A 127,917-nucleotide genomic window follows, 5' to 3' on the forward strand; every position below is an offset into this window, starting at 1 on the left:
GCCCCTCTGGGGAGGATCAGGTTATACCTTGTCATTCGGCACCGTTCCTCCTCAGGGCCCTCAGGAAGTAACTCCGCTGTCTCTGCCCTCGTGCAGAGAGCCGGAGCCTTCAACCGCACGTCTCCCCCAGCGGATTCACCCGAGTGCGTCACGCAGGCAGGAGAGGCGCCACCTACGGGGGTCCCGTTTACAACTAGCCCAGTGTCTGCCTGCCCGGTCGGCGCTTCAGGCCACCCGGTTACCTGTATGCTCGCACACAAAGGTCAACCTCGAGGAGGCTGATTCCCTTAGGGGGTGTTGTAGCGTGGAAACTTCTTTGAAATGTATCTCAATGGGTCAGCCGCAAACGATAGAGAAAGGCTATCGAATTCATTTCAGGTTTTCCAACACTGACATTCAGGAGTCACGCGACATTAATCGGCCCCAACAGAGCTCTGGTGATAGAACAGGAAGTAGAATCCTACTTAGGAAAGAAACCCATCGAGATCCCTCCTCATGCTGTGTAATCCTGGGTTTCTGGCCGCTGGCTCATTGTTCCAAAGAAGGATGGGGGTTGCGTCCCATCGCGAATCTGAGTCTTGAACCAGCTCCAGTCAGCAGACTGAAGTTCAAAAATGCTCTTACCATCTAATGGAGTGGTATTTCAAAATCAGATCAATGCTGGTTTAAATAAAACCATAGAGCCTGAAGGGCCATTACTGCCCATATATTCATCCCTTCTCTCAACTTTGGAGGAAGTTTTCTGAGGCTTGCTTTTCGAGCGTAGCATGCCAATGCTCGAGCACTTCCGTTACGACTACCACTCTCACCCGCACAGTTCTGCAGTGTATGGATGCAGCTCTGGCTCCACTGGAAACTCCCAGCGCATCCGTGGGCTCGAATATGTCGGCGATTGGTTGATATTGGCTCGATCAGAGCAGATGGCAGTTCAACATGCGAGATGTTGTTTTGTCTCACATGGGGAGTTGGGTTTGAGACTGAGCAGCGAAAGAAGGTGTATTGCGGTCGATCAGGACCATATACCCAGGCGTCATCAGCAAGTTCAACCCGCGATCACGAGGGCGCGATTGTCTCCCTGCTGGCCAATTGCGAGTCGATCCTCACGTCGGTCCGAGAGAGTAGTGAGAGGCCAATCACTCGCATCCCAGGCAGTATCCAGAGACTGCTGGGGCTGATGGCAACTGCGTCCCAACGTGATACATTTTGGCCTGCTGCAGCATGAGACCCCTACAGTGGTGGCTGAAAGGGACCAAGGAGTTTCCCTTTCTTGCGCTTGCGCCGGATGCATTCCTAACCAGTTGGGGCGCGGTGTTGAGCAGCGCCCGGCCCCGCACGGTCTGTGAAGCTATCACCACTGGGATTGGTATATAACTCAGCTAGGGATATTAGCTGTATTTTGTGCTCTGAAGTACTTCCTCCCAGACCTGAGAGGTGCATGTGTTGGTGCACACCGACAACACAGCAAGTGTTGCCCACATCATCAACCACCAGGGAGGTCTGCGTTCTACTTCCCTTGAACAGACTGGCCTTGCAGATCCTCGCGTATTTAGAATAGAAGATCATCTACGCTGAGAAGCGGCTTGCATTTCTAAATATACCAATATAGGGGCCGACACCCTATCGAGACGGTCTTCGAGGATCAGGGCAGATGGATGTACTTTACCCCGAGGTGGTGAAGCAGTCCTGGATGAGATATTAGGCGGCGGATGTAGATCTTTGGCGCTGAGGAATGCGCTGGGTCCACCAGGTTCTCTCTAGTTCATCAACTCCCCTAGGACTGGATGCTATATATGTGGCGATGCCCAAGAAAGGCTTCGCCTGTGCGCGGCCCCCCCTCCCCTGATTGCCCGGCTCCCCAGGAGTTCTGGCGAGAGTGCGCCGGGGCGAGAATCAGACTACTGCTAGCTGCACCGTTCTAGCTAGACCAAGAAGGGTTTGCGGTACCTGATCGGCCTGAGTATCACGGTCAACCGAGAACTATTCTCTCAGGCAGGGGAGCAATAGTTCACCTCGCCCCGAGAGTTATTGAAGCTGTGGGTGTGGCCCCTGAGGGCACAACTCATAACTTCTGGTCTTTCAGCTGAGGTTGTTGAGACCATCCTCAATCCAGCGCTCCCTCTCACGAGGCGTGTATGCCAGAGAGGTGGAAAATGTTCACTTCCTGGTGTGGAGACCACCATTTTAAACTCAGTTAACTTTGCCCAGTAGGCTCAGTGGGATTTCTCAGGCGACATTCTCCACCAGGTTCATCACTCCACCTAAAGGTCGTTGCCAGTCATATCTGCATATCATGACCCTATTGGTGGCCTCGGTGGGCAGACACCATTACGATTCCTCCACACGGTGTGCTGAGGCTGGAGACCTCAGTGCGGACCAGAGTTCCCCTGGGATTTGGTTTTGTGGTGTTAGAGGCTCTGTATAAGGCACCCACTTCGAGCCCCTCCACTTTTCCTCCTTTCTATAATTTTGACATGAGGCCCACTCCTGGCTCCTCTGTCTTATCCTGATGGGTGGTCTGAGGACCCCCTTTTCGAAACAGAGACCTTGGAATTATGGCGGCGTGGGCATCTCGTTTCCCAAAGCGTTTGTGACGCGCAGCTCGTTCCTAGAGGAACCATGGTTACAGTTGTAACCAGAGACGTTTTCATCCTGTCAACATGATGCATATTAAATGATTATGCTGCTTTCCTATAGTTTTCTCTGTGTAAACATGTTTGACTGTTTGACTGTTGCGCTTTTTATATCTTTTACGCGGTATCTCAGGCATGAAGCAACATTTTAAAAATGTGCGGTCTGAAATGAATTTAATTTCCTTTATAATATGCATTTATTTTTACCTATTTTTTCAATGACTCCTAAGCGATTAGTTTTAATGATTCATTTCTCCACACACCACCTCCGTCTTGATTGGTCGATTTCATTTTAATGCAGCGTTTGTTAGCTTTTAACGCTCTAAAGGAGCACCTAGTGGCTAAATGATTAGCTTTTCATTCAGACCAATTCGAAAAGACCAACAAGTGTTTCATGTTAGCGTCAACATGAAACGGCTTGAACTTATGTTAAAAAACAACTTTTTTCGACTCTTTCTTTTGAGAGACGATAACTTTATACACAGTGCACTTTCAGATTTAAAACTGTGTTACACACTGCACGAAAGATCATTTTCAAAACAACACTGGACTGGACTGAAACTTCAAGGAAAACTTGCATGTCCTCCCTGTGCCGATCATTTCTTAAGAACACTGCACTCAGTGAGGACATTGTTGCTTTTACAGTGAAAGCCAGATTACAAGTTCGTCCTACTGGACTTAACCTTTCTATCTGGTCTCAACAGCACAGGTTCCTCACGGTGTGCATCGCACTAAAGAACAGATCTTGAACAGCTGTAATGCTTATAAAGAGAACGCATTACATAGCACCCCACCACAGAATAGTGGACCTTATAGTGAGGATATATCTAACCATTTATCACCTCAGTAAGAATATATAAGCATTCTTGAGTAAAGACATCTATATTTCAGATCAAATATCAACCACTTCTCAATACTATTTCATTAGTATTACTACATATAACACATGATGTACATAAAAAGAATGGCATCTACGCTAATATTAGTCTGTTTCTTTCTTATTCTCTTTCTCGATTCATAAGAGATCAGAAGACACACACACTAAGTCATTTACACTATCTGACACAGCTGTGTTTAAAATTGAACTGGAAGTTAAGTGCTGGGCGTCGGTCAGAGAGAGAACTGGTCTCAACTGAGTCTGGTTTCTCCCAAAGTTTTCTCTATTCTGTATGGATGGGGTTCTGGTTCCTCTGGCTTGCTTTGTTGGGGACACTTAACTACTAGAGATTATCGTTGATTTTATTACAGAGACCTCTGCATAATAAAAATGAAGTGCTTAATCTTGTCATTTACATTACTATCAATCTATTCTCCTGTTTGATACTGCTGTGCTTTGACACAATCTATATTGTTAAAAGTGCTATATAAATAAAAAGTGATTGAAGAAAACAGAGATGGGCCACTATTCACAAAATATTTGATCTCACACACAGTAAGAGTTTAGCTGAGTATTCTCCTATTAAAACCTATTCACAAACCTGCTAAGACAAACCTACGATTGACCAGAGGATCACATGTGTAATAACCAATCACATTACAGCTATTACAGATGCTGTTTATACACACCATAGAAATAAATAATAAGTTCTGTAAGCTTAATCCACCTTTTGCAAACAGTAAGTGACTTTTTACTCTAAAATAAAACTATAAAAACGATTGTTTAAATGTAAAACATATTGCCGGCAACAGCTATTTAGGATACTTTGTGTCTTGGTCGTAGTGATTTAAGAGTCCTCTTCAGTTCTCCTAATGTTTCACAGATTTAGGAGCTAGTTTTAGTGCTAAAACAATTGTGAAATACTCTTAGGAGTCTCTTAATTTTAATACTTTTAAAATTAGGAGTCGAAATAGGACTAACACTTTCACTCTCTTAAGACTCTCCTAAATCAGAAATTATAAGATACTTTTAGTTTTGTGGCTCTGGTCCACACTAACATCCATTAATATGCTGTTTTGCTGTAGTTATCTTATACATTTTTATATACAATTAAACTGGTTCTATTCTACAGAGAGGAAGAATATACTTGCCTGTTCTGAGGTCCTGCGAACTGCTTTCAGGACACTTTGCACTTGAACCAGATTGTTCATTACTAAACTTTCTTTTAGTACCTATCAGAAAACAGAATTTATCACATTTGTAACACACACACACACACATATATATATATATATATATATATATATATATATATATATATATATATATATATATATATATATATATACTGTATTTTACAGAATCAGGCATCAACGTTAGAAAACATTTCCTACCATGACTAGCCATTGTGGGGTAAAGGATTGTGGGCTGAATGATGCCTAGAAAAAAAAAATTTAGAAATTAAAAAAATAAAATAAATAAATAAACATATATATATCATATCTGTGTGCTGTATGTGTCACAGTGTTGTTGTTTTCAGGTCCCATGTTGGCGGTGTCATGTATGTTCAGATGTTCAGTTCATTTGCTTTAAAAGGTCATGTTAGTTTGATGTCAGTTTGTGCTCGTCTTTAGTAGTGTTTGTACTAGGTGTGGTTTCCTTTGTTTGCCTGTCTGTCCAGCAGCCTGAGGCAGGTACCTTTCCTTGTTTGTGAATGATTAAAGATGTTAAAGTTATATTCTCGTCGAGCGCTCCTTCCTGGGAGGGCAAAGGGAGGAGTTGTGGTGATAAATAAGGTCATGTCACACAACAAACATATCGTCATTGTAAAACATCTGCTGTGTTTGTGTTAGTGCCACCTCTTCAATAATGAAATGTATTAGTCTTGTTTATTTTCCTGTGATGATTATTCATATTTTACATGGGAAAAAAATGAGAAAAAGGTGATGTATTTCATTGCTCTATTTACACCTCAGAGATCACACGTCAAGGTCTACTTCTAATTGAATTCACTCTTAGTCCTTGTATAACCTATTGTTTACTATGTTATATTTTGGTTATTACATCTGATGGATTATGTTTCATACATTTAGGCTAAAACATACAGTCTGCACATCGATTCTTCTTCTGATCTGATCTGTCACATTGTATGGCAACACATCACACTACAATTTAGGTAGCAAAAAGAAAACATATTTTTATGCATGAATATACATAAAAAGGCAAAAGGGTATGTCCTTCAAGGACATTATTAAATATAACAAATACAACAGTTAACCATGAAGCACAACAAAAATAAGTACTTACTCAAACTTCCTCTGAGGTATTTGGTTATACTTTACTCAAAGCAAAGCAATCAAAGGTTTTCAGGATTGGTTTGAATGCTGCTAGCAGTATAAAAGCCCTGAGGGTGGAGTTAGGGTTACACCACTTCCTGTGATTCTAGTCAAAACAGGTTTGAATACCAGAATGAAGCCAAGTACTTTAGATTGTGTATGTCTCTTTCTGTATGTTATTGATCAGTCAAATGACAGGAATAAGGAACTAGACCGGCACAAAGCAAGCCGCATGTCAAACACTTTGAATTTTCTTTTAATTTGGATTGTATTTACCGCAGTAAAATTACATTATATAGTTTAAACTATATTTTTGGTACAAAAACCAATCAATCTGCTTCAGTGATAACCCCTGAAGGCGTAGCGGTTAGTTTTTGTTTGCAGTACTTTCCTGTATGGGCGAGGCTTTGAAATGTAACAACTACAAACAGTTGGTAAACACTTCAGAATACGGTTCCATCATTAATAAATAACTACACAAGAACACATGATTAATGCAATATTAGCGCTCTAGTAACTACTACTGTAATGAGGAGTCAGAAGCGTTTGGATCCATTCACGAGCTCTTTAATGAGAATAGTCAAACAGGCAAGGTTCGGTAACAATAGCTGAGATAACAGGGCAGGTAGAGTCGAAAACAGAGTCAGGCAATGGTCGAGGCAGGCAGACAGAATCAGAGTCCAGGTACAGGCAATAGGTCAACGGGTAGACAGCAAACAATCGGCAAACCAAAAACACAGAAAGACACCAACAGAACAACCGCTCAGCATTACCAGCCAGAGCAAGGATAAGACTCCGCAAGGAGTACGATCTGGTAGCAGCTTATATAGTAGTCTAATGGGGTACACCTGGGCAAGTAATCAGGGCTGGGAAATGGCATGATGGGAAATGGAGTTCTGAGGACTACTATTCTGGGGAGGGTTCCCTCTGGAGCCACAGAGGCGTGGTTCATGACAACTACCAAGTAACAAGAAACTCTGATTATTGAGTTAGTAATAGTACTTAGTCGAATGTGGTAGTTCACTATTAGCTAACTAGTAACTGTCATTTTTTTCATTCCTCCCCAAGAACTACTAAGAGTTACAGGATACAGGTTTATAATTAATATGAATAATATATGATGTAGAATTAATTCTAAAGTGAAGGTCATGGTAACCTCAAGTATAACCAAATACCTCAGAGGAAGTTACTAATTATTAGGATCAGTATTTTAAAGGGAAGGTTATGATAACTCACTAGTAATGACTGAAATCTTGGTAAGCTTTTGCAGGTTTTGTGAAGTATTGAATAGTAGTTATTCAGGTGAATCTTTCTAAAGGAATTACTCTTTTATGGATCAGTATTCTAAAGTGAAGATTGTGGTAACTCTCTGGAAATTGCTAAAGTCTGACCTTTGAGGTATTAGTTTTTGCTCTATGCTAGATTTAAATCATTACTAGTAGGTACTATGATCTTCATTTTAGAATATGGATCCAAATAATTAGTAGTTTCTTCAGAAAGATGTAGTAACACTTGAGTCGTTATACACAGAATCTATCTGCGGATCACTTCACTTCAGAATACTGGAAGGATTTGGTAATACTTGAGTCATTACTAGTGTGTTAGCACCATCTTATTAACAATTTTGGAATTAGTTATTGCACACAATTGCTTTGTTAGCCCCTGTGTGACTTTTCTAAATAATAGTGCACATGTATTTAAATGTCTGAAACCTTAAATCAGCATTATATAACGATATATTTACACCCTTTCCATCCTCTGCCCTCCTGCTGAACGTTTCTTTGTGAAAGTGAAAGTGCATGCTCGTGAGCATCAGCAACTGCTAACAATTAAAATGATTACCAGAGTTTGGTGGCGTCTTAACTTTAACTTGACTTTAAAGGGAAAAAAAAGGTAATGTTAGTGGCAGCGTTTAGAAACATTAAACATGCACAATCACTCACATAAATATATCAAGACAACACTTACTGTACCTCTCAGAACAAAGCATTAGATTTACATAAAAAAAGCAATCATGGATTTTAATGCTTAAAAAGATTTCATGTCAAGACAGGATATGATTAACTGACACAAAGCTAGTCTGACGTTCAATATATTTCACATCTCATCCATGTCATACTTTTGATTTTATTCAGTTAAGAATATTCAGACATTTCAGCAAAGCAGTTAAGTCATACTTCACTTATACATTTACATTTATGTCTGACTCAAAATATCTATGTAGTTGTCTTACAAATGGTGAAAATAAAAAACGTTCAGACATTTTGCAGCTAAACATAAGAATTGTTCAAATTGTACATCTGCAATAAAACAAAGCTTAAATTTATAAAGAAAGCTTAAATAACGTATACAAGATTAACAAAAAAAAAGGGTTTTGCTTGCAAATTCTGACCTAAACAAAACATGTAAGATGAATGCGTGTCATTTTAACACTAAAACGTACTCCCCTCACTTCCACTCTTAAACACATTATATAAATATAAATCACAATAAGAATTATGAAACATTATTTCCTCCAATTTGCCTAGGAGAGCACAAGTGATATTTTCTGTAATATTAAGTCAATGAACACGTCTAAAGGTATTGTGTATAGATTTTTTTATATGAAATTTGAATGTCCAAAAGTTCCAAAACATGAATTCATGACATTTCAAATCAACGTAAAGCAGAGACACAACGGAGAAGATGACTTTAGCTGTCAGTGTTCCCTCTATGCCTGAGTTCAACAAACATTTACACAATTTATGTACATATTATGGACAAATGATCAATGAAGATGTCAGTGTACACCATGATGAAACACACACACCTTCTCTGTCCTTTCAATGCTACTGAAGAGTGTGTCGGGGCTTGCATTATTTGGGATGTTATGCTTTAATGCCGACATCCTGCTAATTTATCTGCGCTGTTTAAGAAAGGTGTCTTTGGGTTAGAGTACAACATATTTATGTCTTTCTACTGAATGTTTAATACCAAGTAGGTTTTAAATTTGGTATCGCATACTATTATAGTTTTATACTTAATTATTTTTTTCTAATGAAGATTGTAATAAAAAAAACAGTCAAACCAAAAATTATTCAGACACCAAACATAATTCTTTATATATTTTTACTAGTGGGTGCAGGACACTTATCAGTCCACACTTTGTTTTGCTTTAACTGCTAATGAGATCTTTTTCCACCACAGAATGAACAAAATTAAGAATTGCTTAATTAGTATTAGCTAAATTAGTATTATTTATTTGTGTACCAAATTTAACAGCTGATAACCAAATAGTGAACCAGTCCTCTGTGTGAGTTTTAATGGCATTATTAACTTTTTTAACTAACCATGCATAAACATTGTTTTCTCAAAAACACAAGCATGTACTTTCAGGGTGTTCTCATATTATTGAAGCCCAGTTTTTACTAAATATGGTTATCAGACTTTAGCCATTATTTTCCTTTTTTTTTTTTTAAACAAGACCAGTCAGAATGAGTCAAAACCAGGGCCCCAGAACCTCAGAGGGTTAACTCAAAGTTCTTCTCATATTTTAATACCATTTTTTTTAACTATAGTGAATAAACCATGACACAATGGGAGAATTTGTGAAGGTGTCTGGATAATTCTTGATTTGGCTATGTATGTTTTTTGTTTTTTTTTTGCTATTGTGAAACGTTGCTGACATTTGGTTCCCCGTGTGAATGATGTCCAAACACCTCGTGGAGGCAGGGGTCCGTGTCTTTCTACAGCCGCATCAGACAGCTATTAGTGTTTTTGATGTACGTTAGTCTACACGTATTTTAATACTTGGTTCATGGGATCAGTGCTCTGAGACTCCGCAGGCCCTGCTGTGTTTGTGATGATGCTGACGGGTCTAGCGTAGAAGGAACACTGAAGGGTTCACTGGGGTCACATCAGCACGTCCAGGTCGTCGCAGTGGTCCTCCTCCTCAGTCACTCTGAGAGACAGCACCTCCTCGTTCAGGAACAGGCCGCTCAGTCTCTCCTTGCGAGCCTGTCTCTGCTCTTTCAGCTGACGCTTGCGCAAGGCCTTCTGCTGCAGCTTCCTCTGCTTGGAGCGTTTCTGGAAAACACCACAGCCAACAGTCAGTGCCTCAGTCCAGCTTAAACCTTCCTAAACTAGTTTTCTAGTTTTTAACTTTCTCCAGATGCCGCCGCCCATTCCCTTTCATTAGACAGACACAAAGAGAGATCAACTGAAGCAGTTATTAGCATGTGGAGTATTAGCATGACCATAAGACCCCTTTGTTAATGGCACCATTGATATGTTTGAAAACATCTTAAAGGAATATGATTGTTTTAAATAAATTCTGTCAGTGCATAAGTGAAGCTGACAGTGTTAGTCAGTCTCTCTCGTCTCACCAGTTTCTTCTGAATGCCTTTTAGAATTTTAGTTAGACTTCTTGTCATTCTAGTGAGAATTTACTGTGCTGTGTGTTTGAGACGGAGACGGATCACTGCGCTGTGGTTTCTTAGGAGCACCTTGGAGTCTCGTATCCTTTCGGCGGCAGAGGCCAGGTTTCCATCACTGTGAGCACGGCTGATGCTGGATGCGGTGGAGGCGCTGCTGCTGCTGGCGCTGCTCGACATGCTGGCGTTACTGCTGCTATGAGCGCTGACGCTGCTTGCCATGCTCCTCTTCACGCTGCGCTGCCGTGGGCCATGCTCACGGATGTAGCTCCTCACCTGCAGCAATTGGAGACACCAAATCAATCACTGGAAAACACAGCTTTTGCACAGTTTCAAAGTTCACCTCTTCAAATTTAAGTCCCACGATGCAAACAGAATCCACATTTTTGATACCTTATGTTATGAGTTTCTTTCTCAGTTCTTCTCTGTTAACACTTAAGGTAAGTGTAATACCTTGCAGTTAAAAGGAATGCCCACTTACCACAAGTTGATGTGGTTCTTTAGGGTCAAAATTAAGTCTATCACATACTTCGATTAAAATTTCTCAACGTTACGCTGTCAAAATCAGTTCTGTTTACAGCAAGCCGTTGAATGCTAATGCTCCTCTGTGGGGTGATGAACAGACTATAAAATCTGTGACAGCAAACATCCAAAAAGGGCTATTATTTTGTGGTATCTTTTAGAATATGTTTTAAAAAGTTGTGTAACATATTACACGCAGTTTGCTAATAACAGGGCAATGCTGTAATGTATGAGAAGGTATTGAGTGTAATTTATCACCTGTTTGAGTTTTTCGTCTGTGAGGCAGTTGAGCTCGATGATGAATTCACTGTCTGTTGGCAGAATCTGTGCACTCGGGTCGATTATTTTTATGATGTCAAGCTGCTCCCGAAGTCCCATCTCTGTGCTTACTTTTCGACTTAAATATTCAATATATTCCACCTGAAAAACAAAAAGCATCAAAATGAGCTCACACAGACAACAAAAGACTTCACTGCAATGAAACTAAACAACAAGTAAATGCTGTGAGACTGCTTCCTTTTCCTTTTCATCCATCATAAAGCAGTCAAAGTTTCACTAAGTAAAGTGATAGAAGTGAATGTATTCAGACCTGTTCATCATTTGTCATGGCGCTCCAGGGCAGCTCGTCCAGGTTTCGGTGCGGTTTGTTTTTTCTTTTGGTGGCGAGACAGGGTGAACTGGGCACGCTGGGAATGATGTCGGAGAGAACGTCACTGCCGCTGGCGATATCACTTCCGGGTAACTGGAAAAGAGATTAAACGTAATACACTTGATCATCACGATCAGAGGTGACAAAACATTATCCGTATTATCATGGTACTTTAAAAGTGTGCTGGAATTATTCAAAAAGCTCAGAGACAAATCCCTTTACCAGGTTTTATATCTAAAATCAGCAAACAATAAAAATTACTTTTTGTTTACCTTAACACTAAAACAATAACATCACCAATGCTGGCTAATCAACATGACTGACGACAGTTTATCTAATAGCATGTACAAAAGGTTTCATAAAATAGTAAATGTCATATTTCAGGTTTCAAACACAGAGATGTGCACGAGTAAAAGTGCACAAAAGCAGTGTCTTTCATGCACAACTTGAACAAACTTAAACAGGTAATGCTGTCAGTTATGTGGATATTAGCAATACCATTAACAATCACTAATATGGCTTATCTGTTAACGCATAATCTTCATATTATTTGAAGTGCACTAGCACTTTCTTTCTTTCTCGAGCATTTTCACTTAAAATGTGACACGGTAAAACCAACAGTGGGAATCTGATCATGCTTTATCATCAAACTGGTAAAGGTTCCATCTCTAATCTACAGTCCATCAAACAGCTTGGCGAGTGATCCCCAGCTGACCGCTCACCTGCCACTCGAACTCGCTGTCAGACCAGTCCCAGTAAGTGCTGATGGAGGAGGACACGTCGCTGCAGACGCTGCCCTCGGGGAACAGGTCGAAGGAGGCCAGCTCCTGCTCATCCAGCAGCGAGTAGCAGTCGTCCTGATCGCCCACAGACACGGAGGAGAAGAGCTCCTCACTGCACTCGGAGCTGGCCACGCTGGTGCCACACGAGGTCAGGTTCCACCTAAAACCACACACAGATCACTGTCCAGCAGCACAGACCTCCCCACACACACACACACACACACACACACACACACACACACACACACACACACACCACTGCGTGCTTCATCAGAGCCAGCCAGGCAGAATAAGCATGATGACAGCAAGGTTATTATATTTCAGCTACAACTAGTCACTAGTCCAGCTAATCACAACACTGCATATGCAATAACACATGATTTATATATAAATCATCAGTTTGTTGTTTTACATAAATCACAAAATAAATCAACATAGGACCTTTAATGTTAATCACATGGTAAAAACAAGTAGGTAATCACTCACTGCTTGATTCAACTGCTTTTGGAGCAATTTCTTTCAATTGATTTTTACACTTTATTATTAGTTTTTCTTACTTGAATGCTTATAATTTAGAGGCAAATTCTTTTTTCCTTCAAGTAGGTAATAGTTTCTAGGTTTCTTTCTAACACTTATTTTTGCATCTGTGATTTTGCTTTGGAACCTTCAGAAAACTTTCAATCAGTTATTCTCTAAATTGACTTCAAACTGGTGCTGACTCAGTCATTTTTTCGTCCAATTCCAACAAACCGTACATCATTTGAAAGGCACTTTAATAGAGTTAAGTGAATAAGCAGACCTGCTGCTGTGGAAGCGGTGAAGCGGGTCTGTCCGGTGACACGAGGACAGCTGACAGCCGAAGTCACTGACGTCCAGCGTGGCATCTTCACTGAAGTTCCCTCTCTGAGACAGCAGCGGGAACGGCTCTTCTGGAGCCAGGAACTTCTCGTAGACGTCCTCAGACATCTGGAAGCTGCACACAACAGACCGCATCAGAACGACCTGTTCCTGTACCTGGAAAACCTCTCTCTCTCTCTACTTTTTTAAACTGTGGGAAAAGGTGTTTTTATGGCACAAGGTATCTAAAGTAGTTAGTAATGGAGTTTCATTCTCTCCAATGCTGAAATTGGCCTGAAATCTTAATTATTTGTGACACTGACCTTTGCTAATTTCAAACTTGTTTTTCACCATTAAACAAAAAATGGATCAAATAACAGCAAAACTTATTTTTGCACTATTTGTATATAGAATGCATCCATTACACATTGTTAAAGATTGTAAATGTGCTTGCCATAACCGTAAAACTAAAAATAAATCCCACTGGCTGCTAATTAATACATTTAAATAATGGAATATTTGATGTGGATGTTGTGTCAGCCCAATAATTGATTAGATACAATACTGATAATAAAGCCAAAGATGTTATGTAAGAAACAGTACTAGTCATTAATAACACAGTAACATGTTTGTAACAAAACAGCCAACAATAATTTTATACCAAAATCATTATGATATTAGGTAATGGTCGTGTTTATAAAAAAAAAAAAATATTTCCTACCATTGCAATATAATATATATAAAGCACATATGACACCTACATTCGAGCCTTTATTCTATAAAATCCGTGCTAAAGAGAGAAGAGTGAGGGCCTCATGTAAACAGACAGCAGGCCTGGACCTCTTCATCTGATCCCACTAAAGCTCACGATCTGTTGAAGAATCAGTAACCCACGTCGTTCACTTAATCGGAACATAATACATAACGTAAACGTTACCGATATTTCTTTTGTTTATTCCTTATTTTAGTAGCTCGGATCTACTGACAGCAGCGATTAGCGATTAGCGATTAGTAAACTCGTGGCCGAACCCGTTGAACGGCTGTCTGCGCGCGCTAATCACCGAGGAGCTGTCATATTAGCGTCTATGTTTCACACATACCTGTCTTCTGATCTGTTTTAGGGGTTTATTTTGAGCAGCGAAAACATCGGCTCTCAATCTCCTTCCGCTGCTGACGTCAACGCCCCAGCTGACGTCTTCTCTTCTTCTGTGGTTTTGTGGCGCGTCACGTGACTGCGCGCAGTTTGCCATCTATCGCGAGATGCTTCTTCCTTATTATTATTATTATTATTATTATTATTATTATTATTATTATTCAATAACAAATATTCATCCAATTCAACTTTAAACAAAGGTTTACTGGCTCTAAACCTCCATTGTCTTTGTTTATGAATGTGAATGTAATATTTTCCTGTATTTTCATTTGAACAGTCATACAATCCAAAGAAAACATCTTTAAAACAAAAATAAAAGTCACTCACAAAATAAGATGTGAAAATAAATGAATCACAGAAAACTGCAGTTCACTTCAATATCAGACTTCTTTTTCAAAAGTGGGGCAACATTTGCGAACATCAGTTTAAAAGCTATCTCCTTTATTTTATTGATAAGGAGATACTTCTGAGGCAAAGTCCATACTTTCTCCCAAGATATATATTCTCCACAATATTATTCCAGTATGTAATTACATAAGGAATCGTTGTTATCTCTTTCTGGAAGAGAGCTCTGATTTTATAGTTATTTCTTAGTTGGTCTACAGAAAAGCACCCATTTCCAGTCATTGAGTCAGTTAAAGACAGAGTACATGGCCAGGGGAAAGTCTGCTTTGTGAGTTAAAGAGCTAAAAACTACAAAGAGTGTTTTCAAACCAGATTTATTCTCATACAGAATATTCAGATTATTCCATAAATAATATCGGTGCGGAGGAAAGGTATGCTTGTATAAGAGGACCATACAAAGAGCATCTGCTTATGAAAATGAGAAGGATCTTGGAAACATGATCATTACAAAGCAGTAGAAAATTCACCAACTTTAGAGAAAATATAGTTGAAGATAATATTCCAGAGTGAAGAGGGACAAAACATACTCAGGTTATTTTAAAAGTGTTGTTTAAGGTAGTAAAGTCTAAGAAATCAAATCAAAAATGAGTCGTATTCATTAAAACTGATGTAATATAATATAATGAGTTACATTTTTCACAAAAGAGCTGCATCGAGACAGTCCTTCGGCTTTAGAGCACAATTTTCACTATTAAAGGGTCAAAATTTACTTTTCTTGTTTTCTGGTCTTTATTAATTAAAATTCCTAAGTCTGTTATATATATATAGAAGGAACATCACGGCGTTTAATAGACATTCATTCACATTTGCTGATATTTAGACAGAAAAGGACTCAATCAATCTCAAAGGATTCATTCATTCAAAGGCATCACTCAGAAATAAAGTCGTGTCGTCAGCTAACTGGCTAATAATACTTTGTATAGCTTGTACTTTACTTTAAATTGAGAGGCAGGTACAAATACATATAGAGATATAGGACAGCCTTGTCTTACTCCACCTGACAAACTGAATCTTGACAAGTTTATTTTAATATTATTGTTATTATTGTTTCTGTATAATATCCTGATAGCTTCACACTAATAATCTCCAAACCCAGATTTAATAAGAGCTTGAAATATAAATGTATGCTCCAGGGAATCAAAAGCTTTGTAAAAGTCTAAAAAAAAAGCAGGAAACTGTTATTAGTGACGAGATGGTCATGATCTAGGAGAAGACTACTCTTCTATTATTTGTAATGTGATAGTGCTTCATCAATAATTGCGTTCAGAACATCTTTCATTGTTTCATTTCAACTAAAGCTATGGTTTTAGAAGGTTCTTTAAGAAGGTGATCCCGTTGTATTGGGTTTGGTTTCAGGGAGATGATCTCTGGTGTCATGCTTGCAGGAAGTCTTATACATCTCATACAGACCATCACTGCCTGGACTTTTATTTTTTAAACTCTTAATTGCCAGTAGAATTTCTGACTGAGATATCACCATCACAAGCTTCTTTATCTTCAAATAAAATATTTATTTTGATTAATAGAATCAAAGAAGGGTTTGGCTCAAATATCAGATTATCTTGATCTATACAAGTTATTCTTAAATTTGGAGCCAAATGCAGCTACTGTTTAATTTTGGCCAGTTGATCTTATCTCTATCTTGTGCTGTGTGTTTAAGGAGATCACTTCTTTTGTTTCTTTGCTTGAAAAAGTGAAGTTCTTAAGACTGGAGCAGACTTACAGCAGGACTGGCTAAGAAACAACAATAATCCAGCAAAGAAGCAAATCACAATGAATAATTGTCCAAGCCTGCCTAAATACCGGGAGTCGATCACAGACCTCTGAAATCAGCTGATGAATGCACATGTTACTGTTACAGCTCCTCCATCTGTTTTTAAAGCAGTCTTGTCTGGATAAACAAAATGACGTCTATGGTTGAAACGCTCTATAACTGGATCCCGTGGGAATCCCATCAAACGCTCTCCTTGTGTTCAGAATAAACTGCATCGCAACATTTTTTCTCCTTATACCAGGTCTATTATATCATGAACCCATTTAATTAATTGGGTTTTACAACATCTGGAATAAGAGATATCCCGAAATCAAACACTGTCTATGAGAGAAAGAAACCTGATGTGGAGCTGTGTTTGTATTTACAACACATTATTAGGACAGACTGTTAAGAAAACATATAAACTTCAGAGAAATGATTCATAGTTTCAGATGAATGATTGAACTGAAGAGTGCAACGCATGTAGAGAGATGCCTTGTCTTGAGATATACTGAAGTACACCGGAAACAAAATGATGAGGAGTAGTATTCAAATAAATTCAGACTAGAAATAAGGTCAAAGGCTATTGAGCAGATTTCATAAGCATATTGGGGCTGAGGTTATTGTTCTTTCTCTCCAGCAGGAGGCGCAGCGCCACTGAGTCCGCCGCCGGAGAACAGCGTAGAAGAAGAGCGCTGTGACGTCAGGAGGAGGCTCAGGACAAGATGGCGGACTCCGTGAGTTTGTTTGGAGGAAGAGTTCCTGCAGAAGTGGAGCAGCTGGCCAAGCATCTAAAGAGTCTGGACAGAGACACGTTCACACAGATGCTGAGCGGTCAGCCCACTAACCTGCAGCTTTTATTAAATATTGGGGAATAGAAGGCACTTTCATACAAGCTGTTTGCGTAATGTTTACAAGCGTTTAGGAGTTTTTTTTAAAAAAAGCAGTGTTGTTGTTGTTGTTGTTGATGAAACCATGGTAATGCAGAAGAAACATTACTTTCTTTTTCACTGCTCACATAATCCGCGATTGCAGAAAAAAATATGACTGAACATTGGTGAAGCAACAAAATACAAACTGATATTGTTTGTACTGATACAAATCTCTTCAGAAGAGTTTACCTTTTCTTCAATTCATTTTCATAAAATAATTTGTTGCTGCTCAATATAATGTTCATTTCAACGTTACAGAAAAAAGTAATGGTTCTGAAAGTGTTTTACACTGACTGAAAAATTAACAAGAGTTTAATATGGTTTACTCTGTTTAAAATAAAATAATCTGTATAAATAACAAGTTTTTATCTTTAGGGAAGACAGACAGTTTAAAGGGTTAGTTCATCCAAAAATGAAAATGAGTTTTTTAGTGTTTTAGTCGCCTTTGAAGCACATCCTAAGTGTATGTGACTTTCTTTCTTTTTTTCTGACGAATCCAAATATTAAAAACTTTCCAGATCCCTCCAAGCCTTTCCATGAAGATAAACCGGTGTTTGTTGTATAGACTTCAAATAAAACACCCTCGTCTGTAATAAAACATCCCGCTGACTGAAGTTAAACATAAGGCGCTTTGTGTAATTAATGAATTAGAAGCACAAAGCAAGGCTTGGTAAAGAAAGAGGAGACTGGTTTTCTTTTGCTAAACTAAGAAGCATTGTTTTGTTTGCTCCTACATTTCCCATAGAGTTTCATTTTTGGGTGAACAACCCTTCAATAAATAATGTAAAGCATTAATGAGATCAATGAGAATAAGCAAATTGTCATACAAAAAAGTTTTGTGTAAAAAAAAAAGATGTAATGACTCAGGGGAAAGTGTTCATCCGTCTCCGTGTGATCTTCTGTCCTGTCACAGCCGTGCTGAAGGCCGTGGACGGTCTGGACTGCTGTGAGACTGTGAGACTGATCTCAGAGAGCAGCGTGATCTCAGAAGACAGCTTTAACCACGCCGTGGCTGGGCTGTATGCTCTTCTCAAAGAAGCTCTGTGTCTGCCGTCTCTAAGACAAGAGGTTAAAAGCTTTCTCACATCAGACCTTTGACTCTGAGACAGAAGCGCTTTATAAAGGTTCATCACTGGAAATTCTTGAAAAGCTGAGTTTTTGTGCCATCTGATGGCTGAAAGTAGTCAAACGCACCCTATTCCTGTCATTTATCAGATGCATGAATAAATTATTTGTTCTTTTGATCAGGCTTTTAAAGTGTATATAAAAATCAATCTTCATGCATTGATTATCAGATTAGTTCATAATGATTTAGTTATTCATTTCTAAGACTGTGTGACTTTTCTCATGATAGCTGTAAGTCTAAGTCTCCAGAACTAATCTGAATTCTCTTTCAGGTTTTTAACGAGGATCTGCGAGCGCTTCGGTAGGGAAGGTTTTTTTGGCGTTTTTTTTTCAAAGACTTAATCATTTATTAGGGGTGTAACAATTTGCATATCATGTATTGAACGATTCATGGTCACTATCCCCTTCTTAGTGGAGACTTTAGAGTGAACAGAGCATGTGTTTCTTCATTTCCTTGCTATCTTCAGCTGGGATGTTCCCATGACAACGGGATTTGATGTCAGTAAAGTCTGTTGCAAATATACAAACATTTTATATTTGAAAATGTTTTTAAAAGATGCTAATATATAAAAACTAATGACTGACAAGTGCATTCTAAATAAAGTCTCCACTGAGAAGGGGTTAGGGATGATCACTATGGTTTGGAAAATGACCGTGAGCCATACAATACACACATTGGTACTCCTCTTATCATTTATAAATCAGATGATGGTGATATGTGTCCCCAGGGTCCCTGAGGAATTCATTGCAGACATGTCCAGTGCTGTGTTTGGAAACAGGTATGATTCAAGCCTCCTTTCTGCCGTCTGTGATCCTGTACATCAGCTCATTTCTCAGTGCTTCTGCAGACAAACCTCTGTGAATATCAGCGGCACACATCAAGGCCCGACCCTGCCGAAGATCCAGGACTTTAAATGGAGAGTCGATGTTGCCATTTCCACAAGGTACACTATTAATGATCGATTTAAATAGACACATGCTGATCTCAGAATTCGAATGTCTTCCTTTTTTTGCTCTTTTTGCTGCTTATCAAGCTAGTGGATTAGAGCAGGATTTCTTTCAGGAGTCTTTAAAAAGCCTTACATTGTACAAGAACCAAGAACGCTGTACCGAGATCAGTCTTGTTACCCATTCCTTTAGTTTGGTAACAGCCCAAATGCAAGGATTTGATAATAAAAGAAAAATGTCTTAACGGTATTTAAAACATAAACTTAGTGGCATAGATTAATTTACTTCTGTGAACTGACCACACAGAAAATGAAGAATATCAAAAAGCGTCATTGTTATTGATAAAATCACAAAAAATGATTACAGATATATTTTATTTTTGTCAATATTGCACACCCCTAATTTAACTGAGTTCATAATTTATTGATAATAAATTGTTAAAGATTCATATAATAATAATATTTTCTTTAAAAAGGCTGTAAAATGTATCATTTTATAAAGCTTTTTGTTTTTGTGAACATTTGCATATAAATTGTAAATGATGCTTTATACAGTAAACGGTGTAATATGGCACTGTAGACACTGTCCTACCCCGCTCATGTGGTATTATTTTCATTCGTTCAAGTTGGTGTGGGACTATTCTTCAGCCTTGTCTGTGAAACCAGGGGGAAATCTTAAAAGTGCTCAAGGGCTCATTTGCTGCGTTAGTAAATAGTAATGCAGTTAGTTTGCATAAATACAATTTTCTTCATAAAATACACCAGGGTTCCTTAAAAAAAATCCCAGGGTTCTCCAACCTTCTGATGTTGACTGAGGACAAATTTTTCCCCAAAATAGAAAATAAAGAGAGAGAGAGAGCTTGTGAATGCTGTTTATTTGTTCAGTAGGTAACCTTTCAGATGTTAACTAGTAAGCAGTTTATTAGCTTCCTAAGTAATTGTCTTATTTTTCCAGTTAAATCATTCATTTATGAATGTAATTTAATTCCATTGGTTTCCTTTCCCTTTTGCTCCCAGCATTTTTAGCTGTATGGTAACAGCTGGTTTTTCTGCTTTTGTCTTACCGTGTTATTTTAATTAATTATCTAAATTATGAACCCAGCAGTTTGTAGTGCAGACTGTTTAATTGACGTTATTCTCCTTATTTCTCTACCAGAAGGTCAGCAACCAGAAGTCTCGCGCATCAAAAGAAAACCGCTTCAATTCTTTATCAATGAATACCGTAGAGCGGGGCTGTCAAGCTCGGTCCTGCAGAGTTTAGACACTCCTGATCCAGCTGATCACGTTCTTCAGACATAGTATATGTGTTTTAGCAGGACACCGGCCCTCCAGGACCGAGTTTGGACACCCCTGCCGTAGAGTAAAGCTCATGAAAGCAATGATATGCTTGATCACTCCACAAACACAAACTCAAGCTTGTCTTGATCTCCTGTAGTTACACTGAGTTGTGCAGCTGTGTGTATTTCATGAGCATCATATGATTGATCATTAGTGATGTTTGTGTGGTTTTTAGCTCGCTGTCTCGAGCTTTGCAGCCCTCTATTCTCATGCAGATGAAACTGTCTGATGGTCAAGTGCATCAATTTGAGGTAATCTTTATTTAATTCAATTTGATTTCAAAGTATATAGTAATAACTGAGATGTGTAGTAGACATGCAGATCCCAGTTTAGCTGGTATTTACAGATTTCAAAAAACAAGAGCCTATATTTTCAGCAGCTTTGTTTTTTTATTGAAAAGCTGCTGTAAAAAAGAATAGTTAAGTTTTACTTCAAGCTTTGTATCATTTTCTGATTAATAACTTTTATAGTTTGAATGTTTTAGTAGACCTGCCCATTTTCTGTATTCTGTTACTTTTGCAAAAAGTACACAAATCATTAAGTATTCAAGTACGCTCTTACTGTTTCTGACACACACATGTAGGTCTTGTGCTTTGCACAAATAAAAAATGTTGGCCTAAAAATATACAATCCATTCTTGTACCATCGTCTTGTCCATTGCCCAGAAGTAGCACAAGTCTTCTGAACTCTTCTAGCTCTCTTTTCTTCTTTTCTTCTTTCTTCTAGGTTCCAGTTGGCAAGTTCCAGGAACTTCGTTACAATGTTTCGCTAATTCTAAAGGAAATGAATGATATAGAGAAGAGGAGTATTCTCAAAATACAAGACTGAAGAGATCATATTATCATATTCTGTTGTAAGACAATATATCAGATTTTTTTTATTTGGATTATAATTTTCTAATATTTGGTATTAATTGCACTGAATTCATTATTAACCGTTTGTTTCTGTTGTACTTGGTCTGCCAAGCTGAAGTCTTGTCAACACATTTTTGTTGTAAAAAATAAATGTCTGTTGCCTTTTTTTTCTGAAGATCAGTGGTTTTGCGTCTGTTTAATCCTTGTACAGCTGTTATAGAGGCATGAAGAGCGTGCTGCAGTAGAGACGTTTTGTGGTAAGTGTATGATTGCTCTGCATGCGGTTGAGTCACGTCTGTGATGTGAGAAAACTGGGGGTGTTTTGGCTCAGCTAATGTTCAGCTAATGTTATGTACAGCAGTCTGAGAAATCACCATGTTAAAACAAAGCCTTGTTCAAAGAAGAGCTAAGACGTGAGAAGGAAAGTAAAGAGAGACAACTTTAAGACCTCAAGCGATTCTTCAGTAAAATATCGAGCAATGAAAGAATGTCTTTTTAAATAGTTGTATTCAATTAATAAAAAAAGCAGCTCTAAATTCATTAAACGTTATCGATATTGTAGATTTCATGGGGGTTTTTTTCGAAGGGGCTGAGTTTTAGTTAGAGCTGCTGACTTTCATTCTCATAAAACTACGGTGTAACCACAGTTCACAGCTTCTGCTGTGTTTTCACACCTTGAAACTGTCACACACACACGCTTGTTACAAACCAGGGCCTGTATTCACAAACCTTTCCTACTTAGCAGTAAATGTTTCTCTTAAACCTGTTCACAAAGCTGCTGAGACAAATTTTACTAAGCAAGGAAAATGTAGAAAATGTAGAAGTCCTAAGAGTATGGGGTTAACCTCGTTGCTATGGATGATGTCAGCATGCTTAGTAACTATGCGCACTGTGATTGGCTGAGAGGAGAGGGGAGGGGTCTTTGTTAGATTTATTCATAGAAATATTGTAAAGTGCAATGTTATGTTGCTGCTTCAAATAAAGATTTTAAAATGCAGGTGTCATTAAGTAAACAAGATGGTATATATGTTCAGGTAATTAAATCTGTGTTTAAAACATAATTATGGCTTAAAGAACAGCTGGTACTTCTTGTCTAACTGGTTAAAAGGATATAAAGGAACATTTAGAGTTGGGATAACCTCCAAACCATAAAGGTGATACGATTTTAAAAGATCATTATCATCAAATATTTCTAAAATGTTTCTATTCTGAGGCAAATTGAGGTCAACAGCCCTCTCAGGATAGTTGCAAGTTGGTCTTTGTGTCATCTTTACTGCTTTCATTTTGTGATTAGGATTCTTAAACTGAGCTCTGCTCACTATTTTTAAGGTTTTGTTGAGCTACCTTGTGATTTTACAGAGTATCAAAGATATTAGCAACTTCATTACATTCTTGGACGAGTTTCTGTTCTCTTTACTCCAGTGCATTTGTAATGTTGCAGTCAGGGTCTCGGTCTTCCCACTCAATCGACCTTAAGCCCCTCCCCTTGAACACAGATGAGCCAATGGAAGTTGAGTATCAGCCGCATGGAAAGTGGAACTCGGACATCTGTAGGTTTCAGCGCTATAGAGAAACACTTGAAAATGAGGCTTGCATAACATTTATGGGGTTTATGCTTTTAAACAATACTTTTAACACTGATTCAAGGAAATCCTGAGAGGATGGACAATACAATTTATTTGATAAAATTTTCTGAATCTGAATTTTCTGAATTTTCTGTTCCCAGAGATTTTTGCAATAGACCAAAATGTCATCAATGTAGACTAGTACAAACTTGTGCAGGAAACCTCTGAATACTTTGCGCATTAAAAATCAAAGATGCGTATACCAAAATACTTATAGTGACCAGTAGGGATGACAAAAGCTGTCCTCCACTCATCAATCAATCATTTTTATTTCTATAGCGCTTTTAACAACACAGGTTGCATCAAAGCACTGTACAGTATAATGTAGAAGAATACAATGACAGGGATGTATAATGAAGAGAGAGAACAATTTGTTATTAAATGCAGAGACGGTCTCTGGAATCAATTCAATGATAATCTCTAGAAGTTAAGTGTCCCTCTCTGATTCTTATCAGGTTATAAGCACTTGGTGTAAATGTGTGCTCTAGGGCTGCTGGGATGAGTGCTAACTGAGAACGGAGTTTGGTGGTTATTTTCTATGGACATAGTGTTGATATGTAGTCGTCGAGCGTCCGTTAACGTCAAAAGAGGAAAGCATTCAGAATAACAGTTACTACCCCACTTTTAGACTTCCCTCGAGAAGATGGGATTGTGTTTTACCAACCACTGCCCTCCAGAACCAGTAAGTGTGTAGTTGTCCTGCGTGTAAGAGCAGAGGTCTGACTTGATGACGAACGTTCAGTGGTTTCCCTGTTGTGGATTGGACCTGGTAGACCGTGTCGAGGACTGACGCTTGTAGTTTGAGCTGGAGGCAGGAGGGCCGTGACCGGAACAGAAACATCACAGGCAGTGTAGTCACTACTAAAGGCAGTAACTACTACTAATGTAGTTAGTAGTTGCATCCTTTGACAGGATGGGTCGATCACGCTGGAGAGCTGGAGAGCTGCTCTTCTCTGGAGCGCTGGTCATGTCGTTGTAGGCCGACTGCATGCAGGAAGCACATCTGATCGTAATATGCATTTAAATGCTCTAGTGTAAAGATAATCGTGGCAGATTGTGTGTGTCAGGGTGGAGCTTTTAATCTGTGACATCACAGTTTACAAATTCTGTGATTGGCTTGTTCTGGGGCACTGCTTATTATTTATTTAAAAATGAACAGGTTAATTTGGGTCATTATTGTGTGGTTGTGTGCACACTGTCAACACACACTTGCAGTGAAACATTGTCTGAGCTAGCCTGATGAATTAGGAATGTTGTCTTAATTTGTGATTAAATATAAATAAGTACAAAGCTACGTAAAATTCCATAAATGTAAAAATATACAGAGAAGAAAACACAATTTTTTTTTGTATTTGCGAGCCTGAAAGCACAAAGGAAGTCAAATGTAGCAAGGGTACATTTCTAGAAATATCCAACAATACATTGTATAGGTCTAGGATAAGATCATGCTTCATGAAGATATTTTGTAAATATGATCAGTAACATGAACTAACGTGATATTGATTTCATACATCAGTTCATTACAGCAGTTTGAATCTGTGGGATAAATTCAGCCAGTGACTTGCTGGCAGTTCTACTTCATATTTAAAACATTTCTTTTGAAATAACATTGGTAACAATTAATTTTAGGGTCTCTTTACTACTTGCTTATTAGTAGGCATATTGCTAGAATAGCAGTTAGTAGTAATAAATCACATATTAATGCCTACTTCTACATAACCTTAGTCTCTAATCCTACCCAGTACTTAAACTTAACAACTACCTTACTAACTATTCATTAATTTATTGAGGGAAGAAATCATATTTAACAGTGAATAAGTGTTCCCTATTCTAAAGTGTTACTAAAATTTCATATTTTAATATGCAGTTTATTTCATAATGCAGTTCGCTCATTATTGCTGTGATTCCATTCTACCTTCATTTCTATTTATTCATTTCCTCGATGGACCGAACCTAGCCAGTGTACCAGTGTTTCAGAGGCTGTTTGTGCTCGTAGGTCATCTCCTCTGCAGTTTGGTCCACATGAGACTAATTCAAACACTAATAATGCGCTAACCAAATCTAGTTCACAGTGCATGTCTACTGCATTTTCATTTAATACTCTGCTGAATTCAAACACGTTTGGCAGAAAGAACTGAAACTAACTGCTATATGCCATGCAAAATATGTTCCAGTACTGTATTTGACAAATTCAGCCTCAAGCAAGCTCTCTTAATATAAATAACTCTTAAAAAAACAACTTGCATGTCATAGGAAATGAGGTCTGTCTGATGCAAGCATCAGTCATCATAATAACATAAGTATTTTTTTAAACAACAGAACATTTTATTGCATTCAATGTATTAAAAGTAATAGTAAAGACTTTGTTACAAACACACACACAAATCTGTTTAAAAGAAATGTCATTGAGTGATGGAAGAATGTTTCACAGTTTCCACTATATATGGTAAAAAAACCAACTCAAATTCCTTCCGTTGTAGAAAAACGACAGTCAGAACGTCTCAGTATGACCGCAGTCATGACACCACACGCTTTGTGTTAAACTTATTAGAGAAAAAAGTTTGAACACACATTAGCATAATATGAGCTACCTAAACTGATGTAAACATCTTCTTTAAAGTGTAAAATTTTATTAAAGTGAAATTACATTTTTTTTTTTTTTTTGTTTGAATCAGGTCCAAGTTTGCAGGGCGAGGGCGGTGTTTATGACATATACTGCCATCAGCCACAAATCACAATCTCTACGTCTCGGCTTCACTTTTCAGATGCCTGCACTAGAGATGGGCCGTACCAATATGATACTAATACTTTTAAAGGCTAGTATCATCAATATGCATATCAATACTGAACTTTTAAATGATGTAATTTAGTAAAATGGGATATTATAGCCACTAAACGTTATATTTTTACATTCAATATGCCTTAACTGCAATTTATTAGGTATTATATTTCCGTTAGGGTCTGCAGTGACAGGCTGTTGCATGTATAAAATGCAATGTTTTTATTCTAACGTCATATAATTTAAATGAACAATATAGTTACAGAATAGAACAAAATAAATCGAAACATTTAACATTCAATTTAAATAGATGTACAGACTACGATTTCAGTTGGTTTCAATTGTGTGTGCTGCTGTTCCCGATAGCATCAGTGGTTTCTTTTGACACTTTTGGAAATGCAGCACTAAATAAAACACACCCAAGTATCCACGTTTTTATTTGAGTATTGATACTTTTAAAAGTGCCATCAGTAATTATTATATTTCACAATACACCCATCCCTAGTCTGCAGCACATTTGATTTCCAAGAGAACGAAGCACAAAGCTGTGATAATAATCAGAGAAGTGAGCTGCGAAGACTGGAGTAATGGAGCTCAAAATACAGCTTTGATCGTAACAATAAATTACATCGTAATATATGTTCAAGTTAAAAATGTCAAATATAATAATATTTTACAATATTCCTGTTTTAGGGTTAAATGCAAGTCCTTTCACCCATTCCCGGATCTTCAAGAGCAGAATGAAGATCTCTCCTGAATTTCACATGACAAATGTTGGGAGTATATCCGTATGAAAGGCTTAGAACAACGTCCCTGCGCTTCCTCTGTCTGGTTTAGACTGTAGCATTTGTGAAGAAAGCAGTTCTGTGCTGTAACGGCAAGCTTTCTTGAAAATCTGGTCTAGACAGACGCCGCTTGAACTCATCGGTAGTGAAGTAGTACATGACCGGGTCCAGACAGCAGTTCAGACTGGCTAGACACAAAGTGACCGGATGAACGTGGAGCACGGCATTCTTAAAAGCAGAGCTAACAGCGCAGTTTGATTTGGCCAAGACATCTAAAGGGAAAGTGATGTGATAGGGCACGAAACACACCAGGAACACAGTGGCGCAGCTCAGCACCATCTTGAGCGCCTTGTGCTTCTCTCCGGTGTCCTGCAGAACACAGGTCTTCTGCCGCAGACTGGCCGCCGTCAGCCACGAGCAGGTGACCACGATGACCAGCGGCAGGAGGAAGCCCGTCGTCTCGGCGAACGTCACCAGAGACACTCCCAGCAGCTTACTGAGCGGCGTCATGGGCAGCTCGGCGAAGCACAGCGAGGTCGAGTTGACGCTGGCTTGAGACGGTTGTCTCAGAAGAGGGAAGGGAAGGCATCCCAGACACACGACGAACCACCCGATCAAACACAGGCCACGCTCCCGCCGTCTCTTGGTGGTCCCGCAGCGCAGCGGCTGGATGATGAGCCGGCAGCGTCTCACACTGATGCAAGCCAGGAAGTAAATGCTGGCGTACATATTGACGTATTTCAGGTAGAAACAGAGCAGGCAGGCAGCATCGCCGAAAGGCCAGGAGTTGTTTAAATAGTAGTAAATGCGCAGAGGTAGCGATAGCACCTGCAGCAGATCAGCGATGGCCAGGTTGATCATGAATATCACAGCCTTCTTTGTCTCCTTCACGTAGGCGTAAAAAACCCAGAGTGCGAGAACGTTGCCGATCAGCCCGGGAATGAGGATCACCATGTAGAAGATGGCGTAGATGTGATGCTGATATTCTTTAATTGAGTTGTCTTGGTGCTCATTAGTGTTAATGCAAGCATTCATCTTCCTCCCGTGTAACTCGAGTCCACAAAGGTTCAGCTTGGCATAGCACTGGAGTTTTGAGATGGCAAAGTGTTCAGGAAACATTAAAATAGCTTCTCAAATTGGGGTTACCTGAAAGATTCTTGAGAAAATCCCAGAAATAGGCTCCTGACATTGTTACTTCCACATGCGACGCACTCGAGAGTAGTTCAGTGTTTCCGGTAACTATCAGTCAGAAGAAGGAAAAATGAAATTAGTCTCAGTGCATGACACGTACTCTGAGGCTCAATTATCACAAAAGAACAAATGTTGTAACTGCATCTTATCACACAAGCAACAAAATTCCAGACTGAATGAAGATGAACAGAACTGTACAAACTGAGACGTGTTTGTAAACTCAAACTGTTGTATCTGTTGTATCATAATTTATGAAGATAAGACATTTGAGGATCATGTGATGTGTTCATTTTTCTGTTTCCATCATTTTTGATGCATTTGGATTTTGAAACTTTCCTAGAACAGCTTTCAGTTTTCAGTCACCTCTAGCTATGAATGCATAAGTGATTTGAATATTAGTTTATTAATGTGTGTATATATATATATATATCTACTCATCAATTTGAAAAATTCACAATTGATCATTTCTATATGTAACTACAACTTTTGTCTAATAAATGTGTGAATATTCTAATGTGTGCTAAGGCCTGCTTTCCATCACATCTTCATATTCATCATATTTTTGTTGTTGTTTTTTTTATTTTAGTTTCCAAATTAGTACAGCTGCTAGTCAATGTTTTAAAACAAATGTCATGCTTTCGTTAGTCCACATAATTATTGTTTGTGTAGGCTACAGTTGCCACAATATATAAAAAACCCTCATATTTCCTAACTTACATAAAATCCTTTAAGTTGGTTTAGTATCAGTCCAGTGTGCTATCAGAAGTGAATTGTTTGGTGGTCAACGGGACAACGGGAGCAACCCTTTAAAGTGCTGTATTACAGAAAGCATGAAGACAACAAGAAACATTCCTCAGATGAACACATGCATAATTATGTATGTTCTGTGCTGAAACTGTTATATGTGTGTGATTGTAGATGAACTTGTTCTGTTCTGTCCAGCAGTAGTTTCTCGAACCAGTGTCATTCTAATTCAATAGGAAACAAAGAATGTAGTTATATATGCATTTCTTAAAATTCTAGTTAAAGATGACTTTTTAAAGTGATTCATATGGAGAAGACATATGCAATTCTTTTTCAATAACCATGTAAAAGCGTTTAGGGGTAGTAAGGTCATACTTTATTTTAAGGTTCAAGTCTTAACAAACCATTAACAATGACTTCTAACTTGCTTCCTATTAATAGTTAGTTTAGGCATAGGGTAGGGATGTAGAATATGTTCATACAGAATATGTGCTTTCAATATTAATAATAAGCATGCTAATAAGCAGCTTGCTAATAGTGAGAATTGGTCAGAATACTGTGTCAGTTCACAATCCCCTCATAATGTTTTGATCCTATAGGAAAACTATATGGTATATTCTGAACACAGAATTTGCGTTTCTGCCCAGCTGGTTCACAGAGTGAGGTTTGTGTGAATTTTGCATACTTGTGTTCCTCGCCTCTCTCTCTCACACACACACACACACACACACACACACACAGCATATGACAGCGCTCCTCTCTTTTCCTCAATGACTTCAGGTTCTGTGTGTTTTCTTTATGATGCCACTGTTTCATCCTTATCTCTGTGGAACTTTCCATATTCATACGTGTGTGTACTGTATAAGGAACATGTCATCTCACCTCACTGTATTTATGATTAATTCATTGATTTTTTTTACAGTCCTTACATGTTGAAATCCTACAAACATTAAAAAGATATTATAAGCAAACTAATCTGCAAGATAAAAAATAAATAATTGTGAAACATGATATGAAAGGTGTATCTAGATCTGCTAAATAGTACGACATGAATGATGAATATACTTAAAGATTTGGCTTTATTGTGTATGTTTTGGATCTAAGAAAGGTAATTGACCGATTATGATAATATTGTTATAAACTCGTCTTGTTAACAGTGTAGAAGTTACAGAGAAGGAAAAATCCTATTCTCTGAGGAATCGTTGCTAAAAAGAAGCATCTCTTGGCATGAGCTGTTTCCCCTTCACCCAGAACCAGCACACAGTCATGTTTTACGTCCATCTGTCACCCGTTTGGCTCAATCGTTTGACACGGAAGTACATACTATTTAAAGTTCAATTCAACTTGATTTCTAAAGCACTTATTGTGTCTCAAAAATGTGTCGTTCATGTTCACAGTATCTGAATGAACTGAATCTGTGTGAAGCGTTTCTGTAAGATTGCAGGAGCATGTAGAGTTTTGAAAGCATTTGTAAAACGATGTCCTGCATCACACTCATAAATCGTGTAAGCATTGTTGTAGTTAAGGCTGCGCCTGGTGAAGGTTTATCTCAGTTAACAAGCTTTACTGAGTGACTATAACTATAACGGTATTAAAAGAGTATCCTACCTCGTAAATGAAGGTCTCTCTGAGAGCAGCACACATCAACATGTGCTCTTAACCCAACTCAGATAAACTCCCTGCTTCTCGCCATCCACTTCACTCCAGCCTCTCGCTTTGAAAGTACATCACCATTGAAATGTTTTTTTGTTTGTTTGGTTTTTTTGTTTGTTTAATTAATTTGGTTTTTTGTTTGTTTTAATCATTTTGTCTTGTATCTTCGGCATTGTACTTTCTGTTTCTGTCAGCTCACACTGACTCATTTATTAAATGTCTGTAGTTTCCTGCGGGGGAGTGAACAGCTCTCTGCTGCTTTTTTAAATTCCTACTTCTGCTATTTTTCTCTCAGTGTTGCCTGATCTGTGCTCGTGATAAAAAAAAAAAATGTAAAAAACTCTCCAGAGAGATGTTTTTTGCTATTTGTGTTTGCTCTACTGTTATATTTAACTATTTTATGTCAGAGCTATACAGTGTACTTAGTATGTACATTATTTTACATTGCTCTTTCATATAATAATACAACCCTGAAGACCTCGATTAGCTGCTTCAGGTGTGCTTGATCAGGGATGGAGGTAAATGTTCAGGACAGCTGGAGATCTATAGCTCTATAGTGACTCATTACTGGAGCAGCAGTTTTTCTCTGTTCCCCTTCGTGCTGCTTACGGTGGAGTTACTGGAGATTGTTTGACCACACAGTGTATGAGTCACGTTTTCTTTCACTTCACATTATTGCGGATTCACATACATGTTCATGTTGTTTCTTTATTCATAAGTTTGTTCATTAAAGTTTAGAAAACATTCTGATGGATGGAAGTGAAATATGGTTTTTAGCCTCATTATGACGTTCCTTGTGAGTCAGCAGTATTCAGTAAAAGGTAGTTTCCTCACGACTATATTCCTTCTTAGAGAAAAGTGTTATCTGTGAGGATTTACAGTCTGGATTTAGACCTTACCGTAGTCCTGAGACTAAGTTACAAACGACCTGCTTCTGTCATCTGATCGTATTTGGATCTTGTTTCTAAATTATGACCTATACTAATTTTCCTGTTAAAGAACTGGCAGCTTGGTTGCCAGCAAGTAACTTAAATGAACAGTATCTTACCGGTTATTTTCTTCTTGGTTTTAATATATATTTGTATATGTTAAAATGTAACACAGGTAAAGCAAATCATGTCTCTGCTTTATTAATATACTTTATTAGATAAAAACCTAAACAACACAAAAAAAGGAATTCAGAAATTTAAGAGGAAGAAGTGGTCATAACAGAAATAAACTCAAAATATTCCTCAAATCAGAATTACAGAACATTGGTACAAAATTAAACATTATAAATCAAAGCCCAAAGCTTATTACATTTGTGACAATAAATGTACATTTCAGCTATAAAAATAATAAATAAATTGTTTTAACAACTCTTTAACAATTCATAATAGGTGAATAGGTCTAATAGGTCATGCAGTCTAAACATTTAGAGAACACCTGAGGTCATGGTTTTGAGTGAATTGATGAAATTGATGAATACCTGAAAAAATCAAGAAAAAGATCAAGAGACTGTGTGTGTCACGAATGAGGGGTCTGAGGCGTGCGGATCCACTTGCAGGCTTTTATTAAATAAAGGCATGGTCAAAGCAGGCAGCCGTCAACTCACGGCAAACAGGTGTATCAGAGGCAAGGCAACAACAAAATCCAAATACAGGCAGAGGTCGGGTCAGGCAGCAAACAATCAAAGAATCAGAAGACAGGCAGGGTCAAAATCAAGGAATCTAACACTCGGAAACTCGGGAACAACAATCTAACAATAATACAGGCGAACAATGCAACCTGCAGGTGAGTGGCCTGCTACTGAATTTATAGTCCTCAGACAGGAAGTAGCAGCAGAGGGAGTGATCGCAGATCACCCAGAGGTAAGAGCTCCCTCTGCTGGCTTGGTGACATAGCCCCCCTCCTAGGAGCGACTCCTGGCGCTCCACAAAATAAACAAAACTGGGAGCTTGGGAGGGGGTTCCGGGAGGGAGTCAGCAAACAGAGTCCAGGGAGGAAGAGACGGAGGGAGGAGCCAGGGAGAAGACAGGAGGAGTCCAGAGCGGGAGGCGATCCAGAGCCCAGCCATGATGGTCAGTGGTGGAGTCGACGGAGGGAGGAGCCATGGAGAGGTAGCGGCCATCAACCCCATGGGGCCGACCGACGGCGACGGAGCAGATGGTCGAGGAGACTGAGGCGGAGAGCCGAAGAGCCAGGGTGACACAGAGGCGCTGGAGGTCCTAGGCGACACCGCAGGCTTCGGCGACTGACGCAGAGATGGGGGATGAGAAGGACGCGGCGGAGCCAGAGCGACAGAGGACTGAGGTGGAGCCGGGGGGAGGGAGGAGCCTGACAGAGCCGGAGGGATGGAGGGACGAGGCGAAGCTGGAGGAGTGGAATCCTGAGGCAACGGATGGTCGACGACCGACCAAGGCGGAGCCGGAGAGATGATGGAGCCTTGTGGAGCTGGTGGACTGACAGAGCACGGTGGAGAGGAGGGAGCTAGGAGCCTAAGGGAAGCCGACGGGTCTACAAGCTGAGGTGGAGTCCAGGACTCGGAGGCGGGACGATGAAGCGAGGGATCCTTCATCCACGGCGGCGATGGAGAGCTCCAGATGGTGGGCAGAGGATGAGTGTAGGGGCTGTTGGGATCCATCGACGACGTGTAGCAAGGGTGGGAGGGTGGGATAACTTGAGACGGCGCACGAGGCGCGGGCACTGGAGGCGGTGCACGGCAGGCGGCCATCTTGGGAAGCGGCGCTGGGCAGGCGGCCATCTTGGGAAGCGGCGCTGGGCAGGCGGCCATCTTGGGAAGCGGCTCGGGGAAGGCGGCCATCTTGGGAAGCGGCTCGGGGGAAGGCAGACATCTTGGGCAGTGGCTCGGGGAAGGCAGCCATTACAGGAGTTGATGCGGTGTCCTTTTCCTCCTCAACACCCAACGTGAAAGCTGACCCCACAGTCACTAAACCGAACTCTATAAACTGTGCAAGTGACTCACGTGGACCCAAAGTTTTGTCTTGAGTGGCTGATTTATTCCCTCATGAAAAAATTCTATCAGCAAACAGTCTGGTAGGTCAGAGAGGTAAGCCAGGTCTAGAAATTCTTGGGTGTAATCCTCAAGTGATCGGGTGCTCTGCTTGAGGGTTAGTAAAGACATTGCGAGGTGCATACCTGGCCATGGTTCGGGTGAAAAGCCACTGGATCCTGGTGGGAGGTTGCATTGTTCACCTGTTTGGATTGTTATCAGATTGTTGTTTCTTGTTTCCTTGGTTTTGACCCCGCCTGTCTGTTGATACTCTGATTGTTTGCTGCCTGACCCGACCTCTGCCTGTTCTTGGATACTGTTGTTGCCTTGCCTCTGATACACCTGTTTGCCCTGTTTGACGCCTGCCTGCTTTGACCATGCCTTTGTTTAATAAAAGCCTGCAATTGGATCCGCACGCCTCAGACCCCTCATTCGTGACAGTGTGTGTGTGTGTGTGTGTGTGTGTGTGTGAGTGAGTTTGTGCACTGGTTTTTGTAGTTTACATGGATAGAACACTGTTAATGTCCCCATAATTCTAAAGGCTTAAAAAACATAATAAATTGTGTTTTTTTGAAAATCTAAAAATGGGGTAGGGTTGGTGTAAAACAGCAGCACATACAGTATAAAAACCATTAAGGCCAGGACACACCAATCTGACTGTTGGCTGTTTATCTGGTATATCTTTGTTTCTCCATTTGAATAATGAATATTTATTATTGACAGCTGCTGATATAGACAGCTAACTCATCTCACTCGTGAGTAAAGAACACACAGGTTTAGTTTGCTGACGGCTGTAGTTTTTGTGGTGTGTTCGAGCAAAGCTTTATTTCCAACGTGAGGCAACAACGTGATCGGCTTTCATCGCCACAAGTTGGTTGGTGTCGCCTCTACACCTATGCCGATTTTCCATAATCCACCTCTGTGTGAGGTATGTATTAGTGTGTGGGGCGTAATACTTTTATAAAGTCAGACTCAAAATGCATACATTTTTTAAGCAGACTGGAGACACAAGGGTTCAAGGATTTCTTTTTTTGGGTGACCTTCCCCATCCTCTTTGATATGACTCCTCCAACCACTGTGTCCTTTTTTGGATTTATCCCAAAATATCAAATGTGTGTGTTTAAAAAAAGGTTACTCATAGATGAATTTAGAGCATAGCATAGATGGATTTATGAATATAAAGAATATATATTCTTGTATCAAGAACACTCATATCTTTTGGGATCTTGAATGATGTGTGGTTTTCAGTCAGGTTCCTCAGGTCCTACTGCTCTACACATTTGGCACGTCTCCCTCATCTGACACTCATTTGAGTTCACAGAGCTATTTCCTCATGAGCTGATGATCTGAATCAGGTGTAAATGCAAATTGTGCTGTGGGTTGTGGACCCAGGAACAAGTTTGAAAACCACTGATCTAGATTAAAGATATCTTTTTGTTCAAGCATTGACAGAACACATATTATACCCTACTAATCCAGTCATTTCTGATATTAGATTAGATTAGATTCAACATTATTGTCATTATACATGTACAAGTACAAGATAACGAAATGCAGTTTAGGTCTATTCAGGAGTGCAATAAGCAGCAAGTGCAAGATATAGGTACAAATATAAATTACAAGTGCACATACAGGTAATATGTACAGGAGATAAATATGTATAAATTAAATTACAGATGAATGTGTTAATGAAGGGGAAATTTACAGTTAGGCATGTATAAACAATTTACAGATCGTTATGTACAAACATGATATACAGGATATGTATAGACAAATTTACAAGAGTATGTACAATGGATATGTTCAGTGGAGTGCAATGAATGTTAAACAGTGCAGTTTTTTTTCTTTTCTTTTTTTAATGGGGTGGGGATGGGGGTGGGCGGGGCGGAAATCAGTGGGGCAGAATTCAGTAGTGAGACAGCTCTGGTAAAAAGCTGTTCCTCAGTCTACTTGAGGAGTTTGCTCGACGCAAACAGTGTTTCTTCTGGATGTCCTCAATGGATGGAAGTGGAGTTCCTGTGATGCGCTGGGCAGTTTTCAGCAACAGAGCAGCTCCCATACCAGACTGTGACACAGTTCATTAGGATGCTCTCTATTGTGCAGCGATAGAAGTTCACCAGGATGGCTGAGGACAGCTGATTCTTCTTAAGTTTCCTCAGGAAGAAAAGTGAGCCTTCTTGACCAGGCTGGAGGTGTTGGTGGTCCAGGACAGGTCTTCAGAGATGTGTGTTCCCAGGAACTTGATGCATGAGACTGGCTCCACAGCAATCCCATTAATGTGGATGGGATCATGTGTGCCTCTTCTCACCTTCCTAAAGTCCACAATGAGCTCCTTGGTTCTGGTAGTGTTAAGGAGCAGATTATTGTCTTTGCACCACGTCACCGTAGTATCGTCTGCAAACTTGATGATGGAGTTAGATCCAAACACAGGCCTGCAGTCGTGGGTGAAGAGGGAGTAGAGGAAGGGGCTGAGCACACAGCCTTGTGGTACGCCAGTGTTGAGAGTGACAGTAGTGGAGCGGATGTGGCCTGACCTAACATGCTGAGGTCTGTTGGTGAGGAAGTCCATAACCCAGTTACACAGTGACATGTTAATGTCAAGATCTCTGAGTTTGGTGATTAACTTAGAGGGTATGACAGTGTTGAATGCTGAGCTGAAGTCAACAAACAGCATACAACTGTAACATATGTACATGATCAACATGTGCTTACTTGGTAGTAAATGTTTTTGGAGTTTTACTCCAAAATATCTTTAGTTGTATTCTGAAGATGAACAAAGCATTTATGGGATTGGACCGACATGAGGGTAAATGATTAATGACAAAATTTTCATTAATTTTCATGACCAATTTTCATTAACAATTAAAATCTGCTTCCTTTCAAGGTTTCTACCAAATCTATCTAAATCTACAATAAATTTTGTCACCTAAAATCAAATGGGTTTTGTTATAGTATAATGCATTTATTAAGCGTTAACATAACTTAACATAATTATGTTTTGTTGTTTTTTTTTCATGATAGACACTGACACACTGTGGTGACACACAACATCCCATTATGTTAAATATAACCACGTCTCATAAAGAACAAGAACATCGTCAGTACTAAGTGATTCAATCAAGAACAGAGTGGTTTTACTTTTGTTTTTGATTAATATTAGTGACTTGGACAGTTGCAACTAAATTAGACTGCTATCCCTTTAAAACTGAATTCATGGATACAATGTACTGATAGATGTTCTCCCTACCATTTAGCTTTACTTAAGATGAAATTGACTCTGTTTATGTGAATGGTTGACAATTCGACAACATTTTGTGTGTAATTGTCCATTGAAGAGTACTCGTGAGTACTTTCTGTGTACATGCTTCAGTGTCTGCGCTCAGAAACCAGACTGAAGTTCTCTCTTGCATCATCAAATCTATCTATATGCCTGCTCTTCTCTTACTCTCACATAGTGAGATTTTTTGAAGGTTTTATGAGACGTGCAGCAAGTGTATGTCAGCTTATGTCCTGCAGGATAGATCGATATGTTGGAATGTAAGTTACACATCTAACCTCTGTTGGAAACTTTTTTTAGCTTCTTTTTAAGAAGAGACCAGGAGATCACCTCCGATCAATGCAGCAGATTCGTTCTGAATAAATCCTATGCAGTTAATTTGTTGAAGAAAATGTCAGTAGGTTTTCATTATAGTTTTTTTATAGATTGTTGTTCTGATTATTTGTAAATGAAATTTAAACTCTTTGTCGCTCCAGGGTTCGGCTGCAGGTGGATTGGCTTCTCTCCGGGCGCCAAATCCTTTAAAAAGGCACGTCTGTGCAATACAAGAGTAAGTGTGTGTTGTGTGTTGGTGTCAGCGTTCCTCTGGCCTTTGTGTGTGTGTGTGTGTGTGTGAGAGAGAGACAGGGTCACATCACAGTGGTGTCAGTTTTCTTAACATGCGGTTGGTGTCCTGCAAACACAAACAAGCTCTGTGTTCTATCATGCGACTCTGTTCCTCTTTCGGGCTTGAACTGATGCTAAAATTACTAAGGACATTATCAACTGTCGCTTTAATTGAAAGGGACATTACATTTTCGAAGTGTGCTTGTGGCCTTCATTAAATCACAATGCACTTTGTCTTCTGGCCAACCACAGCAGACTGTGCTTGTCATAGAAAAACAACGCATTTGAGAAAAGCGGGGCACAGGAGAGCTACAATAATGTACAGTTAACAGATGACTGAAGGCGCTCTATGACCGTTTTCTTATTTGAGCACAAAACGCTGGAAGACAATAATAAATACATCAAATCATGAATGTGTTAATGTGTGTTCATTTTTGTTCAATAATTAATCATGTATACCATCAATGAAACCATAAGGCTGGGGTAGAGGATATGTATAATTACAATGCCAAAGTCATTTTGAGTGTTATTGCTATGATATTATTAATATTAATATTATTTAATTCATATTACTTAATAAAATAAGGTACATGTATCTGCTGAACAAGATTTGGCTGAAGAGTATGTACTCTTATTAAGTAAGTACTTACTCAAATTAAGTACCTACTCATTCAGTATGGGGTTCAGAACAGGTGAATCACTGAATCATTTATTAACTGATTCCTTCAAAAAGAGTCACTTGCTTTGCTGAACTTGTATAAACTGATTATTAAATGTGTTCATGCTGATATTTGCAGAAATATAGATTATTAGAAGTTAAGAAGATAGAAGTTAACTATATTAAACTATAGAAATATAAAAAAAAATGACCATCTACAGTATAGAATGCCTAGAATGTTAAATCAATGCATGTGTGTTATTTTTGTGTGCGATTTGGTGATATAGCATACTTAATAATGTTGTTTACTCCTTTCTAATATAGTGCACTCAGCTGCCATACACTATATAGGGATTAGTGAATGAGTTCTGGATACAGCTTCATGATCATTCAGGAGGGAAACAGCACATGTGAGTCAGTGGCTTCTTAGTGGTTCTGTGTCTTTGCTTTGCTTGGCAGAGAAAATTAAGACATCAATAAATACTCAATATATCAACTTTGACTGAATAGTTGATATATTGAGTATAAAGTATAAAGTATATTGATATAAAGTTAGTATATATACTAACTTTGAAGTCTGCGCTTCCACTAGTGCAGAATAATGTCTAGTGCATCAAAAGCACTCTTATTATAAGATCAGTGGTTGAGAGGCTTCTCCACAAAACTTAATAAACCAGGTCATGTGTCAAAGATGTAGGTTAGGCGGTACCTGTGGGTTCCAATGGGAAGTAAAATAATGATTAGTCTATGAAATAAATATTTACATATTTATATATGTAACTGAGGCCAGAGAGCAGGTGCTGTGCAAAGTTCTCAAAGATCTCAAAAAGAGGTGCTCTAGTGACCTGACACCAGAGGTCACGACCTTTATCCTCCTCGTTAGAGCGTGACGGAGACCTGGGCTGAAGCAGGCTAAGCTTTGTGTTCTACCCCTGTACAGGGTATTCATTCATTAGTCTGGTTTTCTGATGAGACACCTATGAAATATAGTTGCAATAAATAACTTGTGGTTAGTTTATAAACTTTTTATTAGTAATGTCAAATATTTATAACGATCATTTTCCAACCTCATTTTTGCTCTCTGTGAAAAGCAGTCACTTTAAAGGGGTGTTTTGTAAGCACCGGCTGCTGTGATTGGCTGACTCGATCACATCGTATCCACAGACTTCTTTTCAGCATATCGGGTTTTCATAGAGCCATATAGCTTTGAACACAAGGTAGAAGACACTGACATAATGTAACTATTTGCAAAGCAATGTAAACTAAATGAAATACCTATATATAGGTTAATGTTAATACATTTATTAGATAAAAAACGTTAGTTAAACATAGTGTGAAGGACTAATAATAGTCAAGTAAACACTGTCTATGTTATGTTGGTAACTGGTTTGGTTTTTCTAGTTTGGTTCCTGCAAGTTCTGAAGCTTGCAATCATAAGAAAGCTTCCAAACAAACATTAAATTAATTAAATTAAAAGAGATTAAATTAATATTAAATTAATATTAATATTATTAATGCATAAACCTACAAAGAAATGCTAACCTAACCATAATGAAAAAAGTAGATTTTATAATTTGTATTTTCTACCAGAAGGCATATGGTAAAGTGGATGAAAACATCTCATTTAAGTACTTTTTTCTGTGAAACTAATTTAAATGTCTCCAGAATAGTTCATCAATCAATCAATCAATCATTTTTATTTATATAGTGCCTTTAACAACACAGGTTGTATCAAAGCACTGAACAGTATCAAGTAGAAAAATATAATCACAGGGATGTAATCAATTCAACGATAATCTCTAGAAGTTAAGTGTCCCCAACAAAGCAAGTCAGAGGAACCAAAACCCATCCATACAGAATGTATGTCTATATATGTATATGTATGTATGTGTGTGTGTGTGTGTGTGTGTGTGTGTGTGTGTGTGTGTGTGTGTGCATCAGGATCTGAGTGCGCATCTAGGTGTTCTGGTCTCTGATGAACATAATCTCTGGGTGCTGATCCACCATCTAGTCTGGATACAAACTGAAAACAGATTGAGAAAGAGACAGGACTAATATTAGCGTAGATGCCATTCTTTTTACGATGTCACAAGTACATCGTATTTTAGGAGTAGTGTTCCCGGTTCCAGCAAATCTAAGTACTGCAGCCTAAAAATCCTTTAACGGATTTGAATAATAAAAGTGTGTTGGTGTGTTATGTGTGTAGGCTAAGTTAAAAAGATGTGTCTTTAATCTAGATTTAAACTGACAGAGTGTGTCTGCCTCCTGAACAGAGTTAGAGATTGTTCCAGAGTTTAGGTGCTAGATAGGAAAAGGATCTGGCGCCCGCTGTTGATTTTGTTAATTCTAGGTATTATCAAATGGCCAGAGTTTTGAGAACGCAGCGGACGTGCAGGACTATAATGTGATAATTAGTGAAAATTACATAATTTATGAGAGAATTATGAAAACTGTTATGTTCTACAAAATTTTACATTAAATAAAAAAAAAAAAAAAATTTCTACTGCTGAAAATTAGATCACATTCTGTGAAATCCTTTTTATCTTCACTAGTGTGAGCTTCATGGAGAATCCACAGATACAACAACAATTTACCTTGACTTTATCTAGTAGTTAAAACAGTAAGGGGCCATTGTTCTCCCACTGCCCTGCTGGCTATAAATAAGAGTATAAATGACATAACATGCAGTAGTGTATAAAATCAGTTTAAGTAAATGAACAGGTGGTAATATTTTGATGGTCCCTTATTCTGTCTACAATAAGTAACTTTACACCTACATGTCAACTAACAGAAATGATTTATGACTTCTCTGTTATTACACATTTGATATGAATAAGAAAATGATTTAATTCACAGATATGTACAACAATCCCATAGCAGGTCATTTGTGTAAATAAGGGAGATATGTTGAAATCTTTTGCTTTTTAATGTTTAGCTTTTTTTCATCATTCGTTTTTTTATATGTATTATTTCATCCAATTGTGAATCAAAACAAAATGTATTAAATGGAGCATCATTAAACATACTCATTTATTAAACATTTAACATAATGAACATATTTAATCTCATTTGTTTTAAGTATAATACAATAACACAAAACAAATGTAAGCAACAATTTCACACGAACAGCATAAAAACAGAATATCTTTTGTTTGAAGTTTGGATTTATCCCATCTCAGCCTGATGAACATGCAGCTGTGATGATTTATTTTTCAGTTCCAGGCCTGGTGTTCAGTTGGCTCAGTTCAGTTCAACTTTGATCTTGTGAGAGAACTACTATCAGCTCATACTGCATCTGCATTATACAAAGATGTCTGCCATGCAGTCAGTCGTAAATTAGTTTTTTCATTCTTTTAAATGAGTTTGTCTTTGACGATGGTCATTGTTAAACTTCAAATACTTCACCCGCGCTGTAAAAGGCTGTAAATAACATTTCGGTTTGTAAGCTTTTTGTTCAAGCAATGTAATGCATAGACCTTAGTTTGTACAGAGCCTGAAGGCATGATTTACACACTAAGGGCAAGTCGTGTATAGAGAATAAAGAAATTAAGCAGCCAAAGTACGTTGAAAAGCACCAAAGCCAGTTGAAGTTTTATGTGATTCAAAATACCTTGAACACCTTACTGCTGATGTATATTTTGTACAGGCAAGCAGATGAAGACGTTCACTTTAAATGGTTTCCCAGCTTCCTCTGCTTTCCTTTGTAAACTATGCATCATTAATATAGAGATTATCTGATATTTTAATATTACTGTTTTAAATTTATTAATGCACATTAAGTGTTTCATGCACTGTTTAATGAATGAAATATTTTAATATGGCTTGCATATGGCCAAAACTTTATTTTGTTCACATACCTGTATTTTATTGTTTTGAGAGGTTGTTCTGAGCAGTTGTGGATGTTTTGATTTCCAGGTTTTCGACTCGGTCACGTGACTGAAAACTATGAAAAAATGAAGGCAGGAAGTTTTGATAGAGCTGGTATTGCTGACTACTAGTTGAGGTCCAGAAGATAAATAAAAATAATATGGCTTGGCAATCGATATGTTTGGATTCTTCTGGCATTCCAAATAAATTAATACACGTGGAGAAAACACTCATTCTTTGTGTTCCTGGGTCAACATATTTTATTAACCTTGAAACAATATTTTAATTTTAAAAATTTAATTCCTACCATATAGCTACACCTAAACCTCACCTTACCCATGAGTAATGCCTAAAATCTGAATTAATGATTTAAGCTCCATACACTGATCGTAAGCCTAAACTTCACAAAAACTATAACCTGGTTCTTCCAATCTGGCGGTAAATCAAAATGTTGTTCCAGGGTCAACAAAGATATTAATCCAGGACCAAAATCAGGTTCTGTCTCTGATCACTCCCGACAGGAAGACGTGCTTTCGGTGCTCATCAGACGGCCCCGGAGCACAGAGCTGCTGTGTTGGGACAGCTGCAGCTTGAACTCAGTGGTAAGAAAGTAGTAGATCAGAGGGTTGAGGCAGCAGTTGAGGCTTGCGATGCAGAGAGAGATGGGGTGGAAGAGCTGGACGGCCTGCTTCACTGCACAGTTCATGATAATGTTCTGGGTCACCATCAGGTACAGCAGGAAGTTGATGTGGTAAGGGACGAAACAGAAGAGGAAGACCCCTGTACACACCCTGACCATGCGCAAGGCCTTTCTCGTGCTGCTCGTGGACTGCTGCTTCTGGTTCCGCTGTCGCAAGGATTTCGTGATCAAGTAAGTGCAGAAACCGATGATGATTAACGGGCCAAGAAATCCCGAGAGCTCAGCAGCCACCATCATGGAGACGGCCGAGATCATGCCCAGCTTGCGCATGGGCAGGTCTTTGAAGCAGCTTCTGTTTGCAGAGCTGGAGCTGCTCCTCATCAGGATGAAGGGCGAGCAGGCGAGGCCCACCACGAGCCAGACCGCGCCGCTGATGCAGACGTCGTAACGAGACTTCCAGTGCCGGGCCTGGAAAGGCCGCAGGAGGAACGCGCAGCGCTGGACGCTGATGCACACCAGGAAGGCGATGCTGGCGTACATGTTCAGGTACTTCAGGTAAAAACACAGCATGCACAGCACGTCACCGAAAGGCCAGTCCTGTTTGAGGTAGTAGTGAATTGAAGTGACAGAGACAGCACGTGAGCCAGGTCAGCTACGGTCAGGTTGATCATGAAGATGATGGCCTTCGTCTTTTTGCTGTGGATTAAAGAGAATTCGTTGCATTAGAGGAAACCTGCATCTCCAGAAAACCAGATTCTCCTGATGGAGCATCAAATATTGAGCAGTACTCTTCTGTTAAACTTACAACTGATTCAACAGGAATTGCACTGGCTTTTTATGTTACCAGACTTGTCACGTGTTTTATGTCTGTTGAAATGCACTCTGAACAGAGTGGCTAGAAAATAATGGTAATAATGATGATGTATACCACAATAGTAATCAGACTGTGCAAAAAGTGTAGTGAGCCAAGTACCTAAAGATCACAAAGTATACACAAAGTGTCTTTTAAGCACATAAAAATGTAGTATAATAATAATAATAATAATAAAGGCTCTCCAACAGATTAGCAGTGAAATGCTGACCTCACGAATCGACAGAGCACCCAAAGAGCCAGGGTGTTGCACAGCAGGCCTGGGATGAATATAAACAGGTAAAAGTACGTGTAGAGCTGGTTTATAGATGATTTCCTCACAGTGTTGTTGGTGAAACTGGATCCGTTCACCGCTTCACATGTGTTCACAGAAGTCATGGTGAAACTGCAGTTTAATTTACTGTAGACTGTACAGTATCACTCTGGAAAGAAATGAAAGCAACTTTAAAATTCTGAGTAATTGCTGCAGTTTTTGAAAATTTCATTCTGAAGCAATTGCATGTTTTTGTTTTATTACGTTGAATAATAAAAAATATTGAAGCAACTGTCACATATTTTAAAGGGTAAACATTTTTATCTAAAATAAAAGATATATATTACTTTTTAAATATAAATGACATTTATTTGAATTGAGCTTATATGTGAAAATGTATATTCAGCTGTGGAGCGATACCTTTGTCAACTCCCTTCCTGTCTAAGAGTGAAGGAAGTGTTTATGTGATGGTTGTGGCTTTGCAGAGTTTCTCCCCCAAATCTTTGTGTGCTCGTCTTGTATTCTGAACTTATTTCTCCATTGAATGTATAAGTTAGCCTACCATTTGGCTTTAACAGTGATTTTAACATTTGTTTAACAAAATGTTCTAAACATTTTGGTCTTTAGAACCAGTATCTCATGCAAAGCTGGGTGCACAGTAAAAACTGCAAGCACGTGTTGAACAAATAAGGGAACTCAGGTTTCACAAGTATGCAAATGTTAAAATTCATTGCTCTTCATTCTAGATTTTATTTTCTACTGTGAAATAAGAAATGTACTGCAGAGTCTGCCACTAAGATATTCTGTTTAGTTGAAACAATTATTCTGTGGCTCCAGGAGACAATGTATGTAGTTCTTTCTTTCACCACAAGCATGATTCAATGATTTGACTTTGAAAAGACATGGTTCTGAGGCTTTTTAACAACTATTAAAGCTTTTTGAAATGTAATTCATCAAATATAAGGGCAACAACAACAACAAAATATTTTTACCTGTATTTCCCATGTAAGATGAAAAAGCAATGCACGGTATAGTTTGTTTGCTTAATCCAGGCATGTCTCGAATGCACCTGGAAAGGAAGAAATAACCGTTCTTGCCTCTCCCTGTTGGACTGAGCTGCAGGCTGCTGGTATGATCTCCGGTGCTTTCCAGCGCTCTCATCACGCAGTCTGCTGCTGCAGGAGGAAGTTAGCTGTGACGTGCAAGTAATTGTTATTCTTCTGCTACGCCACTGCTATAAAAAACCCATGATGTCTCATGAAAAGCAAAAGTGTTTGATATCTCTGTTTCAGGAGAGGTTGGATGTTTTTCATAGCAGTCAGTTAGTTACAACAAATGGTAACCGTTTGTCACTAATTTACTGCATTAATGGTTGCAAATATGGCAGACATCGATACCCAAATGAAAGCACATGCAAATACAGTATAATTGTTCTCTAAAAGCTGGATACAGGACCTTGACCTGATTCTTTCCAGGCTGTAGCTAGGAGGCATGATTCAATTAAACATACTGTACATTTTATTTTGAACATAATTTATTTTGCACTACATTGTACATCTTGCTCAAAACAATGTGACATGACCAAACCACAAGTCATATAGAAGCTAGACTGTTTTTACTTTGGCCTCATGGCACCTACTAGATATCCTTAAATCCATCAACCATTAAAATGAACAAAGATCAAACATGTTCATAATTTCTCTTTTTAGATTTTTTTGATTATTGATGTGGTACAGTATGTGAATATGTGGAGCAATCACAACTTAATAGCCTTCTCAAATCATTACAACTTGTCTAAAATAAAATGAATAGATATACTAAAACAGTTCAAGCTTATAACAGTGTTTAAACATTAAACATGCGCTATAATAATAAATGTGGGATATTTATTGTTATTATGGTATTTTTTAGCCTCTGCTGTCATTGTTATGTATCAATATATGTAAATGACCTTAAGGAATTTTAAAAATCATTAAACAGGACTTGTGACCTACTTTTAGTTCATTGTCTTTATGGCCTTCAGATGTGTCTCATTTATTAAGTATTTTACGTTGTGTATTCAAGTCCTGTTGTTTGAGTACAGTTTTTGCTAATTGAAGGATGCCTAAAATAAGGGTAAACGTAAAATTCTGAACTATGACGTGAAAATCGTAATCGAAGTCGGGGCACATTGGACCCGGGTTTAAATGCAGGGCTCTAGTACTTAATCTATGTCAAAAACTCAAGATGCAAGGGTGAACTCTCGAATGGCAAATCCATCCATGCACAGAGACTGCATCAGGTGGAGGCTCTGTCATTTATGTTTTCTGGCAATTAATGTTAAAAATAGGGCTGTCATTTATTAACATGCACATCATGTGCCTATTAAAGAGAAAGTACAGAGACAGCACGACTTAACTTGAGTGAGGAGAATCCACATGTAGCCTGTTGTTGTGACTTACTGAGTATTACATTTATGTGGTACGTTTTCTTTGAATCCATGTTATAAAATTGCTATTTTCTAATGTTGCTAAATAGCTTTTAATTTTCTATTTGTGCTTAAAGGGTGTTATGTGCATTTATTAATTGGATTATTTTGCTTGGCATACCTGGCGTCAAGACGTTGTCGCACGCTTCAGAAGGTGCAGCTTATAATGTAATGTGCTTCATTTTATACTTCTTTTATAAGAAATCGTAACACAAGATGCACAAAACACTTCCGTTGAAACGTAAATACTGTGTAAGGTGAAATTGATGACTTGTGTGTGCAGAAAGCAGTTCGTTTTACTTTCCTCAGAGTTTATCAGGCCGTACTCACTAGATGTGATAAATGATCAATATGTTGATTTTAGCTGTCTTTAAAATTGCATGTTTTCATTTCATGCTTTTGAATTAGGGTTATCTGAATTAATCTTGCATATGCCGTTATTGAACAGCATTTAATAAACAGGGTTAATATCCAAGCTGTATTCTTGAATGGTCAATTTAATTATATATTGTTTTGTGCTTATGTGTACATTTTGAGTATCTTATCCTATTTGCAGTGTTAGTGGAGACTGGTGAAGGCTGTTGATTGTACTTTCTTATGTCTTCTGTTGTGATTTCCTTCATTCATTACTGGGAAAGAGTGATAAAGTAATGTGCTGAGGTTTTGTTATATGCATATGCTTTTATTATTTATTAGAGTAAATATGCCATCAAGGAAGCCCATCACTGTAGCAATCCTGCTTTTCATATTTTCTTTATTAATCTTTATTTACTTCTTTTCAGGATTATTACACTGTCATAAAGGAAAACAAGCTATATAAACATTTAGTTAAATACTTGATTAATGAAATTTTGATGTTATTTGAAGAAAAGATCTTCAACGTATGCAATTTCCTAGAAAACCTTGTACATTTAATAGAAGTTCACCTTTTATTAAAATGTTATATTGTGTTAGTGTGAACCAGAAGTTATGACTGTAATATTCAGTTAACTGGGCAGGGCTTGATCTTATCTCACTTCCTCCTCATCTCGAGCTGGAGGAGCGGTTCATGTTCTGCCTTTCTAGAGACAACACTCGTTTTCATGTTTTGACTAAAGGTTTTTTTACGTGTATCACATTTTCACAAGAGATTATTCACCACAAGTCTAGAAATGTGTGCAAATTAAAAAATAATTTTATGTTTTATGTGTTACCATTGCAACATCCAACCCCAGTTAGCTTAAACATATTTGACCGTTAGTCCATAAAGAATGTGGAGCAATCTCTAAATATATATATAAAGCATTAAAAAATCCTCAACCTAGTATGTTTTTTTAAGTAATCAAAAAACCCCACCAAACTGTTAATTGCTAAAACCTTTGAATAAAATGCGCATTAGCGACATCTAGTGGTCAGAGTTGTTTCCCATCATTTATAACAAATCCAAATAGGAACAGCAACAGTTAGATCAAACAGGAATTCTGTGACATACAAGAGTGGGATTCTTCTCCGTTCTGGGGTATGAATTATGTAATCTCTTCCATCCACCTCACTTTTGATCACACAAGGACCAGAAAAATGCACAGAAAGACAAGACCCTGGCAGAAAATCACGAGCAGCTACCTTCCGCTTCATTTTCTTTTGCTAATGAAAAAGAGTTTCCTTGGTCATAGTACATAGACACAGTACGTTATAGAAACATTCACAGGTATGGGAAACAAGGTCAAGGACATTCATTTCTCAAAAGGCATTGAAACAAAACCAAAAAAAAACTTCTTTCAATAACACCAATTCTGAAGGTCTAAATCTTAATGAATCCTGTCACGCTTCACAACGCAAATAAAACGACAGGAACTCCCTCATCCCAGTCCTTCCCGTTCTCTACACAGTATTTATGGAGTACAGATTTTAATGCATGACGTCCGTCAATGATGTAACATCTCCTTTACCTCCTTCAGGGACTTAGCGATGCATATTATTAATAAAATTAAAAACAAGGTTTAAATATATTTATGTTAGGAATTTTACTGAATATCTTCATGGAACTGGATCTTTACTTAATAATCTAATCGGTCATTTTGACTTAAAGAGTGTATGGGCCATCCCATCCTTTCCATTAGTCTTGATCAAGTACTGCCATTTAATTCTCAAATCAAATGCCTTTTCAGCATCTAGTTAAACAAATGCAGTATTGGATTTCTAATTTAATATGTAAGTACTGCCTTCCCAAAATGAAGCCATTTTGAATCACACAAACAACTCAGGCCAGAAGAATATCTCCAAAGAATCATCATTTAAATGCTTGAAGTTCCAGCTATGAGGTGAACATAAACCTAGATCATTTATCTCCTTTCCAAATACCACAGGTGACTGGAATACAACAGCATGAAACAGACTTTGCTGAGGTGGTGATTAAACTGTGTAGAATCAGTAGTAATAAATGTTTTTATGTAGTAATTTATGTTTATGAATGCATACTACAGGTTAAGTTTAGAATTCATGTGTGCATTTCTTTAAAAACATAAAAATTCACATAATAAGTCTATAAAAGTAGAGTAGGAGAAAAATGCCTTTTCCTTTAATCCAATGAAAATTACGTACAAAGCGGGCCTGCAACAACATATTTAAGAGTATTAAGGCAGCTCTTGAGACCTGGACACAATCCTTTTTGAGTCTGAGACAATGGACCTATTGCTGTATTAATAATAAGCATTTGGTCAAGTAGATGCAATACCAGAGGATTTTCCTCCGTCTTCACATAAAACCCAGTTTCTGATATCCCACATGCTTATTGTGCAAGTGACTAGATTCTGACAAAACTCACAAATCTGAGAATATATAATGAGTAAATAAATAATAGAAGTAATTATTATCGCATGGCTCTGGGGGTGGGCGAATAAAGACCTCATAAAGTGAATTCATGTACTTTTGTAAAAATCTTTTTTTTTTTATAAAAAACAACTTTTGTCCCTCAATAAACAACTAATTTGCTACTTATTTATGGTTGTTAAGTTTAGGTATGGGCCAGGATTAAAGGATCTAAAATGTGGCTGTAATATCACAGATTGAATAAAGCATTATAAAAGTGAAATGACTTGACAACCATTAATGCAATGTCCTAATCTTTATTTACACAAAATGCCACATCGAGATCATGCAGAAATACAACATTTTCTCACATGCTTAAAAAAAATATTACACACAATTTGAATGGCATTTACTCTCAGCATTGTCTCAAGGGCTTCTATAGTAGACATTAATGTAAACAGTTTTCTGCCACAGACAGCAGCGGTGCAGGTCAAATTAGTTCATAACTATATAAATATGGTAACATTTTATTGTAACACATGTATTTCCTATTACTATATTAATAACTGATGCATAATTACATACAAGTAACCCTATGACAAGTCCTAATCCTAACCCTAACCATATCAGTACATGTACTTACGTGTAAAAATTAACTTAGTGTTACCCTAAATAGTAACATAGTTTGGAAATTTATTATAGCCACACTAACACAAGAGTGAATGCTTTGGGTGTACATTCACATCTTCAGGTGCATATCTGCTGTTAGCGTGACTTGCTCAAGGACCTCATTTATAAAATGTTGCGCAGAAACCAACCTTAAATTTGATTCATAGAATGAACATACAAACAGAAAACAGCTGCAAGAACAGCTTACATTTTCAAAAACCTGCAAATTCCCCAGCAATAAAAAGTGTGTACATCTGCTCAGACCCTGACGTGATGCTAAGTGCTGTTCCTTGTTGAATGGCTTTTCCCCTGCATTGAACACCTCTGCTCGACTCAGTCTAGTACAACATAGCACGGCTTGGTTTGCGTTTCCACTGCAGTTTAGTATCTCTTTAGAGTGGGCGGGATTATTCACATATCATTATAGTTGATAACTATATAGTGACTCCTGGAAAAAGCTTTCATTGCACGTCTCCCTATGAAGCTTGTGCCCCATCCTCTCCTTGACTATCATAGAGAGGAACATCTTTGCTCCCAAACAGACCACAAAACATTTTTTGATTGTTAAAAGAATGTGCACTCATTTAAAACAGTTGGGTTTGTTCCTTCACTGGCTGATTTAAATATGGCGGCCTGTGTGTGTCTCACTCAAGTTCAGTGAAGCAGGTAGTGATGAGTGTTTAGCAGGGTGTGCACGACACGTTTTGGTAAATGTACGGTATTCTTGGAACTTCAGTTGAGGTGGTACTAAAAAAAATATATAACCAAGATAACCAAGCTTTTTGGATTTGGAAAGTGAACTGTACACATGCAAAAGTAAGACAAAACTTGTTAGCATTACGGTATTGTTAGCAATACCAATGGCGTGGCAATAATCATATGCATAATAAAATGCAATGATGAGTAACTCAGCTCACTGGTACTCCTGTGTTAACACTAAACTCCTAGTAAACCTACAACTAGTCAACACAAACTAATGGACATAAAAGGATCATAGAAGAGACACAGATGTTTCATGCCACAAATTCCAGTCATTGTATTTAACGTTACATCCTGAAACTAGAAACTCACAGATATCCTTCTGACTGAACTATGTATTCCTCTCAGAACTGGATCTCACTGGCTTGATCTTTTCCATTGCTGGCCAATATGTGGAGTTCAACTGCTTGTGTTTCAGGATTCTCCTTGCTGGATACAGGGTATTCCGTTTGGAGCACGTTTTCCTGCATGGAAGCCTGACACTTCCCAGTAGTCAGTGATTTCTGAAAGGACTCTGAAGTAAAGTAATAGACTACCGGGTCAAAGCAGCAGTTGAAGGTTGCAATGCAAAGTGTTATGGGATACAGGATTCGTGTGCAAGCCTCTCCACCCAGCAGCTCACGAGTGCTCGAATCCGCACCATGGCATATATAATCAGAACAGAATTGTAAGGTACAAAACAGACAATAAAAATGGCCAAATGCACTACAATCATGCGCAGAATACGCTCCTTGTTGGTGCCAGTCTGACAAAGGGTAGCAGGTCTACGTAAAGTCCTTAGCACCATGGAGGAGCAGGCTAAATTGATCATCAATGGGATGAGGAAACCCACCACTTCAATGAAGATGGTGATCTTTGACAAATACGTTTTCCATGTTTTCTTGGAGAATCCTCGAAGCAGGTGGTGCTAGTTTTGGATTGGTTGGTGGAAGAGAAGAATGTGACTGACATGCCCCCACCGAGTATCAACAACCAGATGATACCACACACAATACCAGCATTGCGACGGGTGCGGATGGAGAGTGAACGGAAGGGGTAAACGATAGCCAAGAAGCGATCCACACTGATGCATGTCAAGAACAGCATACTGCCGTAGATATTGGTGATGAAGGCTCCTCCAGAGATCTTACACAATGTATCACCAAACGGCCAGTGGCGATTCACATTATAAAAGATCTTGAAAGGAAGAGTAAACACAAACACTAAGTCTGATAAGGCTAGATTGGTCATGAAAAGTGTAGTCTCGTTACGCATTTTAATGCGACAGCAGAAGACAAACAGTGAAGCACAGTTGGTGACAAGTCCCAGAACAAATGCAACACTGTACACCACACCATACAGGTTGTACTTGAAAGAGTCATCAATACCACAGTTCTCCATTCCAGTCTCATTAAGAACAAGACTGGCCATGATGGCACTTAAGGTGGAAGTTGTACTTCTGTCTTCAGTTAATTCCTAAAAATCTGCTCTTGATTCATGATCTGTCTTTCCCATCATCTTTGCACAGCTCTACAAAGCTTCATCAGATGTTCACAACTTTGTCACCTTTGTCTAGGTTCAGCAACAGGCAATTCTGTAGTTTCCTGCATGGGGGACAACAGCAATAACATAAGTCAAGACACCTTTATTTAAATAACTTTTAACTTTACAATTAGTGTTAAAGCAGCTTTAGAGTATCAAATAGAAAAATAGTGCATAATGATAATAGTGAAGTTAATGCAGAAGAACAATAGTAAACACTGATTTGTAGTTATAGTAATCTCATTGTCTAGCTCAGTTCAGTTTAAATCGTATCCTTGTAATCAAGTGAATGATATCACTAGAAATTAAGTGTCCCCAACTAATCAAGCCAGAGGAACCAAAACTCCATCTGTGACTGAAAAAAGCTTGGGACAAACCAGTCTCAGATGGGGACTCGTTCTCTGGACAAATGAAAGCAGCAGTTTGTTCCATACTGCTGCAAAGTCATACTGCGCAAACAACTCATCTTTATAAGTTAGATCTGTTCCTCACAAACCTGTCCTGGAAACCCCTCAATACTACACATTTAGTCCCTCACCAAAGACACAGAATTCAGCTCATCAGCTGTGAACTTAGGATGTGTGAGGGAAACAAAGGGTTTATACCTGTTTCATTCTCTGAATGCAGTTTATTTTCTGAGATTTAAAAATGTGGACTGAAAATACAAGGAATGGGAAACTAAGAAAATGTGGCTACACTTTTTTGTCATCTTGAAGCTAATGTTAGTATTGTCTAACAAATTTCTACTGTAATGTTTGCTTTCGCCAGTTTTTGTCTTTTGGCATTCCAAAGGTTATATGTTATAGGTCTTGGCTTATAGATCAGAGTACTAATTCTACTGTTCTCCCGAGTTTTAGATTGTCTTCTTGTTTATGGAGGGAAAATGCTCACCTGAGTTTAGTTCCAACCAGCTCCAACGCACTTGCCTTGAAGCTTTAGACTTCATTTGGGTTAGAGCTGAATTCTGCAGGACAGTGGCCCTCAATAAACAGGTGAAAAGCACAGATATTTTAATACCTGCAATCCAGAGTCACAGGAGGCATTAGAACATCTTCATCAAACCTAGATATGTAAGGACTGAGGTGAGGGCTGTCTATTGCTGATGTTTGTGGTTTAAGAGTGTTTTGGGGTCTTTGGGTTTGTTTGAAAAAAAGCATATTAAGGTATGTACACAGGCATGTACGGATACTGAATATAAATTAATTTCAGTTCAGACACAAAAATGTATTTGCTTTGCCAACTAAAGTTTCAAACAAAGTAACAGAACCATTGTGTGAATGACCCCAAGCACAGGTGCACATGGCATTTAGTTCCTGAATTAATTTATGACAGGATTCAATAATACTTTAATATAGACTGCTACCTGGTTTGTTCCTGAATTAATCTTCGTTTTTAATTAAATGAATGATCATTTGCAACTCCCTACTGGTGGTAGTACTTTCATAAGCGTTATTTCAGGGTTTTGTTATTGTCACAATTTACAGGCAAGGAATGAGGAGACAAAGAATAATGGGAATAATAAAACAAACTTTAATAATGAAATCAAAAGGGAATACAGGACTGGCAGGAACTCAGGCATAGAATGAGCTACACAGAACAATCAAAACACTCACAACACACCAGGAACTAAATGAGGGAATAAATAAGGAACATCTGGATCAAATGATACCAATCAGAGCAAGAACAGGAAAAAAAGGTCACAGAAACATGAGAGGAAACTAGATCATTGAGCAAAAAACAAGCACGCCCAGACAGTTCAATGAACATGACAGGTCTCTTATTGTAACTAACAGATCACTTCCTGCATTGTATTATATCATATATGCTATAATCATTATTTAATGTTATCCTTAAAATTTGACTAGGCTGGATATGTAGTATATTCAAGTTAGAAAGAACAGTATTTGGAATGTGTTATTAATGATTTTTATACCTATAGCCAGTCAATACCTGTAGTTAATTTTTATTTTATTCAAATTTAAAAAGCCCAACATTTGTGGAATTTAGGTTTTATTTTAAGTCATGTTAGCATTTATTTGTTTCCATATCCATTGCCCTACCCGGCACATTTTTTTGCATGCCTTGAAATGTCTTAAATTTGATTTGAAAATTCCTGCAGAGAGCTGTAGTTATCCACAGTCAGCATCTAAAATGATTTCATTACAGGCTTTCTCAGATTTTTACTGTAACACCTGTCTGTACCATAATTTCAACTATATTCCTTATTCAAAACTTTTGTATTTTCCAGAATAACAGTTTTGACTGCTGTGTATTTACACATAGTACTTGATTCTAATAGCTGCTACTGTCCTGTATTTCAATACAATGTCAAAGCATTCACTTTGTACTGTCCAGAGCTATGTGCAGCTTTGCTAAACAGATGTAGGCTAAGGGTCAGTTTCTTCTTCTTCAGACTTGCTTAGGTTTCCAGTTCAATCCCTGCACAGAAATAAAATGTCTGCCTAAAGGTTTGTGTTAAGCCATTCATTTCAGTTTTTTGGTAAGAAATAAAATGTAGTTGCAGCTTTAGAATCTGTACAACTATAGCAGCAGATGACTTATTATTCCAGTGCATGAAGATGAGGAAGTACTTATGATGGCACTGTTTGACCGCAAAAGGCCATTTTAAGACCATGCAGTACCATAACAGAAAGCTGTCAGAAGCATTTGAATTCTGTTACAGAACAAAATTAAATATCTTAAGTCATTTTACTTATGTAGTAAAAGTATCTTGATTTTAGAATCAACTAGAAATTGATTTATTATTTAATATCTATTAGCTTTTTTTATTAGCTTTTGCTTTTTTTATTTGCTTTTTTCTTTTTTGGAAGGAGCTAGCTTGTGTGGCTGAACAGACCGACGGAAACTGAAGAAAATTACAGGTAAATATTCCAAGGTGAGTAATGAAAAGTTATTCTCTGCACCTAAAAGTTCAATAAAAGGCTCAGACACCAAGTCGAGAGAATACACTTCAGAAAGAAATTGAAATATACATTTCCAAAATGACTCAATTTTACTACATGATCATAAAGAATGAAACAGGATGCTTTATATTAGAGTGGGAAATAAAGTTTTTAGAATTTAGAATAAAGAATTTAGAATAACATTGTTAGTTTTAGACTACCTGTTTAAAGAATATTACACGCTAACGACTGATCACTGATGAGTGATGTACTTCTCCATTTCATATATATAAATACATGATAGGTATATATATATGTGTATATATATATAGTATATATATTTATATATTATAAAAATGTTGAACACGACACCAAACATTTAAAATGTACACACGCTGCTGAGCTCTACAAAACTAAGAAAATGTATATAAAACGTACCTATTTCCTGTGTCCTGGAGTGATCTGTGTCTGGAGCCAGCTGCACATGATCCCGAGCTGGGCTTTAAAACTGCTTCTTGAGCTTAAAGCCTGTTAATCTGCCCGAGCTTTCTCTCTTTTTTTCCTTTTTGTGATTTAGTACTTTGCTTGTTATTTATGCATTTTTTCCCCATGGCATGAATAAAAGAACAATATTTCATGTACAGTAGAGACCGGTGGAGAGTCATAATGACATTACTAACATTCTTCAAAATATTTAGTTTGCCATTACAGAAATAAAGTCATACAGGATTGGAAAGGTTCCATGGTTTTAGATTTTTAGGTGTTAAATCATTTTGAGTAGTTTAGCAAGCAAACAAATAAATAACTATATCATATAATTATATAAAGATTACTATTTCAGATGAATGTAAACTTCAGAGGAACATAATTTATCAAAAAATCCTGAAAATTCTACTCAGCTTTTTGTTTGTTTGTTTCTTAAGCAGTAAATCAGTATATTAGACACTGAAGACTGGAGTAATGATGTGGAAAATACAGCTTTGAACACAGCAATAAATGACATTATAAAATATATTCAAATTTTTGAATAGTGAAATTAGTTTACAATATTACTGCTTTTGCTGTATTTTGTGAGCTTGAGACTTGGTGAGCAGAAGAAAACTATTCTGTAAATTAAAAAAATTGTTTATGTTCAGTATATTTTAATTAACTTGTTATAGATGTCTTAATTAGTGTGTTTAATAAAAACGAATGAATACACACAGTATAAAGATAATTTTATAATTACTTACTATAATGCCTTATGTGCAATTTACTTGTTTCATCCTTTATTGTACATTTATTTAAAACTTTTTAAACACTACAGATATCAGCACACTTAATTTATGAGCCACGTCTGTTTTTAAAATTTGGCTCTGGTTGGGTTTGATGACACTGTTTCAGTTCAAAAATCACATCTACTTTAGCTGTTGATGTGGCTTAGATCTATGGAAAGGAAACCTGCTGCCTGGGCAGTCTTCAAACCAATAAACAAGAAACGTCTCGGTTTTGTTTGTAACCCTCGTTTCCCGATGGAGGGGCAACAGACTGGGGTCTTGCTCGGAGCGCTGATTCACTCTGATTAAGTTAAACGGCAATGAAATTTGGCAAGTGCTTAATGTGAGGCAGCCTCCGATAGATGGGTATAATAGACGACGGGTGCAACCACGCGTCAGGTTTTGCAGAGGATGGTTTGAGGTTGTAACAAGAGGACATAAATTCTCCATTCTGAAGTTGTGAAGGGTCGATTCAAAACACACAAGTCCAGGATTGCAGATGCACTGCAAACACATGCAAACACTTGGCTCCGAAGCAAATATCTGACAAGTGGCTCACGGTGCATTAACCACTTGCCGAATTTCATTGGAGTTTACTCTTAATCAGAGTAAATCAGGATGTTAAATATATCTTCAGGGAACGCTGTTCAAGGGAACCGGAAGATGATTAGTATAAATCTAATGCTTAAAAAAAACCAAGAAAATAGGTGTCCGCCCTGGACAACTCCAGCCTGTCCGGCCCACAGACTCAGGGTAGGGTCTTAAAACTGGATCTTCTTTTTTCATTTTCTTATTACAGTTTATTACAATTGTAATCCAGAATGCAGGAAACGGGTCAAAACAAGGCAGGAGTCAAAAACCAAGACATACAAAACCAGAATAGAAATGCAGTGTAAACACACACAAGGTCATTAGAAACAATGAGTCTGAGCAATAAGTTATGAGAAACTCAGTCCATTTCACCGCCCGGCAAACACATGCAACACAATTAATAATTAATAGAAATGACTGCATTCATCTCAAATGCGTTAAACAAACTTCATACTTTATCTTCATCATGTAGAAATGCACTTGACTGTACTAATTTTGAGCTATAGGAAGGCTAAATAAAGAACTAAATATAGAAACAAGAATAATGAATATATGGGCCAAGTCAATATACTACATCTTTGTAACATAATTCATAAAAAGTAAATATTGCATTGGCCATATGTTTTGGGTCTCATTCACACACAAACCATAAGTGTAAATACATGCATACACTGAAAACGTAATAAAACATGCAGGCCTATGCATAAAAAGTTAAAGTAGGTAGCATTGCAGAGTTTGGGAAGCAGCTAGTTCTAAGCATCATGAAGAATATGATCCACTCATGTTGTTCTAAACAGATGCTCTTTTTCCAGTCTTGCAGGGAACCCTTGTGAAGAACTCAAACAGGCTCATCTCTGGGCAAGAGCTCATGAAAATCCATTTTTATTTTCTTTAAGCCATGATTTCTTTTCTTTCTTTCTTTTTTACCAACAGGGGTCACTGTCCATCAACTTCTCATGTGTCTTGTTTTTCTCACTTTTCAAAATTACATCAGAAATTGGACATTGTCTCCTAGTCTATTTTGTTGGATTTAAGATGAGCCTTGCACATGTGAAATGTTTATTTTTGAATGCAATTGACAATATACAAATAACAAGAATATTCTCTATACCTCTATACCTTAAGAACATAAAATAAATTTGAGTAACTTTTATTCATAGCCATTTCTTTTAGCAAATATTTCTTGTTGTTGAGACTTTATATCATATCCATCATCTTTTGTGCATTTCTATTATTTTTTTCAAAACCAAGATGATGTAATACTACCACACATTACAGAGAAAGGAAAACACATCATTTCTCCTAATGGCCATTAAATGTGTTCATTTAAGAGATGATGATGGCCACATTTGTTTTACTCAGTTTCATTTCCTCTGTTTAACAATTCTGGGTGGATTCAGTTAATGACAGCTAATAGTTCTTCCCATCATCACCCTCAATACTACACTGAGCTCAATGCTCTAAATGTTATGCCTTTTTTTGGACTACTGTTGCTTTCTGTACATTATATGCACTCTGAGACACTTTAGTTCTCATTTAGTAAATGCAAAAGATGTTTTAAATTATGATTAGCTGAAAATCTTCAGTGCACCTATATTATATTCGAACCACTTGATATCTGTGTTCTCTTTATGAAACTCAGCATATGACGGTGTTATGAGACAGTTTATATCATTAAGACTTTTGAAATGCATGTATTTCATGCTAAGTGTACTACAAATACATTTACCCTTGGTTTGACCACTGTACTTACCACTATATCCTTGTAAAAACAAGAGTGTGAGGGAGAAATTATAAGGAGCAGAAAAAAAACATTAGGCGAGAATGATCAACAGTCAAATTAGTCAGATTAGTTTGATAGATACTGCTACCGCTGTTTCTGACTTCAGAATACTCACACGAGAAGATTTGACCAGAACACACTTGTTTATAACGTGACTGTTGAAGAATCCTTTAATCCTTTCACTGAAGTTCTTACAAAAGCAGAGGGACCCATCCCTGGATAGAATCAGGACAGAAGTGTTCGAAAGTGGACAAATGTAATCCATTTAAATCCATTTAGATCCATTTAAAAGCCAGGTGTGAATGGTAATGGTGAATGTCTCCTTTGTCCACTTGTGATCAGATCAGATGGCATGTTAATACCAATAACATATTGACCGTCATCTAGCATTTCTGCTGCTCAAACCACAGAATATGGCAATAGCGATGCCAATGTCATGAGATTTATCGCCAGGTAATGCTGAGCTGATCAAATATTTCTTGAACTTGAGTACAAGTCCATAGTAAGACTTCCTGCAGTGAAAAATTCATTTCCTAAGTATTTTTGTTGTATACTGGTTCTTATAAAAAAAAAACCTGTGTTTTTGTTTCCTGTTTTTTTGCCATGTGCTAATATTTACAATCCATTGCATACATATATATATATATATATAGAGAGAGAGAGAGAGAGAGAGAGAGAGAGAGAGAGAGAGAGAGAGAGAGAGAGACTGGACTAAGACTAGAACTAGAAACTCAAATAGGAAAATGGCTCGTAGACTGTTATCACTAGTGGAGTGATACATGCAGACACTACTCGGCTTTAAACAGAGTTTAATGAGTGCAATCAGGTGTGTGTGTGTCATCAGTGCAATGGGTGATGGGTATTGAATCAGTTGCAACAGTTTGTGTGGTTTAAAAAGAATGGAAGAGTGACATCTGGCGGTAAGTGAAATGACAATTCATAACAGAGGTATTTATTCCTTATATTTACACCACAACACTACTATTAAAGTTAGGAGCTAGCTACTACTATTAAAGTGTGAAAATTAAGCACTAGTCTCCAGATGCTAGCATAGTTAGCCAATAAGAGAATGATGGCTACAAATTCAAGATCTATATCTGGAATAAAATGACATTGTTTTCATTTTTGGAGCTAAAAAAATGTAACCTGTTAAATATAGAATTTATTATCAGGTAGTTAAATTACATTAAAAACAGCTATTTTACCTCCCATTGCTAAAAAAAGATATAATGTAGAGATTCAGAATTGCACCTGAACATTTCTGTGTTTTGTTAATATAGGACAGTCCTATAACTGAACAGCTTTAATACACAATCGTCCTTCCCCACATGAACACACCACTTTACTGTATGTATAGTGTGAGAGAGAAAGAGAGAGAGAAGGCTGTGCATTAAAACCATGAAGAAAATGTAGCATGTTTTGCAAAATGTGATGTTATGTTACTGTAGCTGCTATAAACTAGCACTTTCCATCTTTTATTATTTATTCCTAGACAAAAAAGATTTCATCATTGCATTTGTTGTGTGTTTCTAACAAAAACATAAAACAAAGTCTATGCTTTCAGCAATATCAAGACTATTATATTTAGCTTGTTTTTTTGTTATTTGCTCATAAATTATTAAACAGTTTTACGCCCATGGTAATTTATAAAGCCCAGCTGTCGGCCTATCATTAACTCATCCAAGCACAGTATTTATGCTATATATCAGGGAAATAAAGCCATGTTTGCACTATTTCAAATATAATGACCTATTCTCTGTATGTACAGTATAGACAGCATAAATCAGTATGTCCAAACATGTCTAAACATAAAGATACATTTCTGTATTAATAATCACTATTACATGGCCATGAGAAGTCATGGAAAGATGACAAAATTGAACCATATTCAAAATATAATCACACACCCTTGATTTAATTCAAGAAATGTATAATGAATTGCTCTGGACACTTTTGGTTGTCACATCTGAACTGAATCAACACTGACCCTGTTGTCTTGCTACAGCTTCTTTACAGCACAATTTGCTTTATTTCTTAGGTTTTCGTGATTGATTTTGTAATTTTGTAATAATTTGCAGCTGCTTTGAAACCATCTGTATAGTATGATGTGGAGTGATGTTCAAGGCTCAAAAACCACATTTTAACTTGCACCAGAAATACTTTATTTCCTTTCCTTTTATTTATTTATTTTGATTTAGAAAATCTTTCCTTTATTCTAGTTTCTCTTTCTAGTGTCACTGCCATCAAAAGAGCTGTTTACTAAATGTAAAGATTATCAATTCAGATCATCAGTGTTTAAAAACCTTGCTTTGATATCTTTTTCATGATTGTGCATGCAATGCACACTTCAGCTCACAGAGTTCACTATTACTGTTCACTAGATTCACTTCCTTTTGTAACAGATGATGAGATAACGCAGCAGATCTACATCTCGATGTATTCACTTGTTTTTCACTGAAGACTGAAAAGTGGCCCCAAAAGTACACTTATAGCCCATATATATATATATATATATATATATATATATATATATATATATATATATATATATATCAGTATAAGTATCATTTGTTTTTAGCAGAACATTTCACAACAAAATTGACTATATCTTGTACTATGATTCCTGTGATTAGAAAGCTGTAGCCATTACCCTGGTCTCTAGCAAAGGTGGATGGTGGGACATCCAACATCTCTTTATCCAGCATCACTTTGACAGTTGCTCATACTTAGAATTAGTAATATGATGTATTCACTGCAAGACTGCATGGCCAAGAATCACTCACGTTTTCTAAAGTTCAGGTTGAGACTTCCTGAGAAAGCCCACAAGCCACAGAGTCACGAAATCTGTAGTCAGTCACTATTATGCGCTAAGGGAACTTCCACCATGTGTTCTACATTCTTAATACTTGCCTTTATGTTCAGCTCTGTGACACATATTTATCATATTTCTTTCTTTACACCAGCTGTTGAATTTCCTGACATATCTCTTTTTGCAATGAATCTTTCATACTGATTAACCACTCAGAAGCTCTCAGATCACTTAGAAATCTACTTAGAAAGCAATTAGTGGACACCTAAATCCACACTGAACAAAGCTGCTGCATCTATGGATTGGAGAAAGTGTGTTCTTTTACCAGTTGAATAAAATTACTTAAAATATTTTATAATTATGAAAAAGTCAGAAAGCATAAGCTTTTGTCAGGTTATGTTGAAACTCTAAACATAGCAAAAGACAAAAAAATATGAAATACAAGGTGAGATTACTTCATAATATTAACATTAAAGGTTTGTTTCAACTGCTTACACACAAAATCTTCTCTTGTCACATAATTTCTTAAACCTGACCCTCAATCATTGCAAAACCATAACCTAATTTTCGGCCTTTGACAATGCCCTGTGTAACACACAGAAATCTAACAGGAAGAATCTTAATGTGAAATGCTGCACTAACTCCTGTCATGTGCATACATTTATTACTTTACTTAACACCAACCAATCATGACTTTAGAGTAGGCCTATGAATAGACTACTTGGTTGCATTTCTCAGATCAAAAATGAAATTCTCAAAACTACAAATTTTTCATAACTAGTCACATAAACGTCTGCAATGGTCTGCTCCTGTCTGCTGAGGCTCGATTGCTCCTGTCTGCTGAGAGGTTGGTTTGTTTGTAGCTGCGTGTAGCTTCGCTTTTCAATTTATCACCTCTTCTCTAACGATCAAATATAATTTAACTGTGTACATATCGTTGATACTATTAAATTAATCTAACTAATTAGACTGCTGTTAGTTCGTTCGCTTTAATCTAAAACTCGGCGGTGAGTTAGTACTCGTTAGCCGATTCACTTTCGCTCCCACCCGCGTTTTCGCGCCGATTGTGGGCTTTTTTCCCCCGCTCCTGTTCATTTGTTCCTCGCGCTCGTTCGCTCCATTTTCACAAGCTCATCAAAACAAGAGTGGTAAGTGAATCCTTACGGTGAGTAAATGGCTTCTCCCTGCATCGTCACTTGCACTGTCTGTCACATGTATAGCTTGTCCTTCTCTGTTAGCGATCAGGATTCACGTGTGATAAATGCAGGGAAATAGCTAGGCTGACAGAGAAGGTTTTAGAATTAGAGACACGTATCCAAACTTTAATTGAGGACAGTAAGAATGCGAGGGCTGTAGATACTGCTTTGGATGCGACTAGTACAGTGAATCATGTACATTGTTCGGTTCCAGCTTCAGAGCCCGTGCAGCAGGGCAATTGGGTGACCGTGAGGCGGGCTAGTCGCGGGTCAAAACACCGCTCATCCGTTCCGATCAGAACATCAAACAGGTTCTCCCCACTCAGTGACGCACCCACTGAGAAACCTGATCAAAGTGCCCTAGTAATTGGCGATTCTATTGTATGCGGAACGTGAAAATAGAGACACACCAGCCACCATAGTCCAATGCTTACCGGGAGCCAGAGCGTCTGACATCTTGTCAAATTTAAAAGTGCTGGCTAATGCTAAACGTAAATTTCGTAAGATTGTTATTCACGTCGGCGCTAATGATGTTCGACTTCGCCAGTCGGAGATCACTAAAAATAATATTAAAGAGGTCAGTGAATTTGCAAGCACGATGTCGGACAATGTAATATGCTCTGGTCCTCCTGCTTACCGGGTGATGAGATTTACAGCAGATTGCTGGGTCTCAATGGCTGGATGTCTAAGTGGTGCCCGCAGAACAACATAGGCTTTATAGACAATTGGATGAGTTTCTGGGGCAGACCTGACCTGTTGAAAAGAGATGGTCTTCACCCCTCTTGGGGTGGTGCCGCTCTTCTATCTAGAAATATGGCATATAGTCTTATAGCTCCAACATGACCAACTAGTGCCCAGGTCAGGAAGCAGACAGACCGGCTAAACCGACTGTCTGCTAGCTGCCTCACGTCACAGAAGGCAGTTAATTCTCAGCACATAGAGACTCTTTCACCTAGATATCACACTATAGAGACTGTGTCTGTTCCCCGAATTAGAATAGGCAGAGAACGTCCAAACCTAATCAAAAGCAATAATTTAATTAATGTCCAACAAATTAAAACTACCTATAATTCAAATAAGCAAACGATAAAACTTGGCTCATAAATATTAGATCACTTTCCACAAAAGCACTTTATGTATATGATTTGATCAATGATCAGAAGCTAGATTTGCTTTGTTTGACAGAAACCTGGCTAAAACCAGATGATTATATTACTCTAAATGAATCTACCCCCCAAAATTATTTCTATAAAAATGAGCCACGTTTAAAAGGTAGAGGGGGAGGTGTTGCTACAATTTATAACAATATTCTTAGTACTTCTCAGAGGGCAGGCTTTAAGTATAACTCATTTGAAGTTTTGGTGCTGCATATAACATTATCTACAGAATCATGTGCTAGTGATAAATCTTCTGTCATGTTTGTACTGGCTACTGTATACAGGCCACCAGGGCACAGCACAGATTTCATCAAAGAATTTGCTGATTTTCTAACTGAGTTAGTACTGGCCACAGATAAAGTCTTAATTGTTGGCGATTTTAATATCCATGTTGATAATGAAAAAGACTCATTAGGATCAGCTTTCTTAGACATTTTAAACTCCATTGGGGTTAGACAACATGTCTCTGGACCTACTCATTGTCAAAATCATACTCTAGATCTAATACTGTCACATGGAATGGATGTTAAAATGGTTGAAGTACTGCAGCAAAGTGATGACATTTCAGATCACTATCTAGTCTTGTGTGAACTCTGTATAGTTAAACCTGTAAACTCTGCACCTTATTACAAGTATGGTAGAACCATCACTTCCACCACAAAAGAAAGCTTTCTAAATAACCTTCCTGACTTATCTCAATTCCTTAGTTCATCCAATACGACGCAAAAACTTGATGATGTAACAGAAACTATGCACTCTCTTTTTTCTAGCACTTTAGATACAGTTGCTCCTTTGCACTTAAAAAAGATAAAAGAAAACAATCTGACTCCATGGTATAATGACAACACACGCACCCTAAAGAGAGCAGCCCAGAAAATGGAGCGCAGGTGGAGAAAAACCAAATTAGAAGTATTTCGTATTGCCTGGCGGGAGAGTATGCTGTCATACAGAAAAGCATTAAAAATAGCAAGATCTGATTATTTTTCATCCCTTTTAGAAGAAAACAAACACAACCCACAATTTATTCAGTACAGTGACTAAATTAACAAAAAATAAAGCATCAGCAGGTGCTAATATGCCCCAAGAGTATAACTGCAATGAGTTCATGAATTTCTTTACTTCTAAGATTGATACCATCAGAGATAAAATTGTAACTATGCAGCCGTCAACTACAGTTTCACATCAGATAGTGAGCTTTAGATCCCCTAAGGAAAAATTACACTCTTTCTCTATTATAGGAGAAGAAGACTTGTACAAACTTGTTAAATCATCTAAACCAGCAACATGTATGTTAGACCCTATTCCATCTAAACTATTAAAAGATCTGCTTCCAGAAGTTATAGATCCTATTTTGAACATTATTAATTCATCATTGTCATTAGGATATGTTCCCAAAACCTTTAAACTGGCTGTAGTTAAACCTATCATTAAGAAACCACATCTTGATCCCAAAGACTTAGTAAATTACAGACCAATCTCTAATCTCCTTTTCTGTCAAAGATACTAGAAAGGTAGTATCCTCACAACTGTATTCCTTTTTAGAAAAAATGGTGTCTGTGAGGATTTCCAATCAGGTTTTAGACCGTACCATAGTACTGAGACTGCTCTCATTAGAGTTACTAATGACCTGCTTCTATCATCTGATCGTGGTTTTATCTCGTTATTAGTGCTATTAGATCTTAGCGCAGCATTCGATACTATCGATCACAACATTCTCTTGGATAGACTAGAAAACTATGTTGGCATTAGAGGAAGCGCCTTAGCATGGTTTACATCATATCTATCTGACCGCTATCAGTTTGTGGCATTAAATGAGGAGGTATCATATCGATCAAAAGTGAAATATGGAGTTCCTCAAGGCTCAGTGCTAGGACCGTTACTTTTCAACCTTTACATGTTACCTCTGGGAGATATTATCAGGAGTCATGGTGTTAGCTTTCACTGCTATGCTGATGATACTCAGCTCTATATTTCAGCGCAGCCTGGTGATACACACCAAATTGAGAATCTAACAGAATGCATAGTCGATATAAAAAGCTGGATGATGAGTAACTTCTTAATGTTAAATTCTGAAAAACAGAGGTGCTAATAATTGGACCTAAAACCCCACATATAATAATCTAGAACACAGCCTATCACTTGATGGCTGCTCTGTTAATTCTTCATCATCAGTTAGGAACCTAGGTGTGCTGTTTGACCGCAATCTTTCCTTTGAAAATCATGTTTCTAGCATCTGTAAAACTGCGTTTTTCCATCTTAAAAATATATCTAAATTACGACCTATGCTTTCAACCTCTAATGCAGAAATATTAATTCATGCGTTTATGACCTCAAGGTTAGATTATTGCAATGCTTTATTGGGTGGTTGTTCTGCACGCTTAATAAACAAACTTCAGCTAGCCCAAAACGCAGCAGCCAGAGTCCTTACTAGAACTAGGAAGTATGATCACATTAGCCCAGTTCTGTCAACACTGCACTGGCTCCCTATCAAACATCGAATAGATTTTAAAATCCTATTAATTACCTATAAAGCCCTGAATGGTTTAGCTCCTCAATACTTGAGCGAGCTCTTATCACATTATAGTCCTGCACGTCCGCTGCGTTCTCAAAACTCTGGCCATTTGATAATACCTAGAATATCAAAATCAACTGCGGGCGGCAGATCATTTTCCTATCTAGCACCTAAACTCTGGAACAATCTCCCTAACTCTGTTCGGGAAGCAGACACACTCTGCCAGTTTAAATCTAGATTAAAGACACATCTTTTTAACTTAGCCTACACATAACACACCAACACACCTTTTATTATTCAAATCCGTTAAAGGATTTTTAGGCTGCATTACTTAGATTTGCTGGAACCGGGAACACTACTCCTAAAATACGATGTACTTGTGACATCGTAAAAGAATGGCATCTACGCTAATATTAGTCCTGTTTCTTTCTCAATCTGTTTTCACAGTTTGTATCCAGACTAGATGGTGGATCAGCACCCAGAGATTATGTTCATCAGAGACCAGAAAACCTAGATGCGCCCGTCGACAGATCACCAGATCCTGATGCACACACACACACGCATTACACTAAGTCATTTACACTATCTGACACAGCTGCGTTTAAAATTGAACTGGAGGTTAAGTGCTGGGCGTCCGGTCAGAGGAGAACTGACCCCAACTGAGTCTGGTTTCTCCCAAGGTTTTTTTTTTCTCCATTCTATATGCATGGGGTTTTGTTTCCTTGCCGCTGTCGCCTCTGGCTTGCTTGGTTGGGGACACTTAACTTCTAGTGACTATCGTTGAATTGACTACAGAGACCGTCTCTGCATTTAATAAGAAATTGGTCACTCTCGTCATTATACATCCCTGTCATTATACATCCCTGTCATTATACTGTACAGTGCTTTGATGCAACCTGTGTTGTTAAAAGCGCTATATAAATAAAAATGATTGATTGATTGATTAATAAAAGCAGTTTCTCATTCTTTTGAACAAGTTGCAGTTTCTCAGTGCAATAGTTAGAGCACTAGTAAAAGTGTCTCTGCGTGTGAATCCTATCTAGTCTCTTTCAATCAACATCCTGTAATATAAGTCCAAACATCAACATATAGTAAATCTGGATCTTGTTTGTGACTTGAACTTGTACTTAAACTTGTCTGCAAAAAACTGACCTATGGTCACCTACTGTACACTAGTCGAAATAAACTCTAGTAATCTGAGAAACACGTTTAACCGTTTAGTGAATAAAGGTGAAATACTGAGGTAAAGTGTTTTAGACAACACCACTGTTTAAGTGGAGATTTTACACAGTATTTTCTAGTAATTCTTTTGTTTGTCATTTTTAGGTTTCTAGTCTGGACATCATCTGTAATTTTGGTGAATTGTAAATGGCATGATCAACTGGTAAGTTACCGTTTTTTTTTCTATTGCTAACTTTTGTCAAGTTTCTTGTCACATTTTTAAAACTCTAAACTCAATTAGCAATTATTGATCTATTTTATAATTTTTACAAATGCTTAAAAGCAGCATGTTAAAAATGAAGACCTAATGTTCCAAACTTAAAATATAGTATAAAGTGTATAGTCCTGCAAAAACAGCAGCTCAAAAATATTGAAAAATATCTCTATGTAAAATAGTGTAACAACTGATAAGTATTTTAATTAACAAATAACCAAAATATTTAGAAATAGTTCATTCCTGTCTCAGTTGATGAAATAGTCAGGTGTTGAACAACACAGAAGAAATTAAAAAAAAAAAAATTCAATAGTTTTGGATGCAGAACAACACCAAATTTGAGTGTGTGTGTGTGTGTGTGTGTGTGTGTGTGTGTGTGTGTGTGTGTGTGTGTGTGTGTGTGTGTGTGTGTGTGTGTGTGTGTGTGTGTGAGTGAGAAAATAGTTGGATCAGGAAAGGGAGAAGAAGACAAAGAGGTACTAACAACGATGACTGGACAAACTGAACTGAAACAAACTGGACATAAAGTAAATCACTAAATTAACAAGACACACCTGAAGACAATGATACAGTTAACAGAGGAACAGAAAGTAGGGCACACAGAGCACGTGGGACAATCCAACTACAACAACAACAACATGACATTGCTACTACTATGCCTTCTTCTTAATGAACTTTGAGCCAAGTCTTTTGGGCATTAGGAGGAGAGGCAGGAAGGGCAGAGGTAAAAAGGGTGTCATAAACAACAGGGAAAGAGGGGTTTTTTTGGTCTCTTTTTGAAATCCTTCGTTCCTTTGGAGATCCCTTTTCAGATTAGTTTTATTGCATGGGGGAGTTTTTGGTTTCAAGAAATGAACGCAATCAGTCTTCGTCATACTACGGTGACACAATCAACCTTCAAAGGCAGCCTTCAGAGGACGCATCGTGAATTGGGATGGTCTTCACACAATCAGCCTACAAATGTGGCCTTTGTAGGACAAAAGTCTTCGTAGTCTACAAATTGGGACACAGCTTGCATGTTTTTCATGTCTCTAATTAAACACACCTGAATCAGATCATCAGCTTATTAGTAGAGACTAACAAGACCTGAAATAGGTGTGTTGAACAAAGGAGAAATACAACCCGCGACCCCCCGACCCTCTTGATGGAAGTGAGCGCGGTCAGGAGCACTGACTTAGCAGACAGGAACTTAAGCTCAACTGATTCCAGTGGCTCAAAGGGACCTCTCTGAAGCCCAGCCAGGACAGCAGAGCGATTCCATAAGGACACTAGGGGTGACCTAGAAGGATTTAATCTTCTGGCACCCTCAGGAACCTCATGACGAGATTGTGCTTTCCGCCTACTGCATCATAATGAACTGCAATGGCAGCCACATATACTTTCAAGGTGTAGGATGACAGCCTACACTCCAACCTTTCTTGCAGGAATAGAGAGCACTACTCCAATCATGCACCAGTTCGGGAGTCTTTCTTTGAGAGAAGCAACCTGTGTTGTTAAAAGCACTATATAAATAAAAATGATTGATAGATTTGAGAAGAACATCAGTTCGAGAACAGATTCCACTTCAAAGCATAGGCTTGCCTAAAGGGAGCTCTAGCCTGGGTAATAATTTTCATTTTGTGGTAAATCACTCAAGTCTGCCACGTCCTGTCCAGCAGCCACACATGGAAGTTCCAGAGATCTGGATGCGGGTACCACATGGTGTCAACTCCCTGAGAAAGGAGGTATGAGCCAGGGAGGGCTGTCACACAGAGTCTATGCAAGCAGGCATCCGTGCCAAGAGAAGCCTCTGTCAGTGAAAAAACAGACGGAAGTGGGAGAATTTGCAAGAAGCAAACAGATCTACCTGAGCCTCTCCGAATTTACTCAAAATCAGCTGGATCATCTCAGGGTTGAGTTGCCATTCTCTGAGACAGTGAGCTGTCTTGAAAGCATATTGGCTGCACAATTGAGCTTCCCCAGAATATGTACAGTGCACAGTGATCTGAACAGCAACTGAAAAAACCACATGCCCCAGGAGCCTCTGAAAGTATTTCAGTGGGATCACTGTCTTGCCTCTGAAGGAATAAAGGCAGAACAGCACTGACTGTGCTCTTCTTAGAAGCATGCTATCATACCCAACTCCAGACCGAGAAAAGAGATTCGCTGCATGGGGGAGAGTTTGTTCTTTTCCCAGTTGACTTATAGCCCCAATTGGCTGAGGTGCTGGAGCACCAGTAATGGTGGAATGATTCCGTTAGGTGGCGCCATTTTTTTTTTTTGCGCGCAGAGGTGCACCGCAACCACTCTCTCCACATGGGGAATGTCCACATAGCCCTAGCAGCCCTGCCATCGAGTGTTGTGAGAATGGAGGAGGGAGATGACTGGCTTCTGGCTGTGAAATGAGCCATCCATGACTATGTCAGCTCCTCATGCACTTCCGGAAAAAAAATAAACCAGAGTGGCCTGTGATTTGTGAGCTGCTCGATTGCTCCTGCTTGATTGCTCCTGTCTGCTGAGAGGTTGGTTTGTTTGTAGATTCGCTCTTCAATTTATCACCTCTTCTCTAGCGATCAAATATAATTTAACTGTCTACATACCGTTGATACTATCAAATTAATCTAACTAATTAGACTGCTGTTAGTTCATTCGCTTTAATCTAAAACTCGGCGGTGAGTTAGTACTCGTTAGCCAATTCACTTTCACTCCCAACCGCGTTTTCGTGCCTATTGTTGGCTTCTTTCCGCTCCTGTTCATTTGTTCCTCGTGCTCGTTCGCTCCGTTTTCACAAGCTCATCAAAACAAGAGTGGTAAGTGAATCCTTACGGTGAGTAAATGGCTTCTCCCTGCATCGTCACTTTCACCGTCTGTCACATGTATAGCTTATCCTTCTCTGTTAGCGATCAGGGATTCACGTGTGATAAATGCAGGGAAATAGCTAGGCTGACAGAGAAGGTTTTAGAATTAGAGACACGCATCCAAACTTTAATTGAGGACAGTAAGAATGCGAGGGCTGTAGATACTGCTTTGGATGCGACTAGTACAGTGAATCATGTACATTATTCGGTTCCACCTTCAGAGCCCCTGCAGCAGGGCAATTGGGTAACCGTGAGGCGGGGGTCAAAACACCACTCATCCGTTCCGATCAGAACATCAAACAGGTTCTCCCCACTCAGTGACGCACCCACTGAGAAACCTGATCAAAGTGCCCTAGTAATTGGCGATTCTATTGTATGGAACGTGAAAATAGAGACACCAGCCACCATAGTCCAATGCTTACCGGGAGCCAGAGCGTCTGACATCTTGTCAAATTTAAAAGCGCTGGCTAGTGCTAAACGTAAATTTCGTAAGATTGTTATTCACATCGGTGCTAATGATGTTCGACTTCATCAGTCGGAGATCACTAAAAATAATATTAAAGAGGTCAGTGAATTTGCGAGCACAATGTCAGACAATGTAATATGCTCTGGTCCCCTCCCTGCTTACCGGGGTGATGAGATTTACAGCAGATTGCTGGGTCTCAATGGCTGGATGTCTAAGTGATGCCCGCAACATAGGCTTTATAGACAATTGGATGAGTTTCTGGGGCAGACCTGACCTGTTAAAAAGAGATGGGCTTCATCCCTCCTGGGGTGGTGCTGCTCTTCTATCTAGAAATATGGCATATAGTCTTATAGGTCCAACATGACCAACTAATGCCCAGGTCAGGAAGCAGACAGACCGGCTAAACCGACCGTCTGCTAGCTGCCTCACGTCACAGAATGTAATGATCTCATCCCTACACTGCTATTCCACTCCCAACCTGCTGGGGATGCCCTCCTTAAACCCTTTGGTTATGCTTCCCCAAAGACTCTAGATGGCACCATTGTACCTAATCCTGTTTAATACGCTCTTCATTAGCCCTGATTCCCTGCACCTGTGTTTAACCCTTTATAAGTGTGCTTGCTCTCTGCATCTATGTTCAGTCTTGAGCCTACGTACTGTGGTTGCCGGCTCGCAAGTCAAGTTTGTACCTTGTTGTACCTTTTTTGACCCCTGTGTCTATTTTCTGTTCCTTGTTTTACGGAAGCTCGGCTATCCAAATTTGTTTGTACTTTGTGACTTTAGTTTCATTAGTAAAGAGATTTTTTTTTGTTTGAAGACTCAAGTCTCCTGGCTCTTTTGCTCTTCTGCTCTTGGGTTTCAATGCCTGGAAGTTAGCTCCGTAGCTAATACCACCTGCTCAGCACACCAGAGACCAGGGTTCTAGTCCCGCCTAGGGCGACCCCTGACACAGAAGGCAGTTAATTCTCAGCACATAGAGACTCTTTCACCTAGATATCACACTATAGAGACTGTGTCTGTTCCCCGAATTAGAATATGCAGAGAAAGTCCAAACCTAATCAAAAGCAATAATTTAATTAATGTCCAACAAATTAAAACTACCTATAATTCAAATAAGCAAATGATAAAACTTGGCTCGCTGAATATTAGATCACTTTCCACAAAAGCACTTTATATATATATAATTTGATCAAAGATCAGAACCTAGATTTGCTTTGTTTGACAGAAACCTGGCTAAAACCAGATGAATATATTACTCTAAATGAATCTATCCCCCAAAATTATTGCTATAAAAATGAGCCACGTTTAAAAGGTAAAGGGGGTGGTGTTGCTACAATTTATAACAACATTCTTAGTACTTCTCAGAGGGCAGGCTTTAAGTATAACTCATTTGAAGTTTTGGTGCTGCATATAACATTATCTGCAGAATTGTGTGCTTGTGATAAATCTTCTGTCATGTTTGTACTGGCTACTGTATACAGGCCACCAGGGCACAGCACAGATTTCATTAAAGAATTTGCTGATTTTCTAACTGAATTAGTACTGGCCGCAGATAAAGTCTTAATTGTTGGCGATTTTAATATCCATGTTGATAATGAAAAAGACGCATTAGGATCAGCTTTCTTAGACATTCTGAACTCTGTTGGGGTTAGACAACACGTCTCTGGACCTACTCATTGTCAAAATCGTACTCTAGATCTAATACTGTCATATGGAATGGATGTTAAAATGGTTGAAGTTCTGCAGCAAAGTGAAGATGTGACGGGACTAAGTGATTGACATCAGTCTTCACCTTGGACAGTCCATTTAAGGCTGGATTGGTTGTCACTCGGGGTGCGTCACGTCCGATTTTCCTGCCCGTGTTCATTGTCTGTGTGGACTAGCTGCAGGTAAGCATGCGCTATTTTAACTGGTAGATACCTTTTTAGGACCCGTTGAGTACATGTGGTTATTAAAGTGTTCCTGTGTACCATTATAGTGTCTCATTTGCATTGTTGCGGCGTTAGTGGAGCTGATGACTGTTCGCCTTTCAGGTAATGTACATTCTTCCGAGCTGGTGTTTTTAACCTGTTAACATGCTTACGTAGGTAATGTTGTTACGCACAAAATAGGCATGATTTCCTGTACCCCACTGTGCGGAAGGCATGAGTGACAAACCGGTGCCCATAGCTATTTATTGCGGCGTAAAATTCTCACGGTAAGTGCTACCAATATTTAAAATTGAATTTGGGGAATCACGTGACGCGAATTAACATTTTTGTCCTTTTGCGTAGGATCCTCCCTTTCTTTTGTTCGCCTTTCAGAAACCGCGTGTTTTGGACTTATCTTATGCTGTTACATTATCCTGGTTACAACGCGGAAGCTGCCATCAGTAACTCCTAAAAGGGGACTGTTCGTGTCTGGTTTGGATGTGGTTTGAATGCCCGCTCCGAATTTATGTATTTATTTCTGGGAGTAACTTTCAAGATTACCCCCTTTGTTCCCATTCGTTACACCTGTCTTTTTGTTTTGTTCCATTTCATTCTGTGAATTTAGTTGATATTTACTTTTTCTTGATCGAGTTGTTTGGTTTAAATTACCTTTTTTGGATGTAACCTGATTTTGTATTTGATTTAAGTCTTTTTGTTTTCTTTTTTTGTACCCCTGTTGGTGCGGCGTGGCTTTAATGTATTGTTTGTTATACTTTGTGGTTGTTGTAATTTTGTATTTTACTTTGTTTGCTTTATTGCAGGAGCTGGGGTCCCACGGGTGGTTGGATTTCCCTCCTGGTGGTGGTTCTTCTTGGTATGCTGTGTAACACTGAGTGTTTAGTAGTGTGATCTGAGTGCACAGGTGTGTGTGTGGAAGTGTGCCATCGTAAAAACCGAACTCCTCTTGCCGCTGGAAGCCTCAGCCCTGCTGGATGTATGTGATTTATTCTAGGGCCCCAACCTTAGATTAATTCTGTATTCATATTCTTTTGTTTTGAAGCGGTGCTTTTTTTTCTTTTTGCACAAGCATTTTAAAATTTGTGTATTAATAAATTTATACTTTTATATGCTACCCAAGTGTCTGGATAGCTTTCTAAATAATCTTCCTGACTTATCTCAATTCCTTAGCTCATCCAATACGACGCAAAAACTTGATGATATAACAGAAACTATGCATTCTCTTTTTTCTAGCACTTGTTTTATGGTGCGCAAATCTCCTGCACCTTCTACCTTATTTTGTTCATCCTCAGGTAAGGTAAAGTAAGTCGAGTTTGTCCTATCTCTAATAAGCATTTAATCATACTCACAAGACAGGTCACAGAAGACTTCTCCGTGGTCTGTTCTGCTCAGGTCTTGAAATCAGAGTCTTTTGGCAGGCGAGCGTATTGGTTATAATAAAATATAGTTTTATTATATATAGGTTAAATACATTGCAAATAAAATACTAATGTAAAATAGAAATAAAAACAAAGTTGTATAATTTGCAAGCTTGGTCGTTCGGAGGCGTTGTGGCGAGGCTGTCTGGCATCGGAGAAGCGTGTCGCCGAGGTGCAGCTTTATCTTCTGGTTCACTTCTAAGTGCAACCCCCCTATATAGACTACAGGTGCAAGTCAACACTTTTTGGGAAAGTCCCGGGAAAGTCCCGCTGGAGACCTCCCTTTCAAGAAGCTCACTATAAAAACACAGCCATTTTATCAGTCTGCTCTTCTGCGTCGGGAACTCAGCACTCAACGGTAACATTACTATTCTTCAAAGTTCTTACTAATACATATTTTATCTATGACTATACTTTAACTAAATGCTACATATATCATACCTAATATCTTTTCTCAATAAACTACTTTTACACATGATGCTGTGGTGGTCTTTCTTTCTATTATTCAATGAACTTAATACAATACCATGTGTACTGTGTATCTTATAAATACTTATCAAATAAAAGAATACAATATCCTGTGTGGTCTCTTCCTCTTGATAAATCAGTAACACATCCCAATGTGTTTACAATACAAGATATCACTCAAATAAACAAGGCAAACTTACAAAATTGGGAAAACTTCCCGTTTTCCTCAACACACTTTAGATACAGTTGCTCCTTTGCACACAAGAAAACAATCTGACTCCATGGTATAATGACAACACACGCACCCTAAAGAGAGCAGCCCGGAAAATGGAGCGCAGGTGGAGAAAAACTAAATTAGAAGTATTTCGTATTGCCTGGTGGGAGAGTATCCTGTCATACAGAAAAACATTAAAAATTGCAAGATCTGATTATTTTTCATCCCTTTTAGAAGAAAACAAACACAACCCCCGGTATTTATTCAGTACAGTAACTAAATTAACAAAAAATAAAACGTCAACAGGTGCTAATATTCCCAAGAGTATAGCTAGCTATTAAAAGATAGTCATAGATCCTATTTTGACCATTATTAATTCCTCATTGTCATTAGGATATGTTCCCAAAACCTTCAAACTGGCTGTAGTTAAACCTCTCATTAAGAAACCACATCTTGACCCCAAAGACTTAGTAAATTACAAACCAATCTCTAATCTCCCTTTTCTTTCAAAGATACTAGAAAAGGTAGTATTCTCACAACTATATTCATTCTTTAAAAAAAATGGTATCTGCAAGGATTTCCCATCAGGATTTAAAATGTACCATAGTACTGAGACTGCTCTCATTAGAGTTACTAATGACCAGCTTCTATCATCGGAGCGTGGTTTTATCTCGTTATTAGTGCTATTAGATCTTAGCGCAGCATTCGATACTATCCATCACAACATTCTCTTGGATAGATATAAATATGTTGGCATTAGTGGAAGCACCTTAGCATGGTTCAAATTATATCTATCTGCCCGCTATCAGTTTATAGCAGTAAATGAGGAGGTATCACACTGCTCACAAGTGAAATATGGAGTTCCTTAAGGCTCAGTGCTAGGACAGCAATCTTTCCTTCAAAAACCATCTTTCCAGCATTTGTAAAACTGTGTTTTTCCATCTTAAAAAAATCCAAATTACGAGCTATGCTTTCAACCTCCAATGCAGAAATATTAATTCATGTGTTTATGACCTCGAGCTTAGATTATTGTAATGCTTTATTGGGTGGCTGTTCTGCACGCTTGATAAACAAACTTCAGCTAGTCCAAAACACAGCATCTAGAGTCCTTACTAGAACTAGGAATATGATCGTATTATTCTGTCAACACTGCACTGGCTCCTTATCAAACATCGGATAGATTTTAAAATCTTATTAATTACCTATAATGCCCTGAATGGTTTATCTCCTCAATACTTGAGCGAGCTCTTATCACATTATAGTCCTGCCAGTCCGCTGCGTTCTCAAAACTCTGGCCATTTGATAATACCTAGAATATCAAAATCAACTGCGGGCACCAGATCCTTTTCCTATCTAGCACATAAAATCTTCAACAATCTCCCTAACTCTGTTCGGGAAGCAGACACACTCTGTCAGTTTAAATCTAGATTAAAGACACATCTTTTTAACCTAGCCTACACATAACACACCAACACACTTTTATTATTCAAATCCGTTAAAGGATTTTTAGGCTGCATTAATTAAATCTGCTGGAACCGGGAACACTACTCCTAAAATACGATGTATTTGTGACTATTTAAAAATAATGGCATCTACGCTAATATTCGTCTGGTTTCTTTCTTATTCTGTTTCACAGTTTGTATCCAGACTAGAACCCAGAGATTATGTTCATCAGAAACCAGAACATCTAGATGTGCACCGTGGACAGATCACCAGATCCTGATGCACACACACGCACATGCACACACACGGTTTTGGTTCCTTGCCGCTGTCAGCTCTGGCTTGCTTTGTTGGGGACACTTAACTTCTAGTGATTATCGTCAAATTGATTACAGAGACCTTCTCTGCATTTAATTGTTCAATCTCGTCTTTATACATCCCTGTGATTCTATTCATCTACTTGATACTGTTCAGTGCTTTGATACAACCTGTGTTGTTAAAAGCGCTATATAAATAAAAAATATTGATTGATTGATAATTAAGATATTCTTATTAGTGCTTTTTTTGGTTTTGTCAATAAGCAATTACATTTTTTAGACCCTTTAACCATCATTTGAATGCTAACCATGAACACTGCATGTTGCAATCTGTGAAGAATGCAGGTGAGAACCAATGAGCCTTTGAGAATTGTGCAGTAAAACCTGTCGTTTGCAGCAGCAACATTTGAATTTGTAGTGAGTGTGTCAGTCAGGCACGTGTTTTACTGTTTACATTCACTAGTCTCGCTGCTCTGGATAGAGATGATGATTTAGTTGTGTTCCTCTCAGTCCTATCTATCTGGAAGATTTGGATTATAAACAGTAAAAAAGTTTCATTTTGTAATCATGTTGCGTTTTTGGTGTATTTCATTGTTCTATTGTCAGTCACAGCAAGTCAGAGAAAATGCTTTTTGTTGCCTATGACGATTTCAATGTTCATATGTAATACATTTTTACAGGCACTTAAATGTACAAAGCTGACGTAAGTAAATTTACGTTTTATAGAACAACGTTTTGCGTAAAATGCAAATTATCATGATTATCACGTTGAACAACACCACTTCTTTAACCAAGTTTCCAAAAAACAAGGAGATTTGTATGTGTCCAACATTTCCTCAAGACTGACAGACAAAACGTGTCAAGGCTTCTCTATGCAGTGATTTGATTGGATGTTTGGGCTGTCACTCATTTATTCATCATTAGGTCAAATGTTGAAAGTTTAATTGTTTTATTTGTCTTATGACAGGTGTTACTTGCTTTCTTTTAGTTGACACAGACAACTTTCTGTCTGCCAAACCGGAACTGTGCCTCTGGTCATGTGACTGTTTACACCACCCATGTTGATATAGTAGTATCTTGCCATCACTACTGTAAAAGCCACTTTCATACATAACGTCTGTTAAACTGCAGTAAAATTGACTGATTCCCTTTTTCCAGAAAACAGCTTTCTCTTATTTTTTAACCATATTGAAATCCTACAGATCATGTAATGTTTTTTGGTTTCACTTTCTATATCAAGGCTTTGTTAGTATCAGCTTAAACAGCCCTAATGTCTTTGTATTAATTTAGTTATTAGTATAGTTATTATATCTTTAATAGTGAATAAAGATCAGACCATGTTTTAAATTAAATGCAGAAATCTAAATGATATATAAATGTGACAATTTTAAAAACAGTACTTTATGTTGTTGGAAACTTTTTTTAGCTTCTTTTTAAGAAGAGACCAGGAGATTCTTGCAAGAAAGCAAGAAGTCTTCAAGAAATCTTTAGAAAAAATCGTCAAGCAATCTCCAAGAAAATTTTCAAGCAATCTCCAAAAAAAAAAATCTCACTAAAACCTAGCACAGTGACGTTTATGTTTCAAGGGGGAGGAGTACATAGAGGTGGAAACCATTAAAACAAAATTATGCCAATACAGAACAGGACCTTAGCCCAGAACAGGACATTTCCAGATCCGTGATCTATTTAGCATCCAAGTGTCATTTAAATGCATAGCTGCTATAAACAAAAGGCACAGTTGTACCTGTTGATTAGCATTCACACTTGACTTGGGAAAACCTGCCAGATGTTAAGTAACTGAAAGACAAAAGATTACCGTCTCAGGGCTTGTACTTTCTGTGCTTATACTGTAAATTACAATATACTTTCAGATTGGAAGCTGTGTTTAACCTTTTATAAATTTGTAATACAACAATGTCAAAGTGTGTATTCTTTCTGCCAAACTGACACAAAGAGAACTTTAATACTATTAAATTAAAGATGTGAGTGTAGCTTTCTCATCATTTCTGAGGCCTATCTGAGCCTGAGTGGCTCTGGGACAGGCTGCAGCATCCATGTTTTTGTCATAACAACCCATAGTTGAGTTTGCATATTATTTTGTGTGGTCTTTGTAGCCTGTGAAAGCAACAATAAATATTTGACCTCAGATCTTGAAAATAAATTAAATCTTGTACGTTAAAACTGTGAACTGCGAACCAACAAGTGTCAGGTAATTAGCCAGACTCTGCCCCCAACCAATCACGAAGATCACCTATGGGTTGTGAGCACCTGCACCTGTCCCTCATCAATCAGCCAGCATAAAAGCACACACCTCACCCACAGCTTTTGTATAATCTTGTATCTATGAAGTGGACTACTACCATTGTGTTGCTTATGCTATTGATACCTATCTTCTGTGTTCCTCAAAGTATCTGCAGTGTATTCTGGTGCCGCTGTGTGTGCTACTCATGTGAGTAGAATGATGAAACTATCATATGAACTCTACCCACCTGGAACATCTCCAGATAAATTCACATCTGCTTATTGAGTGTTGTTAATAAACTTATATTTTTTATCTTACTAGAAGTCCCTTCTGTTACCATTAAAGTGGACACAGAAAATATACCGTTCATCACACTCTTCTGCTTTGTTTTGTCTTTGACCAGTTTGTTTTATATCTGAAAAGTTACATTGTGATCATCTTTTGACCATTTTAACAAAAGCAACAATGAGATCAGTGACTAAAAAGTAATTGCCTAGCAATGTACAATGTTAAAAGCAGTGTTGGGGAAGATATTCTGAAACTGAACTAGTTAAGCTACATTCAAACTACACTTCTGAAAAGGTACCTAGTTACACTACAAATTACTATGAAAAAAGTGTTCATTGAAACTGCAATATTTATTTTTTTTGTGAAGCTAAATCATTCAGGGCTTAATTTAGCAAGATGGTAATTAGTGATGATTCTGAAAGAAAACATGCTTGGAATCGTCTCATTTGTAGTCCTAGTTCTCTGAAGGAGGCAACAGAGAAATTCATCACTGATGTTAGGGGTCTTACTTGGGGGCCCCAATTTTTCAGTGACAATTGGCAAGTAGAATTTGCATGCCAAGTCACTCCCTATACATACAGGTATATAAGATGGTGGCGTGCATCCATTCAGATTTACCAACACTTAAATTGGAGTCAGATGAAACATGGAACTAGATCAATATTGAAACAAAATTCTGATAAATGCAGATGTGCAAGTAAAAGACTGAACATTCGAATGGGGCCTTTGGATTCCCTTCTTTGGGCCAGGGGTGGGCCCTAAACTCTAACCCTAAACCTAGCGACTGAACTTGTAAGCATAGTTGCTTTTAGGAAATGCACTGATCAGATCAGACCTCAGGTAGGGTATCTTTTTGTTTTAGCATAATTCTTGTCTGAACATCAAAACATCAGCAAATAGACATTTTAATATAACATTTTACTTGATTAAAGATTTTGTCTTCTGCGTAAAAGTAACTTTCCTGGGTATATCATTTTGTAATAAAAATAAACAGCAAAAAATTATTTACCTTGGCCTACTTTTTGGGTGCTATTATATTACAATATCACTATGCTATCCAATATATATCCAATTAGTTAGATATAGATCAAGAGTTCTTGTTTTACAGATGCTCTCTGCTGTTTAATATTTATTATAAAAACATATAACTTGTAATAAAATTAAAACTGACTACTATTTATGTTCTGTAAATGCATTGTCTGCTGGTTTATTTGGCTACTTTTCAGTACACCACATTAGGTGTGCAATTTAATATGTTAAGACTTTCGGTGTTAAGTGCAAATTAACAACTGACCACACTTTTAAGTTTACAACTGTTACAATAAAAAAAATCTGACAAACAATAGTATGATGTACGCAACACAACAAAACATGATTATGGGTGTGTTAAATTTGACAATTGGCTTCCTGTCTAATATTGTTCTACTATATTAAAGAAAGGAACAAATGCCAAAATACATATTAAAAAAGTTAGCAATTGTTGCTACTATGAGGACTTGACATCTTTTGACAGCTTTTATCAATCTACTATAGTGGTTCCCAACCTTTTCTTGTTTGAGGCACCCTTGGAAAGCCTTTCAAAAGTTCCCGGCACCCTTATAAGGAAATAGATATTTAAAATCTCCGTAGCTTTTTATTATTATTTATTTATTTATTTCATTTCGAGAGTTTGCATGCAACAACAACTTATACCTAGTCCTAGATGATATGAGAATACTGTTTACACTGATTCTGCCTTAATAAAAAAATTTTGTTGAAATTTTGGCGGCACCCTCAAAAGATCTCACGGCACCCCTTAGAGCCGCGGCACACCGGTTGGGAACCACTGATCTACTATAATGCTACACTACTAAACATGTTTTCCCAACTATGATGACTTCCGCCTCTTCATGAGGTCAAATGTCAATCCAAGGAGGTATCAAAACCAAAACAGCATAAATACAAGACAGAACAAGTGAATAAGAAAGTGCCTGGATACACTTGATAAACTATAAAATTGACACAATCAATAACCCAGCAAAACCAATCGTACAAGGAAGTATGAAAACATAACTAACTGGAGCAAATCAAAATCAAAATAAGAGTCTCTGAAGTGGAATAAAAAAGAAACATATATTTATATAATGTAAATACAGTGTGCTGCAGTCCTTTATATTTTTATGTGTATATTAAGTGTGTAGCTCTTATCAGATGTCTCTCTTCCAAGGAAGCAAACATAATGCAGAACAGGTTATTCTGGTTTCAAAGATTTGAAAATTTAAAGTCTCCACACCTGGGCTGTCAAACTCAGTTTCAGGAGGATTGCAGCCCTACAGAGTTTATCTTCAGCTCTAATTAAACACACCTGATCCTAATAATCAAGTGTTTCAGGCTTATTTGAAGACTAAAGGTAGGTGTGTTGGAGCAGCATTATCCAGGAGCTGAGTGAGACAGTCCTATACACAGTGCATTCAGAAAGCCTTCGCTTTTCCTTTTCCCACACATTGTTTTATGTTGCAGCCTTATGCTAAAATTTGAGTAAAAAATAAAAAAAGACAGCAAAACAATGCTAAAGGAATTTGCATCAAAAACAGTGAAAAGTATGTTTTTAACTAGATTTAAGGTGTGATGATGGAGTGCTTGTCATCAATACGTCCAACCAAACTGAAATCCTGAATAAAATTCTGATTACTTCCAGAGGTTGCAGCAAGATGTTATCAAGTGAATGTTATTAATTGAATTAGCTTTATTTAAGCCAATTGCTACACCACTGACTTACCCTCCTAATCTGTCAGAATCTTCCAGTGTCCTGTGGGAGCCTCTCAAGCCCCCTCAATTTGGCGTCCTCCAGGGCTCAACCACAAGAAGCCAGCTATTGTTGCTAAGCACTACCCACTCAGTAAGACTGGAACACTGGGGAACGTCCCACATTCTAGTGAACAGAGACGTACAGAAGTCCAGCCTTCCCACAGGAGGCCTTGGAATGTATACTTATATGGACAGTATTTCATTGCCTATGGAAAAGGTGATTGGTGATTGAAAGGTGGCAGAAGGTCTACAGAGGAAACACGGGCTCTGATGCTATACCAGGGAAATACACACATAAAGTCCTTTCGGGTACTTCACATGGCTCCCAGACCAGTTCACAACCCTTCATCTTCAACAGGGACCCAGAGATGGAAAAAAACACTCCTTTGTCAAGATTTTGGGATTCACCGCCCGGTCCTCCTCTGGGGGAGGGAGTGTTGTGATCACCATCTCCGAAAGAGCAGTTCCCTCCATCCCTGGGTCGCCCGTCTCAGGGCCACTTGCATCTGTGCTTGTCACCAGGTTTGGTGGGGGCCTGGACAGGTGGGACGCCTGCCCTGCATCCGGTTCCACAGCACTGCCTAGATGGAGGCTGCTGCATTATAAATGTATAGTATAAACGAGACTTGAGGCGAGTCATTCAAAAGAATGCATATTTGGCTACATAAAGATGCATAAAATATGTCAAATTAGATAAATGATTGTATACTCAATGCCACTGCCAGAAAAAAACAACAGCAGCTGTGGTCAAACATGATAAAAAGAGTGGACTGGGCAGTGGACTTGTTATGGATGTGTGTAAAGTTTTTAAGTTTGTCCCAACTATGCACATAAGATGTGGTTCATCTCAATTCTGTCATTCTGTAACAAACTGGCAGTCAATAGAAAGATTGTAATATTAGGTATATGATCAGATCAGTCTGTATTCCTTCACTCCATGATGAACTGTAAATGCAAATCCTGAATCTAGACTATATTGTTTGCAGTTGTGGTTACTAAGTAAATGCTGGCTGGTGAAACAATCATAGCACCTTCATCTGGAATAGTAAATCTCTAACATCTTCCAAGCAACAGCTAAAAACTCCTCTCTTTTTATATACATTAAAATAAATCCTAAATAATAATAATAATAATAATAATAATAACAATAATTAATAAAAAATAAAACTTCTTCCTCTTTGCTTAATCCCTTCCTGTCTGGCTTTTTTTTTTTAATATGCAATATGAAAACTTCCTGTGTTTATTTGCCTCATTATAATGAATCAATTGTAAGTCACTTTGGATAAAAGCATCTGTTGAATAAATGCAAATATAAATGTAAATGAATCATGAAGGAAGAGCAGTGTTCAGAAATGAGGGGTCATAAAACATTCCAGTATAGTTTATATGTAGATGCATGTAAATATATTGCAGCTGTGCAGCTCAGGAATGGTACTAGCGCACTGATAAACAAACACACATGAATGAGGACATAAATGTGTTACTCGCAGGCTTTTTGACATCCACATTCTCACAAACACATTTTCAGCTAAGCCATGCTGTGTGAAAAGGAGTTTACATTCCACCCAGCGTTAATGTTAAGGAGGCTCTGAGCGAGCTGTACAAAGCTATCAGCGAGCTGCAGAATGCTCACCCCGATGGACTGTTTATCATCGCCGGAGATTTCAATCAAGCAAATCTCAAAACAGTGCTCCCTAAATTCTATCAGCATGTGGACTTTGCTACGAGAGGAGCGAACACGCTGGATCTTGTTTACACAAACATTCCCGGCGTGTATCGAGGGGAGCCCCGCTCCCACCTCGGCTACTCAGACCACATCTCTGTTATGTTGATTCCAGCATACAGACCACTCATCAGACGATCTAAACCGGTTCTGAAACAGATTACAATCTGGCCAGCAGGATCCATCTCTGCTCTTCTGGACTGTTTTGAGTGTACTGACTGGGAGATATTTAGGGAGGCTGCAACCAACGGCGATTCCATTGACTTGGAGGAGTACACATCATCAGTGACTGGCTACATCGAGAAGTGCATTGATGATGTGACCGTCTCCAAGACCATCACCACACGTTCTAACCAGAAGCCGTGGATGAACGCTAACGTGCGTGCTCTCCTGAATGAGCGAGACTTCACCTTCAGAGCAAAGGACCGGGCGGCCCTGAAAACAGCGAGGGCCAAACTGTCCCGAGCTATCAGAGAAGCAAAGCGCACTTATGCTAAAAGAATCCACAGCCACTTCCAGAACAGCAGTGACTCACGGCGCATATGGCAGGGCATTCAAGCGATCACCAACTGCAAGACAACTCCACCTGTCTGTGATGGTGATGCCTCCCTACCAGATGCGCTGAATGACTTTCTACGCACATTTTGAGGCACAGAATAAGACAACGGTGAGGAAGTCCACCCCTCACACTAACGACCCGAGTTAACCCACGGAAGTCTGCTGGACCAGACAACATTCCAGGCAGAGTACTGGAATGTCTTCACTGATATCTTCAATATCTCTCTGAGCAGCTCTGTCATTCTGATGTGCCTCAAAACATCAACAATTGTCCCGGTGCCTAAGAAGTCTGTGGTTTCCTGCCTCAATGACTATCGTCCCGTTGCACTCACACCAGTTGTGATGAAATGAAATGCTTCGAGAGGCTTGTCATGAGGCACATCAAGTCACAGCTACCACCCTCACTTGACCCACTACAGTTTGCGTCCAATCCGCTCTACGGACGATGCTATCACCACAAATCTCTCCCTCTCACATCTAGACTCAAAAGGGATCTACGTCCGAATGCTGTTCATTGACTTCAATTCAGCATTCATCACCATCATCCCTCAACAGCTTATAGAGAAGCTGAGCCTGCTGGGTCTGAACACCTCTCTCTGTAACTGGATCCTGGACTTTCTGACAGGCAGACCTCAGTCAGTCCGGATCAGGAACAGCATCTCCAGCACCACCACACTGAACACTGGAGCTCCTCAGGGCTGTGTGCTCAGTCCACTGCTGTTCACTCTGCTGACTCACGACTGTGCAGCGATGCACAGCTCCAATCACATAATCAAGTTCGCTGATGACACGACTGTGGTGGGTCTCATCAGCATGGCTTGGTTTAAATCATATCTATCTGAACGATATCAGTTTGTAGCACTAAATGAGGAGGTATCATATCGCTCACAAGTAAAATATGGAGTTCCTCAAGGCTCAGTGCTAGGACCGTTACTTTTCAACCTGTACATGTTACCTCTGGGAGATATTATCAGGAGTCATGGTGTTAGCTTTCACTGCTATGCTGATGATACTCAGCTCTATATTTCAGCGCAGCCTAGTGATACACACCAAATTGAGAATCTAACAGAATGCATAATTGATATAAAAAAACTGGATGATGAGTAACTTCTTAATGCTAAATTCTGAAAAAAGGAGGTGCTAATAATTGGACCTAAAAACCCTACTTATAGTAATCTAGAACACAGTCTAACACTTGATGGCTGCTCTGTTAATTCTTCATCATCAGTTAGGAACCTAAGTGTGCTGTTTGACCGCAATCTTTCCTTTGACAACCATGTTTCCAACATCTGTAAAACTGTGTTTTTCCATTTAAAAATATATCTAAATTACAACCTATGCTTTCAACCTCTAATGCAGAAATATTAATTTGTGCGTTTATGACCTCGAGGTTAGATTATTTTAATGCTTTATTGGGTGGTTGTTCTGCACGCTTAATAAACAAACTTCAGCTAGTCCAAAACACAGCAGCTAGAGTCCTTACTAGAACTAGGAAGTATGATCATATTAGCCCGGTTCTGTCAACACTGCACTGGCTCCCTATCAAACATTGGATAGATTTTAAAATCTTATTAATTACCTATAAAGCCCTGAATGGTTTAGCTCCTCAATACTTGAGCGAGCTCTTATCACATTATAGTCCTGCACGTCCGCTGTATTCTCAAAACTCTGGCCATTTGATAATACCTAGAACATCAAAATCAACTGCGGGCACCAGATCCTTTTCCTATCTAGCAGCTAAACTCTGGAACAATCTCCCTAACTCTGTTCTGGAAGCAGACACACTCTGCCAGTTTAAATCTAGATTAAAGACACATCTTTTGAACCTAGCCTACACATAACACACCAACACACTTTTATTATTCAAATCCGTTAAAAGATTTTTAGACTGCATTAATTTGATCAGCTGGAACCGGGAACACTACTCCTAAAACACAATGTACTTGTGACATCGTAAAAAGAATGGCATCTACGCTAATATTAGTCCTGTTTCTTTCTTAATCTGTTTCACAGTTTGTATCCAGACTAGATGGTGGATCAGCACCCAGAGATTATGTTCATCAGAGACCAGAACACCTAGATGTGCACCGTGGACAGATCACCAGATCCTGATGCACACTCACACACACACTAAGTCATTTACACTATCTGACACAGCTGCGTTTAAAATTTAACTGGAAGTTAAGTGCTGGGCGTTTGGTCAGAGGAGAACTGGCCCCAACTGAGTCTGGTTTCTCCCAAGGTTTTTTTTTCTTTATTCTGTATGGGTTTTGGTTCCTCTGGCTTGCTTTGTTGGTGACACTTAACTTCTTGCAATTATCGTTGAATTGATTACAGAGACCGTCTCTGCATTTAATAACAAATTGTTCACTCTTGTCATTACACATCCCTGTCATTGTGTTCTTCTGCTTTATACTGTTCAGTGCTTTGATGTAACCTGTGTTGTTAAAAGTGCTATATAAATAAAAATGATTGATTGATTGATCAGCAAGAACGACGAGTCAGCATATAGAGATGAGGTGCAGCAGCTTACAACTTGGTGTAGAGGCAACAATCTATCTCTGAACGTCAACAAGACAAAGGAGATGGTTGTTGACTTCAAGCGAGCAAAGATTGACCATTCTCCAGAATCCAGGGTGGACCCCATCAAGAGCACCAAATTCCTTGGTGTTCATCTGGCGGACAACTTCACCTGGTCACTTACCACCAGCTCCATCACCAAGAACGCCCAGCAGCGCCTGTACTTCCTGAGGAGGCTGAGGAAAGCTCACCTCCCTCCACCCATCCTGACTATGTTTTATAGAGGTACCATTCAGAGTGTCCCGTGCAGCTGCATCACTGCCTGGTTTGGGAATTGCACCGTATCGGATCGCAAGACCCTCCAGAGGATAATGAGGACAGCTGAAAAGATCATTGGCGTCTCTCTGCCCGCTATCATGGACATTTACACCACACGCTGCATCCGCAAAGCCCACAATATAGCACAGGACCCCACTCAACCTTCACACACATTATTCACCCTCCTGCCTGGAAAGAGGTACCAGAGCATTCAGGCCCTCACAACCAGACTGCTGAACAGTTTCTTCCCACAAGCCATCAGACTTCTCAATAATCACACCTGAATGGTCTTCCTGTTCCATAGGCATTTTTGCACGTCATATTTATTGATGTGCACTTCATATTTATTGTTGTTTGTATTTTGTGTTCTTGCACTGATTTTGTCTTTTTACTGTTTGCACTAGTTTGCACTCTACTTCCTTGCTGTTTGCACTAGTCTGCACACTTTGCACTTTATGTGGCTAAGACACTGTAGTGTAGCTCAGTATGTGAGTTTTTTTGTATTGTGCTTTATGTAGCACCAGGTCCAAGAGAAATGTTATCTCATTTCACTATGTACTGCACAGCTATATGTAGTTGAAATGACAATAAAAAGCCACTTGACTTGACTTGAAGAATCGGACTAAATATGTCTAGCGCTTGTTGCAGGTTTTAATGTGTGCTTCCAGTAATGTTCAGAACCACAAATACAGAGACGGGTAGCTGCAGTCTGGAGAACTGGGCGTGCCTCTATCCATTCCTAACACAAGCCCTGACAGACAGCAAGGGCAGACTTACCCATTAGGCAAAGGTAGGCAAAGGTAGGCAACTGACTTGGGCCCCTAAAATCCAAGGGACATCTGAAATGTGCAGTTTCTGTTTCCAACATTTTTTTTACCACAACAACCTCTGCATGTCTGAGGTGAATGTGCTTACTGCTTGTAGCTAAAGGAATAAATGTAAATCTAAAGAATCCCAATATAACATGTACATGAAAACGTAAAAACACTGGATACAACTATGGGGCACCACACTGTGCAGCAGTAATCATCACAACACAAAAGGAACCTCATGGTTGATCTAAGTAAATATGTGCAAATGTATAGGGCCTCATTCCTAAATTTGCCTGGGGCCCCTAGTTCACTAAATACGCCCCTGACAGACAAAGCTTTTTCCACACCCACTGCTCTGCCTGCAGATGCGTTATTTGCAGGTTTAAGATCCGGTCTTCCTCTGGAATTACACTGAGGTTTGTGGTATTAAAATCTGCTGCTACTGTTTCATTCTGAGTCTAAAGGATTTATTTACACCCAAAGCTCAGGACCTCAGAGAGGGTCAAAGGTTCACCTTTTAACAGGACAATGACCCTTATCTCAAAGCCAATGAGTTTAATTATGCTACACAGTTAAACTGCTGTTGTGAGTAAGATGTCATACTGTATGTCTGGCATCATAAAAGCATAAAAAGCATTTTAGAGAGGAAATGTTTTCACAGTGAATTGGAGCATGCTTTAATATGAATAATATATTTTTTTTTATAATGCTGTGTTATAAATGCATTTATAGTAATGCTATTTCCATAAAGATCAAATAATCAAATACATTAAATAAATATGGCTACAAAATTAAATATGGGGGAAAGAACAGCCTTAAAACGTTCTGAAAGTAAATATACGACGTAAAGATGGGTCTTGTTCGGCTTTTCTCTGTGAGCTGTAATGCTCATAAGCTGTGTGCTTTCAATGATCAGTTAACTTTAGTTGTTCATTAAGCCTGTTAATGTGCTTCCAGTCTTTCGGTTTTGCAGAAGGAGGCGCTGCTCGTGCGCGCGTTGTCACAGGCTTCTTGCGCGCTTCAACTCAAAGAAAATCTATATGTGAAAGAAGAAACGTTTCATTTTGCTGTGACGGGACTGCTCGGCCGAAAACGGACAGATAACGGTTAGATCACGTTTTATTTATACTGCTCATTTATCACCAGTCAATAGCATGAGATGTGGTTTTAAAATGATTATTTGAATTCGATGCGATAAAGTTTGTATTTGTCCTGCGTTTGTAATAATGATAGAGCTGACTCTACATTCTGCGCGAGCTGAATTGTGTGACGAACTGCGTCTGGTCCGAATTAAGTGAATTACGTTCATTGCTTGCTTATATGCTCCAGTGAGCTCCATGTTGCCTGGTTCCCAAACGCTCTTCAGAATCTGTATTTTTTTTTTCGCAAAAGAAATGCGCATGACCTGAACTGCATTTTGGGTGGAGTATCCCAATAACGCCAGGGAAAACGAATAATGTAAGAATAATAAAATATTTAAAGCAGTTAGGTTAATTTAATAAACAACATTGCAAAAACTGTTGTTCTAAAACGGGACCTGATTGACTTTATTGTCTTAGGGAACGTTTTCTGCTGTAACACTTTCTTTAAAGACTACCAAACTAAAGCGCTTCCCAGCTAGCCAACTGATGAGCGTCCCTTATCACTTGATGATGCTTTTAGAAAGTAATTGCGGATCAATAATTGCCTTCTGGTAATTATATTTATTTGCAATATTTGTTATTAATGCCAATTAAATGATTAGTTATTATATATTTTAATATGTCATTAAAGATGGATTCAATAGAGTCCCAACTCTGCACATTTTATATGACTCACAAACACACTGTTTTAACCTTAACAAGCTAATAGACCTAACATGATGCATATTTATCAGTAGTTATCAGTACAAGGTTTACATTGTTGCATGTAAACCAGTCACATGCATTAATAATAAAAGTAGTAAAGGCAGTAAAAAAAATTATTTTGAGCTACAATACAAAAACAACAACATTATTTTACACTTCTCATTAATGCCTTAGGGCTTAATATACATGTGCTTATCTGTAGAAAATGTGTTTATTTTAGCCAAAATAGGGAAATGTGAGCTGCAACTGCAAACATTCTCATGTAACGTGTGTTTCATTCATACTTAAAGCTGGAGTGCGCCCTCAAGCAGAAAATACAGAAATGACTCCCTTTTTAAGGCAAGACACTGCAGATGAATAGGGTAAAATAAATGAACTATAGTTATCACCTTACGTACCAGTTGATTGTTTACATTGATAATTGCAAACATTTTTTTGTATTACAAGTTTCCAAATGCAGATGATGCATTATTTAATTAAATATGAGCTAATTTGCATACACTGGATAAAGTTAGTTTCAAAATTCCTGTTAATTTGTTTTTACATATTAGCCAAACGTTTTTAGAAGGGTATTTTGGGTACCTCATTTAGTCACTCCATAATTCAGAAAATACTTAGAACACACAGAAAACAATAAATTTTGACCAGTTTTTGGCAGTTTCTCCATTAGGGCGATCGGGTGACACAACACCAAATAAAAAGGAAAAAAAAGTGCAAAAGGAATGATGTTAAGTGAGCTTTTACTTTACTTTTACTACTACGTTTGTTCTGCCTCTGGATATATAGTCTCTTCTGTGTAGTAACGTCTTTTCTTCAAACAGGCATTTTTTTTTATTATTGCACTCATATCAACAAGCTATCACCCATTAACTGTTCTAAATCTAAATTAACTTTTCTTTATAGTAATGAATCCCCTCCACCTGAGCGGCATCAGTAGGCTATACCTACAAAACAGCCTCAAGACAAGTCCATTCATAAAAGTCATGAAGTCTATTAAATAGGCCTACTGGCTAAATTCAAAACCATATTTTTTTTGTTTTAGCCATTTGGCCTAGATATTTAGCCTCTATCATATTTAATTATAATGCTATGCAATTATTTAATTATTAAATAAAGCGGCAGTTAAGAGATGGGAGAATGAAGACGTAATGGAGTGTAACCCACTTCTAGCCCAAATAATCTTCAATTCGGTTATGTATTTTTTCTCAGATGTATGATATTCCCTCACGTAAACAAAATCAACAGCATTAACAAGGTGTTTTGTTTAATTTCTTTGATATGTTCTTCATGTAGCCTGTGCGTAGCCTAGATTTAGTTTGTAGTCAGATTGGCTATTTGTAGCCCACTGAGAGTCAAAACTGTAGTTTTTGGCCAGACAGCACTTGAGATGTCTAATATCCCATCATGTTCACATTGTCAATAATATCTGTAAACATGTTTTAGCTCTAAATTCTTTTAGCCCACCCAGTGAAATCGAGGCAAACTGTGGTCTAGTTTTCAAGGTTTGGCTATAGACCTGTATCGGACCAGTGATGAGCATATAGCCAAACTAGCCTTAAAGCTGTTTACATGTAATTTACAAGCAGCTTCTTATCAAATGCATCTGAACTTTTGAAACATTTCAATAGCATTATTTCATTTTTTATTTTTTAGTTATTCTACAGCATTATTGTCACATCTCTGGACTCTGTGTTTATGTTTTCGTTTCGTGCCATGTGCTCCCTGTGCCCTGCCTTCCCTCTGTGTTAATTATGTTATTGTCATCAGCTGTGTCTCGTCAATTACCCTGTGTATTTAAGTCCTGTGTTTTGAGTTCTGTTGGTCCGAGCGTCAAGGTCCCTACCCGATGTCCGTACCTGTGTCTACCTGCCTGCCTGTTCTACCTGCCTGCCTTTTTGTGTCTTTATTTAACCATTTCAAGATTAAATCCATTTACGTTTACTTTACGTCTCGTGAGCTTCATCCCGCGAAAGCGCAACCGTGACAGAACGCTCGGACCAACAAAGTGTAAATAGCGGCGTATTTTCCCCCTTATTTTTTTTGTTTTTTTGCCATGTTTGCCCAGTTCAAAGACCCAAAACTTCTCATCCGCCTGCTGGAGCAGGGGGATTGCTCTCTCGAGGACTATACAGAACTATTCCTCGAACTGGCCAACGACTCCCGCTACCCGGACTGCTCTCTGCTCGAAATCTATTTCCGCGGACTTAACACCTCCAGCCAAGCGCAGCAGTCCGGGCGGTCCTCGAGAGAGCCTCGCCGCATCACGCCGAGTGGGTGCTGGTGTCCTGCAAATCAACCATGATGGTTGCGCCTGAGGACAACGACACCAGCCCCACTCCAGATCCAGAGCCTAGCTCAGCCCTTCACCGCATGGTCGAGCCCCAGCCTGAGCCCACCGCTGACACGGGGGTGGAGTCGAGCGCGACCACGGACCCATCGCCAGAGAGAGCGACAGAGCCGTGGAGCGTAACAGGACCCGAGCCGTATACGTCCAGACCAGGTGCGCGAGCCAGCAACGGAGCTCCCGCGGTGGAAACAGCCGACTGCGAGGAGCGCGGAGTGGAGCTCCGCCCACTACACATTGGCTGAGGATGAGCTGATCATCCACCTGGGGCTGCTGGATCTGCAAAGGAGCTGGATGATGTAGACTTGGACTTGGACTTAGACTGGGCACCTCCCTGTATCCTGAGTTCCTGTTCCCGTTCAGCTACCCAGTAAGCCCGCTGGTTCCGCCCAGCCGTCCCGTTAGCCGCTGGTTCCGCCCAGCCGTCCCGTTAGCCCGCTGGTTCCGCCCAGCCGTCCCGTTAGCCCGCTGGTTCCGCCCAGCCGTCCCGTTAGCCCGCTGGTTCCGCCCAGCCGCGTCCCGTTAGCCCGCTGGTTCCGCCCAGCCGTCCCGTTAGCTCGCTGGTTCCGCCCAGCTGTCCTGTTCCTGTGCCCGCCGCGCGCGCGCTTCTGTCCTCGTTCCTGTGCCCGCGCCACGCGTGCGCGCTCCTCCAGTGCCGGCGCCACGTGCGCTCCTCCAGTGCCGGCGCCACGTGCGCTCCCTCCAGTGCCGGGCGCCACGTGCGCTCCTCCAGTGCCGGCGCCACGTGCGCTCCTCCAGTGCCCGCGCCACGTGCGCTCCTCCAGTGCCGCCTCAAGTTCTCCCACCCTCTCCACCCTTGCCATACCATATCGATGGATCCCAGCAGCCCCCGCGCTCATCCTCAGCAAACCATCTGGAGCTCGCCACGGGTCTGCCGGTCTCCATCGCCATCGAGGTTGGAGGATCCCTCGCCTCACCGTCCTGCCTCCGAGACCCAGACTCCTCCTCGGCCCGTAGACCCGTCGGCTCCCCCTGGGCTCCTAGCTCCCTCCTCTACACCGTGGTCCGTCAGTCCACCAGCTCCACCAGGCTCCATCGTCCCTCCGGCTCCGCCTTGGTCTGTCGTCGACCATCCGTCGCCTCTGGATTCCTCTCCTCCGGCTTTGCCTCGTCCCTCCATCCCACCGGCTCTGTCAGGCTCCTCCTTCCCTCCGGCTTCACCTCAGTCCTCAGTCGCTCTGGCTCCGCGCGTCCTTCCCGTCCCCGTCTCTCGTGTCAGTCGCCGAAGCCTGCGGCGTCGCCTTGACCTCCAGCGCCTCGGCGTCACCCTGGCTCTTCGGCTCTTCGTCTCCACCTCGGTCTCCTCCTCCACCTGCTCCGCCACCGTCCGGTCGGCCCCATGGAGTCGATGGCTGCTCCTCCTCCATGGCTCCTCCCTCCGTCGGCTCCACCTTGGACCACCATAGCTGGGCTCTGGATCTCCTCCTGCTCCGGACTCCTCCTGTCTCCTTCCTGGCTCCTCCCTCCGTCCGGCCCCACCGTGGACCACCATAGCTGGGCTCTGGATCTCCTCCTGCTCCGGACTCCTCCTGTCTCCTCCCTGGCTCCTCCCTCCGTCTACACCTCCTTGGACCCTTCTGCCTTCTGCCTGCCCACTCCTGGGGATCCGTCCTCCACCACAACCTCCTCCCAAGACCCGGTATCCCCAAATCTTAGTCATTTTGGTTTTTGTTTGTTACCCTTTAGGTGCGAGGACGCACCTTCCGGGAGGGGGGGGTAATGTCACGTTCCCCGGACTCTGTGTTTATGTTTTCGTTTCGTGCCATGTGCTCCCTGTGCCCTGCCTTCCCTCTGTGTTAATTATGTTATTGTCATCAGCTGTGTCTCGTCAATTACCCTGTGTATTTAAGTCCTGTGTTTTGAGTTCTGTTGGTCCGAGCGTCAAGGTCCCTACCCGATGTCCGTACCTGTGTCTACCTGCCTGCCTGTTCTACCTGCCTGCCTTTTTGTATCTTTATTTAACCATTTCAAGATTAAATCCATTTACGTTTACTTTACGTCTCGTGAGCTTCATCCCGCGAAAGCGCAACCGTGACAATTATGAAATATAGCATTATTTATTATGTCAAAAATAATGTATGTTTCAAACATAAATTACTTTAATTTGCTAATATGATTTCATGCATCCCACAAGCTGTTAAATGCAACATTTATACACATTAGACAATAATATTGATATTATTCAACTATCTTTTTTAGATAAAAATGCAACAATTTTATAAATAAAAATGCAATTACAATCCCCAACCGCTACATAAAAATAGTAGCCCTACGACATGAGGCAACACAAGACGTGAAAGTTAGTGGAGATCACTACTGATTTTTTTATTTTGTTTTTACACTAGAGAGAAAAAATTATTAGCAGAAGAGCAGTAGGCAAACAATTTACTTTAAAGGACATTTCTACTTGGTCTTGTAAGTATCTGTGTTTTTGTTTTTGTGTTAATGTATTTGCATTAATTGTTATTAATGTTTAGGAACCATGACATTTTAGTGAAGAGAGACTATATGATCCGTGAGAAGTCGATATGATCTGTGACTAAGCCTATGGTTCATACTTGTTCTCAGAAGATTAATAGCAAAATTTAATAGATAATAGGTTAAATGTTTTATTATTTATATGTGTTTAAAAACTCAAGCGACTTTATAAACCATGAGTTTAGAAGAGGCAAAAGAGCAAACAACAGAACTCTGTCTGGGCTGTTCCAGGAGCAGGGTTACACAAATACTACCCAAACACTAAAATTGTTTTTGAAATAACAATTTCAACAGAATGTACACACCATAAAAGCAACTGCCCAGCAAGCAATTTTGCGTCTAAAAGATATCTATTAGTCATTAAAACACAGCCGACTAAAACAAGGCAAAATTTGGGCTATTAGTGAAAATTAAACAGACGTCTAATCATAGACATCCAAGAATAGACTACACATCAGTTAGACCACTATTGAACAACTACATGGATAAGTCTATTAGACGGTGAATATGGATATAGACTAAAACAAGATTGAATTTGGGTTGTCTGTGAAAATTTAAGATGTCTAACCATAGCCCCAATATAAACTAGTCATCAAATAGACAAATGCCTAAATATATACATCTAATAGATAACAAAATGACAATACATCCAAACAAATTAAATGTGCAGTTTTTTCAAGAAAAATAATTTGTAACTACAATACAAAATGATAAAAATACAATAAATAAATAAAATAAATAAATATTATATATGTATACAAACACACAATTCACCAAACCATAAACAGTATGGTAAAAATTTTCTACTACTCAAGACAATAAAAAAAATTAAAAATAATATATTTTAAATAAGCTTAAAAAGAAAAAAGAGAATGTTATCACACTTAACACTAAAACATGGACAACTAGCAACATTCAAAAAACTGTTGGCTTACTCATTTAAACAAATAAAACAACCTTGTTTAAAATGCTTCCCAGCTGCATTCCTCAAGTCCAACTCTACTGCTGCTGTACGGAACCAGACTCACACAGGTTCTAGGTAAAACGTTCACAGGTTTTAGTCAAGTCAAATGGCTTTTTTATTGTCGTTTCAACTACATATAGCTGTGCAGTACATAGTGAAATGAGACAATGTTTCTCCAGGACCTGGTGCTACATGGAGTCACACTTACAACACAATACAAAAGAACTCACATGTTGAGCTAAGACAGCGCCTTAGCCACATAAAGTGCAAAGTGTGCAGACTAGTGCAAACAGCAGGGGAGTAGAGTGCAAACCCAGTGTGCAAACTAGTGCAAACAGTGCAAAGACATAATAAGTGCAAGAACACAAAATACAAACAACAATAAATATGAAGTGCACAACAATAAATATGACTGCAAGAATGCTTATGGAACAGGAAGTCCATTCAGGTGTGGTTATTGAGGAGTCTGATGGCTTGTGGGAAGAAACTGTTCAGCAGTCTGGTTGTGAGGGCCCGAATGCTCCGGTACCTCTTTCCAGATGGCAGCAGGGTGAATAATGTGTGTGAGGGGTGTGTGGGGTCCTGTACTATATTGTGGGCTTTGCGGATGCAGCATGTGGAGTAGATGTCCATGATAGAGGGCAGAGAGACGGCAATGATCTTTTCAGCTGTCCTCACTATCTTTTGGAGGGTCTTGCGATCCGATACGGTGTAATTCTCAAACCAGGCAGTAATGCAGCTGCACGGGACACTCTCAAGAAGTAGAGGCGCTGCTGGGCTTTCAATCAATCAATCATTTTTATTTATATAGCGCTTTTAACAACACAGGTTGCATCAAAGCACTGTAAGCAAAGTGGCTTTCTTGGTGATGGAGCTGGTGTTGAGTGACCAGGTGAAGTTATCTGCCAGATGAACACCAAGGAATTTGGTGCTCTTGACGGTCTCCACCTTGGACCCGTCGATGGACAGCGGAGAATGGTCGCTCTTTGCTTGCTTGAAGTCAACAATCATCTCCTTTGTCTTGTCGACATTCAGAGATAGATTGTTGGCTCTACACCAAGTTGTGAGCTGCTGCACCTCATCTCTGTATGCTGACTCGTCGTTCTTGCTGATGAGACCCACCACGGTCATGTCATCAGCGAACTTGATTATATTGATTCAACTTGATTATTTACATAGATGAGCATACAGAGAACTATGCTGAGAGTATGACGATCAGTATGACGATGGCAGATATAAAGAAGCGAAAGTAATGCAATGTAAATCACAGTCCTTATCTTTTCCATGGAACAAATAACACCAGAAGATGAGGGGGATCCATGAGACACACCCTGCAACCACAGAATATGAGAACACGATCTCAGGAGACAACGGGGAACAGGAGGTAACACAACAGGTAGGCAAAAGGTAAGTATACCAGGAAGTCAATTTGCAGGCGCTAGGGCAAGAGTCCACAGTATGAGCTCCGCCGTTGGGTGCATTGTGGTGTGTGCTTAAGTAGTGGTGGTGCTGAGTGGGTAATTAGGTGCAGGTGTGAATGATCAATACTCAGGGGAGGCGGATCACTGGGACTGGGTGGAGACAGAACCTGGCAGACCCGTAACATTACCACTCCCCCCCTCCCCATCCACGGCCCGCTACTGAAAGCCGAACACCTCGACATTGCAGTGGCCTCCCTCTTCCTCTGGGTGCCAGATGATCTGTATGTTCTGAGTTAAACTCACTAAGTAGTGTTGGATCAAGTCTGCACACTTTGCACTTTATGTGGCTAAGACACTGTCTTAGCTCAGTATGTGAGTTTTTTTGTCTGGGCCACGTTCTGTGGGAATAGACACAGGTTTAACATAGGGTTTGAGCAAGGAGACATGGAAAGTGGGGTGAATGCGATACTAAGAGGTAGCTGGAGCTTATATGTTACTGGGTTAACCTGTTCCAAGATGGGGGCCAACAAACCTGGGACTAAGTTTCTTACAGGGCAGGCACAGGCGAATGTCCCTGGTTGAGAGCCACACCTTTTGACCTGGCTGGAACGAAGGTGTGTCAGCTCTTCTCTGGTCTGCCTGATCCTTATGCCTGCGATCTTGTAACAGTGAGAGAGTTTTGTTGGCCCCTGGGTGGTCAGTGCCCAAGGATGAGTGTGTGGAGTGGATAAGTTAAGTGCATTGTAACCGGGGTACAAACTGTTTTCCTAGAGGACAGCCCGATGATTTGCAGCAATTGGCTCAGAGCTGGGTTCCCCTGCTGCTGTAACAGGACGGCTCCTATGCCTGTGGTGGATGCATCCACCTTTACCACAAAAGGGAGTTTGGGGTCAGGGTGAACGAGAATGCCTCTTTCAGTGTGAAAAATACTTGAGTTGATGCTGGAGTCCAGGGCAGGGATTTGGGTTTGCTTTTCAAAAGGGATGGTGATGAGACTGTAATTATTTATGAAGCGCTGATAGAAGTTTGCAAATCCGAGAAATATTTGGAGCTCTTTTAATGAGGTGGGTTCTGGCCAGGAGGCCTACCTTTCCCTCATCCATCTTTACCCCTTCGGAGTTGATGATGTAACTTAGGAATTGTACTGAGGGTAGGTGAAAACTTCACTTTTCTGCCTTGAGGAAAAGCTGATGTTCGTGGAGTCTTTGTAGCACAGTTGTCATGCATGAAATCTTGGAGAATAGCGAGGCCTGGTGCGTTGAGGCCATATGGCATAACAAGATATTCATAATGTCCGGTAGGAGTAACAAAGGCTATTTTCTACTCATCTCCTTATCTAATCCTGATTAAATTATATGCACTACGAAGATCTAGCTTGGTAAAGATAGTGGCCCCCTTAAGGTGTTCCAGGGCTGTGGGTACTAGAGGTAACAAATAACGGAACTCCACTGTTATTTGGTTTAGAGATCGGTAATCTATGCAAGGTCGTAGTCCTCCATCCTTCTTGGCCACAAAAAAGAAACTGGAAGCAGCAGGCGAAGTTGAGGAACAAATATATCCTTGTTCTAAGGCCTCCTATATAAACTCCTCCATGATCGTACATTCTGGAAGTGACAGAGGATAAATTCTACCACGGGGCACTGGCTCACCCAGAATGAGATTGATTGCACAGTCCTATGGCCGATGTGGTGGTAACTGTGCCGCTCTCTTGGGACAAAAGACGTTCTTAAAGGTGGAATAGCATTCAGAAATTTCTAAAGATTGTTTCTCCAAAGGACTTTTGATGGAAGTGGCATTTATCTACAGTCGCCGGGAATTGGTAAAAGGAGATTGGGGAAACACTCAGAATGACAACCGTTACCTCAATTTAGGACCTCCCCAATTTTCCAAGAGAAGATGGGATTGTGCTATATCAACCACAGTCATCTTAGTATGATGGAGCCCTCCAGAATCAGCAAGTTGATCTGTTCTGTGTCAAGATGTCCTATGTTTAGCAGCAGTGGTCCAACTTGATGACACACATTGCATCTATCCAGCAGAGGGTTCCCGAGATGAAATTTCCTGCTGACCCGGAATCGAGGAGAGCCGTGACTGGAACGGAAACATCAAAGGCAGTAAGCATTATACAAGTAGTAAGAGGTTGCATCTTTTGATCACACTCACCACTGGACGTGGAGAACAATGGGAGGCATACAAGAATGTAATGCCCAGCTGTACCACAATATCTGCAGAACCCCTGGGTCATTCTCCTCTGCCGCTCAATTGGAGACATTCTCCCATAGTCAATCTGGATAGGTTCATTATAGGATGATTGCATTCTGGAAGCGCATCTGATGGTGCATTGTATGAATCGCTCCAAGCCGCAATATTCATCCAGAGCTGCGAGTTGTAGATGAAGTCTGGGCTCCAGACCCAGATGAAAAGTCATCAGTAATGACAGTAAGAGTGTATTCTTGAATATTCTTCATACCTTGTGTGAGATGATACAATTGTTCACCTGCTGTTACCTCTCCGTCAGCGCAACCAAATACTTCTCTGAAGTGAGTCATAAACGAGTTTATGGAGCTGGTGGTAGAACCACCTTGACCCCACAGCATTTCGGCCCATCACATGGGGGATCCTGAAAGCAATGAGATAATGAAAGCAATCTTAGATTGATCAGTACGGTATAACAGAGGTTGCATCTCAAACACAAGGGAGCAATGTAGAAGGAATGCACTCCTCCACTGAGTCAGAGTATGGCGATGGATGGGCCATGGGACTGGAAGTAATCACCAGTGAAGAAGTGGGAGGAGTGACTGGTGCTGTGGGTGGTGGTGGTGGACGTCGAAGAGCTCCCTGGAGGTGATCGACAAGTTCTTGAAAGGGAACTCAATCATTGGTGCTTATTGTGTATTCGGTGTTGGTTTTATTTCCAGGGAACAAATAACACCAGGAGACAAGGGCGATCCAGGAGACACACAGCACAACCACAGAATACGAGGACGGGATCTCATGAGACAATGGGGAACAGGAGGTAACGTAACAGATAGGCAAAAGGTAAGTATTCCAGAAGCCAATTCACAGGAGCTAGGGGAAGATTCGACTTAGAAAGTACGAGCTCGGACGCTGGGTGCATTGTGGTGTGTGCTTAAGTAGTGGTGGTGCTGAGTAGGTAAATAGGTGCAGATGTGAATGATCAATACTCAGGGGTTGATGCGGCATGTTTTACCTAGTGATATAGTGGAGGGGTATACGCAGGTATATACCATATACCCACTTATTTATCAATTGGCTTTGCATATAACTAAATATACAAAAATCCCTTCTGATGCACAACATTCATGTCCTGTTCATGTCCTGTGTCCTACTAAAATTATGCTAATCCAGTCGCATGTGAATAAAAGCAAATATCCAGCAAATACAGCAAGGACCATGGTGCTGGCTTCGCCTGCACCTGCTCCCGAGAGGAATGCAGACAGACCCAGATTCTGTCTGTTCATGTGCAAGATCATGTCAGGGAAGCATGCAGAGAGGTAAAATAATAATGAATTATTCTTTAAACTGGTGATTTCTTGTGAATGTTTCAGTCAATGATCCAGTAAACAAATCTGTTCAAAGAGCTCTACAAAAATCTAGTTACAGTAGCCTAACACGCCGCGCCAGGTCAAGCTTACACAGACGGTCTATGTATGTAAGAATTTGTTGAGAAAGCAAAACAAATGCACAAAGATACTGCTGTAAAAAGGTAGTATTTATAACACATGAATATGAAGCCCTTGTTCCACTTGAAAACCAATAGATTGCAATTTTGACAATCTCATTGTGTTCAAAAGAGTTGTTTCTTGAATGAATTAGGCGTCTGATCAAATTGTTTGAATAAATAACTCAATGACTCACTTATTAAGACAATTACTGCCACCTACTGGTGATTTACTTTCAAAGTCTACCACCTACTTAGTGAGATTTACTTACATTTGCTTTCTTTTCTTCTGCAGCGGAAGGGTCATTTTTATTGAGGCTTTCAATTCATTCATAGTGTATTATTATATTAACTGGAAATTATTAATAAAATGTAATGTACTGCCCTTTATATACAGCCTAGCCTGCCTAGCGAGTGAAAAAGTTTGATCCAAAACCTATTGCATACCCCTGGTATAGCAGCATGTGCAGGTCAAGGCGGCAAGTTTAGTTGCTATTTTCCCAGTGGAAGAAGCAATATACTCACTTCTCAAAGCACTACACCACTGGCTTTACCTGTTCAGCATCCTTCTGGCACTGACTTTGAGGTTTTTTCCTTCAATTCTGCACAACTTTGATACCTAATAGCCATTTTTATTTATAAAATGAAAAATAGTTAAATTAAATCAATAATATTGTATAATGTGTTTGAATGTGGTTTACTTAATATGAAATTATAACGATGAATGTTGTTCTGTGTCCTTTCTGCTGTCATCTTGTTCCCAAACAAAAGTCTTTTAATGTTAAACAAGACTTCAATTTAAACCCTTTAATAAATAACATTTCTGCAATAGTTTAACCTTTACTTGTCATTGCCATGGGCCACAAAAGGCATTTTCTCTGACATACTGTGACTGACAAAAGTACTATAAAATACACTAAAAATGCAACATGATTACAATAAACATTTAATAAAACAATTTTATTAGTGTGCTGTAAATCCAAATCTTCTGAATTCATACGACTGTGAGGAATAGATAAATCCAAGCCTTTATCCGGCAATCTTCATCTCCATACTGAATAGCAAGACCAGTACCCAGTAAAGCCCACACTTTGTGACTGATGCACTGGTTATAAATTTAAATTTAAATGTTAGAATTATTATATCAGAATAATTGAACGCTCATTGGCTCATGCCTGTATTTGTCACAGACTGTGTGACGTGCCATGTTTCTGATTAGGTGTATTCAAATGTTGCATGCATATCTTCACAAGTTCACAGAGAGCTGCTTAAAAAAACAGCTAAAACCAGCCTAGACTGGTTTAAACTGGAATTAGCTGATTTTAGCTTACACAAACCTTGTGTATTCCGCCAGAGAGGACTGTGACTGCAAAACATCGCAATTTGGTTTACTATAAATTGACAATAAATAAATAAACGTAATTGCATTTATCTGCCTATCATGTTTTTCTTATACTGTACAGAGATAAGTTTAGAGGTAGGAGTGGGATTAGCAACTATGAAAATATTTTTAAATGCTATTTTTTTACGAAAATATTGTCCTGCATATTTCGGTCAATTGTGTTTTATATACTTTTTTATTTGCTAAATGCAAGTAGTTTAGGTTTGGGTAGGTTGATTAAATATTAATCAAAAATAAATAATCTTTTTGTAATCAATCTCAATAGGCATTAATTTTGTGCAGTCAGAGGTTTGCATCAATGTTTTTGGTCTGCACTCTGTGTTATTTTAATTCTGCTAAACTTTAATTAGACTACTAATACTACAATTAAAATGTAAACTAAATGGTGTAAAAACTATATGCTAGAAATCTGTTCACAAATTAAAATTGACTGAAATCAAACAAATTATTAATTAAATTATTAAAAACGAAAATGAATTTCATAGGGAAAAATTTAAAGCAATAGGCCTATTACAATAAAAAGGAATTTCTAAATACAAAACTGTAATAACCCTGACAGGAGCGTTTTTTATTGGAGCAAGGCTTGTACACCTAATTTGCATTTGCAGCAGTACTATTGGTTACTTATTTTATTTGTCTTCACATGCATCTTAAAAATCATATTTAATTGTGAGAGTGAAGTGGGGTCAGTTTGCGTCTGCCCTGTGTGTAATCATGTAAGAGACTTAGATAACATGTTTCATAAAAGATAAGTATGACATCAATTTAGTGGAGAGACATGATCCGCTGCTGTAAAGGTTTTTTATACACCTTTTTATACAACAATTGCTTTTTTTCTGGTTTATTTATATAGCAATATTTTGTTCTTTGGAAATGCAGTACAGATTTGCAATAGCTAGAAAAAGAGTGTTATTATCTTATAGGAATTTAATATTTATATTTCTTTCTCTTTTGTTATATTTCAGAAACCAATGCAAGCATGGGTCCATTCAACATAACACCTTCAATGGATAATGATTCCCAAGTATGCCCCTCAATAGATGACTTCCGCAACCAAGTCTATTCAACAGTATATTCTATCATTACTGTTTTAGGGCTGATGGGCAATGGCTTTGCATTGTACGTGCTTCTTCGCACCTACCGTCAGAAATCAGCCTTCCACATCTACATGCTGAACTTAGCCGTATCAGACCTGCTGTGTGTCAGCACTCTGCCACTACGGGTGCTTTACTACGTCAACAAGGGTCATTGGAACCTAGGGGACTTTCTCTGCCGCTTAAGCTCCTACGCACTGTACGTCAATCTCTACTGCAGTGTCTTCTTCATGATGGCCATGAGTTTTACTCGCTTTCTAGCTATTGTGTTCCCTGTACAGAACCTGAGGTTAGCCACTGAGAAGAAGGCATGGATAGTTTGTATGGGCATTTGGATCTTCATCTGCACCACCAGTTCACCTTTCCTCCTCTCTGGTCAGCATACTGATGAAAAGTCTAACAAAACCAAGTGTTTTGAACCACCAGAAACGACCAAGAGCCTGGATAAGCTGATTATGCTGAATTACTTTTCCCTGGTAGTGGGTTTTATTATTCCTTTCCTGGTCATCTTGCTGTGCTACGCTGGCATCTTGCGCACTCTACTTAAAAACACAAACGGTGCGAACAAACAGCGTTACACACGTAACAAGGCCATTCGGATGATTGTTGTGGTCATGCTGGCTTTCTTGGTTAGTTTTATGCCCTATCATATACAACGCACAATGCATCTCCATTTTAAAAACCGCAAAACCACTAACTGTAAGGACATTATTTATATGCAAAAATCTGTGGTCATCACCCTCTGCCTAGCTGCTGCTAACTCATGCTTTGACCCAATGCTCTACTTCTTCTCTGGAGAGAATTTTCGACACCGACTATCCACCTTTCGAAGGGCTTCTGGAAACGTCATTGGAACTCACAAAGGTCGTCATGCTGTCCAAAGCTCCCCGCCTGTGGAGGAAAGTGAACTGCAAAGTTGTAACGGTTCAAACAAACTTGGGTAGATCCAATTTAATTGCTGATTTTCTGTAAATGCAGAAGCAGATTTCTTGAGGCTAAAAAAAGGTCATAGATTAGAAGATTATTAAGTAGCTTTAAGAAGAAAGAGAAGAAGAGGTTATTATGTACTACATTTAAGTATTAAGACTGTAAAATGGCACTATAGATCTTATGCATTATTACACTCTCAGAAATAAAGGTACAAAAGCTGTGACTGGGGCGGTACCTTTTCAAAATGTACACTTTCGTACCTATTAGGTTCAAATATCTACAGTTATTACAATAAGGAATTTCTAAATACAAAACTGTAATAACCCTTACATGAGCGTCTTTTATAGGATCTGCCAAATTAGGCTTGTACACTTAATTTGCATTTGCAGTTGTACTATTAGTTATTTATTTTATTTGTCTTCACATGCATCTTAAAAATCATATTTAATTCTGAGAGAGAAGTGGGGGCTATATATTAGTATTTGTACACTTTATGTACTGATATGTACCTTTAAGGTACCAAAAAGGACCCTTTAGGTACAAACATGTCCCTTTTTGAAAAGGTACCGCCCCAGTAACAGCTTTCATACAAACAAAAAAATATATATTTCAAATATATATTTACATGCACACATTAAAAAAAATTAAACTTTCCATTAAAAACGTACACTTGGAAAATAAATTTTTCAAAACACATTTTTTATTACTGATAACCAAACTCCTCACTAGTTAACGTTTTTGCAAGTATTTATTTTCTTCTTCTTCTTTTTTTTTTTTTTTTTTAAATATATGAGGACACACACACAAACAAATAAAAAAACATCATAGAAACAGACTGCATTGTGCATACTTTTTTGTATTTATTGTGACATATATTCTTATAGCAGCATTTTGGGAAATATCAATGTAAATGCATAATGTAACTTATTGTAAATACTGTATCTTGAAAACCTCTTCCTTGTACACAGGACTGAAATCCTCTTCAAATCACTCTGTAAATTGCACAGTGAGTGCCTTTACATGCTTTATGCCTCTATGCATTGGACAAAACAATGTTGAGAGGGGTTATAATCAAATACAGTTTTATTGCATAATTCTGTATGTGCAACTTCACTTACTGTTCATTCTATTGTTGTGAGTAATTACTAAAAAGTATATAATAAAGCTCTTCAAACCTGCCCTCTCTTGCAAAGGTTATAACAACTGCTTTTTAGGAACTTGATTAACTGGCAGGTGTGGTTAATTAGTTTTGGAGCTAAACTCTACCCATGGCATTTTAGACTTAAGTCTAGTCCTAGGCTGCGCAAGAAACCACATGCTCAATGAGTAGGTACTTAATTTCAGTAAGTACTTACTTAACAAGCGCTAAAAGAGTATGTACTCTTCAGCCAAATCTTGTTGAATATGAATGCGATCTGCCGTGTTTACATTATCATCTGATCTATGTTGCAAAAAACTAACTTTAAAACATATACAGGCTTAAGTAATCTACCTTTATAGTTTTAATGAAATTTGCTAATTTTTGGTCTTTTTAAAGAAACATCTGCCCTTTCTTAATTAATTGGAACTGTAGTATACAGTATAGTATAAAACCAAAATCATTATCTCTTTAATGTTATCAATTTATTACTTTTATGTGCAAAATTCTTCCTCCACACGCAAAACTAGCTCTGTTGTTGTCTTCTTTCGTTTCATAACATGGCTTATAACAAAAAACAACTGCAAGTTTAATGCATTATGATTATGGGAATTGATTATTCAAAGATATTATTTTTTCCTGGTGTATATAATATCATTTTATGATGTACACAAACCCATAGTTTTATTACGTTTTTTTATTGTTAAAGATACTACCATGTTTATCTAAGCTTGTATGTAATTAAAATTCTGCAGTAATAATAATAAAAAGAAAATAATAATGACAGTTGAAGAAACACAGCATCAATAAATCCACAACCAAACCTTGTACATATTCCTCCATGTTTGCAATGTCTGTAATATCTGCACAAAGGAGACATGGACCAGCTGAACATAATATGTTTTTAATCTAGATTTAAACTGACAGAGTGTGTCTGCTTCCTGAAGATTAGGGAGTTTGTTCCAGAGTTTAGGTGCTAGATAGGAAGAGGATCTGGCGTCCGCAGTCAATTTTGCATTGCAGAACTATAATGTGATAAGAGCTCGCTCAAGTATTGAGGAGTTAAACCATTCAGGGCTTTATAGGTAATTAATAAGATTTTAAAATCTATCCGATGTTTGATAGGGAGCCAGTGCAGTGTTGACAGAACCGGGCTAATATGATCATACTTCCTAGTTCTAGTAAGGACTCTAGCTGCTGGGTTTTGAACTAGCTGAAGTTTGTTTATCAAGCGTGCAGAACAACCACCCAATAAAGCATTACAATAATCTAACCTCGAGGTCATAAACACATGAATTAATATTTCTGCATTAGAGTTTGAAAGCATAGGTCGTAATTTAACACCATGTCTCCTCATAATATCTCCCAGAGGTAACATGTACAGGTTGAAAAGTAATGGTCCTAGCACTGAGCCTTGAGGAACTCCATATTTCACTTTTGTGTGATATGATACCTCCTCATTTACTGCTACAAACTGATAGCGGTCAGATAGATATGATTTGAACCATGCCTAGGGTGCTTCCTCTAATGCCAACATAGACTAGAAAACTATCCAAGAGAATGTTGTGACCGATTGTATCGATCTAATAGCACTAATAACAAGATGAAACCACAATCAGATGATAGAAGCAGGTCATTAGTAACTCTAATGAGAGCAGAGTCTCAGTACTATGGTACGATCTAAACCCTGATTGGAAATTCTTGCAGATACCATTTTTTTCTAAAAATAGTTGGATAGTGAGGATACTACCTTTTCTAGTATCTTTTCTAGTATATTTTATTGCTCAAAAGTGAAATATGGAGTTCCTCAAGGCTCAGTGCTAGGACCGTTACTTTTCAACCTGTACATGTTACCTCTGGGAGATATTATCAGGAGTCATGGTGTTAGTTTTCACTGCTATGCTGATGATACTCAGCTCTATATTTCAGCGCAGCCTGGTGATACACACCAAATTGAGAATCTAACAGAATGCATAGACGATATAAAAAACTGGATGATGAGTAACTTCTTAATGTTAAATTCTGAAAAAACGAAGGTGCTAATAATTGGACCTAAAAACCCCACATATAATAATCTAGAACACAGTCTATCACTTGATGGCTGCTCTGTTAATTCTTCATCATCAGTTAGGAACCTAGGTGTGCTGTTTGACAGCAATCTTTCCTTCGCAAACCATGTTTCTAGCATCTGTAAAACTGCGTTTTTCCAACTTAAAAATATATCTAAATGACGACCTATGCTTTCAACCTCTAATGCAGAAATATTAATTCATGCGTTTATGACCTCGAGGTTAGATTATTGTAATGCTTTATTGGGTGGTTGTTCTGCACGTTGATAAACAAAGATCATTTTCCTATCTAGCACCTAAACTCTTGAACAATCTACCTAACTCTGTTTGGGAAGCAGACACACTCTGCCAGTTTAAATCTAGATTAAAGATACATCTTTTAAACTTAGCCAACACATAACACATCAACACACTTTTTATTATTTAAATCCGTTAAAGGATTTTTAGGCTGCATTACTTAGATTTGCTGGAACCGGGAACACTACTCCTAAAATACGATGTACTTGTGACATCGTAAAAAGAATGGCATCTACACTAATATTAGTCCTGTCTATTTCTCAGTCTACTTTCACAGTTTGTATCCAGACTAGATGGTGGATCAGCACCCAGAGATTATGTTCATCAGAGAGAGAGGAGAATTGACCCCAACTGAGTCTGGTTTCTCCCAAGGTTTTATTTTTTTCCATTCTGTATGGATGGGGTTTTGTTTCCTTGCCGCTGTCATCTCTGACTTGTTTTGTTGGGGACACTTAACTTCTAGTGATTATCGTTGAATTGATTACAGAGACCGTCTCTGCAATTAATAACAAAATGTTCACTCTCGTCATTATACATCCCTGTCATTGTATTCTTCTACCTTATACTGTACAGTGCTTTGATGCAACCTGTGTTGTTAGGGTTAGGGTTGGGTTAGGGTTAGGGTTAGGGTTAGGGTTAGGGTTAGGGTTTAGGGTTAGGTTAGGGTTAGGGTTGAGTTAGGCTTAGGGTTAGGTTAGGTTAGGGTTAGGTTAGGGTTAGGGTTAGGGTTAGGGTTGGGTTGGGTTAGGTTAGGGTTAGAGGTTAGAGGTTAGGTTAGGTTAGGTTAGGTTAGGTTAGGTTAGGGTTAGGGTTAGGTTTAGGGTTAGGGTTAGGGTAGGTTAGGGTTAGGGTTAGGGTTTAGGTTAGGGTTAGGGTTAGGTTAGGGTTAGGTTAGGGTTAGGGTTAGGTTAGGGTTAGGGTTAGGGTTAGGTTAGGTTAGGGTTAGGGGTTAGGGTTAAAAATTAAAATTAGGTTAAGGTTAGGTTAGGTTTTAGGGTTAGGGTTAGGTTAGGGTTAGGTTAGGGTTAGGTTAGTGTTAGGTTAGGTTAGTTAGGGTTAGGGTTAGAGTTAGGTTAAAGAAGGTTAGGTTAGGTTTAAATTAGGTTAGGTTAGGTTAGGTTAGGGTTAGGTTAAGGTTAGGGGTTAGGTTAGGGGTTAGGGTTAAAGTTAGTTAGGTTAGGTTAGGGTTAGGGGTTAGTTAGGTTAGGTTAGGTTAGGTTAGGGTTAGGTTAGGGTTAGGGTTAGGGTTAGGTTAGGTTAGGTTAGGTTAGGGTTAGGGTTAGGTTAGGTTAGGTTAGGGTTAGGGTTAGGGGTTAGGGTTAGGGTTGTGGGATCTCTACAAAAATAAATGTGTGCAGATTTTGCACACTCGGGAAAACCACTGGATGACAGAATTTTTTTATTGGTGAAAATCAACTTACTGTGTATGACAGTAAAATGCCCCTCTGGACCAAAGAACACTACAGACACTGTACTGGATGGTAAGGCCAAAGCCAGAACATTTTTATGTTCTTCAACCAGCTGTGCAGCAGCAATCCATTCCGAGCAATTGTGGTGTGTTTTCTCTAGCATTTGCGTATGCTCTATGCAAGGGTCATCCAATAAGGAAGCATGTTTAATGAAGGCAGGCTGAGGTCACAGCTGTATGCTTCATCAACAAAAAACACCATCACAATCAGCATAAAGACTGGAAAGAGTGAAGCTCAGGCGCAGTGTACTGTGTTTGCAGAACAGCACATTACAAACAGTGGTATCATCCTACATGTGTAGATATACCCAAAACTGTAATTGGGACTGATCAGGTCTGGCAATGTGTCACATGCCACTGATGGACACTACATGAGCTAGCATTTCTTAAAACAAACTGAAAAAAAATGCCACATTACATGGAACACCAAGAGAGCGCAATAAGAAGAAAGCTTTATTATTTTTATTTTACGTTCGTTATTTAAACGTTTAATTGAAACCACACTGCTTGAACGTTTGTATTTATTCTTTCTGTGTGTGTGTGTGTTTTATAAAAAAGTTAAATTGTGTCAAAATCAAAATACAGTTTTAACAGTGAAATCCAAATGTATGCTGTAGGAGTGAGTATGAGTATGCTGAGTATGCCTTTAAATTTGTAGTATTATGAGTGCTGAAAAAAATGGGACACACTAAAAGTGCTAGGACGCATTTAGTTGTTTTGAAGCGACTTCAAAACTCTCCAAAACTATAAAGTAAAATGACTTAGAATATAATAATTACAGTAATAGTCAGGGCCACTCTGAATATGGATCATTTAAAAGAATGAGTTAACCTATAAAGCAACATTTTTATAAGTGTTTGAATACAAAGAAATATTGCTAGGTGCTAAGTGAAAGAATGAGATAAGGGAAATAATTTTATGTGTGTTTTAATATAATAAAGTGCAAGAATGTTTTTTTGCCTTCCATTTTCTCTGTAACTGTACAGTAAAATGACTTGAATAAATAGTCATATTTCAAAATATGAGCTAATTTGCAAAGGAAAGCTTTTTCCTTTGTTTACATATATAATTACATACTTAAAAAGACAAAAATAAAGACCTTTAATATTATCATTTATTAGCATGTATTAGCAATTATTTATAACACCGCTTAACTATTGTAACAGTAAGTAAGCACGGACTCATCAGGACTTGAACTCTGTGATTATTCTCCAGGATACATTCTTATTTCCATTTTCAAGTTGTCAAGAAGTTTAAAAATGGAATTGGAATAAGGATTATATTCCAGCAGAAACGGAATCTTTCTGGTTTAAATGGATGTTCTCCTTTTTCCCAGTATTTTGATAAATATGAGTAAATAAGATCACGAATAGGTGCACAGGAATCCATCCAAAGCAGGTTGATGTTCTATAGAGTGAGGTTTAGTAAAACACTCATAGCTCAGTTATGTTCTTCACTGGGTAGCGAGCCCATGGCCAATGATAATGAGAGCTGGCTTGCCAAAGGTTGCTCCCTATTATATGGATCAAACATGTTTCATAACCAAGGTTCATTGTAAGGGGTGTTATGATGGTGGATGCAGTCAAACTGCTGATAGAGATGAAGATGGAGAAACGGCTAGAGAAAAGCCAGGCCATCGAGGACCTCATGCCTGCGCAAAAGTAGAGTTCCCAAAACCTCACTTCCCACATTCTTCTCTCCGCACCTCTAACCTTTCATTTGATTGACTTGAGAATGTTAGAAAATAAAATTTTGGTCCAGCACTTAAGAAGCTACATAAATACTTAAATGTTTCCCAGAAGAAACGAGTACAATTTACCCTGATCGTCCAATTCAGAATCATATTAAAAGTAAAAATGTAAATGTAATGAAATGAATTTTTCTCTGGTGTTCCGATCAGGACCAAGTAACATCAAAAGGTAAAAGCAGTGTCTGATGAAAAGATTAATGTACCAGCATAAAGTTCAGAAATGAATCTCACAAAACGTCTTCAAACTGTCATGGTGTTATTTATTTCAAAAAAACATAAAAGTCCTTTCAGAGGCTGACAGGTGAAGCGTCTAGGCTTTAGACCGTCCGAGTTCCCGGCTCATATCCAGCACTTCTCTCGTCTGTCGCTCTGATAACATCCCCTTCCAGCGCAGCAGACCGGATACATACTGATCACTGAAAAACAGAGAAGAAGACTTCACCGCACTGTCTGAAGAAAACCAAACTAATGCTAATGCTGATTTAAGTACCTCTCCTGAGGGAATCTCTGAACAAATCACAACAGGTAATCTTCAGTGCTTCTACATCACTGCACACCAAAACTTCACCAAATCTCCGAAGGAGACGGTTCCTTTGGTCGTTCCTGGCATGCTGTAAAACATAAACGCCTGTTTGTGAACATCCCCTTTGTAACCTTTGTTTTTATGAGAATCATTTTAAGAAATGTTTTTTACCAGTTCACTGAAAGTGTTGTGAAAATTCAGAGCGTCCCCTCTCATGCTTTCTCCAACATTTCCCCATCTCTTCTCCAGCCGTCTGAACTTGCTCTTCATCAGGCAATCCAGATACACGCGTGAAACACAGTCAGAGGATACATTCACAAAGACCTGTCCGAAAGAAAGTGGGGCAGAGGAGCAGCGAATAAGTGCGAAAGGCTATGAAAAGCTACAATTCTGTTCTTGAAGAACCGATTTTAACTGGGAGCACAGAACCAACCTCCTAAATCTCTCATAGAGAATAAACTAATTAAATAACAATAAGTAGACGATGATAATGTGAAGACATTTTACACATCCTCTTTATAAGACCAATAAAAACAAGCATGGCATGTGTTATTTTTTCTTTTTTTATCTAAATGAACTAAATGACGAAAGTTTCTGCATCCACTGAGTCTCCAGTATGTCTGTGTTGCTGATCGTAGTCCAGAATGTTCTTTAGAGTCCTGGAGACGTCATCCTGTTACAGTTCAAGCGGGACAGAGTTTTATGTCATTAATATCCTAAGTCATTGCTATTTTTGTGTGCTCTTTTTAGCCTATTACAATGCTTATATTTGTAAGAATTAGAGATTGAGCGTATCGTGACCTGCAGTTTAGTCAGCAGTTTCTCATGTAAGATCCAGAATTGAAAATGACTGTTACACTGTCTCACCTCCGATGTTTCAGCCCTCTGACTCAATCCTCCCTTCATTTTTAGTTTTAAACCAGTCATGCTGCAAGAGCTGCTCCAAGGTCGGCCTTTCAGTAGGGTCACGGGCTAGGCACTGGACAATCACATCACGGCATTCTGTTTTTTAGGAGAGAGCTGGTTAGTCGTGACCATGTGACATTTGGGTTGGCATATATGAAATCAGCTTCTGAAACGAGATTTATTTAAGGTTAAAAGAATTTATACTTATTCTAAACGTATATCTCTGAACGCATATCCTAACCTCTAACATCAGTTGGTAAATACTAAAGTCTGTGCTTTACTAGACAAGACATCTCTACCATTGTCTGTGCAGAAGCTGTGTGTATGTGTGTGTGTGTGTGTGTGTGTGTGTGTGTGTGTGATCAGTGCTGTTCTCTCACCTTTGGATAAATGTGGGTTTTCAAACCTAACTTCGGCTTCCACGATTTCCTTTATATCGCAAAATGGAGTACACGCGTTCATCATCTCATACAACAAGACTCCTAGAGCCCAGACGTTTGTAGAGACGGCGTGGAATCTGCCACTGATGATGAGTTCAGGCGGCACGTAATCCATTACTCCTGTAAGCAAGACATTTTCAGCATGGAGCAATTCTTAAAGTATCACACGATCAATAATAAGTCACTAAATGCTGGTCTGCACACTCCGTTACACAAAATGCCAGCTCACCTCTATACTGCCTGCCATCGTAGCCATCGCTACTAAACAGTTGACCGCAGCCAAAGTCTATTAGCTTGAGCTCCAAAGTGTGTTTTCTCAACAAGAAATTGTCTGGATGAATGTCATTGTGAAAAACACCGCGCTTGATGCAGTGCTGCACTGCTCGCACCGCCTGACACATGATGAGTCGTGCTGTGGTCTCATTTATGCTGGGATTGTCGTTGATGAAGTCCAACAAGCTCTCGCAGGGATCTGGATACTCCATAATGAGCTTGAACTCTTTAGGGTCTTCAAACCAGTCATACAGTTGTATGATAAGGGGACTTATTTTTCCTTGCCTCATCATTAGCATCAGTGCAACTTCATTAAATAGAGGTTCAGGATGCAGGTCCTACAGAAAACACGCAACGAACTGTTAGTTTGGTAACTCAACTTAAACCTTAAACAACTTAAAACCTATGTTTTGCCAGCTCACAGTTTGAAGATACTGATCCTCTGTAGACTTTTCAATATATTTGATGGCAACCTACAAAAAAAAAAAAAAAACACACAGTTGAGCATATTTAACACCAAACCTTAACCTAACCATGAAGAATTGAAAACTAGAATAAACTACAGGTCCTTTAACTTTTTTAACACACTTTCTTCAGGTTTGAATGTGAGAGCAAAATGTTTGTCTACCTTTTTGCCATCAGAAATACGGATTCCCTCATACACCTGGCCATAGCCTCCTTCTCCAATAATCCTTATTGCTTTATAGCGAGAGTGAAAGGATTCTAGAAAAAAAAAACAACAACACACAAACACGTAAAAACACATAGAACATATTATATTTTGTGCTAAATAATATATTGTACAATGTGTTAAAAGTTGTAAAAGCTTGCTAGATAACTTAAAGTTGCATAAAATGCTTCAAGAAGTATAACACAATATTTTTAGAATAACTTACAAAGTTACATGCATACATCTTTTAGTTCAAATTGAAATAAAAGAAATCAATTGTGACAATAAACCATATTAAAATAGAAAAATAATTAAGGCACAAACATCTTCAGCCGACAGCAACGGCTAACTGCAAACTAACTTCACTTAACATATTTAAATAAACTTATTTGAAAACAGTTCATTACTTCGATGACATGTATCTTGTTATAATGACCACAGATTTACCAGTAGATGGGACGCAGTCTGAGGACCCGACTTTGTTCTGGCAGCTGAAGGGCCGCTTCATAGTCTTCCACACTCCTTTGAAGAAAGAGCGGATTCTTCTCCTCTTCCCCCGTTCTTTTGTAACTAAGACCAACAAATTTGACAACAACTATTAAAGACACGGCTGAACTTTTTTTTTTTTTTTTTTTTTTACTTTTACTTTTACGGTTATAGCTACATGAATGTCCCTGTTTGCAGTTTTATTCTCACCTGAAGATTCCACTTTCAGTCTCTCTATTCTGTCCTCAGAGACGACGTTAGGTGTAGAGTCGTCTAATCTGGATGCTGACTTGGGTTTTGGGCAAGCTGGCTCAACAGGCACTTCACCTGGAAGTGTAAAGTGAAACTGTTCTTGGCAGCTATCCGAATTGGATGAAGCGGCATCGCTCCCCCCTTCCAGGCGAGCCACAGTTCCTCTCTTAACGATGAACGTGCCAGCAGAGCTTGGCCAAGGTGTATCCTGGCTGCTGAGGCTCAGCAGCTCCAGTTTCTCCACATTGTCCTTAGAGATGGACAAATTGACGTCCGGTGCAGAGCTGTCAAACTGTGGGTCCAGCTGCAGTAGATGGTCCACTGTGTTCTTGGAGCAGAAGGGAAGCTTCACGGCCTTACGTACTTTCTTAAAGAAAGACGAAATTGGGTTTTTCTTCCTCTTGCTGTCACCTTTTTCTGACCCTAAGAGGAACAGATAGAAAACACTATTAGCCACACATATGACCCAAGGACATCATCATCAACTAAAAACACTTTTTCCACTGAATTTGAGGGATGCGCGTTAAAACTTAATTGTAACACTCACCTTTTGAGCTCTCCTCTACAGGAGGAGCCTCCATGACCCTCTCCTTAGAGATGGACGTGTTGTCCGGTGTAGACATTGTATGTCTGTATCTGCAGTTCTGAACTTTGTGTAGATTCGACGGTCTGTACACTTTAGTTCAGAAGTCTGCACACTGTAGCTCAGAATCGATATCTGCACACTTTTCTTTAAGATGCGAGATACGAGAAAATGTCTCTGAAGCTAGACTAACTCACACGAGACTCTGTGTTTGCGAGTTCACTCCACTCCAAAAACGTTTCGCATAAATCTGTCGCATAGAAATGTATCGCAATTTGCATAATGGATTCGAACGATTCGAATGATTCGAATGCCCGACGCGCATTTCGTAAGCAATGTTTACCTTTAAAATACGAGTCTCTAGGGGCTAGAATATGCGCGAATGTACCAAATAATTTTTGAGACTATATTAAAAAACGGATGGCAAACTGACTAAAACTGTCGAGTTTAATCAGTAGAAAAGATTAAACGACATAATCCCCTGTTAAGGCGAATATCACCTGTAACCATAGTTACGGTGACGTTCAAGTAAATGTAAAATGGCGGCCTTACCTTCATAGCAAAATACACTCGGGCCAGTTAAGACGCGCGAATAAGTCGTAACGTTACGCGCTTTTATCTCCTAATGGAAGCGAAAACCTCAAGAAAAAAAACTTAACTGGGATAGTTTGGGATATGGGAATGGTTTTGCAGACCTGGTGTAGCAAAATTATTTTGCGATTCCACTTGCCATAACCATATTTGGGGTTTCCTGCCGCCACGCACGAGACGTTGATTCGTTGATTCAATTAAGGCAGTGTTTCATGGAACAGATGCATTTACAAATACAGGACAATATTACATAATTAACTTGTGTTTTCTGTTGGCTAAATTTTATATTCATAAACAAAAGTTTACTGGCTCTAAACCTTTGTTTTCTTTGTTTAAAATTGATTTGGACAAACATATGGAAACTATAAATAACTCTATAAATGTAAAAGCTATGAAAACAATATCTATTCAACAATCTCTATTCATCCTTTGTGTCTTAAGATTTTTGGGGGGGTGTTTTTGGGGTAAAATTGTATCTATATGTTATAACTTTTTGTACTGTTTTTTGTACCGTTTAAAACACACCTAACCAGCATATGCTGCTTTTATCAGCAGAGAAAAGAGCCACGACAATGAAATATCTTGGAAAACTAATAGGCTTTTCAATTCAGCACTATGATTTAACTTATAGTTATTATTAACAACATTCCAGTTGTCTGTATTGGGCAGAGATTTATGTCATTAGTATCCTAAGTCATTGGACTCTGTTTTAATCATTCTCGGGGGCCTTTAATAAAACCAATCTTTCACGTGAACTGCCAAAATTCAGACAGCATGTTACTTGTCCAACCAGAGACAGTTGGATCATACTGGATCACTGTTACACAGTAATAAAGGATGCGAGCTGCCTTGAGACTTTCTGATCACTGCTTGGTTCATCTCGTACCAGAAGCTGGCGGAAGCTGAAATCAGCTAAACCTCACTGGTTGGACTGTTTTTGAAGCTGCTGCCACAGATCTGAACGAGCTTGCAGAGACTGTAACATCATATCAACATCAGTTTCTGTGAGGACATGTGCCTTTCTGCCAGGACTTATTTCATTTATAACAACGACAAACCATGGTTCGCTGCAAAATTCAGTCAGCTCCATCAAGTCAAAGAAGATACTCGCAGGAATGGGGACAGAGTCTTGTATAAATGGGCCAAATACACGCTGGAAAAGGAGATCGGAGTGGCAAAGAGGAATTATTCCGAACAGCTTCGGACTCAGTTCTCCTCAAGGGACACAGCTTCTGTGTGGAAAGGTCTGAAAGACATCACAACTACAACACACCATCCCCCAGCACTGTGGCAAAGTTTTTTGGAGTTTTACTGCAGATCTGAAAAGACACCATTCTCACCTACTGCAGTCCCCGCTCCCCACACCTGCCTTTCAACCGTGTGCCAGGTATTCAGAAAAAACAAAAAAAGAAAGGCACCGGGCCCAGACGGTGTGACTGAATACCTGTGCTGACCAACTGGCCCCCATCTTCACACAGATCTTCAACAGATCACTGGAGCTTTGTGTAGTCCCTTCATGCCATAGACGCGCCACCATCCCATCATCCCCATCCCAAAGAAACCCCAAATTACTGGATTTAATTGGATTGCAGACCTGTGGCTCTAATGTCTGTGGTCAAGAAATCATTTGAAAAACTGGTCTTGGGTTATCTGTAGGACTTTTACTGGACCCCCTGCAGTTTGCCTACAGAGCAAACAGGTCAGGGGATGATGCAGTCAATATGGGTCTGCATTATGTTTTGCAACACCTAGGCAGATGGAGGGATTGTGGGATCTCTACAAAATAAATGTGTGCAGACTTTGCACACTCGGGAAAACCACTGGATGAACGGGTTAGGGTTAGGGTTAGGGTTAGGGTTTAGGGTTAGGGTTAGGGTTAGGGGTTAGGGTTAGGGTTAGGGAGAAGGGGTTAGGGTTAGGGTTAGGTTAGGGGTTAGGGTTAGGTTAGGTTAGGGTTAGGCTTAAGTTAGAATTAGGTTAGGGTGAGTTAGGGTTAGGAGTTAAAATTAAATTAAGGTTAGGTTAGGTTAAGTAGGTTAGGTTAGGCTAGGTTAGGTTAGTTAGGTTAGGTTTAAATTTAAGTTAAAATTAGGTAGTTAGAAGAAGAATTAGGTTAGGTTAGGTTAGGTTAGGTTAGGTTAGGGTTAAAGAAGTTAGAGTTAGGTTTAGGGTTAGGGTTAGGAAGGTTAGAAGTTAGGTTAGGTTAGGTTAGGTTAGGTTAGGTTAGGGTTAGGTTAGGTTAGGTTAGGTTAGGTTAGGGTTAGGTTAGGTTAGGTTAGGTTAGGTTAGGTTAGGTTAGGGTTAGGGTTAGGGTTAGGTTAGGTTAGGTTAGGGTAGGGTTAGGGTTAGGGGTTAGGGTTAGGGTTGTGGGATCTCTACAAAATAAATGTGTGCAGATTTTGCACACTCGGGAAAACCACTGGATGACAGAATTTTTTTATTGGTGAAAATCAACTTACTGTGTATGACAGTAAAATGCCCCTCTGGACCAAAGAACACTACAGACACTGTACTGGATGGTAAGGCCAAAGCCAGAACATTTTTATGTTCTTCAACCAGCTGTGCAGCAGCAATCCATTCCGAGCAATTGTGGTGTGTTTTCTCTAGCATTTGCGTATGCTCTATGCAAGGGTCATCCAATAAGGAAGCATGTTTAATGAAGGCAGGCTGAGGTCACAGCTGTATGCTTCATCAACAAAAAACACCATCACAATCAGCATAAAGACTGGAAAGAGTGAAGCTCAGGCACAGTGTACTGTGTTTGCAGAACAGCACATTACAAACAGTGGTATCATCCTACATGTGTAGATATACCCAAAACTGTAATTGGGACTGATCAGGTCTGGCAATGTGTCACATGCCACTGATGGACACTACATGAGCTAGCATTTCTTAAAACAAACTGAAAAAAAATGCCACATTACATGGAACACCAAGAGAGCGCAATAAGAAGAAAGCTTTATTATTTTTATTTTACGTTCGTTATTTAAACGTTTAATTGAAACCACACTGCTTGAACGTTTGTATTTATTCTTTCTGTGTGTGTGTGTGTGTGTGTGTGTGTGTGTGTTTTATAAAAAAGTTAAATTGTGTCAAAATCAAAATACAGTTTTAACAGTGAAATCCAAATGTATGCTGTAGGAGTGAGTATGAGTATGCTGAGTATGCCTTTAAATTTGTAGTATTATGAGTGCTGAAAAAAATGGGACACACTAAAAGTGCTAGGACGCATTTAGTTGTTTTGGGCTACTTCAAAACTCTCCAAAACTATAAAGTAAAATGACTTAGAATATAATAATTACAGTAATAGTCAGGGCCACTCTGAATATGGATCATTTAAAAGAATGAGTTAACCTATAAAGCAACATTTTTATAAGTGTTTGAATACAAAGAAATATTGCTAGGTGCTAAGTGAAAGAATGAGATAAGGGAAATAATTTTATGTGTGTTTTAATATAATAAAGTGCAAGAATGTTTTTTTGCCTTCCATTTTCTCTGTAACTGTACAGTAAAATGACTTGAATAAATAGTCATATTTCAAAATATGAGCTAATTTGCAAAGGAAAGCTTTTTCCTTTGTTTACATATATAATTACATACTTAAAAAAGACAAAAATAAAGACCTTTAATATTATCATTTATTAGCATGTATTAGCAATTATTTATAACACCGCTTAACTATTGTAACAGTAAGTAAGCACGGACTCATCAGGACTTGAACTCTGTGATTATTCTCCAGGATACATTCTTATTTCCATTTTCAAGTTGTCAAGAAGTTTAAAAAATGGAATTGGAATAAGGATTATATTCCAGCAGAAACGGAATCTTTCTGGTTTAAATGGATGTTCTCCTTTTTCCCAGTATTTTGATAAATATGAGTAAATAAGATCACGAATAGGTGCACAGGAATCCATCCAAAGCAGGTTGATGTTCTATAGAGTGAGGTTTAGTAAAACACTCATAGCTCAGTTATGTTCTTCACTGGGTAGCGAGCCCATGGCCAATGATAATGAGAGCTGGCTTGCCAAAGGTTGCTCCCTATTATATGGATCAAACATGTTTCATAACCAAGGTTCATTGTAAGGGGTGTTATGATGGTGGATGCAGTCAAACTGCTGATAGAGATGAAGATGGAGAAACGGCTAGAGAAAAGCCAGGCCATCGAGGACCTCATGCCTGCGCAAAGTAGAGTTTCCCAAAACCTCACTTCCCACATTCTTCTCTCCGCACCTCTAACCTTTCATTTGATTGACTTGAGAATGTTAGAAAATAAAATTTTGGTCCAGCACTTAAGAAGCTACATAAATACTTAAATGTTTCCCAGAAGAAACGAGTACAATTTACCCTGATCGTCCAATTCAGAATCATATTAAAAGTAAAAATGTAAATGTAATGAAATGAATTTTTCTCTGGTGTTCCGATCAGGACCAAGTAACATCAAAAGGTAAAAGCAGTGTCTGATGAAAAGATTAATGTACCAGCATAAAGTTCAGAAATGAATCTCACAAAACGTCTTCAAACTGTCATGGTGTTATTTATTTCAAAAAAACATAAAAGTCCTTTCAGAGGCTGACAGGTGAAGCGTCTAGGCTTTAGACCGAGTCCGAGTTCCCGGCTCATATCCAGCACTTCTCTCGTCTGTCGCTCTGATAACATCCCCTTCCAGCGCAGCAGACCGGATACATACTGATCACTGAAAAACAGAGAAGAAGACTTCACCGCACTGTCTGAAGAAAACCAAACTAATGCTAATGCTGATTTAAGTACCTCTCCTGAGGGAAATCTCTGAACAAATCACAACAGGTAATCTTCAGTGCTTCTACATCACTGCACACCAAAACTTCACCAAATCTCCGAAGGAGACGGTTCCTTTGGTCGTTCCTGGCATGCTGTAAAACATAAACGCCTGTTTGTGAACATCCCCTTTTGTAACCTTTGTTTTTATGAGAATCATTTTAAGAAATGTTTTTTACCAGTTCACTGAAAGTGTTGTGAAAATTCAGAGCGTCCCCTCTCATGCTTTCTCCAACATTTCCCCATCTCTTCTCCAGCCGTCTGAACTTGCTCTTCATCAGGCAATCCAGATACACGCGTGAAACACAGTCAGAGGATACATTCACAAAGACCTGTCCGAAAGAAAGTGGGGCAGAGGAGCAGCGAATAAGTGCGAAAGGCTATGAAAAGCTACAATTCTGTTCTTGAAGAACCGATTTTAACTGGGAGCACAGAACCAACCTCCTAAATCTCTCATAGAGAATAAACTAATTAAATAACAATAAGTAGACGATGATAATGTGAAGACATTTTACACATCCTCTTTATAAGACCAATAAAAACAAGCATGGCATGTGTTATTTTTTCTTTTTTTATCTAAATGAACTAAATGACGAAAGTTTCTGCATCCACTGAGTCTCCAGTATGTCTGTGTTGCTGATCGTAGTCCAGAATGTTCTTTAGAGTCCTGGAGACGTCATCCTGTTACAGTTCAAGCGGGACAGAGTTTTATGTCATTAATATCCTAAGTCATTGCTATTTTTGTGTGCTCTTTTTTTAGCCTATTACAATGCTTATATTTGTAAGAATTAGAGATTGAGCGTATCGTGACCTGCAGTTTAGTCAGCAGTTTCTCATGTAAGATCCAGAATTGAAAATGACTGTTACACTGTCTCACCTCCGATGTTTCAGCCCTCTGACTCAATCCTCCCTTCATTTTTTAGTTTTAAACCAGTCATGCTGCAAGAGCTGCTCCAAGGTCGGCCTTTCAGTAGGGTCACGGGCTAGGCACTGGACAATCACATCACGGCATTCTGTTTTTTAGGAGAGAGCTGGTTAGTCGTGACCATGTGACATTTGGGTTGGCATATATGAAATCAGCTTCTGAAACGAGATTTATTTAAGGTTAAAAGAATTTATACTTATTCTAAACGTATATCTCTGAACGCATATCCTAACCTCTAACATCAGTTGGTAAATACTAAAGTCTGTGCTTTACTAGACAAGACATCTCTACCATTGTCTGTGCAGAAGCTGTGTGTATGTGTGTGTGTGTGTGTGTGTGTGTGTGTGTGTGTGTGTGTGATCAGTGCTGTTCTCTCACCTTTGGATAAATGTGGGTTTTCAAACCTAACTTCGGCTTCCACGATTTCCTTTATATCGCAAAATGGAGTACACGCGCTTCATCATCTCATACAACAAGACTCCTAGAGCCCAGACGCTTGTAGAGAGACGGCGTGGAATCTGCCACTGATGATGAGTTCAGGCGGCACGTAATCCATTACTCCTGTAAGCAAGACATTTTCAGCATGGAGCAATTCTTAAAGTATCACACGATCAATAATAAGTCACTAAATGCTGGTCTGCACACCGTGCTACACAAAATGCCAGCTCACCTCTATACTGCCTGCCATCGTAGCCATCGCTACTAAACAGTTGACCGCAGCCAAAGTCTATTAGCTTGAGCTCCAAAGTGTGTTTTCTCAACAAGAAATTGTCTGGATGAATGTCATTGTGAAAAACACCGCGCTTGATGCAGTGCTGCACTGCTCGCACCGCCTGACACATGATGAGTCGTGCTGTGGTCTCATTTATGCTGGGATTGTCGTTGATGAAGTCCAACAAGCTCTCGCAGGATCTGGATACTCCATAATGAGCTTGAACTCTTTAGGTCTTCAAACCAGTCATACAGTTGTATGATAAGGGGACTTATTTTTCCTTGCCTCATCATTAGCATCAGTGCAACTTCATTAAATAGAGGTTCAGGATGCAGGTCCTACAGAAAACACGCAACGAACTGTTAGTTTGGTAACTCAACTTAAACCTTAAACAACTTAAAACCTATGTTTTGCCAGCTCACAGTTTGAAGATACTGATCCTCTGTAGACTTTTCAATATATTTGATGGCAACCTACCAAAAAAAAAACAAAAAACACACAGTTGAGCATATTTAACACCAAACCTTAACCTAACCATGAAGAATTGAAAACTAGAATAAACTACAGGTCCTTTAACTTTTTAACACACTTTCTTCAGGTTTGAATGTGAGAGCAAAATGTTTGTCTACCTTTTGCCATCAGAAATACGGATTCCCTCATACACCTGGCCATAGCCTCCTTCTCCAATAATCCTTATTGCTTTATAGCGAGAGTGAAAGGATTCTAGAAAAAAAAAACAACAACACACAAACACGTAAAAACACATAGAACATATTATATTTTGTGCTAAATAATATATTGTACAATGTGTTAAAAGTTGTAAAAGCTTGCTAGATAACTTAAAGTTGCATAAAATGCTTCAAGAAGTATAACACAATATTTTTAGAATAACTTACAAAGTTACATGCATACATCTTTTAGTTCAAATTGAAATAAAAGAAATCAATTGTGACAATAAACCATATTAAAATAGAAAAATAATTAAGGCACAAACATCTTCAGCCGACAGCAACGGCTAACTGCAAACTAACTTCACTTAACATATTTAAATAAACTTATTTGAAAACAGTTCATTACTTCGATGACATGTATCTTGTTATAATGACTACAGATTTACCAGTAGATGGGACGCAGTCTGAGGACCCGACTTTGTTCTGGCAGCTGAAGGGCCGCTTCATAGTCTTCCACACTCCTTTGAAGAAAGAGCGGATTCTTCTCCTCTTCCCCCGTTCTTTTGTAACTAAGACCAACAAATTTGACAACAACTATTAAAGACACGGCTGAACTTTTTTTTTTTTTTTTTTTTTTTTACTTTTACTTTTACGGTTATAGCTACATGAATGTCCCTGTTTGCAGTTTTATTCTCACCTGAAGATTCCACTTTCAGTCTCTCTATTCTGTCCTCAGAGACGACGTTAGGTGTAGAGTCGTCTAATCTGGATGCTGACTTGGGTTTTGGGCAAGCTGAAGCCCCTGCTGGCTCAACAGGCACTTCACCTGGAAGTGTAAAGTGAAACTGTTCTTGGCAGCTATCCGAATTGGATGAAGCGCATCGCTCCCCTTCCAGGCGAGCCACAGTTCCTCTCTTAACGATGAACGTGCAGCAGAGCTTGGCCAAGGTGTATCCTGGCTGCTGAGGCTCAGCAGCTCCAGTTTCTCCACATTGTCCTTAGAGATGGACAAACTGACGTCCGGTGCAGAGCTGTCAAACTGTGGGTCCAGCTGCAGTAGATGGTCCACTGTGTTCTTGGAGCAGAAGGGAAGCTTCACGGCCTTACGTACTTTCTTAAAGAAAGACGAAATTGGGTTTTTTCTTCCTCTTGCTGTCACCTTTTTCTGACCCTAAGAGGAACAGATAGAAAACACTATTAGCCACACATATGACCCAAGGACATCATCATCAACTAAAAACACTTTTTCCACTGAATTTGAGGGATGCGCGTTAAAACTTAATTGTAACACTCACCTTTTGAGCTCTCCTCTACAGGAGGAGCCTCCATGACCCTCTCCTTAGAGATGGACGTGTTGTCCGGTGTAGACATCGTATGTCTGTATCTGCAGTTCTGAACTTTGTGTAGATTCGACGGTCTGTACACTTTAGTTCAGAAGTCTGCACACTGTAGCTCAGAATCGATATCTGCACACTTTTCTTTAAGATGCGAGATACGAGAAAATGTCTCTGAAGCTAGACTAACTCACACGAGACTCTGTGTTTGCGAGTTCACTCCACTCCAAAAACGTTTCGCATAAATCTGTCGCATAGAAATGTATCGCAATTTGCATAATGGATTCGAACGATTCGAATGATTCGAATGCCCGACGCGCATTTCGTAAGCAATGTTTACCTTTAAAATACGAGTCTCTAGGGGCTAGAATATGCGCGAATGTACCAAATAATTTTTGAGACTATATTAAAAAACGGATGGTAAACTGACTAAAACTGTCGAGTTTAATCAGTAGAAAAGATTAAACGACATAATCCCCTGTTAAGGCGAATATCACCTGTAACCATAGTTACGGTGACGTTCAAGTAAATGTAAAATGGCGGCCTTACCTTCATAGCAAAATACACTCGGGCCAGTTAAGACGCGCGAATAAGTCGTAACGTTACGCGCTTTTATCTCCTAATGGAAGCGAAAACCTCAGAAAAAACTTAACTGGGATAGTTTGGGATATGGGAATGGTTTTGCAGACCTGGTGTAGCAAAATTATTTTGCGATTCCACTTGCCATAACCATATTTGGGGTTTCCTGCCGCCACGCACGCAGACGTTGATTCGTTGATTCAATTAAGGCAGTGTTTCATGGAACAGATGCATTTACAAATACAGGACAATATTACATAATTAACTTGTGTTTTCTGTTGGCTAAATTTTATATTCATAAACAAAAGTTTACTGGCTCTAAACCTTTGTTTTCTTTGTTTAAAATTGATTTGGACAAACATATGGAAACTATAAATAACTCTATAAATGTAAAAGCTATGAAAACAATATCTATTCAATTCATTCATCCTTTGTGTCTTAAGATTTTTTTTTGGGGGGTGTTTTTGGGTAAAATTGTATCTATATGTTATAACTTTTGTACTGTTTTTTGTACTGTTTAAAACACACCTAACCAGCATATGCTGCTTTTATCAGCAGAGAAAAGAGCCACGACAATGAAATATCTTGGAAAACTAATAGGCTTTTCAATTCAGCACTATGATTTAACTTATAGTTATTATTAACAACATTCCAGTTGTCTGTATTGGGCAGAGATTTATGTCATTAGTATCCTAAGTCATTGGACTCTGTTTTAATCATTCTCGGGGCCTTTAATAAAACCAATCTTTCACGTGAACTGCCAAAATTCAGACAGCATGTTACTTGTCCAACCAGAGACAGTAATATACTGGATCACTGTTACACAGTAATAAAGGATGCGAGCTGCCTTGAGACTTTCTGATCACTGCTTGGTTCATCTCGTACCAGAAGCTGGCGGGAAGCTGAAATCAGCTAAACCTCACTGGTTGGACTGTTTTTGAAGCTGCTGCCACAGATCTGAACGAGCTTGCAGAGACTGTAACATCATATCAACATCAGTTTCTGTGAGGACATGTGCCTTTCTGCCAGGACTTATTTCATTTTATAACAACGACAAACCATGGTTCGCTGCAAAATTCAGTCAGCTCCATCAAGTCAAAGAAGATACTCGCAGGAATGGGGACAGAGTCTTGTATAAATGGGCCAAATACACGCTGGAAAAGGAGATCGGAGTGGCAAAGAGGAATTATTCCAACAGCTTCGGACTCAGTTCTCCTCAAGGGACACAGCTTCTGTGTGGAAAGGTCTGAAAGACATCACAACTACAACACACCATCCCCCAGCACTGTGGCAAAGTTTTTTGGAGTTTTACTGCAGATCTGAAAAGACACCATTCTCACCTACTGCAGTCCCCCGCTCCCCCACACCTGCCTTTCAACCGTGTGCCAGGTATTCAGAAAAACAAAAAGAAAGGCACCGGGCCCAGACGGTGTGACTGAATACCTGTGCTGACCAACTGGCCCCCATCTTCACACAGATCTTCAACAGATCACTGGAGCTTTGTGTAGTCCCTTCATGCCATAGACGCGCCACCATCCCATCATCCCCATCCCAAAGAAACCCCAAATTACTGGATTTAATTGGATTGCAGACCTGTGGCTCTAATGTCTGTGGTCAAGAAATCATTTGAAAAACTGGTCTTGGGTTATCTGTAGGACTTTTACTGGACCCCCTGCAGTTTGCCTACAGAGCAAACAGGTCAGGGGATGATGCAGTCAATATGGGTCTGCATTATGTTTTGCAACACCTAGGCAGATGGAGGGATTGTGGGATCTCTACAAAATAAATGTGTGCAGACTTTGCACACTCGGGAAACCACTGGATGAACGGGTTAGGGGTTGGGGTTAGGGTTAGGGTTAGGCTTTAGGGTTAGGTTAGGGGTTAGGGTTAGGATTCTACAAAATAAATAGGTGCAGATTAGGTTAGGGTTAGGTTAAATGGGTTTGGGTTAGGGTTAAGTTAGGGTTAGAAGGGTTAGGTTAGGTTAGGGTTAGGTTAGGTTAGGTTAGGTTAGGGTTAGGGTTAGGGTTAGGGTTGCTAGTTAGGTTAGGTTAGGTTAGTTAAAAGGTTAGTGTTAAAATTTAGGTTAAGAAGTTAGGTTAGGTTTTAAGGTTAGGTTAGGTTAGGTTAGAGAGGTTAGGTTAGGTTAGGTTAGAAGTTAGGGGTTTAGGTTAGGTTAGGTTAGGTTAGGTTAGGTTAGGGTAGGTTAGGGTTAGGTTAGGGGTAGGTTAGGGTTAGGTTAGGGTTAGGTTAGGTTAGGTTAGGGTTAGGTTAGGTTAGAGTTAGGTTAGGTTAGGTTAGGTTAGGTTAGGTTAGGTTAGGTTAGGTTAGGTTAGGGGTTAGGGTGAGTTGAGGTTAGGTTAGGTTAGGTTAGGGGTTAGGTTAGGTTAGGGGTTAGGGGTTAGGGTTAGGGTTGTGGGATCTCTACAAAATAAATGTGTGCAGATTTTGCACACTCAAAAACCACTGGATGACAGAATTTTTTTATTGGTGAAAATCAACTTACTGTGTATGACAGTAAATGCCCCTCTGGTCCAAAGAACACTACAGACACTGTACTGGATGGTAAGGCCAAAGCCAGAACATTTTTATGTTCTTCAACCAGCTGTGCAGCAGCAATCCATTCCGAGCAATTGTGGTGTGTTTTCTCTAGCATTTGCGTATGCTCTATGCAAGGGTCATCCAATAAGGAAGCATGTTTAATGAAGGCAGGCTGAGGTCACAGCTGTATGCTTCATCAACAAAAACACCATCACAATCAGCATAAAGACTGGAAAGAGTGAAGCTCAGGCACAGTGTACTGTGTTTGCAGAACAGCACATTACAAACAGTGGTATCATCCTACATGTGTAGATATACCCAAAACTGTAATTGGGACTGATCAGGTCTGGCAATGTGTCACATGCCACTGATGGACACTACATGAGCTAGCATTTCTTAAAACAAACTGAAAAAAATGCCACATTACATGGAACACCAAGAGAGCGCAATAAGAAGAAAGCTTTATTATTTTTATTTTACGCTCGTTATTTAAACGTTTAATTGAAACCACACTGCTTGAACGTTTGTATTTATTCTTTCTGTGTGTGTGTGTGTGTTGTGTAAAAAGTTAAAATTGTGTCAAAATCAAAATACAGTTTCAACAGTGAAATCCAAATGTATGCTGTAGGAGTGAGTATGAGTATGCTGAGTATGCCTTTAAATTTGTAGTATTATGAGTGCTGAAAAAAATGGGACACACTAAAAGTGCTAGGACGCATTTAGTTGTTTTGGGCTACTTCAAAACTCTCCAAAACTATAAAGTAAAATGACTTAGAATATAATAATTACAGTAATAGTCAGGGCCACTCTGAATATGGATCATTTAAAAGAATGAGTTTAACCTATAAAGCAACATTTTTATAAGTGTTTGAATACAAAGAAATATTGCTAGGTGCTAAGTGAAAGAATGAGATAAGGGAAATAATTTTATGTGTGTTTTAATATAATAAAGTGCAAGAATGTTTTTTTGCCTTCCATTTTCTCTGTAACTGTACAGTAAAATGACTTGAATAAATAGTCATATTTCAAAATATGAGCTAATTTGCAAAGGAAAGCTT

General features: G+C 38.9%; 5 protein-coding genes, 1 long non-coding RNA gene and 1 pseudogene across 7 annotated transcripts; 2 read left to right on the forward strand and 5 right to left on the reverse strand.

The window, feature by feature from the left end:
* Positions 1 to 4,569: 4,569 nt before the first annotated feature.
* On the reverse strand, positions 4,570 to 5,899 carry LOC122334186. Its single transcript, XR_006248724.1, has 4 exons — positions 5,815 to 5,899; positions 5,206 to 5,265; positions 4,902 to 4,946; positions 4,570 to 4,739 (listed from the first exon to the last, which is right to left on the reverse strand). It is a non-coding gene; the product is annotated as an uncharacterized LOC122334186 (long non-coding RNA).
* A 2,955-nt stretch (positions 5,900 to 8,854) lies between these two features.
* Positions 8,855 to 14,261, reverse strand: LOC122334185 (protein FAM199X). 2 transcript variants are annotated; one of them, XM_043232047.1, is made up of 7 exons: positions 14,146 to 14,261; positions 13,008 to 13,181; positions 12,149 to 12,368; positions 11,367 to 11,519; positions 11,036 to 11,197; positions 10,328 to 10,531; positions 8,855 to 9,908 (listed from the first exon to the last, which is right to left on the reverse strand). In XM_043232047.1, the coding sequence occupies exons 2-7, from the start codon at positions 13,172 to 13,174 to the stop codon at positions 9,735 to 9,737; spliced, it is 1,080 nt and encodes a 359-aa protein (XP_043087982.1). In that variant the 5' UTR covers positions 13,175 to 13,181; positions 14,146 to 14,261; the 3' UTR covers positions 8,855 to 9,734. The 2 variants fall into 2 exon arrangements, with proteins under 2 accessions (XP_043087982.1, XP_043087981.1); XM_043232046.1 differs by lacking the exon at positions 14,146 to 14,261 and adding an exon at positions 13,807 to 14,058.
* Positions 14,262 to 17,032: 2,771 nt separating this feature from the next.
* LOC122334180 (COMM domain-containing protein 5-like) lies at positions 17,033 to 21,727 on the forward strand. Its single transcript, XM_043232041.1, has 7 exons — positions 17,033 to 17,190; positions 18,202 to 18,356; positions 18,686 to 18,714; positions 19,142 to 19,192; positions 19,262 to 19,357; positions 20,874 to 20,949; positions 21,425 to 21,727. Exons 1-7 carry the CDS (start codon positions 17,082 to 17,084, stop codon positions 21,524 to 21,526), a joined length of 618 nt encoding a protein of 205 aa, XP_043087976.1. The 5' UTR covers positions 17,033 to 17,081; the 3' UTR covers positions 21,527 to 21,727.
* A 1,932-nt stretch (positions 21,728 to 23,659) lies between these two features.
* Positions 23,660 to 30,569, reverse strand: LOC122334183 (probable G-protein coupled receptor 174). Its single transcript, XM_043232043.1, has 2 exons — positions 30,285 to 30,569; positions 23,660 to 27,980 (listed from the first exon to the last, which is right to left on the reverse strand). The coding sequence occupies exon 2, from the start codon at positions 27,858 to 27,860 to the stop codon at positions 26,790 to 26,792; it is 1,071 nt and encodes a 356-aa protein (XP_043087978.1). The 5' UTR covers positions 27,861 to 27,980; positions 30,285 to 30,569; the 3' UTR covers positions 23,660 to 26,789.
* Positions 30,570 to 42,171: 11,602 nt separating this feature from the next.
* On the reverse strand, positions 42,172 to 44,692 carry LOC122334182 (putative P2Y purinoceptor 10). The gene is given in 4 exon segments (XM_043232042.1): positions 42,172 to 42,989; positions 42,992 to 43,065; positions 43,452 to 43,662; positions 44,486 to 44,692. Coding segments are annotated over 3 exon segments (993 nt in total). The 5' UTR covers positions 43,619 to 43,662; positions 44,486 to 44,692; the 3' UTR covers positions 42,172 to 42,237.
* A 5,827-nt stretch (positions 44,693 to 50,519) lies between these two features.
* Positions 50,520 to 51,585, reverse strand: LOC122334181 (annotated as a pseudogene).
* A 37,064-nt stretch (positions 51,586 to 88,649) lies between these two features.
* Positions 88,650 to 105,802, forward strand: LOC122334184 (cysteinyl leukotriene receptor 1-like). Its single transcript, XM_043232044.1, has 2 exons — positions 88,650 to 88,780; positions 102,799 to 105,802. The coding sequence occupies exon 2, from the start codon at positions 102,813 to 102,815 to the stop codon at positions 103,869 to 103,871; it is 1,059 nt and encodes a 352-aa protein (XP_043087979.1). The 5' UTR covers positions 88,650 to 88,780; positions 102,799 to 102,812; the 3' UTR covers positions 103,872 to 105,802.
* Positions 105,803 to 127,917: the final 22,115 nt, after the last annotated feature.

Source organism: Puntigrus tetrazona, unplaced genomic scaffold, assembly GCF_018831695.1.
Source record: "Puntigrus tetrazona isolate hp1 unplaced genomic scaffold, ASM1883169v1 S000000497, whole genome shotgun sequence".
In the NCBI taxonomy this organism is placed as follows: domain Eukaryota; kingdom Metazoa; phylum Chordata; class Actinopteri; order Cypriniformes; family Cyprinidae; genus Puntigrus; species Puntigrus tetrazona.

What these genes read in the sequence shown, in the direction of transcription:
- LOC122334185 (XM_043232047.1), bottom strand. Translation starts at nt 13,174, where the DNA reads ATGTCTGAGGACGTCTACGAGAAGTTCCTGGCTCCAGAAGAGCCGTTC. An exon ending in ACAGCGAGTTCGAGTGGCAG is followed by an intron (nt 11,520 to 12,148) that starts GTGAGCGGTCAG and finishes TCTCTTTTCCAG; the next exon opens with TTACCCGGAAGTGATATCGC. An exon ending in CCATGACAAATGATGAACAG is followed by an intron (nt 11,198 to 11,366) that starts GTCTGAATACAT and finishes TTTGTTTTTCAG; the next exon opens with GTGGAATATATTGAATATTT.
- LOC122334180 (XM_043232041.1), top strand. Translation starts at nt 17,082, where the DNA reads ATGGCGGACTCCGTGAGTTTGTTTGGAGGAAGAGTTCCTGCAGAAGTG. An exon ending in GTTCACACAGATGCTGAGCG is followed by an intron (nt 17,191 to 18,201) that starts GTCAGCCCACTA and finishes GTCCTGTCACAG; the next exon opens with CCGTGCTGAAGGCCGTGGAC. An exon ending in AGTGCTGTGTTTGGAAACAG is followed by an intron (nt 19,193 to 19,261) that starts GTATGATTCAAG and finishes GTGCTTCTGCAG; the next exon opens with ACAAACCTCTGTGAATATCA.
- LOC122334183 (XM_043232043.1), bottom strand. Translation starts at nt 27,860, where the DNA reads ATGTTTCCTGAACACTTTGCCATCTCAAAACTCCAGTGCTATGCCAAG.
- LOC122334184 (XM_043232044.1), top strand. Translation starts at nt 102,813, where the DNA reads ATGGGTCCATTCAACATAACACCTTCAATGGATAATGATTCCCAAGTA.